This window comes from Melanostigma gelatinosum (assembly GCF_949748355.1).
Source record: "Melanostigma gelatinosum genome assembly, chromosome: 5".
NCBI classification, from domain to species: domain Eukaryota; kingdom Metazoa; phylum Chordata; class Actinopteri; order Perciformes; family Zoarcidae; genus Melanostigma; species Melanostigma gelatinosum.
In genome coordinates, this window is record NC_136638.1 from 14,497,227 (window position 1) to 14,638,567 (window position 141,341).

At 43.1% G+C, this 141,341-nt stretch overlaps 11 protein-coding genes across 15 annotated transcripts; 9 read left to right on the forward strand and 2 right to left on the reverse strand.

The window, feature by feature from the left end:
• Nucleotides 1-849: 849 nt before the first annotated feature.
• Nucleotides 850-3,827, forward strand: atp5po (ATP synthase peripheral stalk subunit OSCP). The gene is made up of 7 exons (XM_079268881.1): nt 850-938; nt 1,224-1,268; nt 1,359-1,469; nt 1,735-1,864; nt 3,018-3,130; nt 3,321-3,407; nt 3,561-3,827. Exons 1-7 carry the CDS (start codon nt 912-914, stop codon nt 3,669-3,671), a joined length of 624 nt encoding a protein of 207 aa, XP_079125007.1. The 5' UTR covers nt 850-911; the 3' UTR covers nt 3,672-3,827.
• Nucleotides 3,828-4,129: 302 nt separating this feature from the next.
• LOC306777675 (UPF0461 protein C5orf24 homolog) lies at nt 4,130-5,999 on the forward strand. The gene is made up of 2 exons (XM_079268880.1): nt 4,130-4,357; nt 4,623-5,999. Exon 2 carries the CDS (start codon nt 4,626-4,628, stop codon nt 5,292-5,294), a length of 669 nt encoding a protein of 222 aa, XP_079125006.1. The 5' UTR covers nt 4,130-4,357; nt 4,623-4,625; the 3' UTR covers nt 5,295-5,999.
• A 1,223-nt stretch (nt 6,000-7,222) lies between these two features.
• nsd1a (nuclear receptor binding SET domain protein 1a) lies at nt 7,223-19,796 on the forward strand. 2 transcript variants are annotated; one of them, XM_079269030.1, is made up of 24 exons: nt 7,223-7,536; nt 7,693-7,779; nt 8,182-9,038; nt 9,466-9,607; nt 9,786-9,958; nt 10,040-11,867; nt 12,051-12,175; nt 12,539-12,755; nt 12,928-13,031; nt 13,138-13,176; nt 13,291-13,512; nt 13,627-13,722; nt 13,853-13,976; nt 14,083-14,283; nt 14,638-14,817; nt 15,394-15,550; nt 15,701-15,906; nt 16,031-16,143; nt 16,239-16,508; nt 16,606-16,722; nt 16,845-16,986; nt 17,115-17,221; nt 17,323-17,521; nt 18,072-19,796. In XM_079269030.1, exons 3-24 carry the CDS (start codon nt 8,199-8,201, stop codon nt 18,836-18,838), a joined length of 6,369 nt encoding a protein of 2,122 aa, XP_079125156.1. In that variant the 5' UTR covers nt 7,223-7,536; nt 7,693-7,779; nt 8,182-8,198; the 3' UTR covers nt 18,839-19,796. The 2 variants fall into 2 exon arrangements, with proteins under 2 accessions (XP_079125156.1, XP_079125155.1); XM_079269029.1 differs by lacking the exon at nt 7,693-7,779.
• Nucleotides 19,797-20,575: 779 nt separating this feature from the next.
• Nucleotides 20,576-24,809, forward strand: slu7 (SLU7 homolog, splicing factor). Its single transcript, XM_079268093.1, has 15 exons — nt 20,576-20,716; nt 20,932-21,092; nt 21,316-21,469; nt 21,552-21,632; nt 21,721-21,885; nt 22,071-22,133; nt 22,250-22,381; nt 22,565-22,662; nt 22,748-22,815; nt 23,046-23,185; nt 23,423-23,584; nt 23,681-23,782; nt 23,881-23,958; nt 24,073-24,189; nt 24,301-24,809. Exons 2-15 carry the CDS (start codon nt 20,932-20,934, stop codon nt 24,478-24,480), a joined length of 1,701 nt encoding a protein of 566 aa, XP_079124219.1. The 5' UTR covers nt 20,576-20,716; the 3' UTR covers nt 24,481-24,809.
• Nucleotides 24,810-25,562: 753 nt separating this feature from the next.
• c1qtnf2 (C1q and TNF related 2) lies at nt 25,563-28,887 on the forward strand. Its single transcript, XM_079268302.1, has 3 exons — nt 25,563-25,736; nt 26,063-26,323; nt 27,424-28,887. The coding sequence occupies exons 1-3, from the start codon at nt 25,709-25,711 to the stop codon at nt 28,062-28,064; spliced, it is 930 nt and encodes a 309-aa protein (XP_079124428.1). The 5' UTR covers nt 25,563-25,708; the 3' UTR covers nt 28,065-28,887.
• A 1,638-nt stretch (nt 28,888-30,525) lies between these two features.
• Nucleotides 30,526-43,270, forward strand: ccnjl (cyclin J-like). Its single transcript, XM_079269300.1, has 5 exons — nt 30,526-30,617; nt 33,643-33,853; nt 41,556-41,855; nt 41,983-42,142; nt 42,570-43,270. Exons 1-5 carry the CDS (start codon nt 30,540-30,542, stop codon nt 43,087-43,089), a joined length of 1,269 nt encoding a protein of 422 aa, XP_079125426.1. The 5' UTR covers nt 30,526-30,539; the 3' UTR covers nt 43,090-43,270.
• A 6,092-nt stretch (nt 43,271-49,362) lies between these two features.
• Nucleotides 49,363-50,971, reverse strand: LOC306777718 (gastrotropin-like). The gene is made up of 4 exons (XM_079268952.1): nt 50,842-50,971; nt 50,581-50,741; nt 50,372-50,461; nt 49,363-50,224 (listed from the first exon to the last, which is right to left on the reverse strand). Exons 1-4 carry the CDS (start codon nt 50,906-50,908, stop codon nt 50,165-50,167), a joined length of 378 nt encoding a protein of 125 aa, XP_079125078.1. The 5' UTR covers nt 50,909-50,971; the 3' UTR covers nt 49,363-50,164.
• Nucleotides 50,972-52,059: 1,088 nt separating this feature from the next.
• Nucleotides 52,060-58,175, forward strand: LOC306777787 (NACHT, LRR and PYD domains-containing protein 1b allele 2-like). 4 transcript variants are annotated; one of them, XM_079269069.1, is made up of 10 exons: nt 52,060-53,622; nt 53,834-54,098; nt 54,467-54,545; nt 54,764-54,855; nt 55,049-55,263; nt 55,354-55,604; nt 55,695-55,823; nt 56,431-56,560; nt 56,722-56,757; nt 57,084-58,175. In XM_079269069.1, exons 3-10 carry the CDS (start codon nt 54,534-54,536, stop codon nt 57,353-57,355), a joined length of 1,137 nt encoding a protein of 378 aa, XP_079125195.1. In that variant the 5' UTR covers nt 52,060-53,622; nt 53,834-54,098; nt 54,467-54,533; the 3' UTR covers nt 57,356-58,175. The 4 variants fall into 4 exon arrangements, with proteins under 4 accessions (XP_079125195.1, XP_079125194.1, XP_079125196.1 ...); XM_079269068.1 differs by having other exon boundaries at nt 52,060-52,369; nt 53,581-53,622; nt 53,834-54,545; XM_079269070.1 differs by lacking the exons at nt 54,467-54,545; nt 54,764-54,855.
• A 262-nt stretch (nt 58,176-58,437) lies between these two features.
• On the reverse strand, nt 58,438-68,306 carry LOC306777472 (alpha-1A adrenergic receptor-like). The gene is made up of 2 exons (XM_079268610.1): nt 67,127-68,306; nt 58,438-59,461 (listed from the first exon to the last, which is right to left on the reverse strand). The coding sequence occupies exons 1-2, from the start codon at nt 68,088-68,090 to the stop codon at nt 58,896-58,898; spliced, it is 1,530 nt and encodes a 509-aa protein (XP_079124736.1). The 5' UTR covers nt 68,091-68,306; the 3' UTR covers nt 58,438-58,895.
• A 41,137-nt stretch (nt 68,307-109,443) lies between these two features.
• LOC306777798 (T-cell immunoglobulin and mucin domain-containing protein 4-like) lies at nt 109,444-111,793 on the forward strand. Its single transcript, XM_079269085.1, has 7 exons — nt 109,444-109,560; nt 109,729-110,067; nt 110,141-110,197; nt 110,390-110,466; nt 111,048-111,141; nt 111,299-111,399; nt 111,615-111,793. Exons 1-6 carry the CDS (start codon nt 109,518-109,520, stop codon nt 111,373-111,375), a joined length of 687 nt encoding a protein of 228 aa, XP_079125211.1. The 5' UTR covers nt 109,444-109,517; the 3' UTR covers nt 111,376-111,399; nt 111,615-111,793.
• Nucleotides 111,794-116,007: 4,214 nt separating this feature from the next.
• LOC306777328 (protein sidekick-1-like) lies at nt 116,008-120,824 on the forward strand. The gene is made up of 14 exons (XM_079268397.1): nt 116,008-116,096; nt 116,194-116,532; nt 116,776-116,904; nt 117,020-117,187; nt 117,296-117,366; nt 117,553-117,799; nt 117,904-117,990; nt 118,092-118,175; nt 118,368-118,496; nt 118,638-118,802; nt 119,151-119,203; nt 120,042-120,144; nt 120,229-120,259; nt 120,362-120,824. The coding sequence occupies exons 1-14, from the start codon at nt 116,039-116,041 to the stop codon at nt 120,417-120,419; spliced, it is 1,722 nt and encodes a 573-aa protein (XP_079124523.1). The 5' UTR covers nt 116,008-116,038; the 3' UTR covers nt 120,420-120,824.
• The last annotated feature ends 20,517 nt before the right edge of the window (nt 120,825-141,341 follow it).

Here is a 141,341-nt window from a genome sequence, read left to right on the forward strand (position 1 = left end):
TGAATGTCAAAAATTCAGTTTCCGTTGAAGACTTTATTTGTATAAATATATCCACAGAAAAAGAAAAAACACATGCCAGTAATCAGACTATTTAATTGGCTCTCTCAGGAGAACACGTGAGACGTAGCTTTGAAAATTGGTTACCAACTGTGTGCTCCAATACTCATAACTACCATACTATTTAGTATACCAGAACATTATTAAGTATGTCCCAATGCATTGTATGTAAGTTCAAGCTGCAATGTTATGACAAAGTAGTATGTCCCCATTGAACGCACACTGCATGCAACAGTGTGTACTTTAAAACAGCAGCTGCATGTACTAAAAGTAAAAAGAAAGAAATTATGGCAGATCATTTTGTCAGCAGGGTGGTTCACTCTGTAAAGTAGTAAAATAAGCAATTACAGTCTACAAGGAACATACATGTGTATTTTAGAAACGTAAATTATCATTCTTTAAGGTATGAGATACCTCAGGAACTACCAGTTGTAAGAATGCTTTATATAGAACTAGAAGGTCATTCGGAAAGCGCAGACCTCTGCCAAGGCCAATCCACTCCAGAATGTAACATGTTCTTCCTTGGCCCATGCTACAATTGTCAACCAAGTGTAATGAAACTCGGGCAAGTGCCCTGCTGATAAACAGTCAAATCTACAAACTGAACGAAAAATATAACCTGTCCGAAGGTCAGAATAAACAACCTGGAGGCTATATGCTACTAAAAATGTGCTTTGAAATGAAACATACATTTTTATAAAAAAATTGTGGTTGCCCATTTAGAAAGCCTTTTCCCCACCTGTCAGATTGCGCCACACGGAAAAGACTACATTAACCACAAGCTTTGTTAGACACCTCCCTCTGAAGAGCGCATGCGCAGTCGGTTGTTCTACTCTGGACAGCTGTAGGAGAAAATGGCAGCACTCATGCTAGGACAGCAGGTAAGACATTCAACCATTTTTGGTGATTTGAATCATTTTATGGAAGCTTTGACCGAAATGTTTATGCCTAAAATAATCTCTTATTGTATTGTATCCAATCTGGAGACCAGGAGCTAACGCTAAATGTCCAACAAATCCACGCTAGGCTTTGCACTTGAATGACTGCTAACGTGTTAGCCTACCAGCTAGCTGTCTATAACGTAAATGGTACAAAGCGTGCCAAACGTTAAATCAGTTTAAGTTCTGGTTTCTCTGTGTTGATATCATGCATTGTTTCTATTCTAGGTCCGCCAATTCAGCACGTCTGTGGTCAGACAGAAGCTGGTTAAGGTAAATAACGTCAGACTGCGCGAAGCATAACTGCTCGTTTAGTATGAATAGTGTTCGCAGTCTACTTAATCTGTGTTTATGTGATTACAGTCTCCCATCCAGGTCTATGGAGTGGCAGGCCGCTATGCTACTGCTCTGTTCTCAGCTGCCAGTAAGCAGAAGAAACTGGACCAAGTGGAGCAGGAGATGGGAAAAGTGTCTGTAAGTCAAAGTCAACACCCTGCATTGCAGTTTAATGAAGTCAATTGTAGGTGAATGGATGATGAAAGTAGTGTTTTCAGCAACGTTTCGTCCCAAGGTGATGAGGATATAAGTAATTTACATTGTGGGGTAAAGAAAATCAATAAATGTGCCATATAGCAGAGGAGTGAAGCATCGGATGATGATGTCATGATTTTAAAATTTTGCAAATCAATGCTGTTTCAACTAAAGCACATTCATTGCTCTGTGCCATCTTGTTTTTCAGGCCCTGATCAAGGACCCCAATATTTCCAGTATTGTAATGAATCCTCATGTGAAGCGCAGCATCAAGCAGAAGACTTTACATGATGGTCTTGCAAAGGACAAGGTTTCAGCCATCACTGTCAACCTCATCAGTGAGTGATCACTGTGCAGTTTAACATGGCACTATCCTAATCACAGCGTAGTCATTAGAGGTTACAGGAACAGTTCGATGAGTTCACCAGCACACACCAGATTTAATTGTTGTACTACAAAGAAGCCAAAGTAATGAACAGCTTTAGCACTTTATTTTTTTTATTAAGTGCACTAACAGGAACCAACATGCAGATCGCATTATATCGTTTTCTTTATTCTCAGAAGTCATGTGCTGAAAGTGCACTTAAATATGTAATGTTTTTTAAATATCTTGTACACAAAACCTCTTTCTGTTGTGTTTTCTAAAGTTAGAAGACGCATGGTGAAGAACCAACTCAAATTGAAATCAAATGTTGCTCTTAGTACCTTTGACCTCCTATAGAGGTCACAGACCATGTGACTATTATACAGCCGTGGCCTTCCTCTGATCTGTAGCCTTCCTCTGATCTGTAGCCTTCCTCTGATCTGTAGCCTTCCTCTGATCTGTAGCCTTCCTCTGAGCTGTGGAAGTACGTCTGTTTTTTGTTATTTAGGAACATTTGTCGACACAAATGTGAACCATTTGCCAATTAAGCGGAATTACTACTTGTATAAAAATGTGCCAAAATACAAATAATGCGATAAATAATGGCTTTTTAATTGGCCAGTTGTAAGCTCCACAATGCATTCCCCACGGCAGCAGTGCTCCACCATCCCTATGGTTCAGTCCGCATAGGAGTGCAATATTAATTATGCTGTAGTAGATAAACTAGATGAAGGTCATTTTTGCCACTTTGCATTTTGTCAAATAAACAAACTATCAATTGCACACAGACTGTTCAGACCCCGATTCGTGGCACAAACTAACAGACGGCTAATGTAAACTATAGCTATAAGATAGCAGTGTTACTTTAACTGTCTCAGCCTTTCAGCAGTTTGGTTGTACTTTCTGTATTCTTGCTCTGCTGTTAGTAGTTGGCTTAGTAGTATTATCCTAATTAAAGACTGAATTTAGATGGTGTGGACCCAGTAGTAAGGGTGAAATGTTTCCCTCTTTTTCTTTGGAGCTGGTGGCGTTGCTTTACACATTGCACCTTAAGGCAGTCAGTTAGTATGGCAGAGAAACAAAAGTATTCAATCTCGCTCGAACGTATCCTGCTTTTTGTTTTGCAGCTGTTTTGTCTGACAATGGTCGTCTTCCTATAACTGGTGAAGTTATCGTTGCTTTTGGCAAGATGATGAGTGCCCACCGTGGAGAGGTCATCTGCTCCGTCACCACTGCTCAGGTATGAAATGGATGCACATACCGGTACATGTATGTTCCACCACATCGTCGCTGAATCTCCTACACTGGAAAACTCTTCACCTCAAATATAACAGTCCAGATGATTTAGCAGTCTCTTAAAAGTAATTAACGGCGTTGTTTATACTGTAAATATGTTATACAATCAACCAATTCATATTTATCCATTTTAGCCTTTGGATGTCCCTAATCTTGCTGACCTGAAAGTAGCTCTCAAGGGCTTCCTTCAGAAGGGTGAAACTATCAAGCTGGAAACAAAGGTACAGTGTTAATGCATCATCCTGGAAACATACAAAATAAAATTTTGCAGTTGGTGTGACTTTATTTTTATATGTAAGCAAAGTGGATTTATAAACTAGTCTGACACTAATCATTTTAAGTAATTTGTATTTTCAACTGTCTCCTCTTCACAGTCGGATCCTGCAATCCTGGGTGGCATGATCGTCAGTATCGGAGACAAGTATGTGGACATGTCCACTAAAACAAAGATTCAGAAGCTGACTAAGCTCATCAAGGAAACTTAAGTCCTGTGGACTTAATTAAGCAAAAGATCGAAAGGCGATCATTGGGGAAAACGCTGATTAATGTATATTGCTATCTGTTCTGGCATTGCAGTTGCTCCATAAAATCCAGTGTCTTTACTTAAGTTGATATGGATGTTAATAAAACGTACAAAACAATGCTGTTTGTTGTCATTGTTGTTTGTATGACACATTCATGCTCATATTATCTGTTACCAGTGATGATGATCTTTACACATGGTTTAGTTACAGTAACTGGAAATTCTGGACAATGTGTTGATTATGTAGTTTGTGGAGTTGTGATCGTTCATAATTGTGTTTATATTGTAAATAGAAGCCCACGTTTTTAGCTGCGTCTTTGTTTGACAAAAGCACGTTGGGTGACACTGATCGGCCTCTCCGTTTCCTGGATGCCTTTGTGCGCATGCGTGCTAAGCGCTTCCTGTTTTATCAAATTCTTTTCCAGGCAAAAATGGCTGCCTCTCTGATCTAAACCGCTGCTTAAGGATTAAATGAGCATGAAATACATGCAGTAGGATACTGAGATTTGCTGTCCCGCTTCAAGACAACAGTCATGGCCGCCAGGGCGTAGTTTGTGCGGCGTCTTCACAAAGTTGTGACTGCCAGAGAAGGGAAATGTATGCGACCCGAAATTAACCCTTTCCATCTAACATCCACCAACAAATACGGTACGAACTATTAATTTCACCTTTTTCAAATAGATAAGCATTGACGTGAGGTAAAAAATAATGGTCGTGCATTGGCACCTTTTTGTTGTTGCAAACTGCAGCCCTTGTTTACCTCGCTTTGTCTTTCCATCACTTGTGTGTTGTGTTGCATCGCTAAAAGGCCTGTTGGCGCCACCAAAAGTAAACTAAAAAGCTTCTTTGTGTTTGTCTGGTTACACGTGTAGTTTTTCTGTCTAATGTTAATATTTATCTGCCCTCCCAACAGACAATGATGCATCAAGTGACCAGCAGCAACAGTGACTATTGTATGAGTGGACTGGCAGAGGACTGTCATCCAGCCAGCCACTTTGATTTATGTAGCACACAGTCCAGCAAATTCTACCCCTCTCAGACAAACCCTGGTCTGCAGCTGTCCCTTGCCGGCCTTGCCCCTTTACCACCGGGCATGCACAAAGCCATGGTATGTCAAATCCAAGACACCCAGAACGACTTCCAGCCTCAGACAGTGAGAGTCAGGGGCAGTGAGGCTGCAGGGCCCGATGGCTCGAAGAAGAAGAAGGGCATCGTGAAGTCGGGGCGTAGAGGGAGGCCATCAGGGACCACAAAGTCAGCTGGTTATCGTACAAGTACTGGACGTCCGCTTGGGACAACTAGAGCGGCTGGGTTCAAAACCAGCCCAGGGAGGCCTCTTGGTACCACCAAAGCTGCAGGATATAAGGTCAGTCCTGGAAGGCCCCCCGGCAGCATCAAGAGTCTAGCTCGTCTCAAGAAGCTGGAGTTTGGTTGTGACAGCGCCAAGAAACTGGACTTTAGCAACTGCAGTGTTCCTAAGAAACTAGACTTCACTAGCTGTGATGTTCCACCTTTTCCATACACTATGATGGAGAGAAGACCCCTCTGTGAGTCCAGTGGCAAAGTGGATGAAACCAGTGAATAGATCTGCAGGTTACTCCCCACTGTTTGAAAAACATTCGTGTGTGAGCAAGAAGATGCAGAAAACATTTCTCACAAATGTTAGAGGAAAGAACTTTTTGCCATTTAGAACTGGCTCTGAATGAGTGTTTGTACAGTGTTTCACGTTTTCGTCATCCTCATAATAAATTACAAATAAAAGTATGTTATTCCAGTTTGGCAGAGATGCATGCGTATGAATTAATCACAGCAATCAGTATTGGCAGTATTGGTTCAAATTTGTTTTTTTTCCTCAAGCATTTTGTACCTATGTGAGACATTATTTTTCTCTGCTTTTACATTTCTATAGTGTGTTTCTTGTGTCATTTTTTCACATTCTTAAAAATTCAAGTACAGCCAGTCAAATCAGTTTTTTCCTGGGCATAAATATGTGGATGTAGAATTGTCCTTTCTGTGTTGTCCAGTTCAATATGCGTTTTATTTGTGATACACCTAAAATGGGAACACTGCGATACATCATTATTGAGCCTGAATGAATGCAGGCTAAATTAAAATGTATCTAGCCTGCATAATATCCTTTTGAACACACTATTTGTTATTTCTGCACTCTGTGAATACAGTTTTTACTATACTGTGACCGCCTGTTTTCGTCACCAAACTCACTTGATAAGCACTTCCAGACTTACATGTATGTTGTTAATGCTGTTAATTAGGAAATAAATGACTTCATACAACAGTTTCTGTTTTGTGATATATGTAATGAATGATAATGTTCTACATGTGAAACCAAAATAAAATAAATTGTCTTTTCCACATAAATACTTCCTGTCAAATTGAAAGCATGTAATTCTCCCCTGTGGACACAAGAGGGCCCGTGTCACCAGACGATATATTCACCTTGTAATAACACCTTTATTTATCCCTTGTTACATTAAATGACTGCCTACTGACATCCATGGTCTTACTTGCTGGATGTGTTGTTACATCGTAAGCGGATTGGTTAAAAGGACAATTCCACGTTTTTTTTATAGTAAACGCTAGACAGCTGATTGTGGGTGAATAAGTCACATGTCGAAACTATCTAGCGCTTCTACTGGATCATTCACTCGAAAAGTTAAGTAAATCAACCACCCAAATATGTGAATAACCAACGCTGATAAGCCTGTACATAAAAAAATAAATCAGCACACAGGTAACGTGAAGCACCCCTGCTGCTGAGTCGGCACGTAACTGATTGGTCTTTGTTTGATCTTCAAGGATTGGGAGCGTATTGTGCTCTCTGAATGTGCGTGTTTATGGATATGGTTCAGTATGATCCACCACGAGCGCACCGAATCCTTATCAGGGTTACGTGAGGGCACGCTGGACGACGGTCACCGGGGTTTTTGATCGGAGCAAAACCTGGTTTAATGCACGCTTTGCGGCCACACGGACTCCTTCATCGGGCTTTCCTGAGCGCCTAGCGGCCTATTTCCTCATGTCAGAGGACTCAGTGGAAAAAAAGCCAATATGGCGCGCGGAGTTGGTTTGACCGGAGAGGCCGTGTGGTTGTTTGCGCAGTGCAATCATTTTGTATTCTCGATCTGCCTACGACACACACACACACACACACAGGCCTGTCAGTAGGGACAGCAACAATGGGACAGACGCGAATAAATGGGTCAAATTTCCAAAACGTTCATTAGTGTTTATTATGTCATATAGCTGCTCAATAAAGGCTTCACTACTACTGACTATTATAAACTTTACCTGGACGTGCATGCGCGCGCACACGGGTTTGTTTGTGTGTACGTGTGTGTGTGTGCGTGCTTGTAAGTGAGCGCGCGCGTGTGTGTGTGTTAGGAGGGTGAGTGTCACGGCCCTATGCAGACGGGGGGTTGGGTAGCAGTGCCGATTGGTTGCTGCTCACCATCACACTCAGCTTGGGCTTGTTTTAACATAACCGGGGGCACTTCGACAGCAGGCAAAAACCATGTAGTAAATAAGCCGCTGTGGCTGATCAGGGACCGGTTATGGCACACTGAATTTGCGGTGCAGCGTGTTGGAGATTTACGTGTTCTTTTGTGTTTAAGGTGACAGTTTTTCGTAGGGGGCCGCCGCTGAACAGGCGATGAAGTGCAGAGAATGAGAGCTGTGCCTTGGCCTACTGCTAGTGCCGCTGCAGCTGGGATTGTGCAGATCCGCTCTCACAAACCGAGACAAATACTCGCTTTGTGCCACATTATCAAACATCCGCTGCTGGTTTCACGTTGACCGACCTCCAAATGGTGAGTTTTTCTCGTTTTTCCACGTGTTGATACTGTTGTGAACTTAGTGCCGATCAGCCGTTTTTTGTGTGTGTGAGTTAATAGTAGCTTCCTATGTCGGTGTGTGGCTGTAGCTTGTTTGTGTGAGCCACTCACTGTGTTTCTGTGACGGCTCAGTGTCACCACCTCTACTACTGCCTCAGCGCTCCTCCATTGACTGTACTAGTCAGCGATCGCCATGACCCACAGCCACCAGACAAAGCGGTAGGCTACTGTCTTCTGATAGTTTGTGAATGAAATGTGCGGAAGGAGAGGGCCAGCGGTTGTGTTCCGTGTTTTGTCTTGAGCTCTCCGACCCGGACTCTAGTATGGAGGCCATGCAATGTCGGCTTATTAGTGTGTGTATGTGTGTGTGTGTGTGTGTGTGTGTGCGCGCGCGCGCACAGTGACAATTCGTGGCTGGTATGTTCCTTTATAGGTTTCTGTTTACTTGATGTGATTGTCGCTCTATTTCCGCAATGTTTTTTTTAATATTTCTGTTAGCATGCTTGATTGAATTCACAGTAAACAAAGCTTGTTAACCTCCACAGATTTTTGTTAAAGAGAAACTTAAATGTATGGTACCTTCCCCTCGTCTAACCTGCCTCTTTTTCTTTTATTTGACAGGATATAGCCATGACAACATGAACCAGTCCTACAGGCCGGCTGTTAGGGTGGGCTCAGTGTTTGGCTCAGGCCAGCCAGAGCTGAGGCCCCGCAATGGTCTTGTGGGCACTTCCTATGGAAACCAATGTGGCATTGTGAGACGTGGGTCGGACCAACCATCAGCCGTGCAACTGCCATCCTCCAGCCTCAAACAGCCAGCTGCACTGGGGTACAATCAGCCAGACCGATCTCACTGCTACAGCCCGCTGAAGAGGCTGCAGGACCTGAACTCTGCGGTCAACAGGCCTGACCTAGAGAGGGACCTCCATCCTAGGAACCACTTGCACTGTGCAAGCCCGATCAGTGACGATGATGAGTTTGAGGCACCATCGGTCCAGCTGCCGCCTTCTCCGGGCAATGATGATATGGAGCCCTTTGAGGCTCTGCGGGACGTGAACAGAAATGACTTCTCCCCTCACAGTCCTGACAGCATGGAGCGCTGCTCTCCCATCCCCAATGGCTACCTGCATTTTGAATCCACGCTGTTTGACAGCAGTGACATCAAGGAAGAGGGGGAGGACAGTAGCAGTGAGGACGCGGCACATTTTCGCCACTCCCCAAAGTTGAGTCGGGATCGAACTGTGACTGACAGTAAGACTACAGGCAGCTCAGGGGTGGATAAAAGAACATACAAACCTACTGTCTTTAACCTGATGTCCAAAACTATATCTGAACTCAACCCTACACTAAGCCCCAGCGCACTGCCAGAAATCACTATGAGAGACGGATGGAGCTTCGGTGAGGAATCGGACAGTGATGGTGAACTTACATCTCCTGTTGACCCTGGACTTATTTCACCAGCTGGCACTAACTCGAATGTGAGTCTGACACACGTGGGATACTTCCTTTACCGTTACCTCTGTACAACCAATGTGACGTCAAAGTTTATCTAGGTGATGTATTACCACTGAGAAAGGCAATAAGAATTCCCTGGCGTTGAAGTGATCATTAAGTATAATGTTACTGGACCTGGACGGGTACAGGTCTACTAGTTGTAGACCTGTATATAATATAATAATATAATTGAATTGATCTTTCAGAAATCAAAAATCAGTGCTGACACAATAGTTCTTAACTGTGTAAATATTGTTAGGACGCAAAGGTACGTAATGCACAGGATGATCTCATCTCTTTATCTGTTATCGCTCAAAAATGTCTGAATTTTGATTTGATACTGACAATTTTGACATACACGACCAACATTTTCTGTATTAGATATTAAAGTATTTTCATTGTCCTGGTCAGTCCAATAGCCCAAAGAAGAAGCCTCTTCCTGAAGTGAAGTACATGAAAGGGGACTTGGTGTGGGCTAAATTCAACAGACGGCCCTGGTGGCCCTGCCACATCAACTGTGACCCAAACCAGGGGATCTACACTAAGATGAAAGGTGAGGTTTCATTCATATCAAGCAGTGAAGGAGAGGAGGTTTGATCCGATTATGCATTTTATAATCAAATTGTTTACTGCAACTCAGCCTTTACTTGACAGGTTGACGGCAACAAAAGGAATTATCCAGTGTGTGAGCAAGGTAATTAGTCATTTGAACATTATTTACTTGGTTTCAGTTCCCCATCCCCGTCCTTGTCGGATGTATTTCCTGGAAACCATCGGGGAGATTGCAGAATGTGCCTGGGTCCCCGGAAATGCCGTTCTTCCTTTTGAGGGAGGCCATGAGTTTGAAGACCTACCTGTGCTTAGACGGAGAGGGAAGCAGAAGGAGAAAGACTACAAGTATACGGTAAATTCACGACATTACCTGAAAAATATAACACAATGTTATTGTGAACATTATTTTGAATGTTATTTCTGTTCTTGGCAGATACCCAAAAGTTTGCTGACTGCGTGGAAAGTCAGCGTGACAGAAGCTGAGGGTCTGCTCCCAGGTCGACAAAGGAACACTGAAAGCATGTCTGGCAATGGAGAGGAGCGTGTGCCCAGTCCGCTCCCTACTGCAAAGCCACAGGACGCCCCCTCTGTCTCTGTGGATACGGGTCGACCCCCATCACCCAATATGGCCTCCAACGGAAATGAGCACGATGTCATCAAAAACTCTCCTCCAGTTCAACTTAATAAGAGCAAAGCTTGTAAGAAGAAAAAGAAATGTTTGTCAGACATATTTGGTCATATCGTTGGTGGATCAAAAGACTCGTCTACCATCGCAAACGTGGCGGAACGGTTTCATACAACAACTCGTGCACTGAAAGATGAGCCAAAGGACTCACCTTATGCAGACCTGGATTCAGTTCCAATACTGCATCGTCCTAAACGCACGTTGGTGTCTCCATTACACGACATAGAAAGTTTGGTCAGGAAAGAACAGGGGTCAACGAAAGCTGAAGCAAAGTTTACTGAAAAAGTAAACCATTCGCCCGATCCCTGTGATTCCTTTAGCGTCTTAACAAAAGGGTTGACATCTAAAGACGCGCATTGTGAACAGAGTTTGGGCAGCTGTGATGAATTGTCGTGCGGTTCAACTGAAAAGCACTCTGTGAATCTCCCTGCCAGCAGTCGTCTGATGACGAGGGCTCTGAGAGCAGAGGAAGAGACGGACCTCAAAGATGCACTGGCCTTAAGCCAAATCTCGACCGATGCCCACGCTGATGATTGTCTTGACAACACACCTACTGATGCACCCATCAAAACTGAAAGTTCTCCTCACTGGGCATCCCCCAGCAATGCATCATCCTCTGCAAATCACAGCTCTCCAAAACGGCGTGCTAGGAAGCCTGATAAGAAACAAATTCGTAATGGCTCATTGATGAAGTCTATGTGCTCGGGTGTAACCACTGTGCAACCGGTTAAGGTCAAGACCGAAAACCCAGATCTATCATCTTCTGCTTCCCCGTCCTCATCTCCGTCTCCAATGGATGCTTTCCACAATGTCAAGGAACTCATGTTTAAATCTCTTGTGAAGGAGGACAACAGTGACTCTGAGCAGACCGCATTTCGGACTGATTCCAACTATAAATTCAGCACCTTCCTGATGCTACTGAAGGACATGCATGACACCAGAGAACAAGAAGGTAAGCCCCTGACTGTCCCGCCGTCGCCCGTCCTGATCAAGGAGGAACCCCTGGTCATCCCTACGTCCGAAAGAGGAGACCTGAAGGGTTTTTCTGATGGTTTCACCCAAAGGATCAAAAAAGAGAATGGGAGGTCCCGGAAATCCACAACACCCAAAAGCACAGCGGGGAGAAGGAAAGCTATCATGTCAGCGGACACTTACCATTGTGAAGTCTTTCCTATTCGCTCTCAGATTGGGAACTCAGACAAGCAGCGTAGAAAACAACGATTACCTGCTAAACTAAATCTCAGCATCCCTGGGCTTTCTTCGGACCTGGCTAACCTGGCTTACGGCAGGGAGTTTGTTAGTGGCCACGCTGACTTAGCCGATCCTGGGTCTTGTCCTCCCGCCGCTGCTGATCCCTCGGCCAGCTACCTCGACAAGAACGCAGGATCCACAGTGGCTCCAAAGAAGCGCTGGCAGATGGTTGAGGGGGCTGCTGAGAAGAAGGATGAAGTTATGAGCGAGGCGTCCTCTGAGATGAACGGGTCTTACAACATGAGAGCGTCACCAGATCTTGATCTGGGAGTTGAGAAGCAGGCGGAGGATGACTCGCTCTTCTCAGAGACAAGCAGCACAGCCGGTAAGAAGCAAACTGCATGAACATGTACATGAACATGTTATACCTGTGTATTTGTTGTGTTGAGGCACTTTTTCTGGAAGACTTCTCCTTGATCTACTGTGGCTTGGATTGGACGTCGCTTTGGACAATCTGCCGAATGAGTGAATGTGTGAATGGACATGTGTTTTGTGTGTGTCTACACAGGAAATTCAGAGAACAAGCGTCTCCGGAAACCAACTAAAAGGCTCCTGGAGTCAATTGAGGAGTATGAACAAATATTTGCCCCAAAAAAGAAATCAAAGAAACACACCTCAGAATCTTCCAAAACGGTTCGTGACCTTACATTACATCTGAAAGTACAAAGCAGTAACTGGTGTATTTATGAAGTATCTTTTATTCACTTGGTTCTTGAATGTTGAAAAACATGAATTATCCAAATCTGCTTTCAGCGTATTTTTCTCTGTAAACATTTATCTCACTAATCTACTTGTACTTTCACAAGACTGAGTCAAATCAGTCATGTGTGAAGTAAGTTGTTCCGAAATGTAGATTCTTTTTTTTTGCGGATAATTTATATAATTACACACCAAAGGAATCAAATAGACGTATCGTTGGATCATTTACGGTGTTCTTGTTAGGTTATCAAAGATCATCTGAACTTGATGCTTAACTTGCACATGTGTACGCAGCAGACATCAGGGATGACAGCACTCCATGATCTCAGCACCCCACCGGGAATAATTACCTCAGCCTCGTCTTCTGTTGAGCCCATCGAGGCTTCGGCAGAGCTGGAACAGAGTCCGTCTCAGGATGAACTTTCTCCCGTAGCATCCCCACTATCTCCAGCCACAACACAACCCTCCCTTTATGCAGAGACGGCAGAAGAAACCGATCTACCTCCTGAGTCTGGTAAATAAGTCTGAGTATTATCTCTAATCCAGTGTCGTTGTATGATGTTAAATGGTCTACTGTTGCTGGACAGAATATTTCAAATGTTTTGATTTATGAAATAACGATGTTTATCCCAGAGATGTGATTTTTATGGAATAGATAATGCATTGTTGGGTCTTTTTTTCTTTAGATACAGGGTTATCGGTCCAAGACAGAAAGAGGCCAAGGAAGCTGTCTCACAAGGTGCTGGAATGTACCATAGAAGAAGTGTCTGTTCCTCATACAAAGAAGAAGGTATGTCGGCAATTAGATGGCAGTAGGGGGGGGGTGTTCCAACTATCACAGTTAGTGTTTTGGACGAGGAAATGTTGAATGATTTCACGATGTCTTTGTTTTCTAGGAGCCAAAGCGACAAGAAAACTTAGTCAAGAAAACTCAGGTACGACAAAAGCACAACTCAAAGCAATCACGATCCCAATATACCTCCGGACAGTATACTTTTAGAAAATGTATTGAACCATCCTAAACTACAACGATATCTCACTTTTGATAGGTTGGATCTGTGAAGAAAGAGAAGCCTGCACCCGGTGCATCCTCTGCTCCTTCTGCTGCCCCCGAGCAATCAGAAAGCAGAGACCTCCCCGTGGTCCTCACTCACAGCCGGCCTCCCAGCCCTCAGGGATCCAAGACGCCCCAGCAGGAGGCCGAGGTGGAAGCCTGCAGCACTGAGGAGACGCAAAATGCACACACTGGAACACTAACTCCCAAACCTGAGGTGTGCACGTTGTATTGATCAGCTAATAAGACATTGGTCATCAATCAAAGAGGGAAATAATCTGCAGCCTTGCATCCATGAGTGTTAACAGGATCTCTTTCCTCGTCTCTCTAGGGGCTGCTGTCTGTTAGTTTGAATGACAGCCTCTCTTCTCAAGTGGATGTAAAAGGGAAAATAGGAGCTACATCCTTAAAGGAGACCGTCTGTCAGGTGAGATGATCTACCAGGAAGTATATATCTTTTGCTTTGTATGGCTTTGCTCCTGGCACATCATTTACTTCTTACAGGTATCGGCCATGAGCATGGTCCTTATTGTGCATTTGTGTGTGTGTTTGTGCAGGTGTGTGAGAGGACGGGAGACCTGCTGGTGTGTGACGGCCACTGTTATGGAGCCTTTCACCCGCAGTGTATTGGCCTGTCAGTGGCTCCCAAGGGGAAATTCCTCTGTCGTGAATGCAACGCTGGTGGGTGCTCCTGGTGTCTGACAAAGGACTGAATCTGTCACTGATCACAACATGTGTGTCCCTACTTAACAACAATCTGACTTTATTTTTTTTCTGTTGCTTTCAGGTGTCCACACATGCTTCGTGTGTAAGAAGTCTGGTAATGGTGTGAAGCGCTGCATTATACCGCTGTGTGGGAAGTTCTACCACACCGACTGTATATTGGCGTACTCCGCCACCCAGCCACATAACAAAGGCTTCCGCTGCCCTCTGCATGTGTGTCTGTCCTGCCACATCACCAACCCTCTCAACATCTGTAGCACCAAAGGTAAGTTCCCCTCTTGCCTGTGGATGTGATCCACATGATATGATAACTATGACTTGTTACAAACGGTCCACAAAGATTTGAAGCCATGTTGATTTCACAGCGTCGTAGATTACACACTTTATGAGCGAAGAACTGGGGACGTGGGCGTAAAGTCACTCTTCTATTTCGTATGACATTGAAAATTGTGCTTTATGCCACTGAATCCACTTGGCATATTTAGTCTCAGTAAACCTGTAACTCTGGAGTGCTCTCGGCATCGGTCGCTCTATTCAGTTGACCGAGAGCACAGCTCCAGTTTAATGTCCAGATGTGCATGGATTAAGGTGCCTTTGCTCCTCTGTATTTTTGTCGTAGGTCGGTTGGCTCGATGTCTTCGCTGCCCTGTGGCCTATCATGCCAATGACAACTGTATGGCAGCAGGCAGCCTGGTGCTGGCCAACAACAGCTTCCTCTGTCCAAACCACTTCACTCCCCGCAAGGGCTGCAAGAACCACGAACACATCAACGTCAGCTGGTGCTTTGTGTGCTCTGAGGGTAAGTCTGGTCTGGTTTCATGATCATTTTAACCTGTCATCAAAACGGCTTTACGACTGTGATCATGAACACATTATAACATGCGTTGTGATGTGAAACTGTCTCATTTTTTCCACACTGTTTCCATGTTTCAAATGTCAATAAAACACATAAGTGATTGCTTTTGAAGATGCACTGTTCGTTCTTCTTCGGGACAACATAATGTGTTGTAAATGAATTTGTGTGCCTCATCCTATCTGGCAGTTAAATGCTCCCTCTTGGCAAAGTGCTGCTTTTAAAGGAATATGTCTTTACATTACCACATGTTTTGAGTTTAGCACCGTCGTTAATAATGAAAATTGGCACAGTCGCAGTTGAGTTCATTTGATTTCACCGTTTTATCTCCTTGTGTGACAATAGATAAAACTTACTGGTTACGCCTGACAAATACAATTGCTTGATTTTTCCCTGTTTGTTTCATATTGTTGTAAATCAAAGACTTTTGGGCTTTTAGAGAGTTTATTAAATAAAATAAGATGTGACAATATAACGACAATGTAAATAACCTAATCAGTGTGTTTTGCTGTCATTTTGTAGGGGGCAGCCTGCTGTGCTGTGAGTCCTGTCCTGCTGCTTTCCATCAGGAATGTTTGAATATTGAGATGCCGCAGGGCAACTGGTTCTGCAATGATTGCAAATCTGGAAAGAGGTCTCGTATTAAGGACATACTGTGGGTCAAATGGGGGCGTTACAGGTGAGGTCACAACATTGCCTTCCCCACACACACACACACATACACACACACACACACACACCCACACACACACACACACACGCACACACACAGTGTCTCCAAGCAACAGCTAAGTGTATCCATGTTTATGCTTCTGATCTCAATCTTCAGGTGGTGGCCTGCAGAAGTCAGTCTGGCCAAAGATGTCCCAAACAACATCTTGAGGATGAAACATGAGGTGGGAGAGTTTCCAGTGCAGTTCTTTGGCTCCAAAGATTTTGTGTGGACGTACCAAGCCAGAGTCTTCCCCTACATGGAGGGCGACACTCACAACATCGAGAAAATGGGGAAGGGAGCAGATGCAGTGTACAAAAAGGGTGTGTACCTGTGTCCAGTATTTTATATTAAATCTATGTTCCCGCTTTTGACAATAATAAATTCTGTGATATTTTTCATATTTAGGTTGTGTTTTAATTGTTCAAGTACTTTCTGTCCTTAAAGCCCTGACGGACACAGCAGAGCGGTTCAGAGAGCTCCAGGCAGAAAGGGAGATGAAGCAGCTTCAGGAGAACAGAAAGAATGACAAGAAACCTCCTCCATACAAGCACATTAAGGTACCGTGTGCTCATTCGTACTTCTCTACCCCGACTAAAGAGCAGCTCACTGAGATATACGGTAAAAACATCACTCTCCTGTGTCTGTCTGTTAGGTCAACCGGCTAATTGGTAAGGTGCAGATCTTTACTGCCGACCTCTCGGAGATCCCACGTTGCAACTGTAAGGCGTCTGACGAGAACCCGTGCGGCATCGACTCCGAGTGCATTAACCGCATGCTGATGTATGAGTGCCACCCTCAGGTGTGTGCGGCAGGGGAGCGCTGTCAGAACCAGGCCTTCACAAAGCGCCAGTACACACCTGTGGACATTTTCAGAACACTGTCCCGCGGCTGGGGTTTAGTTGGTTTGTCGGACATCAAGAAGGTATGTCAGAAGAAAATAACCAGTGAGTGTGACCATGACACATTTACCTCGCTCCGTTATTAAGGAACTGTCTCGCTCTTTTTCTCTTGCTTCTCAGGGAGCCTTCGTGAGTGAATATGTGGGAGAGGTGATTGATGAAGAAGAATGCCGAGCCAGGATCCGACACGCCCAGGAGAACGACGTCTGTAACTTCTACATGCTTACACTGGACAAGGTGATTCTGAGCCCATTGATCACAAACGCAGCGCTCTGTACAGGATACTGCTCAGCAACAGCCCCGATGCATAACGTAGATCTGATGCTTTCAGCTAACCGGTTTGTACTTTGTTGTTCAAGGACCGGATCATTGATGCCGGGCCCAAAGGGAACCAGGCTCGCTTCATGAACCACTGCTGCCAGCCAAACTGTGAGACTCAGAAGTGGACTGTGAACGGGGACACCAGGGTGGGGCTATTTGCTCTACAAGACATCCCACAAGGTTTGAGTGACAGCTTACTTCTCACTTTGGTGTTTTGCATTTTGTAGGATTAAGAATGCAGATCACATCATTCATTTACAACCTACGCATCCGAGCGCAGCATAGATCTAAGAAAACTTATACTTTAGGTGTGGAGCTGAATTTCAACTACAACCTGGAGTGTCTTGGCAATGGCAAAACTGCTTGTAAATGTGGAGCACCCAACTGCAGTGGTTTCCTGGGGGTCAGGCCAAAGGTAAAAGCTTTAAAAACAAAACGACAACAAAAACACCATCCCGTCCTAAATGTACAACCTCAAAGAAGAGCTGCCTCGTAACCTCTCTATTTGTTGATCAGAACCAGCCGTCAGCTGAGAAACTGAAGGATGGTAAGAGGAAGGTCCCCATGAAGAAGAAGACCAAGCAAGAAGTGACCAAGGAGAGGGAGGACGAGTGCTTCAGCTGTGGTGACGGGGGCCAGATAGTGTCCTGTAAGAAGCCGGGTTGCCCGAAGGTCTATCACGCTGACTGTCTCAACCTGGCCAAGAGGCCTGCAGGCAAGTAGAGGTGGAGGGCTGTGACTGTTTCTAGAAGGAGCCCATTTTATTCTCTTATAGTGACACTATAAAGTCTACGTTATTGAGTTGCCAGATTCAATTTGACTAAATTCTGTGAAATGTCAAATGAGGAAAAAATATATATTTTTCTTTGTTTAGAAATAAATATCATAAAGGAGTTTGTCAGATTTTGGTGATGGTAGTATGGACAAATGTGGATGTCAGCATGGGGCTGAATTTGGATAAAAGTGGACTCATTTATTCTGGATGATGACAGATAGACCAGACAACATGCTGATTCTGGAGATGTGCATTTTCAAACTTGCATCTGGTTGAGTGTCTACCTTTTGATTTTCATGATGTCATTATCCAAATGGAGGTTATGTTGTGATCATACCTCTATGAGCTTTATAAGACAGCTGCTGTTATGCCAAATAACATGATTTATTACATTTTATCCCTTTGGTTCATATCTTAATATTGGCATCTTCAGCCTTTAAAAAATAAATCTATTTTCCTAACTTGGTAATGACAGTGATCTTGTCTCCAGGGCGGTGGGAGTGTCCATGGCACCAGTGTGACGTCTGTGGTAAAGAGGCAGCTTCGTTCTGTGAGATGTGTCCCAGCTCTTACTGTAAGCAGCATTGTGAAGCCATGCTCTTCATCTCCAAACTGGACGGCAAGCTGTCCTGCAGTGAACACGACCCCTGTGGACCTGACCCACTGGAGCCTGGGGAGATCCGTGAATATGTGCCCAACATGACCTCCATGAGGCCGGGGGCCGTGGCTGTGCCTGCCGCTCTCTCGCTGGGCCCAGACTCCACAGGAGCCAGTTCCGCCCCCATCGCTTCCCCTGCCGGCCAGGCCGCGTCGGCCGAGCCGGGGCCTCCTCCTCGCCTCTATATCAACACAAAGACGGCTACCTCGAGCTTCATCCCCTCCAACAGGTCTTACCGCACAGACAGGACTGAAGGGAAAGGGTTTTCCACTCCCACCTCCTCCAAGGACGAAAGAGAGGACGGGGAGGTGGAGGACGGGGAGGTGTGCGGGTTAGAGATGGAGGACTTGGAAGATGACGATGAAGACGCAGAAGACGAAGAGGATGACATGGAGGAGATGGAGGTCGTGGAAGATGAGGAGGATGCGCCGCAGTATGGGGATGATCTGCCGGAGGAAGGCGATGACGAAGAGGAGGACGAAGGAGGGGATGCGTATGACACTTGGGGTGATTATGTGGATGAAGATGCTGATGATGATGATGATGATGGAGAGGTGGAGGGGGAGGAGTGGGGGAGAGTGGAGGACGATGACAAGTGACTCAGTCCACCCGTTCCTTCATGACAACTCAGCAAAAACTCTCAACTGACAGTCGTAGGACAAAAAAAGTTTGGAAAAGACTGAGAGAGTTTGATATTTTGGTACCTACTTGAACGCAACACTGCCTTCACCTCGGTACCGCGTTGCCTTCTTGTCCCCAGACTGCTGGACTGACAGTGGGGACGTGTACTGGTGCTAAGTCTCAAGAACTGACTCAGTCCGTCTCTTTATACTTATGTCGATATGTTTGTGTCTGGTGCTGTTATGTTCTTTTGTTTGTTCTTTCAACATTGTTTACATTTTTTGGCCTTTTTTAATGTTTGGAATATAAGAAAAGGGTGAGAAGTTTCACCTGACCAAACTGTCATCATAAGGGCATCTTATGTGTTGCTGTTACTGTCTTAACCTTGTACTTTAAATTACGAGAGTGATCAAAATAGAGGTCTCACTGGTCCATGTTAGAGTTAGGCACAGCAATGCCTGCTTGGTGCTTCTGAGGAATGCAAAAATAAACCCACTGGAGTCTTTAAGACTTTCGATGATTCTTCTCACTACAAAAACGGCCTGTTCATTTGGTGTTTTACCGTCTCCATCAACAGTTGGGTCAGATATCGGAGAAATAGAGTCATGACATCCTACAACTTCGAAATCAATCAAAGATATAACTTAACACTTGTTTTGCATCCGTCACTTCTGTCCCATTCACTAAGTTTGAAAATCAAAGTATTTGCTCGGTATCTGGTATTTTGTTCACTTGTAGTCACATCTGGCAAAACAATCTTGTTTCAAAGAGTCAATATATCACAACACTGTATTTATGTTTTCTACTGCCATCTCACAGTTTACATGTTTGATAGATAAGCAAGCACAATCAGCAGTCGGCCGATAGGGAGTTAAAAGTTTTTACTTCTAAATTGACTCTACAAATTTTCTACAAGGGCTTACATTTTCACATTAAGTCTGGCTAACTATTGATAACTGTGACTTGAAGTTAGGCGTCAAACTACAATATACTTTCTTCCGATCACACGCACATCATGGTGTATCATCATAAACCTTGCATCATACAGAATTCAAAGAAAGATGTGCCAAGTCTGGGGAGACTGTTAATGAAGGGAATAAAGATGATCATCAGCCACTATCGATAAGCAGCAGTTCTTTATGTTGATGAATTCTCTTTTTATCAGTCATGATCAGAGTAAGCTCTATAGGGGCCCCAGGGAAATTGAGCTGCTGGGCCCCTATTAACCCTTTACTCCTCACACTGTCTGCTAAGTGTTCACTTTGCTGTGCTATAATACTTCTTGGCCTCATTTACTGTGCGAGAATTTGATTACACACATTGATTTGGGAAATTACAAAACGGGTGCAGACACTGTAAATGAAAATGTCATAAAACAAATACAAGGATCCACTTCAGGGTCCTTATCAGTTGATCCTGGCGTTGGTGAAGCATATTCCCAATGTAATTTACAGAGCAGTGGACACACAGGAAGCCTGGGATAGTTGTGCACTTTGCACTGTTGCATCATTTAACTCTCAGAAGTGTGACGAACAAATACAATGACATCTGCTTTGTACCTCACAGAAAGGAAATGTACTGATTAGATTACACAAGCATGTAAACAACAGTTATCCGTGAGAGCAGCCGTGTCCACTTGACGTCGCTCTCTCCAGCAGTTGCTGTTGTAGCTTGGTGATTTAAACACCACAGAAGAAGACAACAACGTGACGTAGCTGCAGTTGCTGTAAAATGGCGTCGATCGTGTGTTAGCACCAAAACATAGCGAGTTCAAACACAGAGCAGGGTACGGAGGAAACTACCGTTTATTTACGGAGTAATATCGACCACTGTGTCCTTTGTTGGATCCTAACAAGGTAACAAAGTTACTAGCGTTTGTTAAATCGACTCATGAGAGACTAAATACTTCACGTTAAGTCACTCAGCTGGTAAACAGCTAACGTTAGGCTAGCTGACGTACAGTGACGTTAGCTTCTGTAACTTGTGTGAAGGTGATTGTGGATGAAATGCACTCGCTGCTGTATGGGTTTGAATTCAGGACAGACATGTTTCTATTTAACACTTGACGCAGATGGAAGCCATGACGGAGGAGCAGCCCAACGTGAGCGCGGAGGGCATCGTGGGCCTGGATGAGCCCAAGAAGATGACCAGGGAGGACTGGAGGAAGAAGAAGGAGCTCGAGGAGCAGAGGAAGCTGGGAAACGCTCCGGCTGAGGTGGACGAGGAGGGGAAGTAAGTTCATGTCTGCACCGAGAGGCTGCAACGTGTTCATATCTGGATATTAAAGTCTCTATTATTCTTGAAAATGTTTCTATATTTTCAATGCACAATGTTCTTGACCCTCACACAACCAACTCCAGTGAACGCTCACAAGAGCCTGGTTTGTAACACAGGCCAGGACACGCCCACTGTTATTTTAATGTGACCCACTTGTGCTTCTTCAATTGTCTTCCAGGGACATAAACCCTCACATCCCGCAGTATATTTCATCAGTGCCATGGTACATCGACCCGTCCAAAAGGCCCACACTAAAGCATCAGCGACCACAGGATGAAGAAGAGGCTTATTACTCAACTGTTGGAGAGTGGTACAAGAGAGGAGTGCAAGAGGTGAGGGTGAATCAATGAGTTACTTTCATGGAGTCATTACAAATGCACTTTAAAGTTAAAAGCGCTTTCTTTCGCCAAATAGTCTGCTGTCAGCACTAAGTTTCGTAAGGGAGCTTGTGAAAACTGTGGAGCCATAACACACAAGAAGAAGGACTGCTTGGAGGTAAAATGGATATCTCTTCTTTCATCTTGCAGTATATTATATCTGGCATAGTTCAAGTTAACCTGATCTTCACCTTTTGTCTCATCAGCGACCCAGAAGAGTTGGGGCGAGGTTCACGGGTAACGGCATAGCTCCAGATGAACACAGTCAGGTGCTGCTGGACTTGGACTATGATGGGAAGCGAGATCGCTGGAATGGGTATGACCCTGAGGATCACCACCGCATCGTGGAAGAATATGCCAAAGTAGATCTGGTAAGCAGTGGTGAATTAAGCTTGGTTTAATTCTGGAGTGTTTGTTTGGTTTGTTGAGACAAAAGGAAAACAAATGTTGGTGGCACCGTATAATCTCTTCCAGTATGAAAAAGGTCATTATAGCGGTGTCGTCTACTTTCCCTTCACCACATGAATCAGACTTTGTATTTATTTCTGCCTCTCAGGCCAAAAGGACGTTGAAAGCACAGAAGCTTCAGGATGAGTTGGCCTCTGGAAAACTGGATCAAGTAAGTGTTCGGTCGAGATCGTAATAAATATGAATTTCATTGTTGTCTGATTTAAGAGATCAAATTTAGCCTCTTGTCTAGAAGACGTGTTAATTCTTTGAATCATTTCTCTGCAGGAGCGGGAACACGACAGTGAGGACGAGGATGAAGATAAATACGCAGATGACATCGACATGCCGGGTCAGAACTTTGACTCCAAGAGACGAATCACTGTTAGGAATCTGCGTATCAGAGAAGACACGGCTAAAGTAAGAGACGCATCTGGAAACAGTTCAGTTGCATAATGCTGAACTACTATTTCACTCTTAAGCTGTCTCACTGAAACCGTTGCTTTGACTGTTTGGTTGCCTCTAAGGTTGAGTGAGAGGTGAGCTACTGTTACTAACTCGGAGACGCCCAATCATCTGAATTTCCGTGTCTGTTTCTCACAGTACCTGAGGAATTTGGATCCAAATTCAGCATATTATGATCCAAAGACTCGCGCTATGAGAGAGAACCCGTACTCCAACACTGGCATGAACCCCGACGAGTAAGTTGTTGATGTATTTCCTGATGGCTCAAACATTGTCATTGGCTTACACTGAAATGATTGTGTAAACTCTTTCGTCGGACAGGGTGGGGTATGCTGGAGACAATTTTGCTCGCTATAGCGGGGCCACCATCAACATGGCTCAAACACAGTGTAAGTCACCGAGATATCTTCTAGCTCTCATCAGCCCATCACCACCTCCACTCTGTTTTATAATTTCCTGATATTGCAAAATCCATAAATAAGATGAGACCCCAACGGCATGATTGTTCACAGTTTTGTCGTAAATAAATTCTTAGCTTTCACACAACAGATAGACTACATTCCCTCTCAAACAGGTTCTGTATCTTGTAAATAATCGCCGATGCTTCACCTTGTGACAGTGTTTGCCTGGGAGGCCTACGAGAGAGGCTCTGAGGTGCATCTGCAAGCCGACCCCACCAAGCTGGAGCTGCTCCATCAGTCCTTCAAAGTCAAGAAGGAGGACTTTAAAGAGAAACAGAGGGACGGCATTCTAGAGAAGGTGAACAGCTGAGCATGTAAATGTGCACTATGTGGGAACGAGTAATGGGACATTGTGATTCTTTGTGTTGATGAAGTGGTTTTCTTTTGAAATGTGAACCAACTACCAAGTAAATAAATACCGTCAGGCCTTAAATCAGGCTACAGTATTGCTCCCAAACAGCTGTGTAGGGGCTTAGGTATTCATTCTGGCTGAAGACTTCACAGATGCTGGTGCTTTTGTGTGTGTGACGATCAGTATGGAGGTGAAGAGCACTTGGATGCTCCGCCGCGGGAGTTGCTCTTGGCCCAGACGGAGGACTACGTGGAGTACTCTCGTCACGGTGCTGTGCTGAAGGGACTCGAGAAGGCCGTGGCTCGCTCCAAGTATGAGGAGGACGTGCTCCTCAATAACCACTCTGTAAGGACGGCAGAACGCACTGTTGGGAAACATATCTTGCTATATTTTTGTCACATTTCGTTTGTTTGTATTCTAAAACAAATCTGTTGTGTTTAGTGTATTTGGGGCTCCTTCTGGACGGATGGCTACTGGGGATACAAGTGTTGTCACTCCATGGTCAAACTGAGTTACTGCACAGGAGAGAGTGGAATCGGAAGAGTAAGTAGATGCATTACAAGTGTTCAAAGGGCTGGTTTTATACACAGGCTCTGTTTTTGTTACTTACATTCTGTTTTTGTTGTCTTCGTCACCTGAAGAGCAACTCTGAGTGTGTTCCATTTGAAGAGGGACTGATGGAGCTACAGGAGGAAGAAGAGCCCAAGACTCTGCTGGAAGTAAGTGACGCCGGAGAGTTAAGATTGTCGCAGTTGCCGTTAATGCTCACGTGGGTTTCTTTATTGTCAGTTTAAATGTAGGTTGTTAATAGCGTCAATGTTTTTCATCCCCAGATGCATCGAGATAAGATGATGAAAGAGAAGAAGAAGAAGAAAAAGAAGAACAAGAAGCACGACTCTGACAGCAGCGACTCGGAGGATGAAGAGAAGAAGAAGGAGAAGCTGAAGAAGGTAGTTATTTGTGTTTTTAGATGGCAGAAGGTGGTTCTGTGATCAACTGTCCGTATCGCTGGTTTAACTGGTTTCTGTGTGACTGACCTCCAACCGGTTTCCTCCTCCCAGGCACTCGAAGCAGAGGACAAGCGGGTGAAGCAAATAGATGCAATAATGCAGGTGGAAGAGAGAAAGAGGCCGTACAACAGCTTAGGGGAAGTAAAGGCACCCACTGAGGAGGAGATGGAGGCCTTCCGCATGAAACGCTGCCGGGCAGACGATCCCATGGCTTCCTTCCTGGGACAGTGACCTGCTGACCCCCCTAAAGTCTCCTCAAGGACTCTTACCAGAGCTGCTGCTCGGTGAAAAAAAACATGACTCGGAAAACTCATCTTGTGAACTTACAGCAGGAGGCTTCTGTTTGGTTTCCAGCGTTTTGTTCATTTCAATTTGATCACTTATTGTTTTTGATGCCACAGGCCGATAGATTATAGGTCAATGATGATCTTTGCTTTTGTTTGTACTTAAACAGGTTGAAACATGGGAGCCTCCCTCCGTCTCAATGTAATTACGTTTAGTGGGAATAATGCATTGTTTTTATAATAAAATATACAGTTTATGTATATATTTTTTTTATTCGTCTGGATACTTTGTCTTGTCTTATGCACATTGATGAAGATAATTATATACGGTGTACTGCTCATCTCTTCAGTGGTCATTGTGGCTCAATAGGAAAGTATTATATGACAAAGTAACTGAAATGGGATGATATAATCGTGTTTGTCTTATAAGTTCTCTTGCTGTGACTTGTGAGGATCAAAGTGTGTAGTCGGTTCTTTTGACGTTGCTTCATAAATGGCAGTTAACTGACTGGCTTATAATGTTGAATACTTTTTTCCCCACTGTCACACAATTTAAATATCATTCCAACTCCTATTCAGTCTTTAACAAGTCTACATTACAGTAATACATGTTCATGTTGACTATAAGCTGATTTTGGTGACCCCCCCCCTCTTTGTTGTTGCTAATAGGGTCTCATTGAAACCTGCAACACACAACCTGTTATACAATTTCAGTTCACGTGGTTCCAGTTAAGGGTGAATGCAGCAGCTCTCTAAACACAAGGCGCTGCTTCACACAGCAGCTGGAATGCTTCACTGGTCTCTCGGTTCTGCAGCACAGCAACAAACACATCTGGTAATATTCAACAGGCATTTTATACAAAACCTAGATGTCTGCGCTCTACATTTTATCACGTCTGTTGTACAACACACTGTTTTCCCACAGTTTGAGTTTGTGAACAAGCGATGCGTCACCACTTCAGCTGTGCACTACTGCTGCACCGACTCCAGTTTAAGATGACATCATGGTGAAAGTATTTGTTGGCAGTGTAGGCCTACTTGCTGAACAGGGCGGATGTTATGGACCGTGATTGGGCTGCACATTTCTCTGCTGCTCTTCTCTCAGAGAATGTTATCTCACTCGATTGTTGTGAAGTCATGTTTGTGCAGAGAAAGGACTTGGACAGAGCTGATTAATGCCCGTGGGTCATAACTTCTCAACGGGTGAGTTATTTCTCTGTTTTTCAAATGTCCGATACAATCCCTTTGAAAAAACATGCAGTAAGCACGAGCAGCATTCTTTTGATTTAACTTGTGTACAATTGCATGTCTCATATTTCTTATTCAGCACCGAGTCGTGGCATTAAACTGACTGCACCATTAAGACAGTAACGGTTTCTTCATGTGATACTAGCGGTAGATAGCATGCATTTATTTCAGTCTTTCGGGACAGGTTGAATGTATTTGTCATCTGATTGCGACTAACTCACAAAACAAAAACACATTTATTGCTGTAAACATTGACTTTCCCTCGTCTTCTGGCTCCACAGTGACCATCATGCTCCAGATGTTGGTAATGTTGTGTTTGCTGTCGGTTGTCCTCTCCCTAACCACATATTCCTCGTCCAAGAGAGGAGGACGCAACATCACCGTCCACTCCTCCCAGCTGGTCTGCAGTCTGCCAGGGCCAAATGGACCTGCCGGAAACCCCGGAGCCCCAGGATCACCAGGGCCCACGGGCCCCATGGGGCCCCCAGGGAAGGATGGCCCGGACGGGAAGGATGGAGAGAGGGGAGAAAAGGGAAATGGAGGTAGTTATCGATCGACTCTCTTCTATTGTAATGCCAACCCCAATGTTCAACAGCTCAAACAACATCCTTCACATTCTCTTATCAACGTGATACTTTATGTCGTTTCATAGTTTTATTGAGAATTGCTTTGAACTGATGACATGTTTTAGAAGTCTGCTACAGAGACACATTAAATCTGTTTGGGCTTTGAGAGAGCAGTTCTTTAACATATGGATTTCTGTTATTGGAGTTTTAGAACCGTTTGTTAACAGGACGTCAAGTGTTCGACCTCTCTGGTGACCCCAAATATAAATAACGTCACAATGAAGGATAAGATACGAAGTAGAGCCATTGTTCCCACGAATAAATATGTCTCAAGACTTTTGGTTCTCAATAACAAATGTGAACTCTGTAAAAACGAAGACTAAACAACTTAACATCTATTGAATGAATGTCGGTACACTTTAGGATTCTGGAAAATAATTTAGTCGTTTGTCACTCAAACCTCTTTGAGTGACAGTTAAGTCGGAAGCCATGGATGTAATATTATACTGTGAAAACTTAAACCAGAAAATTCAGCGACCTGTCAATTTATTCAATTTATTGGGGAAATTTCACGTCCATCAAGCCAAGTTCTCGAGTCCTCGCCCATCTTTTGAACCTTTTTAAAATTGAATTGTTAAGGTACTGTGACTCTATCTAATAGAAAAATAAGAAATCTATTCATATGATGTGTCACCTACATTGTCTTTAAAGTTTGTGTTTATATAGTTTATATTATTGTAATTGTATCATTTTTTGTTGAACTATTATTATCAGTATTATTATTGTTATTATTTACAGCTTTATAACCATATGTCCTGATACAATGTATAATATGGAGTAGTTTTGGTAACTGTATCTCAGTGTGACGCCTCATGTTCTCTTCTCTATCACACATTGTAAATGATGATTGTTACAAGAGAGACAGTTTTAATGTGCAGGTTCCTTTTGGGCACAGAATAAACTGTGAGATACACAATCAGATTACGGAGCTCTTTCTAGGCTCTTCACAGCTTTGTCTTGAATATGTTATTGTGCTAAACTGTTAAATTACAAGCATTCTGTCATCATTTTGCCAGGTGATCCAGGGAGGACGGGGAACCCTGGTAAGCCAGGTGTGAAGGGGCGCGAAGGTGTCCTCGGCAAGGCTGGACCTCGAGGACCGAAGGGCCTACGAGGGACACCGGGGACGGCTGGAAAACGAGGACATAAAGGAGAACTGGGTGACGTTGGCCAGCAAGGAGCTCCAGGGGGATGTAACTGCGGCAGCGCGGCCCGATCGGCCTTCTCTGTGGCGGTCACAAAGAGCTACCCTAAAGAGCGACTGCCCATCCGCTTCAGCCGGATCCTGCTGAACGAGGGGGATCACTACAACACTACAAGTGGGAAGTTCGTCTGTGTCGTCCCCGGGGTCTACTATTTCACATATGACATCACTCTGGCGAACAAACACCTGGCCATCGGGCTGGTCCACAACGGGCAGTACAAGATCAAGACCTTCGATGCGAACACAGGGAACCATGACGTGGCGTCTGGTTCTACTGTTCTCCACCTGCAGCAGTCCGACCAGGTCTGGCTGCAGATCTTCTACTCCGAGCAGAACGGACTCTTCTTTGACCCTTTCTGGACAGACAGCACCTTCACCGGCTTCCTTATCTATGCGGACCAGGACTATCTCAACGAGGCTGAGGGGAAAGCGAATGCTCGGGATGATGGTTAATCCCGAGATCATTTCATTGTATTTAAATATTGGTGGATTTCTCAGCAAAATGTTGTGAATCCAAAATCTGACACCAGGGGGCACACAAGGAAAGTAAACTCAGCCACAGTTGGGGGACCCTTGTAATTGTTTGACATTGAAAAGCGCGGTGTTTTATCTGCATTATCGTTCATTTGCTGACAAAATATTTTTTGGATACGTCATTATAATAATAATGATCATCATTCCTCTGTTTTTTATTTATCTTACATGAGCTCCAAGGTTGTCACGTTATTACTATTGGAGTGAAACGCACATGCACCATTTTGCACAGTTAAAGTCAAACATCCAACAATAAGCAAAACACATATTTGAGTGGAGGAGGACTTTAAGTTAGACATCCCATCAGACGGATCAAATATTTCTAATTGCATTGGATATTAATGATGGGAAGCATTGCATAACAAGTAATTAAAAGAACAAATTGAATCATATAATAATTATAGTTTATAATTTCATCCTCAGCCTGTCCACAGGATTAAGTAGTCACAGATAGCATGTATTTGGGATTACGTAATCAGATTACAACAATTTGTTGCTCATCAACGGATTACATTTGAAAAAAATGTGCAATCAGATTATAGTTACATTGTCAAGGACTTCTTGATTTGACCAATTCTAAAGATGTTTTTCTACTGTAAATCAAAGGATGATTAATGTGGGTTTTTTTTCTTCCTTTTAATATATATATATTGAAAATGTAAGATGAGCATTTTGACTAAGTGCTCCTCTTGTGATAAGAGCAAAGTCCTCCATGTAGACTACAAATAATGCACCTGTAGATTGTGCCAGAAAAAATACAATATTGTGGAAGTCTTTTTTTTTGTTTTGTTTGTTTTACTTTAAACTGCAAAAGTAATCCTAATTACAAAAAACAATGTCATGTAATTTGCATTCAGTAACTCACTAAATTTTTAAGTAATCTGACCCAACCCTGCCTGTCCAAAAAATGTAAAACAGCATTGTCTACTTTTTCAAGGTAAACGGTGGTATTGGAATTAATTAATCAACCAATCATTTGAACTATTTATACAAGAGCTTGCTTCCAATGAAAGGTGTGTTCGATAGATAGTTACTTTATTAATGCTGCAAGGGGACATTGTTTCACTACAGCAGCGATTATGGCAGGTAAATAAAATAAGTGTAAAAATATTAAATGCACAATACATACAATAAGAATAACAGATTAAAAAGTTTAGCTATATACACAAGGAAATATAATAATAATAATAAATCAACTAACTAAACAGTCGTGCAAAGATTTAACCAAACAACAAATAAACAGTAATGATGTTATAAATAAACTAATTAAGTGATTAGATCAATAATAATAAAATAAAACAATGAAATGAAGAAAATAAAATAATGTTCACATGTTAAAACAAACAAAAAAATTAAACTGTTTTGTGAACACGTGAGAGCTTGTAGTTCCGACACTGACCTCTAGACTAAAGGACTACAACTCCCAGGCGGGAGGAGGGCCCTCTTCACGTCGAACGCACGAGCCTCGAACCGCAGCAGCTGGTGCAGCCGAGACGAACGTTACTTTGTTACAGCGAAGCTACCGGGGAGGAAAAACGGTGTAGCGAAAACCTCTCGGAAAAGTGCTCACAGTTTTGGGGGAAAAACGGCCCAACGGAACGCCGGTTGCCGGGATTCGTCGGCGGCAGCTATTTAATGAACTTGTCAGCGGATCTGAACGGTGTCGTTTGTTGTCTTTCTGAAAGTTGAGCCGAAGAGGAGTTCTCTGGTCCAGGATGTCGGACTGAGACAAAGGGGTCTGGGGGGCATTCCCGTCGGAGCGGTGAGTGGCACGTGTACGAACCACCGAGGGTGAAAAGTTTACCAGGTTACTGAAATCATCCGTGTCCGAGAGGACGCGAGTAGTTTAATCGCAGCGTGTTTTTGTTTTCCAGTGTTTGTTCGCTCGACGGACATTATTAACTTGTGTCGCCTCACTGTGTTTGGCCGGTGTCTCGTGGTGCCGACGCGTTTTGAATGATAAGCAAAGTGAGAGATTCGTGAGTTATTTTGTCGGGAAGCGAAGAACCGTGCGTAAAGACGGCGTTTAGTGAAACGCTGCCGTGAGTTCCGTGGACCTACAGCGTGGTCGAGCGTACATTTAACTGAGCCATTTAAATACCCGAGCGGAGAAAATGGCCTATGCAGGAAAAGAGAGCTCTGTTAGAAAGGTGAGCCACAACTTTATCAAAACGAGCCGGTCCCCCAGCGCGTTTCAATCGCCTGGTTTTAGTGCGAAAACAAACACGTGATTCAAATAATATACTGCATTTAATGTAGAGTAACTTCACGCTCTTGCAGGATACTTTCTCAGTACATATTAACCAGTTTCGAGTTATTCTCGCCACTCTAAAGTGTTTTGAACTGTTGTAATTGTCTCAGCAGGTACAACTTGATTCTTGAAGTGTCCTCTGGATGGGAAAGATGGAGAGGGAGCTGCAATGGTGGAAAGGACAGCTAGCGGCCGACATCCATCAGTCGCTCCGCATCAAGGTGAGCTATTAATGAACACAGCCCTGTGTTCATGTGTTGTGTTCTTCACAGCGTGAGCTGAACCGGTTTTGATTGTGACTTCAACAAATTAACATACCGTCTCTCTCTTTTCTATTCGTCAATCAAAAGAAAATGAATCCTCAATTTTTATTTAACAGATTTATTTTTTTAACATATTTGACTCAAAAAAGATTTTATCAAAATAAATAATATTTTTCTATTTTCTGACCTTATTAAGGGATACATTTATTAATTGAGAAAATTAACTGGCAACTTTATTGGTAATGTTACTTATTTGCAGACTGAACCAACCTGTGTTGGTATTCCACAGCCTCATCGTAGCATGTTATACACCTCACAATGTGCTGGAAGATTGGAAGAAAATATAATCACACGGTCCTGTTGTATATTTAAACATGATCTAAATTAGATTACATGGAGGATTTAAGGCTCATTAGGTGGAAATCGCTTAATTAACCTCGAAGCGTGATCGTATTTCTTCCCATGTGCCACTTTAATGGAGACATCTGTCACTCGACTGGCATCTTTGGGCCGGGACTCTGCTGCCAGCTTCACGTTTAGGGAGATGAATGCAGATCAGGTTTTAGATATCCGGTGCCTGAACGCACCACAGATTGTGTTCACGTGTGTGAGTGAGAACTGCTGCAGTGTGTCAGACTGGGCCCTATATACAGTATATGATTCATACTTTTACTCGCAGTTTACTCGTGCTGGACAGTCTGACTCAGAGCGAGACATCAAGCAGACTGAGAATCTGCACGCAGAGCTGGAAACTAAACAACACGCCCACTCTTGTCTCACACACTGTAATGAGGGCGAGATAGTCGCTCTAATGTTAGGTCTGATTGCCCTCTATCGGCATTTAGTGTTCCACAGTATATACATGCAATGCCCTCGTTTTCAATCCTGCGGAGTTACGTGTGAGGAATTGAGAAATGCTTGAGACTCTTAAAAGATCAGTCGATTGCTCTGTTTTGGCGCCTGTAGCAAACAACATGCTGTACATTTGTGTCCGTGTTTTAACTCAGACGTTCTGTCAGACCATTTAAGAACGGTCTTTTCTAGCTTCTCAATATCAATAGCCTGCTACTAACTGTTAATTCATTATCAATTAATCTGCTTGATTAATTGTTGGCGCTCTACTCGCCATGCATACAAGATGTGTCGCGATACGTTTCATGCCTCAGTGGAATAAGGGCTATGAAAACTGAGCGTACATTTATTTCTCAACATACCAGCAGATTGTCCTGCTACTGAACACTGACGTCAACATGTCCTAAACATTAGCGTGTTCCTGCTCCTTAAATGAGACGGTTATTGTAACGTCTGCGTGTTGGTCTATTGGTTGGCCTGCAACTAATTATTTTCATTGCCGGTTGTTTTCTGGATAAATCAACTTATGATTTGGTCAAACAAGTATAAATAAATATATAAACAACAATTATTCTCAAAAACATTCAACTGATTAATTGTAAATTGACCAGATTGCTTTACATTTGAATAAAAATTCTTGATAGGTTTCACGAGCTTGTGATGGCTGGCTGTTTTCACATGTGTGTCAGCTGAAAGCAGTCACGTTTGCAGTGAGTACCAGTGCCGTGTGTTAAAAGGCCCTCACACAGTGTTCGGGTTTCCTGCATGGCGCCTGCTCCCCCACAGCCTCATCCAGCCTTAATGACGTTTGCTGCAGTGGTAATGCCCTGATGTGGGAGATAGCTGTGGTGTGTAGCATGTGGCAAATTATCAGACATGCAAATCAGGCCGAGGCAGCTGTGGAATCCTTAATTATGGTGCGGGTCCCCCACAAAGGCACCTTCTCCACCCCGCGCAGATCCCCACCGGAGCCCCTCCAGACTCCAGCAGGCCCCCACCCCCCATTCTCCTGCTGCCCTTGTACCTCCAGACAGACAGATGGACCAGAGGCTGAAGCGGTGGGAGGAGAGGAGAGTTTGGGGAGGATTGGGCGGTATGGTTGGTTGTGGTACCGGGGGGGGCTATATATGGTTTCGTGAGTCTATTTTTAGACTCTATTGAAGTGTCAGTCGTCATTGTCTTAGTTCAGCTCAAAATAAATAGTTGGCATTTTGCGAGAGCCCTCACAGAACGGTATTATTTCAAGGACTGACTGTAGCGCGTGTTTCTTTTGAAATGTGACCCTGTAAAGCCACATTGGGACTGTTTGAGCCACCCTCAAGTCAGGAATGTTTCTGAACAAAACTATGGTTTTCTGTTTACCGCCTCTCATGCGAGGACCCCTCGCTGTTTGAATTTAGGAAGATTAATCTGCAGATCCTAAATCTCTTATTAAACCCAAATCAAAAGCCCTTGTTTTTATTCAGATTCAGAGAGAGCTAAAAAAATAAATAAGAAAACAAAAACGATTTCCCATAAGCCGCTTACAGACATAGAAAGTATGCGCGGTGAATTTGTACATGCGGTACTAAATGTTTGTTGTTCGTTCTCTCAAGCAGATTGTGAAACCTGTTTTCTGCTGCTGATTGTAAAGATACCTGAGGCTGATTGAATGCTAATGCCCCCGAGTATCCATCGTCCACTTTGAAACACATGCAGCTGATTGAACATGAATAGGAGATGTGCTAGAGGTGAAACCTAATCCTATCTACCACTCAACCTCTACTGGAAGTACCAGGCCTCCCGCCCCCACAACCACACACGCATATGACCACCCTCCATTACTCTGAGACCCCTGCAATGACCCAAATTAGCTCCTCTTCTCTGCAGCGATGGTGAATTAAATGAAATTGAAATGAGTCTGAATCACAATCAAGAGTATCTGATGGTAAATGGAGTTTATTCTTTGAGTATTTTAGACACAGCATATCTCCTGACGGCAGTTAAACCCAGTCAGCAGGGGACGTGCATGGCTCACTATTATGCATATATTTCTCTTACAACCCCTGCGTTTCTCCACTGCCCCCCCCCCCCCCCCCCCCCTGTTATTTGGGTCCCCCTTCATTCCTCCTCTCTTCTTCTCCCCCAACAGGAGCTGAAGCTACCGGTCTACCGAGCCCACTCTCCACAGATTGGCATGCGGCGGTACTTTGCTGACTTGTTGGCCATCCTGAGCAATCGCTACCAGCTGTGTCCCACAGCGCGTCACCTGGCCGTCTACCTGCTGGACTTGTTCATGGACCACTACGACGTGGCCGTCAAGCAGCTCTATGTCATCGCCCTCTCGTGTCTGCTCCTAGCCAGTAAGTCCGTTGTCATCCCTTATATCCAGCCACATAGTGTTGAGTTTGACAAGATGGAAAATTAAGAGTTGGTCTTTCAATAGATGTTCCCTCCTTTCCATTGCTTTAATCTAGACCTCAGTGTACTACACACGTACTTCACTAAGATTAGGTTGTGCGTTTCATCTTGAAAACAATTCTACTTTGACTTTTCCTGTGAATGCAGACGAGCTACATTGTAACGCTTCTGAGCTAAGAGTAAGGCGGTGACAGTTAATGCACACAAGAAGAAACACTTCCCCCAACAAGGCTAATTTGAGTTATGCTCTAGAGACCGTGGGGGTATTTCTTTCTTTCAACTCCACTTTTCAGACAGATCTGATAGCCTGTGTTGACAATTTGCTGCAATGTCGGTTTGGAAAAAACAACAAGGTTTCTATTGTGGAAGAATGAGTGCGTCATTGTCTTAGGAGGAACTGTCTGCAGAACGTCTCGTGGGTCTTTGATCCTGGCTACACTAACATGTCTGGAGCTGCTGCTGTTACTTCAGTCCCACCCAGTCAGTTTGGGATGAACTAGTGTCACACCTGCCACGGTCAATGTCCTCCAGTGTACGGTGTGCCCTCTTCCCCCTGTCATTGAGAACATGCGATTGGTTGCAGAGGATGTCGTACCCACAATCCTCATACAAAGCCTGCAGACAAAACGGATAATTCTCTAATAGCACTTCTCTGTGATCAGCCTCTTTTCATACTTAAAGGATATTGGGTATTATTTATTGTCAATAAGAGAAAATATATATATATTTCTGCCATCACAACTATTTCCTGTGCTACCACAGCCTTGTGTATTTTATTTAATTCATTCCGCTGTGCCATGCAGCTTCCGTTATCGTCCTTCACACCGTTTTTACTGGCCGGCATGTTTCGTCATACTGATGAACATGTTTAAGCTCTGTAGTTTATTTTGACGAACTAAGGAAATGGGGATTGGTCAACGAAAATAGAAATATCACCAGCCTTATCCTTTAAATGGCCGTCTGACTGAGTGATTGCACTGTGCCGATTTAAAGCAATCAAGTTGAAGCTTGGGATTTAAATTCCTAAATAGCTCTTCTTCCCTCGGCTGATGACTGGTTGATGTTGTTCTTTGAAGAAGTGATGATAAATAGTAACCAGCATGTTTCTCTGCTGTAAAATGTATGTGTTTTGTGTAGAGCAGGTATGTTCGTCGGTGCACCCTGCTGATGCATGGGGCAGGTTGTGTGGTAGTTATTAGTGTCTCTGCGTCTGTCTTGTGATTAACAGACTGTGAGGTTTTCTGTACATTAGTGCAGCCCATGGCATCATGGGTAATTAGACTAATGATGCCGTCAAAGTGGGAGTCTGGAAAAAGGCCCGCTCACTTGGGAGGGCTCGGTGTGTGTGTGTGTGTGTGTGTGTGTGTGTGTGTGGTAGTCGCACACAGGCCATCTTTGCAATCAGAGTAGTCTCTGTGGTGGGATGAATTTGAATACGACTTGAAAGAGGCTTTTATTTAAAAAGCAATCTCATGAGAATCCAAGAATAGCTTTTGAGAGTTTGCTCATTGAGCGATTATAAATATTATCAAGCCACTCTGGACAGTGGTGCTTATTCTATTCTCTAATAGATTAATCTGGTTTTCGATTGAATCTTTTGACTGTGGCTCTCTGTTAGTCGGGCTCTCTGACTCCTGCAGGACTCTAGGGAGTCGCAGCCGTGATTGATGAAGGCTTGAAAGGGTGTTTGATTCAAAGTTGTCTTTGGGTTTTTATGTGTCCTGAGGTGCTTTGGAATCTGGCCTACTTATTGAACGGCCTCCCCAGGTCCCACCTCCTGCCTTTGACAGGCACATACATTGTCTTTCTTTAAAATGTTCTGGCTTCCGCGCTCTGTTAATTAATCGCTACCTCTTTTGTGCCTCTCAGCAGTCGATGCTTAATCCTGTTACTCTATTGTGTGTGTGTTGTGGATGCTTGTGTGCGCATGTGTTTGTTCATGGATGAGCTCTTCTTCTTCAGATTGTGGTCAGTATTTTAGTTTTATTAACTGTTGGGAGCTCATTCAGAGACTCCAATTACTGCAAGAAGCCAAAATCCTGGGGAATTTAATGTGAATTTCAGTATTCACTATTTGAATGCACTGGAAATTTCCATTAAAAACCAGCCCCCATCCCCAAACTTAAGTTTCTATTGTGTTACATTCCATGAAGTCCTGCAGGGATCACATCACTCTTCTTGGCAGATCTCGGTCCCTGAAGTCAGAGCTCTGCATATTGCATCTACTTGTTATGTTAAAGGACATCATGGAGGTGTCTCTAGTATAAGTCGTCACAATGTTTTATTCTTTATTTGTATATTTAGTTTGTTGTTTGGCTGATGATTATAATCAGCGGGTGTTTTTCTGCACCAAGTTATTGTTTAATCTGGATTTAATGTATTTTGCTAAGTGAACCCGATTCAGTGAAGGGTCTCTTAACAACAACTAAAAAGAGCATCCTGTGTCGCACAAGAAGCGCAGTCATATTGACTACACAATGCACTTAAGATGGGCCTCGGAGCCCGAGGGTGGGGAGGAACTGTGTGCTGAGGGGCACCTGCCATATGCTCTCTGAGTCGGGCCTCAAACAAAAGCTCGTCAATGCAGGCAGGACAGCCAGCCAGGCAGCCAGACCCTTTCCAGAGAGGGGGAGGGGAGCTGAGGCTGCTGGGTCCAGATTGGTGTGTGTGTCTGTGGTGTGTGTTTTAAAAAATATATATATTTTTTAAAATATTTTTTGAGATCTAAGATTCACATCAAATTTGAATCCATTAGAGCATTTCCCATTGCAAAGGCCGTGCTTTACGGCCGCATAACCATTTAAGCATCGGGGCTCCGGTGGTGTCCTTTTACCTTTGGCTGCTGGCTCGGTTTCCTCGTCGTTCGCTCACCTTGTCTGGGACGGGCAGAGCGAGCGAGGCCTGGGACGGGGCGGCCAGTAAAAGCAGCCCCACATCCCTGGGGGGGTTGGGAAACGAGTGGAGCGCTACTTCAAAGGCAGGTCGGCTGCTGATGTTAAACAGGGTGGAGAGGGAGGGAGAGGTGGTGGCCGGCAAAACGGGACATGTTTAGAACTGAACCACCCAGCAGGGTGCCCTGAAATGTAGATGAATAGGGAACCCCACTTCCCCCTTTATCCCCTCTCACAGGTTTGACAATAATCCTGATTGAACTATTGTCATGCGAGGCTATCGTACTTAATGAAATCATATATAATCCACATGTTATAATTAAGTCATATTCCATGTTTTGTTATGTTGGCTAATGCCTGAGGCTCTGTTTGCCCACACTCCCCCTGTGTCAGCCCTCATCACCCATACGGCATACCCCCCCCCCCCCCCAAAACACACCACACACATAAACACACGGGGCTGGGTTTTAAGATTCTCCTTGGTCACCCAGGCATTAGCATCAGGGGTCAGGGGTCGGCCCTGGTCTACATTGTGAGAGCTGCCGGGGGCCAGGGGTGGCAACATGGAGATCCTGTGATGGAGCTGTGACCAATTTCACACTCCCAATGAAAGATGAACCAGCAAATAAAAGGAGTTTAAACGGCAGAGGAAATTCCTCCGTGGCTGTCGAGCAGAAAAAGAAGTAGAGAATATGAAGATTCCCATGAATGTTTTTTTACTCCACTTTAAAGCCCGTTGTGTAGCATTTAGGGGGATCTATTTTTATTAGTGTATAATCACCTTCAACTAAGAATTGTTGTGTTTTTGTCAGCTTGATGAGCCCTTTTATATCTACATGGAAGCGGGTACTTTTCACTTAGTCCGCCATGTTGCACTGGCTCTTGAGAGGAGCTTTTGTGTTTTCATGTTACCTGGGGGCCACCGTAGTTCTCCAACACACTTCATAAGGGAGTGAGCAGTGTTCAGTTGGATGGGATCAGCAAACACACAGTTAGATGTCACTGAATCCTACAAGCTGCTCCTTTAACTCTATATTGGCAAGATAGTGTCAATAGTCACAGTAGGTAACTTACAAAACGTCATTTGAAAAATAAATCACATTGGATTCATTTGTATCCCGTTTATCAAATTTTCCATGAAGAACATTTCCCCAAGAATTGAGCTGCTGGTCCTGTGTTTCGTAGTGCTAGTCCAAACTGTGTGAAAGTATAAACTGTGCTTCTTTTAGCGTAACTTAACTATTTTGAGGTTAATGGACTAGAATGACACGATGTCTGCAAAAAGAACAGAAACGGAGTTCTTTGTCTCTGTGTGAGGATACAGCTCTCAGGTTTCTAACAGCCCCCATCACTCTAAACCCCCCCCCTCCTCTCTCAACCTCTTACCCCAACGGCACACCTGGGAGGAGGCCCTGCATCCTCACCTTTCCCTAACCCCCGACCTCTAACTTCACCCTGTTTACTTTGCCTTTTCTCATCATCACCATCACCTGCGGGTGCCCTGAAGGTGCAGTGTATGGACGGGTAGTTTTCTTCTTCAGTGTCTCGCTGACTTGAGATAGGATCATTTAGTTGCATTCCAGGTCGGACTCAGAGGAGAGGAATGCACCGTCGCTCTCAGCCCACATTCACATCAGTAAAACGGGACATGGGGCTGCATTGGTGGTGTCCAGCTCATCAAACACTGATGCACTGACTGTGTTTTGGTGGTGGGATTGTACAACTTGTGAGGCAAATAAAATAACACATTACAACATGGTATTCAAATTGGTATGTACACCATCATGTTTTTGATGGACCAGTGCAGTATGCTGGTGGAATGGGCTGGAACGGAAATACTTTACCTTTTGGAAATCGACCAAATATGTCTGTAACACAACGTATTAAAAACGATCAACGATTAAAAGATTCTTGATCTTATGTATCCGATTGTCCCCGATCTAAATATTAACCCTGCAACTAGGCAATTATCTTGGATGTCTGTTTGTAGTGAGACATTAAACAACAATTAATTGATGAATGGGGGGGGGGGGGTCCTGTGGAACACATCTGTTTCTTAAAGGCAGCAGCTTTTTTAAATAATTGATGAACTACTTTATATAACAGTTAGGTGCAGCCCTGTTTAGCATGTTTATCTAGCGTTGGGCTGTGCTGCAGATAAAGTGGAACCAGTCAACTTGTTTTTCTGCCGGCGTGCTCGGTTGCTGCGCCCCCGCTGTGCCAACTCATTGACATGAATGAGAACACTGTCATACAGGCTATGACACACGGGAGTCAAACCGGTCTGTGGCTCTAATCATACTGTACTTCTGTAGCTCCCTCTGAAGTTGCTACGTGTTACTAAAGCTTTTGGGCATCCCATGTGCCGGTTCACCCACAGCAGTAAACCAAAGAGGAGTAATCAAAGAGCACAATGAGGAGGCTGACGTGCGCTGTGACTCTCTTTAAGATCAAAGAGGCTGGTGTTGTGTGGAGGTTGGGGGTATTGATGGCTTTTTATGGCAGCGTCTGTGTGGACATAGCAGTCTAGCAGCAGACCGGGCCCCGATCCAGAGGATATGAGGGTAAGAGAACGGGGCAAGTGTGGACGGGGCTGTGTAATCAGCCCTGTTTCACAGTGCTTCCTGTTCTGGTGGAGAGATCCCGTTATTGCCTCTCTGCTAATTACTCCCCTGGCTTCGTTGGGCTGCAGATTCCCCACACCCCTCCCCTAATACTCTCTCACCCGTTCCCTCTCTGTTCCTCTCTCCTGTGGATTTACGGAGAGGTAAATGTCTTTATGAAAGGCACGACAGACGATTGTTGCTTGGAGTATCCAATGTAGTCACTTTTAACTACAGCTAGGAAAAAAGTCAAAGCTCCTATTTTCAATGTTTAGTTGCCATGATTTCAGCTTAGAGGCCAAGATTTACCCCCAACAGAAGGGTTGTTGTCGTTCCCAACTGGATGCATGTTTTCACAAAGCAAATACACAGTGGGTATAATGCCAACTAATTCTGCGACCGCAACTAAGTGGCACTTACTCAGCAGGCAGTAGTGTGTGATTGTGTGTTTATATGAATTGTGATGGCCCTACTGCTGTGTTTTTGTAATCACATTTATATTCCGTGAGGTTAATTATTTGCTTCTTGGGGCACTTTGACTCATGCATCAACCTTTCCACGAATGACTCCGGGTAGAAACTGGACAAATCATTGAGTTGAATCAGTCGGGCCGATATATTGATCGATACCAGCTTATTGCAGATAAATCAGTACTGCCGTATGAATTGTCTGATAAATAACTAGAAGTAGCCACACAGAAATAACAAAGATATGTTTCAGGTCATTTACTTTTGTCAAATCAGGGTTTGTCCCAAAAAAAAAAGTACCACTCGACAGACATATCAGTAAAATAATGGAGCTTCATCAAAGGTAACACTTTACCATACGTCCCCCTAATTAACATTTATAAACGGTAAATATACATTAAATAAATGGTTTATAAAGCAGATATGAGAACATTTGAATGTGTTCATGATGTGTGCCTAGAGGAGTTATAGTTAAATAAACACGTATGTGTTATTATCTGCTTACTACTACGTTGTCATGTTTTGATAAAGCATTTATTAAATGTTCATGTACTGATGCTAAATGGGGGTACTTAAAGTGTTGCCTGGTCAAAAATGATTCTCAAGTGTTTTATCTAAAAACAAAACGCACATCTGTCTGAATATCATTTTTGTCTTCTCAAATATTGATATCGGCCTAAAAAACCCAGTAAGGTCCGAGCTATGATTCTCAGTTGTCACTATAAATCAACGAGGAGTCCCCACGTCGTCCTTCTCAAAGCTGTGTCGCTACGCCACAGGCTTTAGAGGAAGGCCTGTATCAGAGTAACCTGACACCTCCTCGCCCTCATTCCTTAAATTTGAGCAGAGGAGGCCTGTTGGATCCTCTGATTAAAGGCAGAGTCACCCCTCTCCATTGGTCACACAGACCCCCGAGGCCTCGGTGCTGTTGCCATGGAAAGGAGGATGTCTTGGGATGGGGAGGGGGCTCGCTGCAGTGCCGCTGTAATGTCTGAGAGAGGGAGCGAGCGAGAGGCACAGAAATATCAGGGATCGAGCCGACGCTGTTGTTTCATAGACAGTATTTGTGTAATCCACAGACAGTCTCTGCAAGCCTATAGTGATGTTTCCCTGTGAGTGTAATAGCGTAGCTTTATAGCCAGATGTTCAGTAATAGTCAGCTTAATTGCTAATGCTTTGCAGGCACTTGTTAGGTTTTGTGGAAGCTGGAGTATAAGGCTCTTTATGGCTGACCATAAACATGCTCCATGTAGCTACAGAGGATCATTGTAATACTGAAAGGAAGCAAAGATCTCATCTTTACCCCACCAGATCAATGGTTCTGACTTTGGCTCTGAATAAGACACCATTTTCTGTTGGAAGGTTCTTTGGTCTTTTCAATCAACGATCTAAAATCCCAGAGTTTTCACTTTTTAAAGAATTAAAACGTAATGTTTTCACATTTAATGAGCTGGAATGTCTGCTTATGTTTCTAACCAAATTGATTACGGTATTTGATTATCGAACTTGCAGACTGATTTCCTTTTGAATTGTTGGATTGTTTTTTTTTTCTGCAGAAAATACATTTTCATGAGTATGTATGTGTAGTCTGTGTTTCAGAGGTGACATATTTAGTCTAACTGTGTTTATTGCACAACACACTGTTGTTAGGTGACCTCACTGCATCTCCGCCTTTGTTCCCAGGTAAATTTGAGGAAAAGGAGGACCGGGTCCCCAAACTAGAGCAGCTGAACTCTCTGGGCTTTATGTGCAGCCTGAACCTGGTTCTCAACAAGAAGGATCTGATCAAAATGGAGCTCCTGCTGCTCGAGACATTTGGCTGGAATCTGTGCATGCCCACACCAGCCCACTTTATTGACTACTACCTCCATGCGTCGGTGCAGGAGGGCGACCTATACAACGGCTGGCCCCTCTCGTCCCTCTCGAAGACCAAGGCTTTCATGGACAAATACACTCACTACTTTCTGGAAGTCTCACTCCAAGGTAGGTTATGAGGAAGAAAGTGAACTGGACTTTGCTTTGTTCCAGAGGTGTTGATCATGAATTTATCAGCTTGTGGGGAAGGTTTGTTTAAAGATTGAATGAAATCCTTGTCGTTGGGTTCTTCTAGACCACGCCTTCCTGAGTTTCAGACCGTCCCAGGTTGCTGCTGCATGTGTGGCAGCATCTCGTATTTGCCTTCAGATTTCTCCTAGCTGGACGACCGCTCTGCATCTGCTTACGGGCTACACCTGGGACCACCTCACCCAGTGCATTGAGCTCATGCTGCTGTAAGGGACACACATGTGTACACACACACACACGTGTACACATACACACACGTGTACACATACACACATATGCACGTAGAGAAAAAAAGGTCTTAACACAAACACGATCCTCTCAAAGTCTAGTGGGCTGCTCAAGGTAGATGCCATTGAGGCTCTTTTCACTCTATTTTCTGTTGCCATGGTTTTGGATTATAGGACGCCTGTTGCTTCAACCAGAAAAAACTTTAACTGTTGTGTGCATCATCTGACAAAGCCCGTCTATCTCATAATCAGAGTTGATGCTGTGTAATTTAAAGTCTGTAATTCAGTTTTCCGTTTCTTGGTCGGCGGCTGTGTGTTTATTTTAGTGTAAATGTAATTGAATGAATTCAATTGTCTGCATATCTGTTGATTCATTTCCCATCTTTTTTACCGTTCCTTTCCACAGTGCTCATGACAATGACGTTAAGGAGGCCAACAAGACCAAATCCACTCCTCCTCACCGGCCCTCCTCTCTGCAGCCCCAGACCTCTCACCTCTCTCCAATGTCCGTCATCCAGAGACCCTCATCTTCCTCCTCCTCCTCCACCTCCTCCACACCACAGCTGCTCTTTCAGCCAGACGGCTTCCCGCACCTTTCCCAGCATTCCCCGTCCCTGTCCCATCTGCAGGCGCTAGCGGACTCCCAGGCTTTGGGGCCTGTGGTGAACATGTCTCAGGACTTCCTTCAGAGCCACAGGATGGGTCTCCTAACTGGGGCTGCATCCATGACTCCTGTGGGTGGGTTCCCCTCCTACCCAAGCTTGACCTCCGGTCTCCAGCCGGGGGCTCGCGCGCTGCCGCTGCAGGGCCCCATTTCCGTGCAGATGGCGCTCGCCGGAGAGCCGCGCCACTGTCTGAGCATGGCCTACAGCGGGGGGTACCTGGGGGCTCATCACACGTTCACAGCGGGCTGCTTCGACAGGTGACGCCAGGAGACGGAGAGGGAACACAAACCCCTGCGGGAGTGCACTGCTATGCTTCCGACTCAATTCCCTACCCCGAACTATCCTTTTACGGACCTCCTCTCTCTCTCCGTCAGCTCCGCAACACCTTCGGCTTGTCCCGCTCCCTCGTCCCTCACACAGAGACGCCTCAAACGCAAGCAGAGGTCCAAAGGCAGGACGGACCCGGTGGAAGTGATCACACTGACGTGACAAACGTTCCACCACCTTGAAACACTGCGGCGTTGCAAAAAATGGTTTTATAGATCTGTGTTGTTATGAGACTGTCATCACTGTGAATGAGATGAAAGCAGCAGTTTGATCTAACACCCACCTCATTCAGTGCCTGTTCTCAGTCATGTGATAACTGAGCCAATTTTAGAAGTGCACAGAACGCAAAGTATCTGTGATAAGGATATCTTGCTGCTCGACATGATTTTTTTTTTTTAATTGTCTAATCCCAAAAATGTAACACATATTGGAGAGAAAGGAATTGGCTTGTGGGTTGTTGTTTTTTTGCGCTTGAGCCAACATTTGAGAAGAAGAAGAAATAAAGGCTTGTTGCTGACTCGGTCAGTGAACATTGATCTAACTCGTGTCTCGGTTGGAGCTGAAGGGCCGCTGTGGGAATTGCTCACCACATAAGCCCTCAGAAGGGACGAAGAATTCATTACTTTGAGCACAGCAGGTAAAGTCCACAGCTGTTTTTTTTTTATTTTTTTTTTTTTTTGTGCTCGTCATCTCTTCTCTTCCATCTCCAAAGTCGAGCCTTGTAGCAGAGCCGTCTCACACTCGGGTGAAAATGTGTGTCTCTGGCAGCTGCAGGCTTTGTCCTCCTGAAGTTTTAATTTCAGTGTCTCCGGCACCACTCAAAGAATTTACCACAAACTGGACCAGCATGGTGAAGGAGACGTGGATGTTGTCCGTGTATTGTACATATAAATTGCTGCTGCCTTCTTATAAACTGTTGGTTCTGTGTCTGTTAATGACTACGATGTTTACATGAACCACTAAGTATCAGGGACTTGAACAAGATTACTTGAATATGATGCCATTGAAACATGCCATAGCTTTTATTTATGATGACTCATTTATTCTTCGCCGTTTGACTTTTGTTTGATATAGTGTAGCTTTTTATACCAACTTAGAAACCCACCATTGATTAATTATAGTTTTCTTTGTACCCGTCTGTAGAAAGTGTTTATTCAGGCTCAGGTTTCTAGGCTGTAAACCAGCAGCCTTCCCATTATTCTGTGCTATTATGCTTTAAAGTGGATGCTATTGCAGCATCTGTGGGGGCTGGAATATTCCCCTTCTTCACCACTGGACTATACTCTACTGATGAGTCAGTAACTGAATGCGTGAAACAGTCTGTCTGCATTGTAGTGGAACAGCCTCGGCGTCACTGGTTTCACACATCTGTGGGCAGTCGACGGTAATTGCTTCCCAGATTTCTAAAGCTGCAATCTCCAATATTCCACTTCCTGTTAACGTATAAACACATCCAGATTCCCAGTGTCGGTCACAGGGGTTGCTCACTGGTTACCATGGTGGTACCTTGAATAACCGTGGATCACAAGCTCTGGGCTTTTGTTGACTGAATTAAGGAGGAAACTAATTATTTTCAGTACTGATTAATCTGTCCAGTACTTTCCCGGATTAATCTTTTTGTCTCAAAAAGAGGAAATAGTCTAAAATGCCAGTCCTAGTTCCCAGAGCTCAATGTGATGCATTCAGAACGATTGTTTTAGCGCTCCAAAAACAGTTGGTTCATGATGAAAAAAAGCATCACATTCTCATATTTGAGAATATTTGGAACCATAGAATTCGTGGCATTTTTCAACCAAATTGATCACTTTTCTGTCGATCGTCTAATCTAATAGTCTCCTAGTCCTTACAGCTCTACTGTGGACCCCAAATTCTGGACCGATTTCTCATATTTTTTTTTCCTCTGGACACTGGACATCGTACCATGTCATGCCTTGTCCTGAACGGTTATGAACAAGTTAAATTCACAGTAGGGTGTGCTTTTCTCAGATGACACTACATGAAGAAGCCTTCTGAAACTGCAACACTATTGTAATCACGACCCATCAACCCTTCTACAGCTGAACATCTGTCTGTTTTCCCACCACTGAAGAGGACATGATTAGCGTTCCTTCCAGTGACGAGGACTAAGACGCTATGCCTGTGTTTTAACTTTTTGTGTACAGTTTTGTTATATTTTCTACATTCCTTTTCAGTGTATTTTAGTTAACAGCTTTTTGTGATTCTCCTGATGAATGCCGTTGGTGTGAACTAGATTTTTGTTGATGGAGTTCAAACTTGCTCTTTTCCTCATAATTCATGAGCAACTTCTCACGGAGGTGTCAACAGTGCAATACGTTTCTGTTTAAACTGACCACAGCCATCACTGTCTCGTGTACACCACTGGTTCATCTTTTGTAACTTATTTTTTGATAATTGTGTGATTTGACTTGATCTCCTCGAGAGGGCAGTGGGCTCTGAACACAATGAATATGTTGCATATTGCAGCCACCTCCTTTGAGTGATAGATATTACTGAATGCTTTCGTCTTTTAGCTCGAGAAGATGCATTTTTCCCTCCAGTGAAAGGTGCTGATGTTCACGCGCACCAACCACTTGTCTGATGTGATAGTAAAGAAACCACAAACTTCCAATTTATATTTTTGTATTATTTTGTACCAATTTGTAGTCTTGGTTTATCTGACACCGAATGATGGAAGGAATTCGTTAATCATAATGTGCCACGGATAAATAAACACAAGTGAACTCAGTCTGTGTGGCGTGTTTCTTCTGAGGAAGCGGTTCCAAAGTGCCCGCAGCGTTTAGGGAAATGATGGTTTCTGCTGCTTTGCTCCAATTGGTTGAAAGGGAAGACAATGCAGCAGCTCCAGTGATAAGCCCTGCAGCCTTTACACGCAGTCCTCCAGCTGTGGCCGCATGCTGTCAATGCAACACATTATTTGTTTAATGTCTCAATAAACCGCACTGAAGCGGTGTTGAACTGTAACCGAGTACATTTACTCAAGCTCGGTAAGAAAAACAACTTAAATGTTGCCATTTTCTTCTTGTTACATGTTGCCCGCTACGTAGAAAGTTAAACTCTTTACGCCCCGACATTTGCCTGACAGCTGTTGGTGTTACTTTTTCAGATTACATTTGATATACGAAGCAAAATGTGATGCATTTCTCAAGATTAAAGTGTTTGTAAAGTTGTTAAACTTAACTTCACCTGAACCAGCAACAATATAATGAACAAATGAATGCATAAATGTATAAAAATGGGAGTACTTAAAATGTGTGGACACTAAGTATATTTTTCTTATAACTGCTTTTACTAAAGTCGTGAATGCAGGATGTTTACTGGACTATTGTTATCGTGTGGAGTTTCAACTTTTACTGAACTCAAAGATGTTCTTCTGCCACTGACTGAAGCACACTTTGTATTTCAGATCAAATCAAAAACAAATCATGTAATCCCTCATTCCCTGACTCGTGGGAACCATGGGTGGAATAGTATGTCCATGAGCAGCACTACTTTTACAACTGCAGACAAAGTTATTATTCAGTATTTGAGAAACGAGTTCAGTGTCTTTTCTGCCTCTTAACTCTGCCTCCACAGCTCTGTCAGAGCTTTCTATGTTTTGTGGCATTTTGATATATAGAAATCCATTCAGTGCTGGGGCCCTGTCTCACACACCAGACATTATGCTCCAATATAATGCTTGCAAGTTGACCGTGTCCCTTGTGTTGGACACGGCACAGTGGGCTGGGGACATGTCTGAGCCTCGGCTCTGTTCTCTTAAACACAGCAGACTAGTTTTCCGAGTTGTTTCTTGTTTTATTTTTCCCTGAGTCACAAATGTGGAATGTAACAATGTCCAAATGCTTAATCACATCAGCGCACAGATCTTTAATTAGCATTAAGATGAATAACAAAAGATTTTTATAAAAGTAGAATGTTCCTCCACATAAGCCTGATCAAAACATAATTAACTTGGCATACAGATTAAAGAGTAATCAGTATTAGGCACACTATTTCCATAATTTGTGTATTTTTAACATCTGGTAAAAAGTGTGCTGCTGTTGAGATCTCTTGTGTTAAGTGGCCCATCTGTAAGGAGGGGCGGAGACAAGGGGGCTGTCAGTTTGACAATGGAGCATTCTCACAGTCTGCTGTAAGCTTTCGGGGGGCTGAAGAAGCTGCTGGCTCCCTGTTATGTGTCCTCCAGGAAGAATTTGTAAATAGGGTCAGTTGGGGGTGCAGCGAGGGCTGCCCACCTTTTGTATATGGTTGGGGGTCTCAGTACATTTGCTTTAAACTTATAATTTAACATTTAATCAGCAGGGGTGCTTATATGGTGCAAATTCCGAAATGTATCTGTGCTTAATGAAATGACCACACAGCAAACCTGGGACCTGGAAGTATTCTGGCCTAGAACAAGTGTTGATCATGCACAAAGAGTCGGGAGAGTCATTTTTGACCTGAGGCCCTCTGGCTGGTATCTGACCTCGCTTTAAGATATTTTCTTACATCTGCTTCATGAAATGTTTCTGTGACGCTTCATTCAACTGTAAACTTTACATGCTAAAGTAAATCTCAGTCGAAACCCATCTTGTACTCACCAGGTAAACCTCTGTGAAGGCAATGGATGCAATACTCCCTGTGTACTGAAATTATTGTTGTCAAAATGAATGTCTATTTCGTTGCTATAAAGAGAGCATCAGTAATAAAAACTACATTTACACTATTTCATTTGGAGTCCACGATGAAAGAGGCCATCATCATACTATTTAAGGGATGATTTGTTTTAAGTGGTTTTAAAATTCTTGCTGTTGTTTCGGTGATGTTTCTTTTATGCTCAGTTAAATTAAACATTATTTTACTTTATCCGTCCACTCTCCGATTCAGTGAGTAAAAAACAAAGAGGAAAAACAGGCCACTGAATTTCAGTTTTGAAAATGTCCAGTCTGTATAAATAAAATTCAGTTTTATTCCTCAAAATAACTTGTGAGAAAAATGCTCCTTCCACTCAATGTGTGATGTCACACTCGGCTCTGTAACAGGATCCTTGTGATACCATAAGAAGGTTCGTTGCCATACAAAAAGCTGCAAAGCCACCGATTCTTTGATGAGCAAGTTCTCCATTTTCACTTTTCATGGTGATATGCAGCATGTCAAATGTCCAGGACAAGTGGGTGAATGTCAACACGACTGAGGGAGCAAGTATTACTGTTTTCACACAACATACATTCATAAAGGGAGACTTGTTGTCCTTTATTTGGCCACCGTGCAACAGCATTTCTTCACTAAAAGAAGCAAACTGCTCACTACTAAACAAGCAGATTTGTATCCCAAAATTCTGTTAGAACAGATGAATAAGTGATTATTATTAGCAAAAGTCAAAATTAATGACAGCTTTCCAAATGTGAAGGTACTCCAGCTATTTATTTTACAACATTTCATAATTCCTTTTCCAAAAAAGTAGAAACCCATTCTCTCTTAATGCATTGAAATACCTCGGAGGAGCAAACTGCCTCTCCTGTTTTATTGAGGAGTGAGGGCACCACTTAGTGGAGACAATGGGAAAGTGCAGCGCCTCACGAGGAACAGTGTCAATGTCAAAAATGCTCAACCGCAGTAATATGTGGACAAAGCTGATTGGAACGCTTCTCATTCATTTCAGCAGCTGTATAGTCAAGGCAACAGATCCACGTGTTGTCCAGGTTGAGTGTCCTGCAGCTCAGATGACAAGAGTGTTCATTTATACTCATTTATTTCCAACGATCAATATTTTAGGAATGGAAGTTTTCTGAACTGGCATCATGTCCGTGAAACCATTTCGGCTATTTGGGGGAAACCTGACGTAGACATAATGCATCATTTTGCATCTCCAATTTTAAACAATAGAAAAAGAAAACAAGGCTGTTATCAAAGCTTGAATCATGTGTACATGATTGTGGTCTCTCAGATGATAATGCACATGTTAGCTTGATCATCAGACTGATGTTCCATTTCAGTTGACTTTAAAATGATTCCAAAGTTTGATCGGTAACCTTGAATGGATGTGTAAAACATTATTCAATTTGCATATTAAGCTGCATGATAGGAAAGAAACTGACCATTTCTTTAAATACTTCAATTGATTTGGCTTAACTGGTGAAATAAAAGAAAGAAAAGCAGCATATAAAGAGGTCCAAGTTCAACTGTCAGCAGCAGCTTTATTGTGGCTTTTACAGGGAAATATATTCTGGAGAACTGCAATAAATTCATGAAGGCTCTTGGTAAGAGACACATGCGTACTTACAGATATAGTTATGTCAGTATTGGATTAAAATGTGTTGATTCGTGCTGATAACTGTATTGTTTTCTCTGTGGGAATTCAAGACCCCCCACGACCCCAAGAGTGACATCATAACAGATTTCTGTCAGAATGACGAATTCAGATTCACTAAATGTATGATAGACTAGACCCGGAGCAACACCTCCCTCAGTGGGAAGGAGAGCGAACTGGAAACTATGGATGGCGAGACATTCAAGGTCATTTCATATTCTTGTTTCATATTAAATGTTTTATTACACATGAATTCAAACTTTAACCTTTAAATAAATCTAATGCCCAGGATGAATACACATATAAACGTAGCTCGTTGTCTTTGCGGTGGACGTGTGGACAAGTTACACAGAAAGAAATGTTTTTGGACCCAGAATGTCAGAGAGCATTAACACAACATCAATGGCGTGATACAAATGAGCGAAAACCCCAGGGTTGCTTGGCGAAACAATATTTAGTGGTACAAGTACATTATTTCATCCTTGTAGTATTACAGTACATAGTTTTAACAACTCGATTAGGTCAGATCTGAAGGTAAAACAACAGAATACAGCGCTGTGAAGCCAAGACATCCGTTTGCTCTTCGCTACAGATGGTTACTTTATTCCTCTTGCCTCAGTCATTGTTGGGAGCACTTCCATGACTTGTTTTTCCTCCAGCGTGCAGCCTCTTCTCCAATAAAGCATGTTGAGTCTGGCAGCATTAGATCCTTTTGTTAATTCTTTTGAAAGTCACACCCTTCTCTCCTGGAGTTATGCAATTCTAGAGGACACATAAAAAAAAAGAGATAAAGATGAAAATATAACTAACTAACTCAGGTTGTTTGCAAATATTTTGAGAGAATTTGTCTCAGTGAGTACGTGGTGGTTTTCATTGCTTTTGCACATGTGAAGTGGTTACTTCTCTTACCATTATCAGCTTATCCTCAATGATCTCTGCTGTGAAGTGGTACTGAGGAAACGGAATTGAAATCTTGCCTCCTTCCATAGTGACAGCAGCCTACAGGTCACACAGGTGAATGTCCAATGAGTCTGATCACATGACAGCATTATGACTGTAGTTGTGAAGAAGATTTGCAGTTCAGTGATAACTTCCTCCAGTGCCTGTTTTTAACTCACTGTGAATTTGGCGCCCTTCATTGTTGCCAGCTCACACTGCTGACCAGCGGTGAACGTATTGGACCAGGTCCAGTTGGGAACGGTTTGTGTCCAGGTGAAGTCGTTCCCATCCTGAACCACCTCCGTGACCACTTTGTGGTCTGTCTTGGCATGGAGAAGCCCTGTGACAGAGCAGGCGAAATTCCAAATACAGAACATAAAAGTAATGACGACTCACATTTATCCATTTGTGACTTATGTATCAATAACAAAAAAAAATACCAATAGCTTCCAGGAACTCCTCGTAGTTGTCTTGACTCTCCAGCTCATATTTTCCAGCGAAAGCCATGATGGTGAAAGAGAGGAAACGAGTGAAAAAGGAGTGGCCCTACAAACAGACTTTCTGTTCCTCTTGAACCACTGCTTTAACTCCCTCTTCCTCTCCTGTCATTCCTCACCATGTGTCAATATGTCCCTGCTCCCGGCTTTTCCTGCACGTTGCAAGTTTGAACATGTATGGTGCAGTAAAAAGCTCAGAACAAAAAATACACTCTTTGTACAGGTTGCCAAGAGGTCATGTGCGTTCAGCTAGATGTTTCTTTCTTTCTTTCTTTACTTGAATTTCCGCAATGATTCATAATTTAAAAATATGAAAATAACATCTTACTAGTAACATTCTAGAATTGAAGTTGGCACTTGTAGTTGAGGTATTTAAGGTGAAAAAGACCAAAACAACTCATATAACAAGAATCCTTCACCAGCTTAACCCTGCTGACAATGAACATGAGTGGTACGTTGCTAATCAGTTAGCATTTGAGCAATTTGTCAGAGTTCTCCTATCTGTCAGTCCTGCACAGGGCTGCAACTAATGATTATGGTAATTATTGGCGTTTCTGTTGATTCTTTTATTGATTGATTGTTTGGTCTATAAAACGTCGGCTATAATAGTGAAAAACCACCATTTCCTGCTGAATTCCCAACAGTCTGACCTTACAGGACGCCGGAAATGCGCAAGTGGAAGGGACACATAGGAAGACCGTGTGTCTGAAAGGTGTAAGATGAAAGATAAAGTGATCCCAGCTGAATCAGGATTTGGACTGTTTCTTCAGGAGAGCCGCCTCTCTTTCAGCTGGAAGAGTTTGAAGTGAACAGTTGTTCCCTTGGTGAATGAACAAAGTCATGACAGTAGCACTGGTTGCTTCAGGACTGAGGTTAGTGGAGAGACAGACACAGAGAGAAATGGACACAGAGACAGATCTCAACATAAGAGGAATAGTTCCACATTTTGAGAATGGACTAAATAACTAAACATTTAAAATAACCGTAGATCTGTGCATGGACAGACATTAAAAGTAGTCTCAGACAGTGTGTACCAATCTGCTGGATTGATAAGACTAGAATAGTGATTGTATTTCCAACAGCAATGGAAGGCACCATACGTGTCTTCCGGTATGCACTCCAGCCCTCACAGCTGTGTGAGTTTCCTGGTTGAGCGGGCAACTGACTGTCGACAAACACGACTCGAGTCTCGGACGTTTAAATACGTAACAAATGGCCTCCGAAACCGTAGAAAATGCTTTGATAGACACGCTGAAGCGCCTGAGCAGGAGCGACTTCAGGACCTTTTACAGACGGATGGTGAAGCAAGTCCCACAGGCGCGGTTTGATTTCCCTGCTTTCATTAGTCAAGACCCAACAGATGTCGCAGACTTGATGGTGTCACACTTCAACGAGCGTGGTGCTCTGAAAGTTGCTGTGGAGATGTTGACTCGGATGGGCTGCAAGGACGAGGCAGACAGACTCACCTCAAGTCAAGTTTTTTCCTTCTTTTTAATACTTTGATGCAGAATGAGAACTGTATTACGTAAAGCCAGGCTGCGTGCAAATAACAAGCAATAATGTTCATCTATAAACTCAAACATTGCTCACCGACCCATATTGCTTTTTTAAATATAACCACTGAGCAGGCAACTTTGAAGGCCAATCCGCTCATAGCGAAGCGGTGACGTCCCTGCCAGGTGCTCACTCATAAACATGGCTGCATGAAGTTACCGACACACTGATATCGTATTCAGAATCTAGTTTACCACAGTGTCCACGTGATATTCCTTCAAGTGCTGTAATACTTCCATATCATTCATCTTAGAATTACCTGATGCACATCCTTCACTGGAGCTCAGCCTCGAGGCCACGTCATGCACATCTGACAGCTGAGTTAAGAATATGTCTTGAGAGCTTTTATATAAACTCAACCCTCTAAAGTTTTAATTAAAATGTTTAGTATGACAATTTTTTTTTGCAATTTATCATGTGCAGCTGCAATATGTTTGGTCTGATATTAGTGCTTTTGTTGTTGACCAATTATTTGGTGTTTTCCATATCAATACGAGCAAATATAAGTTAAGCCCTGCTGAAATATTTAAAGGCAGGGTTGTTCATCTTCTTCGAAACCGTTTTGTGGAAATTGTCATCACATCCTGACCTCAATTAATGAATCAAATGCTGTGACAAAAATAAAAGGGAAACAACCTGGTATTGTGGTTGTTCCAGGACTGTAATAAGCCCGTCACACATTTCATGCGGCCCGAATGTAATGATTGGACTTGCTTTGAAAGTTACCACCATGGACGAGTACCGACTGATTCATGACGTTGAAATGAGACTCATCTCTACGATGCCTCCTCATTTCACGACTAAAACCTACATAAGGAGGCAGCTGGCGGGAGGAAGAGCCCTAGGGAACTAAAAGTTCCCTGCTGCCAAAGAAATTGTTTTGGAAATGAATATCTTTACACAGTTTTTTTGTGAAGCTCCTTAATGGTTTAGAGGTTAAGGTGACGACTTTAATTCGCAAATTTTCCAATTTCAGTCTGACTGGGGACCTTTGTTTAGACAAAGAAACTTTAAAACAATGCTGTACCAGATTTATTTACTGCGTCCATCAGAACTAACTGTCTCAAATTAAAGTACAAAGTGATTTTAGTAATTGTAATTTAATGCTGTGTCTTCTTATTTTGACAGTGTTGGAAGCATACGGACAGTCCTTCACGTCTGCTCTCACGGGTAGGGAGTCACTTCTGTGTTTTTACTATTTTATTGATGTACTTTTGTAGAAAATATCTTGCCTTGTAGCTATTTGAACTTATACATACCACATTTAACAATCTTAACATAATTAACAAATGTCCATCAGATACACTTTGAATATAGAAAGAAATATGTTGAGTATCTTCTAATGAATTCAATAAATCACTAATGAGTATTTTCTCTTTAGGTCCTACCTCAGAGGAGCACTCCGTGGACAGACATAAAGATCATCTGATCCACAACGTGGGAAACGTTTAACACATTTTGGATGAGCTCCTTAAGAAGGGAGTTATTCAACAGGAAAGTTATGATGAAATCAGCGCTCTATCGACCTCGGAGGAGAAGATAAATGAGCTCATTGATGGTCATCTGAAAACTGTTGGGAGCAAAGACATCTTCTATGACATCGCCGGGAAGAATCTGAAACTACGTGGACAAGGTCCAGATTCAAGGTTCAGCTTTTATTATCATTATAAAATACAGGATTGCACAATGAAATGTAGTTGTAGCCCTCCCCATGACACACATAAAATAGATACTTTCTTCCCGAATATTCATATTATCATAGAAAATAGGCAACAACATAGAACAACAACGTTAACCTAAGATTATACAGATCGAAGCATTGACTTAAAAAAAGAGACTGTTCTTTTGGAGCCTGACAGTGTGCAGACGTTTGTGCCTGAAAAATTGCTGTCGAACACGTACCAAGTGTGTTTCACTGCCCCCCCCCCCCCCTGCCTTCATCAGTGAGGTGTTCTATGTACTATAAATGAGTACATGAATAAACAATATGTTTGTTTCCTTACGCCAACTGGAGAACCACACTGCATGGATCAATATCTGTGCCGTCGGGAAGTGATGACCAATACTTCAAGACAGTTCGGATGTTTGAGAAAGTGAGTGAAGGACCCTTCTTGACTTCTAGTTTGGGTGGTCTGTGCCTATCATCTCATCAAATTAAAATGTTGAGACTTTTGGATTGATTATTACATTCAAGAGTCAATATTTAAAATATAAATATTATAATATGATTCCAAGTTTTAAAATCAAGACTCTTAATCGCACTACTTCGAAAATGAGATCAATAATAAATATGTTGTTCCTCGGTTCCAAGACCAAGATACATATTGACTCTACAACAGGATACTGGATGCAACTTGAGCCTGAAGTGAACTGTGTGGATTCAGAGGATGCTCCAATTTACAGGTCTGATAAAAAAAATGTGTTGCTACCATTAATATAATGCATTATTTCAATTATCATTGTGATGTTTTTCCAGCAAATAAAAACAAGGTTGATTTTGTTTTGTTTATATTAATGATGTTTCTGTTGGTTTTACAATATTTCAGTGTAAAGTAGACCCGAACTTACAATACTTGTTTTTCTTTTCGTAAACTAGCCTACGGTCTGAAGCAGGTTGCTTTCAATGCAGTGTCTCTGGCTTGCGCTGGGTTTGTAAGGAAAAGGTCAGCTTCAAGTACCAGTTTGGCTCCTGGGAGGAGCACATGAAGAGAATGGAAACCATGCATTACATCCCTGGAGGTCCCTTACTGGACATTACAGTCGTTACTGGAACGTTACATGAAGCGCATCTGCCACACTGGATTTGCACAAGTAAGCCAACATCCTATTGAAAACCAAAATGCAACAATTTGGTTTGATAGTATGTCTATAAATACCTTGACGCACTTGTCTTTTTTGCAGAAGACAACCCCACTATTTTGACCAAGTTTGCAGTCCTCCACATAGATAGCTGTGGAGATGTTGTGGAACACGTGTCTGAAGTCACACCATCACATGTCAAGCTCTGCCAGCCAATTTTTTCCCCACGAGGAGTCCTGATGAGAGCCGGCTTCCCCGTGAAAATTAACTGTAAAGTGTTAATATACAAGACCAACAAAGCATTCCTCACACTGCATGTTTATCTGATCCCTCGGGATCCTGCTCTGCAACAGGTTATTGCTCTCATCATGTTGATTCAAATTCAACGTTCCCGACTGCAACCTTGAATTCTTTGTTTTGAGGACTTCTTTTTTCCCCCACAGACAATAAAAAACAAGGAATTATCCAATGGATGCAAGATGATTGAAAAGCCATACCCAGTGAAGTCCCTGAAAATGCGCAGCCGTTTCATCCTCACAGCCGATATGGACACTGCAGAAATTCACCCTGAGGTTTGGTTACAACTGTCTTTCGGTTATTGAGGGAACTGTGTTCCAGAAATAAATAAGATGAAATAATACAACGCTGCAGCCAGGAGATGGTTAGCTTAGCCTAGCCTAGCATAAAGACTGGACACAAACTCTGACCACCACCTCTTCAGATCACCGATAGTCTGCCATACAACCACAACTTGTTTTCACACTGTTTTTCGTTAGGATTAAAATATGAAGAAAGACAAGTGTAAACAGAGCCAGCTGGCTGTTTCCCCCCCCCCCGCTTCTACTCTTTGTGCTAAGCTAAGCCACCTGTCTTCTGATTTACAGAACAGACATGAGAGTGGTATCGATCTTCTCACATAACTCTTGGGAAGAAAGCAAATGAGCATGTTTTCCAAAATGTCAGACTATTCCTTTAACATAGCATGTCCAGGAATTGATTTTTAAAAAATGAAAATACAGTCCCTATATTAGTCCCTATATTTCTCTTTGGTTCGCTATAAATCTGAATATCAACACATCTTTAATTTGACAAATTATGTTTGAACGAATCCATTTTAAATATTGAGCCTGACACAAGCTCTAATTCTGCTCCTTTTCCATTTTTATATTTTGTTAACAGGATTTTGAGCTCGAATATGAAGGCAGTGACCCAAACTTCTTTGAAGTGTTCATTAAAAGTCCAGACAATCAATTCCAGCTCACAATGAGACATAAGTCTGGACCAGTGTGGACCTGTGCCATTCGAAAAGGTCAGTGGTTGTGGAATAATATTCTGATATTGTGTATTTAAGGCACCCATGTGCCACACTTATTGAGCTCAAACGGCTTGTTGGTGTCTTTTGTTTTGAATGCAATACATGAAGCCACGAAATCAAACAAATATATTTATTTTTTCTGCATCGTATTTCAGATGACTATCAAAACACTGATGTTCAGGTGATGTATGGTAAGACACTGAAGATTATGAGTATTTAGAAGAACTACACTCTTTTGACGTGTCATAAGATCTGCAGTATATGAACATCTTGGTGTGGCTGTTATGACTGATGTTTTAAAATGCAGTTAAATAGTTTAAAACCAATAACATTATTACAGTAATAGCTTATGGTGCGCTTCACTGAATCTTGAGATTGTAAATAAACGGTAAGATTAATTTCCACACGGGCAACACTAGCATCACAGTGTAACTAAACTTTTTAGTGTCTGCATCATGAACCACCTTAAAAGTCCAAAATCTGAGTTGTTTCATTCTTTCCCACGTTACTCTTGTAGCGGAGGAGCTTGACAGAGTGAGGCGTAAACTTGTGGAGACAGTGTCCAGAGAACTGGTCAATCAGCTGCTGGATGACCTTTTAAACGATGGTGTCTTGAATGAGGGGGAGAAAGACTCGATACTTCAGGAGAACAACACCACGGCAAACAGGGCACGCTGCCTCATTGACATGGTGAGGAGAAAAGGACACGAAGCCAGCAGGAAGATATTCACTCACCTTCGAAGCAGAGACCCTACACTCTCCGCTGAGCTGGGGCTGCCCTCTGGTTGACCTGTGTAGCCAGGTGAGGTCTCAGCAGAGCTGGTCACGTTAATCAACTAGATTGTGATCTTTTATATGTCAGTGCCTGAGCTGGAGGGAACTTTTTATTGTCTCATTGTTTGACATCAAATGTTTAAAGTGTATCTACAGTAATTATTGAACAGCAGTGATATTGTACACTGGTGTTCCTGCAGTGGTCAAGGAGAGAATCCCCTCTCATCCATGCTGCTGATACATTGTGGACAGACAAAACGAAGACGGTCCTCAGTCATTACACACTGCCATGTCAGGTGACAGATTAATGATGATTCATGTTTTTATTGGGAATGTTTTATCGACTATAAGCATTTGATCAAAGCTGCACTAAGCAACATGTTTTATTAACGATGGATAAAATAATGAGAAAGGGGTCAACATACTCCACATACAGTTTCCAGCTGCTCCTGTTTCCAAAATGCAGCAGTTTTTATTGGAATTGCTCTAATAAACCCAACAGTTAGACACGGTTAGCAACTAACTGGTGAAGACGGTGGAGCGTTTAGCAGCAAGAGCTAGGTATTAGGTGAAGGTAAAGAAAAGAAACCCCCTGTCTGCTTTGAGTGTAAATACAGACAAACCACCACGTACATGCCAATGTGAATCTGATGAATGTACGATTGTTTTCTTTGATTGATGTTTACTTTTGTAAGTGAAGCACAGATGTGTTTTTGTTGTTGAAGGCGATCAATATGCAAGGTGACTTAAAGTCTAATGACACCCTCTCCCTACATTGACTTGAATTACAGTTTGTTTGCAGTAACATCATTTTGCGACCCGATTTCAATAAATATTTTTTATAACACTTGTAGTTCTGGATAGTATTTTTTTTTATCTATCTATGATCATTTAAAAAGGTGGAAGTTACAGAGTTTGCCTCCAAGCGACATTTGATCAACATTCTATGTTTATTCATGTATCACTCACATTTCTCAAATCAATATTCAGAACTTTTTGAACATCAAACGTACAAACAATTACATCTCATGATTGTGCGCACAGCAGATAAAGCAGGTTATACTTTACTTCCACAACATACCATGAAGATATCAAGTGACTGCAACAGAAAAGACATTTGTCTTATCACACATTGTACATGAGTCAGGCTCTTTGTCAGTCTTTTTACAGGGCAGACATGGGGCTTTAACCGAGCGGAAGACCGTATTGGGTTCCTAAAAATGTGTCCTTTTTACTTCAAATTTATTCTGTTTAATCAAAATGCACCCACGGGTGTCTTTCGGTCCCTAAGAGGGCGATAAACAGTGGTTTTCACACACCGTCTTGAACCCGTTACTGTTCACTGAAAGAAACTCTCCCGTCTATGTCAACCACATATACAGTTACATGGGAGAAAATACCTCTGATACAGCAATACTCAGTTACCATCACCTTACATTGACCACTAATGACAGCGACAATCCACCGATGAATGAACATGTACAGTGAATGCAGCTAACCTGTCGAATCAGACACCCAGGCTCTGTGACGTAGTACTCTCAGTGACACTCAGCAGTCACACCATGTCATCAGGCACCCTGCTGTTTTTGTCGCTCCCTCTCCTGTCTCTATTCTTCCGAAAGGTGAAAGAGAAAATACCACCAGTGGTCTCCTCAGCTGGTTTTCCTCCTCTTACCTCCCCTCTCAGAGCTCCTTGCTGGCAGTCTGCGGGGCTGCCAGGCAGCAGGTTTGGTGTGGAGGGAGTTGGGGTGGTGCCCCCCCAGATGTATGATGTTTCCCCTTCAGGGCAAGGTGGGAGACCCTTGCTCAGGTAGCTGGGGCTCGGGCTGGCTGAGGAGGGCAGAGTACGCTGGCTGCCGTTCAAGCAGCTGGAGTTGTGATCCGCTGAGCCTTTGCGCGAGTGTCCGGAGGAGCTGAAGTTGGAGGAGCGGTAGTTGTAGGCTCTCCAGCCGGGATTCTTACGCTGGTGACACTGGCATCGTAGGATGCGGATGAAGGCCAGCTTGAACTCTCGGTTGTAGCAGGGGTAGATGATGGGGTTCAGGCAGCTGTTGAAGTAGCCCAGCCAGAAGATCACTTTGAAGACGAGATCAGATGGGCGCAAGTTCACATTAAAAGACCCTGAAAACAATAGAAACAGAGGGAGAAAATGGGAAAAAACACTTTTATTAGAGGCCAATGGCTTAGTACAGAAACCTCAAATGAACCCCTTAAAGGTTCCTGCTATTTTCACTGATTTGAAGGCAGGGCTCAGTTGGAAACAGGTTAAGTCACCTACTTCTGTGTACTATTCACAATTTAGAAACATTTAGATCAAAATGGGGTGACAGTTGTGGTTTTGTTGCTTACGTTGCCAGACCTGTTAATCAGATCTTATAAAAACCACACCCTCACAGCGAGATGCGCCAGATCAGCTGAGTTTTAAAGCTGTGTATCAAAGATGACTGATAAGAAGCGTCACCAATGGTTTGAGATGGTACGCTTCCTGTCTCCTCAGTGGGCGTGATCATGGTGTTCATCACCCCACATCCTTAGGAAGCTTTGTGAACGTTGTGTGGATGGATGAAAGCAGACTTTCACTTATATTCGCAATATGTATTTATATTTTCTTTGACTAACATTGTATATTTACACGGCTAACAGCCATGTTTAGCATCACTATGGTGTTTGCAAACTGTTGAAAGACTTCTATCCATTCAGCTGAATTATTATTACTGTCTGTTCAATAAATATGTTTTTTTATATTTAAGGGTTTTCTCATCTCGGTTTATCTCTCACAGGGAGGTTAAACAGATTTTTTTCCACCACACTAAGCTAGGCTAATCACCTCCATCTCCATACGACCGCCATGTTTCTACAGTAGCCCAGAACGGACAAACCAAACACTGGCTCGAGATCGAGTCATTCACGTTTTCGCGTCAGCCCCCATAGTTCTCCGACACGCTTGGCACACGGGAAAAGTTTCAGTTGGTTGCAATCTGCAACCTCACTGCCTTCAAATCCAACACACTGCACCTTTAACGCACGACACACGAGTTTAATCAAAATAAAATGACACACAAAACTTGTTTTCATCTGATGGAATGAAGCAGCCATAAAAACATGGCTAGAACAACAGGTTTTTTGCAAACCTTAGAGCTACCAAAAAGGGGAAAATAATCAGGAATGCACTGATCCAACTTTGTGTCTCCAAATACTGCTCTATCTAATCTGTTGAATCAGGGCCGTATCAGCTCAGTGCATCCCAGCTCATGATAAATTGTGTTTGTATTTTACCCAGTAGGTGGCAGCAGTGATTAAGAATAGCATCTGGCTTTAGGTCGGCTGTACAGGTGGACCTATGAGTACAGTCTATTCCACGTGTTATTTATCAGTAAAGAAACATCTTGTACATATGAAAGATTTCACAGGCAGATAAAGTGCTCCCTTTTCAAAAAGCAATGCTGCCGCTCTGTTACAGTTCAGAGAACCTTCATATGAAGAATACAGAAAGAGTGAGATGACCCTGAATCCCGTTTTAGATAAATACACTGTGGGAGACATGCTTCGCTTTGAGCAAAGGGCAGACAGTTGAAATAAAACGGCACCTTTTCTCTGAGAGTTTATGGAGGTCTCACGACCACAACAGCACACAGCTGAATGCACATGTGGGCATGTACGATGGGAAGCAATGTGTAACCGGACTCAAATTCCATGTATGCGCACACATACATGGCCAATAAAGCTGATTCAGATTCAGATTCAGATTCAGATTTGGGGAGGTGTGTCTTCTGTAAGACTCATCAAGACATTTTCTGCAGGGAGAGGCAATCCTAATGATGGTCAACATTACAAAAGATTCTGAAGCAGGCGTGTCATGTTTGCTCATGAAATTTGGCCTGTGTCACACTGCAGTGATTTACCCGTGTGTCCAAGCTTATTAAACAGAGGAAGCATATCTTACAAGCTAATGAGGTGAGAGGGGAAAGCCTGAAGATAAAAAACACAGCAAGTGTGAGGTTGGTGTGAAAGAAACACAGACACTGTGTGTGTGGGCCGATTTGTGTGTTTCTCTACAGCAACCCACATTCTTACATTAACATCACATTCCTGGAGAGACTGAACATATCATATACTGATGCACTAGAATATCAGGCTTTCGAGTGAGAAATGAGCTGTAAGATATTTTAGGCAGACAGATACTTCAGCTTGCTTCATCACGAATACCACATCAGCAGCTTTAACAGTTATTTCAAGCAGTTAAATGTACATACATACATACATAGTATGTATACAATCATACATAGTCAACGGGTCAAATATATTACTGGTTGTGAAAAATGAAAACCTAAATGGAGTTTTATAGTTGTGTCCACTTTATGAGTTGAAAACCATATTAAAAAATCCACCATTGTTTTGGTTTGATGCCACAAATTCCTGTGCACAAACCTGCAACTATATGCAAAGTTGATATCACAGATTTCTTTCATTCAACATCTAGAAAAAACACCTGTGTGTGTGTGCACGCACGCACACACACACACACACACACACACACACACACACACACACACACACACACACACACACACACACACACACACACACACACACACACACACACACAGTGATCCAGTCAATTTGTTAACCTGAGGAAAGCGATGAGTGTAACAACAGGAGGAAATGTCACTTCCAACTTTCATTAGCGGTTCCTAAATGGCAGCACAGTATGTAGACGGCTGTCTGAATGTGTCTTGGCCTCTTGTTCTTTAGATGAATGGGTCTCTTCTCAGTTGCTGGTATTTTCTCATGCTATTTTCGTTTCTGGACAGCCACTTAATACATGTGATTACATAACCGTATGAGTTATGCTTGTGATTGGGATACAGAGGTTTGGAGGGGAATTCAAACTTGGTCTTTCTGTTATTTCTCTCCCCGTCTCTCTCCTCTCCTCTCCCTTTCTTTGTCTCTCTCTCTCTCTCTCTCTCTCTGAAAGTAGCTGTTTGCAAATATATATATTTTTTTATTTGCTAGCGGATCACAAATATGAAAAAATCGAACTAACCCTAACCCTAAGATCCCAAATGTCCCAACATATCTTTTCGATCAGTTTATTAAATCATGAATAAATGGGCTCTGTTCCAGGTATTTTATTTCATTATCTATTTATCTGACAATTTTCTCATGGAATCGTTTAAAATTTGTGAAAATTTGGTCCACCCCAAGGTGACACTTTCACATTGCCTGTGTCAACCCCCCCCCCCCCCCCCCACATATATTAAATTCACAATGATCGACAACACAGAAAAGCAGCAACTCCTCACACTGGAGAGGCCGGTACCAGAGACATTCTTTCTTTGGAGATTTTTGTTTTATGGCCGTTTATTGCCTTTATTGGTACAGCTGGAGAATGACAGGAAAGGGAGGAGAGGGATGATGTGCAGCAAAGGGCCTCAGTCTACATGGAGCTCACGCTCCACTGGGTGAGCCAGAGGTCACCCCACGATGTTTTGTCATCAGTTATAAAAATAGTTTATTCATTTTCCGTTGAATTGATCAATTGAATATGTTTACAGCTTTATTCCATACCATGACAAAACCTTAGGTTATCTTTTTCTATTTCTCCTTTCCTTTTTACAGACTGATTTGGTTTAGTCAATAGTTCAGAAAAAAATGACTGCATTTCATTTATAAGCCTCTCAGATGTGCTACAACAGTGTCATCTGCACAGGCAAACACAGCTGTGTGGCTCTGCCTCTCAGGAAGGGTCCTCTAAACATCTAGAGGCCACAACAGAGACCAAAAGGTGGTACATACATACGCTGCGCTTCCTTTCTGCAAAAGGGCAGAATAAAGTAGGACACTGAAATAAATCTGGTTTGCAACAGACCTTCCTGTTGCCAGACGCCGTGCATGTTTGCATGTTTAAGTTTTGTGTGAAGGTAGTCCATTTTTGTTGCTTGAAGGTGTTTATGTTGAAAGGCTGTAGTGTAAATACAGCAGAGGACGCGAGACAATGGTATGGAGATAACTGTGGGATGTTTTTGTAATGGTGGTCTTGGCCCTTCTGTTAAGAGACATGTTTGCACCTCCTTCCTGAGAACAGGCACGTACACATACGAGCACATCTCACTGTGAAACACAGGAACATCTTAACAAAACAAGGCATCCTGTTATTCTCACTAATTGGAAGAAGTGATGCCTATTCTGTGCCATGTAGAGCACACACACACACACACACACACACACATACACTCTGCTCTCCAAAAACTCACACATCCTGTGTCATTACACACCCATAGATGTGATTAATATGTCTTGATCTAAAAGGACAGAAGTTATTGCCCTCGCATATTGCTTTCAATGAAACCATGGCATGAAGCTATTTTTGGATAATTGAGTTGACATCCCAGGGACCCTCGCTTTCACCCCCGCTGCCCTGTGGCCCCTCCAGCTCAGATCTGACAACCCCTTTCTACTCCATTGCTCTGACACTTAGCATTCTCATTATTTTTCTCCTTCAAAAACCATTTCAATTACCCCCGAGGCTGAATGCAAGGGCCGGCCTGCTAATGTAGCATGAACGCACCCGCTTGTGTGAGATGCACACATGCACAGTGTCTTTTCCAAAAAACACGTCTACAAGGAAACAACTGGTTAACACCTCAGAGTGTTGCTTTTGCTCACACATGGGCCCACTGCTCGCACTAGTTGCTAAATGCGAGGCCTTCACAGCACATTGGTGCCTGCTCTGGGTGTTAAAGAGCCGTGGGACAATGTGTGCAATAAAATAAAACGTGCATCCGCTGAAGAATTTCGTTTTTTCTATCGGGCTGAGATGAGAACAAGAGGAAACAGCCAATTGAAACACTTAGAATGCAGACGAGTCCCTCCACTGAATCTTAATATTTTACAAGTTGAAACAGAACATGTTTTTACTCTTCATGACAATGCTTTAATGCTTCCAGTTCTATGTTTGTGTTTCCTTATCTCGTTTAGCTTTTTGTCTTTGGTTACCTGTAGTCAATTAATTGCTTAGACAATGGACAGGAAATTAATTAGAAATGGTTTCGATAATAAATCAATCGTCACTCGCTTCTTTTCCTCAGCTTACATCAAACAAAAAACCCAACCCTTTTACAATATTTCCTGACATTTTATACACCAAACCATTAATGAATTAATGGAGAAAGCAACTGTCAGAATAATTAACAATGACAATGAGTTAGTTGCAGCTCCAGCTGTATGTTTGCGTCTTTCTGTAAATTACTTTTCCGCTCTGTGTGCAGGTCTGCTGACAACTGGAGTCTCCTGAGTCTTCTTTTAACTTGTTTTTTTTGTTGTTTCTTTGCCGCAATGTTGAGTTTATAGGAGGTATTCTTAAGTTAATCTATCTTTATGTTTGGAAACTTTGCTGTCTGCAATTTAGAATAAAGATCTCTGTGTCTGAAAAATGTTTAGCTGCTCAACATACTGTTGTGCTATAGACCGGCTGGTGGGACAGGTGCAGTTTGAAAGGGGACAAAGAGAATCAATTAAAATACATTGTTGATATCAAAGATACAACTGATCCATCATGTAAAAGGTCTAGCATTTTTGTGAAACGTTGGCTGCTTTTGGCCCCTCAAAAAAGCCTTTTTTGGTTCATTTCTGCACTAGTCTGTGTTTATTGCTGTAAAATTAAAATGCTAGTGTCGTTTTTTTCATAATGTGATACAAGAATGTGTTCTGAAATCACTTAAAGTTTAGAAATGTCACCCTTACTGACAAACAAGCTAAGTTAGACAGCGCTCAGTGAGTGTGTGTGTGCAATGTTTTTGATCAGATAGGTCCAGTCAGGTGTGAAGGTGAGAGTTCACATATTTCCTAAAGCTGCACATGTTCTGAGTTTGATACTTCAGGGGTCAGAGGTTACATTGGCTCATGCTGGTAACTTCAAGCCGGTTTTAAAACGTTAAAGAAATCTGCAGCAACATTGACAGAGTCACCCAAAACACACATGGACAAAGTTGTACATTAACACACATTCATTTTTCTAAATTCCTCCACACACACACACACACACACACACACACACACACACACACACACACACGCACACACACACACACACACACACACACACACACATAAACAAAACACTCGTGCCATTCGCTAAAACCAGCGTACATACACCGCCAACCAAACCTCCACATACGTTACATATCAATGACCATATTCAGAGGAAGGAGCAAAGTAATAACAAGTGTGAGGCATGAAGTCCCAATCTGTGGGTGGAGGCTCATGAATACTCAGGGAGCAACATGATGACGGAGATTGCCCGATCACACATTAAGCATTTAGGTTCAGACGAGAGTCACACAAGAGGACCGGGACACAAAGTTAAATGGGTAATCCAGGTTTCCTACAATCCCCTTTAGGAAATAGAGGAGGCAGATTCAGTCACATGCTTTGATACAGTGGAGAGGTAAGTCCACTATATATATATATATACTATGTATATATCGTCGATGCATTGTGTGGAATTCCCCACTAGAAGACTGATGGACTTGTTTCTATGATTTCTTTCATGCATCTTGGAGGCCAGTTCAAAATGAGCTTGACATAAGGCTGTATGTTCCTCTGTCACAATATATCAGTGTGCTACACCAGAGATTGTACAGAGAAACATATACCGGTACCCTTGAGGAGTTTATTGACAGACATGCCCCTCCTGATTCTGCCCCCCTGAAGCCTCTCTGATCTGAAAATCCAAACTATGGAACAATTACACTTGTTATTTGCTTTTGGTATGCTCACTAAGAACACCTCGAGGCCAAATAATCCTCGTATAGTGATGTGTGTGTGTCCATGTGAGGAGGTGATAAACTGCAGCTTGAAGCCAGGAGCATAAACACATTCTGATATGACCACTGGATATGTGTCCATGTGCAGGCTCATGTCAATACACACTCACATACAACAACAACAAGTAGTATTTAGGATGAATTCATCCAAGCATTCAAAATACAGCAGCCATGATTGTAGGTCCGACTTTGTTCAGTGCGCCTCCATCACTAAATAAAAGACTTGTTTTAACCTCTTTGCCACCACACAGCCACATGAGCATTTGACCACAGAATGTTTGCCACTCTCAGTGACATCAGGGAGCCGTGGCAGGCCCCACAGGCCTTCAAATGCAGCGACTAGAGCAGAGGGAGGCCACCTACTCTTCACTTGGCACACTTGAGGTATTTGCTGCACCAGCAGATTAACTGAGGCTCAGGGAGTAATGCAAAGATTACACTAATTATGTTTGTAAAAGCTTGTGAATAATTACTCCTTAGACTCTGAAAAACATGTTTTTATCACACATTATTGGCCCTGAGTCTAGAAACCACAACATCAGTGCAGGCCAATTTTCAAGTTGGCCCAAATTCAAAGTCTGTATCATACAATATGCTGCATTCTAACTAAATTACATAAACAGAGGCTGTGAAGTCAGATAAATTGTATAGGTCCACTCCTCCTATATTGAATGCTTTTTTGTATTCCTGCAGTAGTCTTATAAAATGTCCAGTATATCAGAAAGACACTCTTAGGTTTTGTGACGATTCAGAGCAGTAAATAGGAGACCAGCTACTGATTCACGAGGCCTGTAGCCTTCAGTTTAACTTCAGACAGACATTTAGATAGATTTAATACCGTTTCTGCAGTTCTCATTTATTAAACTCAATGGCGTTTTTTAAAATTGGATTGGTTTGTGAGGAATATGTTTCATTCATGACAGTAGCCCTATAACAGACCACAATGACCTATTGGACCTACCTATGGGTAAGGCGAGGAAGAAGGGCAGCCAACAAAGCGTAAACATGCCGACCACAACTCCCAAAGTTTTTGCCGCTTTCTTCTCCCGGGAGAATTTCAGAAGTTTTACCGCGAGGGAACTTCTCGCCTGGTGCGCGCGGCCCTTGCCGGTGCCCGAACAGCAGGGCTCCTCCTGCACCTGAGAACCCTTGTGGATCCTGAGGGTCAGCTCACCGGAGTTCATCCTCTCGCGCATCACACCGGCTTCCAGGTTCTTAGTGGTCCGTTTGGCGACTATGTACACCCGGCAGTACATGACCAGAATAACGATGAGAGGGATGTAGAAGGAGCCGAGGGAGGAGAATAGCGCGTAAAATGGCTCCTCAGTGATGGGGCAGACCGTGTCGTCCGGCGACGGCGGCTGCTTCCACCCGAGCAAAGGTCCGATGGAGATGACCACCGACAGCACCCACACGCCGAGCATGGCCAGCAGAGCCCGCTTCTCTGTCACGATGCTCGGGTACTGGAGCGGGTGGCTCACTCCGATGTAGCGGTCGATGGATATTACGCACAGACTCATGATGGACGCGGTGCAGCACAGCACGTCCACCGCAGCCCAAATGTCACAGAAGATCCTGCCGAAGACCCAGTAGTCTAAGATCTCCAGAGTGGCGGACACCGGCAGCACCGTGGTGCCCAGCAGCAGGTCGGCGATGGCCAGGTTGATAATGAAGTAGTTTGTCGGTGTCCGCAGGTGCCTGTTGCACACCACAGAGAGGATGACGAGGATATTGCCCGCGATGGCGAACACGATGAAAGCCCCCAGCACCAAGCCGAGCGGGATGGCTCGGGTGAGGTACACCTCCGTGTGGTTCCCCCCGGAGCTGTTGGCGAAGTTGACCGGGGAGGACGCGTTCGGTATCCCGCCGAGTTCCGAGGAACCATTTTTCCACAAGTTCGTGACATTGTCAGTGCTCAGACTCATTTTGACTCAAGAGGTCCTCCATAGCAGGCTTCATATCACTAGTAACGGCAACTCACGAAAGAGCTTCACTGAACATAAACAAACTTGCCTAAATGTCCTCAGTCTGCATGGCTTCATTGCGTAATTGCAATTTTGTTTCAAAATCACTGCTGAGGTCTTCATCAGAGAAAACCCGTTCACTGTGAAGCGTACAGTCCCCATGCAGTCCTCCGTCCACTCTCCTGAGGGCTCAGTGGAGAAGTGAGGGGGCAGCAGTCATCCCCTGCCTCCCTCTGCACCACACACAGCGCTCCCATGTAGGCCTACTGGCCAACTGTACCGAAACGCGAGCCTATAAGCACGCATGACGCACAATTACAGAAAGAACCGTTAATAACATAGGCAACGTTTGCATCGTTTTACGCAACCGTGCGCGTTTTGGGAGAGGTGCCTCTTTGGGGTGTTGTTGCCTATTTTGTTTTTCCTGTGGGAGGGTGCTTAGCTTGACAATTATCAGGGAAATACTTTTGTGCCAAACTACCTTCACCTTGATCTCATCTTTTAGTTTTGTTTCGTTACTTAGTTAGAAAACAAGATCATTGACAATACAAAACAGGTGGTTTATGCTTGAGCATCTCTCGCTGTAAGGACCATTGCAATAAGGTCAAAATCACATATCCCCTCTGCTGTAACAGGCATTACTCGCAAAAAGGTTTCCTATTTTGGTCAAATGCAGGAGATCCTGAAAGTAACCTCACTTTGGATCTGAGTGCAGTTAGTAGGAAGCAACTGATTTAATGGGCTGAGTTCAGACACAAGCACATTCCTGAAACGGAGGTTCCTCCTGTTGAATTAAGAGCCTTTTCCCTTCTCATGATGTAACACTAGAGGACAGATACCAGCAAAACGTTTATTTGGATAGCCTGTTACAGAATTGCAATTTTTATGAATACATGTAAAAGGATGTCCCTTTATAGGCTACAGAATGCTGAAAGGTGTTTTTATTCACTCGCCAGAGTGCATATATACATATATAGTCTGTTTTACCAGGAATGTTCAGGTTAGGCAATCTTGTGCACCAGGTCACACAAGTCTGGAATGTTTTATAAATGTATTTATTAAAAATCTGCAGAGTACGTTTATTCACAACATTAAATGTTCAGTCTTTTTGTAATAATATTAAGTCTCTCTCAAGGCAATGATGTTTCTTTTTATCCAATGAAAACATTTACTCACAATTTTCTTTACTTTTGAATTATTTCAGGATGACAAAATCACTTAAAGCATTTATCTGCACTGTTACTTCAGGTGTTCGCATCTTGTTGACCAGTGATTAACGCGCCACCCGGCGAGCACGCGAAGTGACGCAAATCAAACACACCCAGGATGTTGCCTTCAGGTACCTCAGAGAACTATAGCCGACCAGCTGCACGCTAACTTGCTCGTGGTGGGTGGAGGCCCGTCCATGTCTGCTTTGGAACTTTAACTTTCAGGTGTTTTCAGGCCTTCCCGCTGCTCGTGACAGTCATCTGCATCGCCAGGGACCAGAGAGGCGGAGAGGTCACGTTTTGCACCGGGAGTCAAGAAGTGGAATCTGGAAGAGATTGAGGAGGACTTCACGGCGCACAGAATGCCATTGGAACGTGTGAGTACATAAACAAACCTATTTATGAATGTGCATCACTGTTGTGCAGAAACTGTGCAACTATATTGTGTGTGTTTGTGGCTCTGATGTTTAGTTAATATTGTTTGTACATCTGTGTTTCTGCTTTGGCAATGTTCTATTCTGTTGTTGATTCAATAAGAAGTGTCAGGTTATTTAATGTTTGTGGCTAAAGGCACTTGTTGCACCCTCCGTGGTGTCCGCAGCTGTTCTTGTTTATTGTTCATCATTGTTGTTTGTTTTAGGCCTTGCTAATTCTTGTAAGGCTGCAATGTGAAAGTTGTCAAATTAATTTCTTGTTTGTTTGGACATGAGGTCTCTGTGGCTTAATCTCGTTCCACTGTTTTATTCATGGACATGTTTTTTAATTTGATAGTTCTATCATAACATCATCATCATCATATCGCCCGTTTAGTCAGAGTATATTTGACCCACTCTTCTGAGTACATACATATACACACTTTTACACACAAAGACTTTTGTCTTTTACTTGTTCTAGAAGACATTGTTTTTCAAGCAGTACTTTTACTTTTTCCACCCTCTGTGGATTAGTTCTACTATTAAAAGACGGTAGAGGTGATGTTTTTATTTCCAATAATCATGTCAAAGTCTGATTATAATAAAAGCATCGTCCCGTTCAGGAATCCTGCCACGAATGAAAGAATGTTTGTACAACTAAAATGCAAAGTGATGCCAGTTAACTTCATTCTTGCTGCCATGTCCAAGTTAAAGGGTTGGTTTGAGTTAATAATCTAAATACAGCAGGCTATAACAAATATAACCCAATCCTAAAGTGATCCCTACATTTATTCCGTGTGGGAGAGCATTCCTGTCGAGAGGATCAGGCATTAACACACAGCCTTTCAACCCTTCAACGGACACCGGAGTACTCGGCCATCATTAGCATCTGTCTTTCTTAAACGACGAATCACTTGGAATTATATCATTTCATATCTAAAACCGGATTTGTCGTCTGGGATAAAGTGCTTTTCACTACCCATTTCACTTGATTGAATACACTGAGCTTTCACATGACATAAAAGCTTCTGCTGCTTAGCATGCTGCCAAGTGCTCCGGGTGAGAGAAAACATTCATATCTTTGACTGCAACAAGAGCGGCCTCCGTCTTTCTGTGTGCTTCAGTGGTGAGGATTTGCCGTTCAAGAGGATCAACTTTTATTCTTGGCAGGGCAAACTAAATCTTGAATTACATAAGACGTGGGGCATTTGATTTCATTTCTTTTCAGACATGGCATTTTTAGTCATTTGTCATTATTTCAATCCATTTAACATTAATCAACTGCGATTAAGATTCTGCGATGTTTTGTCTGGACTGCTGATAAAGACATTTCCACGTTTAGAATAGTTTGTTTTTTTTATGTCAAGAGATTTATTTATTCTGTTAAAACATGAACATTTTAAGTGTTTCTGTCAAACTCGGGAGACTGAAGGAGGTTTCTAGTTTGACATGGGACAATAGTTCATTTTATTTCTGGACGACGTCCAGATCTTCTCCCTTCAACTGTTTTGGTTCAACGATCTTAGTTGAATGTTTTTCCTGCTGTGATGAAGTGAGGGGTGAGAGGTCAGCGTCTCTCTTTGACCTGGCGCTTCTGTTCAAACCGGTCTGGTCACAGCAGTGCTTTGCCCCCCGACGCCACATGTTGAGAATTATCCACTTCACAGACAGACAAAAATCCTTATATCCCAAAGGACTGCTTTAGGACCACTGTGATGAACTGTGCAGAGTAATTGATTCAACAGTAAAACAGGTTTGAGGTGGATGATGACGAAGCAGTGTTGCATTCAGTCCTTAACGTAAATGACTAGTGTGTAGGACTTAGGGGGATTCATTGACAGGAATGGAATATAATATTCAGAATTATGTTTTCATTGGTGTAAAATCACCTGAAACTAAGAATTGTTTGATTTTCATACAATGAGCCTTTATAAGACAGTGGCTCTTCATGGAGTCCACCATGTTGCACCGCCATGTTTCTACAGTAGCCCAGAATGGACAAACCAAACACTGGCTTTAAAAAGGGCCTTTCATGTTTTTACTACTAGATGCTACTAAATCCTACACTGGTCATTGAAGTTAAAGTAGCAATACATTAATGTAAAAATACTCTATTACAACTAAAATCCCTGCACTCAAAGTCCTACTTAAGAGAGAACCTCTTAACAGGTTAGAGGTGAAATGTCTCTTTGGTGGAACTGCTACAACAACTCGTACATCTGAAATGTGACACGGGGCTCCAACTAGATACTGCTTTATTGAGGTATCAAATGTTTTTTTTAAATATTTTAATCGGAAAAGTAACTACAACTGTCACACAGATGTAATTAAGTCAAATGTATACTATTCACACCTGAAATGTAGAGGATTATAAGTCAAATGTAGCAAAAAATAGAAATATTCATAAAGTAAAAGTACCCCAATATTGTACTTAAGTACCACTGTGACTCAAAACTCAATGGAAGTATAGAGACTTCAGTCAAATAATGGTCACTTTTCATTAGCTGTTGACCTGACTGGGGGACAGTGACTCCGACGACAAAGCTGGCACCGATGTCAATGCTAAGTGGACTTGTGCTGTTCTAGTCTGCCGACCACTCAAAGGAGGCAAATGAGTCTGGAAGTGGTTCACCATCAGCATGAATTTATATAACACAGTTTCTTGTTTTTGGGCTTCTCTTATAGTTGTGATGTTTTTATCCCATCGGCAGGCAGATAGATGCCAGCTGGTAGTGAAGCCCACACACAGACTAATCTATAGCGGCCCACCTGAGTGAGTGGGCTCATGCTGCTTGGTCGTGTAGTCTCTCCTACACCATATATGGATAACGTTGTGTAATATGCCGAGACCCAGAATATACTTTTTGTTGTATAACTGTTGTGTGAGATTAGTAATATGATTTTGGAAACACCTTAAATGGAGAACACGATCTTCCAGCTCTTCCGGTTTTGTCACTTTTTCGGATCCAAAGTCAGAACAGGATACACTGAGTCATGAAAGGACTGAAGCTTGTATCCATAACTCAAAGGAAGTTTTATTTCAGCATTTTTAGTTTGTGAAAATAACCTTTGTGTGTGTGTGTGTGTACCTGCAATTATGTGAGAAAACAAATCTTTGATCACACGTATTTCACAACATACATTTTGGTTTTTATCATCTTCATTTAGGAAAACAAAATTCCTGAACACCAGAGAAACAATCGTAAAAATTAGAAGTGTATTGCTTACCGCCAGCATCTTATACCTCTCCAGTCTCCTCTTCACAGCAGGTATGTTTAGTTTTGGCAGTTTACTTGTAATATCTAAATCTGAGCGCAGAGAGCACGAAGGAGAGAAAGTGAGAAACGCATAACAGACTTTGGTTTCATGAAGTCCCCATTAGATGAAACCCTAAGCATACTGAATAAGGGGTACCCCGATCCAACTCTTTGCTATAAGCTATGTGCCTCACTGTGGATGGACTGGGATCATTCTTAGTTCTTTAACTTTGTAAAACAAAATATAACAAATGAATCCATAGATATAAATTAACTGAGTTGTTGTTCACTAAAATACTGGTATATAATACTAGATGAGCCTGTTATCGGGAACTTAAGTTAGCTGGTCAACATCGTGTATTTAGAGGAGACTGAAAGCAGAGATAAATGAAAGATCAGTTTATGCTGCTTTAAGTAAGGGTGTGAAACTTTCTTGGCAAAAGAGACCATCTTCATTTTATTTTTGTAATCTGATAAAGCTATATACCGCAATTTCTGCTGCATGAAGTTTTCCTTAGATATTTTACTTTGACTGAACAATAATATTCCTATCTGTCTTTCAACATCTTACCGTCCCTTGAAAAGAAGAATATGGATCCCATCTGGTTTTCATCAAAGGATCAGGATTCACACCTCAGCTCATGGATGTGACGGGCAAAGCCACCTGCTCGTATGTTTCCCAATAACCACAACCTAGAAACCAAACCAGGGTCAAAAGCTGACTTCCTTTTTCTGTTTTCCCCGACAACCGCTGCTGCATGTTTCTCATTTGGGACAACATGGAATATTTTGGACAAGAAATCCACATGTCTGTCCAAGTCTCCAAAGAGTGTCACTTGAAATGGGAAATGAAGTCAGTGTCCTTTGGGACTTTGCTGGGAATGACTTTGACAGGCAGTAAAGGATAATAATGGCAACATCTCAGAAAACGATTCAGAAAAACGGAGCACTTACGGAGTTACTTACTTCCTTTTCTAGTGTCTTTTGCATTAAAACAAAACATCCAGGACCTTTTTATACGTTGTTATTTTCAGTCTTGCAGACATACCTATCTTCATCTTTTAGTCTTCCTTACAGTCCACATGGTACGATTACTGCAATGGTAAATTGCTGTGGAAGAAGCCCAAAGCTTTTCAGCTCAAATGTACCCCCCCCCCCCACACACACACACACATACACACACACACACACACACACACACACACACACACACACACACACACACACACACACACGCACACAAACACACAGTGGTTTGCTAATGCTTTATGAATGCAGATCTGCTTATGCTGCTTTGCAAATGCCCTGTGCTGCAAATGGAAGTACCTTCAGTGACGGTGGATATTATGTACACAGCCGTTTAATATTCTTTACAATGTGTGCATTACACATTGCCTTCCCAGCTCACCTTATCCCAAGTCATACTGGAATTTGTGTATTAACAGCAACCAGACAATCTTCTTACATTTCTCACACTCCTCCAGTTTCTGGGTTTCGTCAGCAGCATCATAGCGGAGTTAACGGCTGTGAGAAAGTAGTGGTGAGGATAAGAATGGATTATTTTAAACATTAGCGCGAGATCGACGTTAGTTTTGTTGTCATAACTTGAATCATGTCAGCTTTCAGTGAACTCGTGGATAAACCATACTTGCATTAGAACCAAGTGTTTTTTACATTTCTATGTTCTAAACCACAGGAGGAGTATCCTGCACATGCGTCTCTGTCTCATTTTCCCTTTTCTTCCTCTGACATTTAAACCAAATTATTATTATGACCTAGAGTATGTATGTCCATTAGTGTTAGTTTGTCCTATTATTGCCGTCTGTTGCTGGTTATTGTTGTATGTTGATTGCATTTTAATGTGAACTTCATTTGCAAATGCCTCGCTTATGCTTGGCAATAAATTAGGACTTTGAAATCCACAGCAACAGCGCTGTTGACTCAATGACTGCTGTCTGTCTGATCGGATCCGTTCATTTGTTTCTGTCTAATATTAATCGGAATCGTTTAAACTATTTGAAACTTGTACTTGTGGATCTTGGACCAGAGCAGTGCAATCATTTACGGGCAACAAGATCCTGGTGGTTACATCACAGCTTCAGAGCGGCTCGGCAGCAGAAATGAATCGGTAATGAAAACAGAAGAAAACGGATTTCCTCAATGCTGCCAGTGTGCCAGATGAGACCAAACTGTTTTGGCTTGACAAAACAGCAGATGAATTGTCTTTTCTCTTGCTCGTAAAGAGCCTGCGGCGTGATTGAGTTTATCTGCCATAGAAGACACCTTAAACACTATCTTCTAGCTCAGCCTCTCTCTTTCACTTGGTCTGCCCCCACCTCTCCCTCCCTCCATTATTCTCTCTCACAATGACTGCTCGTACATTTATATACACTGCCATGGGACATTTACCGTCGCACATATACTTGACTTGCCCTGCTGGAAATGCACGGCTGGCAAAGAAGTGATTTCCTCCCTCAGTGGGAAAACTGCAAGTCCAGCACTTTCGTAAGCACTATTTGTATTTGACAGACCAGAATCGCAAGCAGTAAAGGTAGAGCCGCATTACTTCAATTTGATAAAGGACTCGTACGGTTCTTGGCTGATCCCATCAGAAACGCCCATGGCTGCAGAAACAGTGTGTTGGTGCAGGTTGTTTGACAAAGACAAAGACGGGACCGGGCCAGGGGTTGTTGGACCATACTGTGCTAGGAAGGTGCGTTCATCGGAGGGGGTTCTTGGCCGATGATGCTTGAAGCTGCAAATGGCCTGGCAGGAGCCCAGGCTCTCCATACAGAGGGCTGCTGAGTGGGCACTTTAGCAGTGCGGTGAGGCCCAACCATTAGATGATTGCCTGTAAGGTTTTGTGAGGAGAGTGCGACTTGTTCTGTTCAATGTTTCCCCCACACGATCCTGATGATGAGGTCTTTGATCCACCACAACATCCTTGGAACTTCATAAAACTGTCCCCTTCATGTTTTCTGACCACTCTGCAAGAAATGCCAATAGATGTTATGCTGTGGCCTCGGATGAGAGAAGCCTTCAGGGGATTGTTAGGTTCATGGCATGTAAATGAATTTGCAACATTACTGCCCTAAAAATCAAAGAAATCAGTTTGCAGTCTTAAAACGTGCCATTTCACCTCCAACGACTCCAACGAGCCGTTAGCTCTGCAGAGACGTGATGATTGGTTCTATCAAATAGCATGTGAGTAGCTACCTCAGGCTCTCCCTCTAAAAAATGTGTATCGTTCCAATTTTGCTCCACAGACGAGCCTTTGAGCTGCACATCATCATCTTATTTTAATAATAGCAATCTATTTGAATGCCATCTTATTCCACCTGGAAGTAACTCGTAATTTGCTTGGGAAAGTGTTTCTTCCATATTCAAAGATGATTGATTGTCACTTTGTCACAGTTTGTGATTAAGGAGTGCGTAGCATGTGCATCTCGGCCTGATAGAGTGTGTGTGTGTGTGTGTGTGTGTGTGTGTGTGTAGTGCACTTTTTGTCAGAGTTAGAACAAATGGAGCTGACAAACTAATCTCGACTTGACAATACACAGAACACATCATGAATAAATTATAGTGTTCCATCTTTCTTTGTTCATCTTTCTTTGACACCAAACCTTAAGCGGATGCCGTTGAAATCAAAGTGATGACAATCACCCATTTAGATCTTTATTATCACTCTAACGGTTACACTCAGCTCTGGTGCTTATATTCGGCTTCCGCCTGTTTCTCAGCACATCAGGGAAATTAAAAGGGGAAAAATAAAGAATGACCTTTTGTGAATCGATGGGTTAATGACAAGCACATCTCCCTGTTAATCAATGTTATGCCACAAACTAAATTTAAACTTGCCGCAGGGCCTTCTGAGTTAAATTAATTGCTGTCAGTGTAAGCCACTCATTCAAATTATGCACTCACAATATATCAGGGAAATGTTTATGTTCTCCCACTTGTCTCATTAAGCCAAAGTAGCGTGAAAAGACTTAAGTGAGGAAGACAAAGACGGAGTAATAGTCTTTGAGTGATGCACATTATGGATTACTCTTCATGAAAATGTACGATGTGCATTTTTAGCCACACTAGCGAGGTGACTGTATGGCAATGTCAGTCAGTCTGTTGGTCTTTCCGGCACAGACTGAAATGTTAGCATGCTAAGATGGTGAAGTAAATATTTTACCTGCTAAATAATATCAGCATGTTAGCATTGTGCTATGTTCAGCCTCGTAGAGCTCTTAGTGTAGCTGTAAGTCTTGTTTGAACTCAACAACAATGAATTTATAATTCGTATTTGATCAAATTGACTTATGAGTAGATATCAGGATTACAGTTTCTCATCCGACTGTCTGTGTTGTTCGACTGTTTCAGTGTGTTTATTGGGGTTTGGCATGTGCTCGATGTGCTTTTGGCTGAGACAGACAACATTTTCAGAGTAATTTGCCTCAAATGTGTTCCATGAGTCTTTGGCAGACTGTTTCTTTCCAATAAATTAATTTTCTAATCTGTAATACTGGTTGAATTGACTCGTGATGGGCTTTGTTCCGAAACAAGTCCTGGGTAATTATTATGCATTAAGAGTCAAGCAATGTGCAAAACTAAAGTGGACACTTTGGAAATGATTTGCAGGTTGAACTTTGTTCCCCGTTTGTTTTACCCAGTAGGAGTGACACAGGTTACTCTTAAATCCCTCTAGAAAGGTTTGTCCTTTTCAATGATTTTTTTTTACGGGCACAAAAGGTGAAAAAAACACATTTGTCAGCATCAGTTGCTGTGAAGTTTTACTTGTTTAGCAAAGTAAAGTGAGCAGACCCATTTCTGTTCATTGATCCCAAAGAAAAACGGAGCCAAGATGGGTCACATGACCTCAGCTCTGAAGCCTTCATGAAAACTGATTGAGTTTGTGGAAAGTGATGGTGAGTCAGCCTGCGTCAATGGCTCTCTGTTTCTAAGAACATCCTGTAAAAACGAGTAAATGCATCCTGCAGTGTTACAGGAAGCCAAACAAACGAAACACAAAAGTGTAACAACTGCTCCTCCGGAAGCAGACAGAGAGGTAAATACAGATGAGCAATGAGCTGCTGAAGATGTCGATTCAACTTGATTTTCTTCAGTGAAGAGAAGGAATGCGTTGTCCTTCTTCATGTCACTGTGTTCCTCACTCATTTTTTCGAATCAAAAATATCTCCAACACAGCTGTGGTTCAGCTCGAGTTGAAGGTTGTTGCCCTTCCAGCAGTTTTCCATCACATCCCAAGAAGCAGAATCTGTACTGTAAGACTCCAACCAACCTCAACAGCATGCTGTTAAACTACTGACTGCCAAGAATACAATCATGCTTTCTATAAAGGAACAATCTAATATGTTTTGTTAAAGTCATTCTGTACATTTTCTATCGTTTCTTTACCTGGAAGTCGTCATGTTACATACAGTATATAGGAAACAAGTCATGTTAACTAAGGCAGATGAACAGCTTGCTTGGTTGCTCCAAAAATAGCTTTTTATTATAGTTTGAAAAGTGTCTATGGTTATTGCTGACTTTTTGGCAACTTGGGGGCAGAAATTAGCTATTTTATGTTGGTTATGACAAACATAAGCATCATGAGAATTCATTTGGAGTCGTGTTGCTTTCCATCTGATGAATTTAAATCCAATATTCATTTTTAAATAGTTTTGTCTCTTTAAAGCTTAAGAGTCCGGTATTTCCTGTGGGAAATAGCTGACTCTCAAGCTGTTAAATACTAAACTGTGTTCACCTGCTAGTTCATAATGTTGTCTGTCTGCTGTTTGCAAGAGGACAGTGAGTTTGGGGCTTGTTTAGCTGTGGCTGGAAACAACACTGTGAGAGTGAACCTATGGGCTATAAAGCATTGTCGAGCTCTGGTCAACTGCAGTCCAGCAAAGTATCTTGTTTCTGAGGAATCACGTTTGTTGACAGCTCGAGATACTGCAATACTCCTGAATCATAGCCCCTGTTGCCATGGCTGTAGAAAGCATGTAGAAAGCCTTTTAAGCTAAACAAAAATGTCCTTACTTGACCCCGATATACATTCTTATGCTGGAGTTGTGTTGTGGCCACAGTTATGAGAAAAATACCAGAATATTCTCTTTAATTGACGATCTGGTTTGTAAAGTGGGATTAGATGTTGAATAAATAACCCTCAGGCAATCTGTATCTTTCTAAATGTTGTTTTGATACCTTCGGTTCATCCCTTGGAAGTATTATTTGGGGTTTGAATTGTTGCGAAGAGGCTTCACTGTGCTGTGATGTTCCCTAACCGCCAGCTGGAAGACTTCATCAAGTCTGAGAAGAGAGATGCTTTACTCGCTGGAAAGACTTATCGTTCCCAAAGGTAGACGGTATATTTATAGGGTCATATGTTTTTGCTGCTTTTATAAATCTCAGCTCCCAGGATGAAGTGCATCCTCACTGCTGAGTCGATAACCGATAGATTATGTGGATTTGCTGCTGAGAGTAATCATGAGCCGAGATGATGATGTGAGTGATTTGTAACTGTTCCAATAAACTGTGGAAAATGTCGTTTCTGTGTTGCCGTTCACAAAATGTAACAGACATGTGAACACACAACATGAGGAGCAGACAAGTTTGCGTGAGACATTGTGATAATCTCAGAATCTTTTCGGAGGCCTTGCCAAAAGGGGAAAAAAGTACATGAGTCAAAATAAACTGTTCGTGGAAGTTTGTAAATAAGCCCCAAAATAATGCCAAACAGATAGCTCTCTTGACATTGGCCATGGCCAAACCTCTGTGAGGAGGGGGGGTATTTTCATCCTGAGAATTGTTGAGGACCATGAGATCCTTGGTCAACGAGGAGGACCAGGGACTTATTTCTGTTGAGTGAAAAATAGGTCTGGACCCATTCAAAGATGGATGACCAGTGTGTGCTGGATTCCTAATTGTGAGACTTGCAGCAAAGTTTCCAAACTCAGCTCCCACTGCAAACTCATTTCAGGTGCTTTTCCTTGCCAGTGATCAACCGCAGATATCTAAACCACTTCTGTTCCGTGTCAGTCATCACTGGTGATTTGTGCCTCATCCCAGGAGTGAGTGGTGAGGAAAAGTGCTTGGGCCATGATTAAGTTATTCTTTATCCCCAATTCAGGAGTAGCTCAGGCATTAATATCCGCACATAGAAAAATCAATGCATCTTCTCGATGGGGACATCATCAGCAGTGTAATCCAATAAAAACAAATATCAGCTGGGGTTTTGGATGTGAAACTGTGCGAGTGGAGCACAAATATTTAGGAAATGCTCAGATTCTGTTGGAAAGACTTGGTTCCACTTCTGCTTGAATAAATCAAACATACAGATGCAAACACATTTGTCATTGTGCGAGTCTGCGATCTCTTCCAGCACAGAGTGCATCCGCTGCATGTGTGTGCATGGGTTCTGTATGCGAGTGTACTGCTGGTCAAGGAGACTCCTGGAAGTGAGAAATGGTCCGATACCTAACCTCCTGTGACACAGCAACTAGTTGTTATCACACATTTCTGTACAGATTTAACAAACTAGATATAACATGTTGATTAGTAAGCTTTAGAGGTGCTGGTAGGTGGATTTTGTTAGCTTTGGATGGAGCCAGGCTAGCTGTTTCCCCCTTTTTCCATTCTTTGTGCTAAGTTAACTGGCTGCTGGTAGCTTCATATCTATCTAGAAAAGAAGAAGAAACATTCCTTTATTAGTCCCACAGTGGGGAAATGATTCTCTGCATTTGACCCATCCCTGTGTATATAGGGAGCAGTGGGCTGCCAATGACAGGCGCCCGGGGAGCAGTTAGGGGTTCAGAGTCTTGCTCAGGGACACTTCGACACAGGACACGGTGCAGCCGAGGATCGAACCGGTGAATCGGTTGGCGGACAACCCTCTCTACCCAGTAAGCCACGGTCGCCCCCCCCATATCTACAGACGTGATAGTGGTATTCTCAATGAGTGCATTTATACAATTAATGAACAGTAAAGCTACTTTAATCAGTTGACTTTGATTTTAACATAACAGTTGATTTGACTTGATGACAGTTTCCTAAGAAATCGTACTTTTCACACCAGATTCAATTTCATTTTCAAAAGAATGATGTACTCGGAAAGCTCTGTGTTCAGTCCTTACAACCCTCATATATTGGAAAACACCTTTTTAAAAGTCTCTTTGGGCTATTGATGCAGAAAAAGTAGCTATTTGCTTGACGGCAGCCTAATGAGGAGTACAAAGGAGCTTTCAGACATTTTTATTTCTCTTCCTCCCTCTTCACTGTGCTGTTCCCTCTCTGTAAGTTGTACCACACCTTCTATTTTCTATTGTCTGTTTCTGCCATTTGGCAGATGTGTGTTTATGAAGCCGTTTCTTAATTACAGTTAAAAGGTGGCGTTCAATTTGAGCTCAGGTAATGGATCAATGCCCTGGATGATAGCAATGACAAACGGCTAATTTCAAGGAACATTGGTTTTTGGATAGCTGGCAGTGTGAGCTTGAATAACTGGAAATGTATTTTCATTAAAAATGATTAATTGCATATTGCTTCCTTTAAACTTTGTTGAAAAGTCTTGAGATATTGGACTGGCGTGGTATAAATAATGAATACCACAGAAAATAAAACTGGCCCTGTCTCAATTTGAACCACCAGACAAAGACGGGACATACTGCATTTTGTTTTCCACAGTTGCATTGGTTGGTCCACCGTCCTCTATTTCTGCTACATTTGCCCAGATGAAGACAGAATTATATTAATTAAGGCTTATAGGGAACCAATCTAGATGGCGATCGTGTCATTATTCTGTATTAATAATAATAAGTTAAACCAAAAAAAAATCAACATCTTTAATCAACATATCTTTCAGCTCAGAACCTGCTATTCCCTGTCTCTCTCCACCAGTATTCCCTGGGACCTTTCCTATTTCCCAGTTTGTATTTCCTCAATTCCTTTCCTCGCCTCCTCTCGTCTCGTCTTGGTCCCACCCACGGGAGATGCGAGCAGAGTAGGTGAGGAAGAGACTCAATGAGAATCGAGGCTATACGGGCCTTTAACGTTCTTTAACGGAGACGTTCTTGCCTCGGAGCCTTCATTTTAACGTAAATTAAATATGACTCGTGGCACGGCTGCATCAGCTGTCCATTGTTTTGTTGTACTGCTGTATTTTATGACCTTTGTCACCAGCTCCGAATCTAAGTGAATACATATTTGTTGTTAGCGCTCTTCAACACCATCGTCACGCCAAATGAGAGAATATCTTTTGGAAGAATGGAGTTGGACACTGTTTCTTTTTATTGTAATTTGTGTATGAACTTGATGACACACAGTTGGGCCCCTTAATGGCTTCCATATAGACGAATATCATCAGAGTATGTTAAGTGATTTCTAATACACAGGGCTTTGAAATATTCAAAACATGAATATAAGTAACGGGGACTGTATGATTGTCCGCACACACACTTAATATGTCACTCCTTTGCCTTTTATTTCTGAAATTGGTCAAAATGAATCAGAACGCGCAAACTTAATTGCTACCGTCAACATCTCCTATTCTAGACCAAAGTGTAGTAATAGTTGTAGTTTCAGTGTCGGTGTGAGCCAGCAGTAATTGCTTCCAGACCACAGCCACTGTGGTTGTCTGAACTCTCCAGACATGGTAGCCGCTGCACTGAGACTCATTGTTTGGGTTTTTCCTCCTCTGCTTGTTTTGTTGAAGTTTGCTAACTGTTAGCCAACTCGATCGTAATCTCAGCACATGTCTTTGGCCTTGATCCTTCAGAGGGAGGCTCTTATCTTACCACCCTCAAGTTTCAAAAGTTTTGGGACGATCAAAAACATTGCCTTGTGGGTTTTGGGCTGTTTTGATCCGATGCTGTCCACACCAAGAAGTACATTTTTACAGAGATACTTTAAAACATCCTTTAAACCTCTCTGGCTGCTGCTAAGCTTCTGAAAAAACACAACCCCAAGGGATATATCAGCTTGGTTTCCCTTAGGAGCAAGATATACTGGAGTAGCATCCGGCCCCAAACTACGGAAATTCTTAAGCTTGTTAAGCATCTGTGTTCTCGTTATGAAACCGATTTCTTTAACAACTAGACAAGGCTGAGAAATCAAAAATGCATCCTCCTGCCTAAAACTGCAGCGAGCACAACAAGCACAGTCTTTGTCTGCTACGTGCACTGCTTCACATCTCAGAGGAATAACATGTCAAGCTGTAAAAGATGCTCTTTGGCTTTGACTGACTCGCGCCAAAAATGAATCTGTCCTTGTAAAAATGTTGCTTTAGAGTGGGAAGATTACATTCGGCCCCTGTGGATAAAAGTGTGACCTCAGTTGCTCTCTGCCACACTGTAATGTTTCATCTGCATGATGCTTGAGGAGATAAGCATTCAGCTGCACGAGCCGGTTCAACCCCTTAACCCCCAAGCAGTTTTTTTTAAACCACTCAGGAGCGATTTCTTCTTCACAACTACAAAGGCGGAATAAACTTTGAAGGGCCCCTGGGTAAACATGTACTGTGAGACCCCAAAGTTTGATTTCACCTCAGGGTAATCCATGTACATGGACAGTCTGGTATGCACGAGGCAATATAAACGGCTTCTGTTTTAATTTGTGGCTTCCTGTCTCTCCCCGTCTTCCCACATCAAAACTGACCGGCCTTGCCAAGAAGGTCATGGCTCTACAAAGTGGTGTTCTTAAGTGGGAAAAATGGCGGGGCAACAACTACTTTGGACAGATGCAAAACCAGAAAATTACGCAATTTTGCAATTTGACATAATGCCCTCATTCACATTTTCCACACACTTTATTAATTCAACTCAACTTAATTCCCCAGATTGTATGCGCTGTCAATTTAGGAGGCTGTTCACAAAGCCCAATTTTATCTTCAACATGGATCATCAACTGTTGTCTTCTTGCCTCCCCTTTTTGAAATGAGTCAGCTGGAAACATTAAAAAAGTCAGCTGGTTACAGCGTTTTCCGCCACCTCATGGAGCCAACTTTCATTTTGCCATTTAGCTACAGCTAATTAATCTGTTAGCAACAATTTTGTCTTTTCTGCCGAATGAGACACTTGCTTTTGTCGACCTTCTGTGTGGAATTTAACACCCAGTGTTTTAAAGAAAGACTTTTGATTGTTGAATCTGCCACTGTTATCACCGTGAGCTGCATTGGTGCCGTTCAACAATGGAACGCTTGACAGGCCTCGGGCTGGGTATTGTTTATAATACCAATACCTTGACTTCGATACCATAGGGTTTCATTTTGCTGTTTGTCACAACAAAGGTGGCAGAAGAAGAGGAATTGTGATGTCCACGTGTAGTTTTGTGGTCTTTGGTGAACTCGGCCATTCAGAGGTGACTATCACGGACTCTCAGCTGAAATTACCCTCTGAGCGCCGGCACTCGCTGTGTGAAAGCAGGACAAAGAACAGCAGGAGGCTTTTTTAGTTTTCTTGCCTCCTCATTAGTTCCAACAATGTTGAGTCATCGAGTTCCCTGGACGTACATAATGAATGATTTAATGTGGGCCATAAAACCACACCAGCATGCAGGCCTGTGTGTGGCCTGCAGACAATACAGCATTGACCCTTCAGTTCCATGTTGAAACATTCAGGAAGGAAAACCCTTTTTGTTTTGGGAGACCACAACATACAGTACTGTATTAATCACTCATCTCTTTTACTTTCTGTGTACAACTTCATTGTGTTGCCGTTAAACAAATATAGAGGAAAGTTAAGAGCTTTGTGGTTTGCAGCAGAGCCTCAGACAATTTGCCACAAAAACCTGATGAAGCTGGGTGGGTTTAGCTGTTTAATGTGAGAGCCTTCGATAACACTTACCCCTTCAAACCATTAATATTTTTAGAAAAAAACATCTCGCAGTTTATTACCCAGAGGAGACAACAAGGGCCTCTAGAGTTGGGAATTCATATCAGCTACTCCCCCATACAACTAAGACTCCTAAATAGTAACTCATGTGTTGACAGCTTTGCGTTTAAAACTGCTACCACATGAATTGGAACTCTGACTTCTTGAGTCTTATGTGTTTCACATCACTGTTGCATAAATCTTTTGTAGACGGGTCTCTATTTCATCAGACTTATGGTGATGTAGAGAAAATAGCATCAGACATGTTGTAATGATTTCATGATTAGACTTTTGTGAAACCAGAACCAGTTAAGTACAAACAGTTTTCTGCAGCATGATTATATTGGTTTAAAGCAGGGGTCTCAAACTCATTTTCACTCCGGGCCACATCAGCATCGCGGTCGCCCTCAAAGGGCCGGTTGTAAATGTAAGACTGTGTAAATGTAACTACTCCTAACATCTTGGTAAATAACTGTCTCTGCATTTGATTATTGTTTATTCAAGTGTAAAAATATTGTACATGCAGTTATATAAATGTAAACATAAATTTAAGCACATTTCTGTTACAACTTAAATCCTTTTAATTTCGGGTTAAGAAACCCACATTACTCTATCAAAGATCAAACTATTATTGAAAATATCAAAGACAAATATCAAACATTATTATTACATTAACTTTGTTCAAAGCTTAATATCCTTTCAAGGGTGCGTTTGCACAATCATGAAGTATTTCATGTGTTTTTAAAGCAACGTTTAAAGTAGTCTTCAATATACTCCCAATACATTTCCGTGTCGAGTAACCAGCCAAACAGCTGCTTCTGTGCCTGTGTTTAAGTATCTCATCATTTTGACTTTCTATCTCAGAATTATGACTTTCTATCATAGTTATGACTTTCTATCTCATAACTTCGACTTTCTATCTCATAACTTCGACTTTCTATCTCATAATTTCGACTATGGGGTTATTTTTATTATCAAGTCTAACTTTATAAAAAAAAAAAAAATTATTATTTATTTTTTTTGCTGGCGGATTCGCGGGCCACATAAAATGACGTCGCGGCCCGGAGTTTGAGACCCCTGGTTTAAAGCATAAGAGAGTTTTGCGACCACTCAAACATTCTGTTTCTGTCACGTCCAACTTGACGGTACTGAGTGTAGATACAAAACGCAGAGTTCAGGAGCCAAAAAGAGGTAGACTTTAATAAGATATCCCACAGAGGGAACACACAGGAACAGACGTGTCAAGAAAACATGAGGCTCGAACGAAGGGCAAGGTACAGACACGCCTTAAATACACTTGAGGCAATTACACAGGTGAACCCACTTAAGGTGAGCCAAGTCCAATCAGTCCACAAAACCTAATTAAGGCGCACTCTGCCACCATCTGCTGGATGTCCTGGGGTCCTACGGCGCAGTCCTGACAGTACCCCCCACCCGACGGCCACCTCCAGGTGGGCCAGGCTGGAGAGGGTGTGCACGGTGAAAGGCACGGATGAGGGCAGGATCCAGGACGTGCCGTGAGGGCACCCATGAGCGTTCCTCTGGGCCGTAGCCCTCCCAGTCAATCAGGTACTGAAGGCCTCGCCCCCTCCGCCGGGAATCCAGCAGCCTCCGGACGGTGTAGACAGGGCCACCAGCGACGACCCGCGGAGGCGGCGGCAGTGGGGCAGGCCTGGACAAGGGCGAGGAGAAGAGAGGTCTCAGCAAAGAGACATGAAACACTGGTCTCACCCGGAGAGTCCTAGGAAGTCTGAGTTTGTAAGCCACCGGGTTGATCCTCCTCTCCACAGGAAACGGACCGATGAACCGGGGAGTGAATTTGGAGTCCGTGCGCAGAGGCAGGTTCTTGGTGGAGAGCCATACTCTCTGTCCAGGGCGGAACGTCGGGGCGCGCCGTCTCCTGCGATTGGCCTGGATCCGATGGGTTTCGGTGGCGCGCGTAAGCGCAGCACGGGCCTTCTTCCAGGCCTGGCGGCATCTGGCCACCGCAGCATCCGCAGAGGGGACCGCAGACTCGGACTGCTGAGAGGGAAAAAATGGCGGGACATATCCGTACTGAACCTCAAAAGGCGACATACCGGTGGAGGACCCACTCAGTTGGTTGTGGGCGATCTCAGCCCACACCAGCTTTCGACTCCAGGCACCCGGATTGGATGATACCATGCAGCGTAGGTATTTCTCCAGCTCCTGGTTCACGCGTTCCGTCTGTCCATTACTCTCCGGATGGTAGCCTGATGAAAGACTGACAGACGTTTCAAACAAGGACCAAAATGCACTCCAGTACTTGGACATGAATTGGGGCCCTCTATCAGAGACAATGTCACTAGGGATGCCATGGTGACGCACCACCTCTCGGACCACCAAATCAGCGGTTTCCTTCGCAGACGGCAGCTTAGGTAGTGGGACAAAGTGGCTTGCTTTGGAAAAACGGTCCACAATTACAAAAATCACTGTGTTACCGTCAGAAGGTGGTAGGCCAGTGATGAAGTCCATTGAGATGTGGGACCATGGCCGATAAGGAACCGGCAGGGGGTGGAGCAGGCCCGCCGGGGCTTGGTTTCCTGACTTCTGTGTAGCACAAACAGAACATGCGTGAACATACTCCTCAATGTCAGTTCTCATGCGTGGCCACCAAAAGCGGCGGCTGACTAGCTCCATCGTGCGGGCAGCCCCAGGATGGCCCGTCACTGGTGAGTCATGCCCCCATTGTAGAACCTCAGAGCGGGCGTTGAGCGGGACATACAGACGGCCCGGGGGTACTCCACTAGGACCTGGATCCTCCTCTTGCGCACGCAGGACGGCATCCTCCAGGGCAAGCGTCACCTGTCCCACCACGCAGCTGGGGGGAATGATGCACTCAGGGACAGGGTCAGTAACGTTGGCGTCATACTGGCGCGATAAGGCATCAGCCTTGGCATTCTTGGTGCCGGGGCGAAACGTGATGATAAACCTGAATCTGGTGAAAAACAGGGCCCACCTGGCTTGTCGGGGGTTCAGGCGCTTGGCCTCACGGATGTACTGGAGGTTCTTATGATCCGTGATGACTGTGAATGGGTGGCGCGCTCCTTCCAGCCAGTGTCTCCATTCTTCAAGTGCCCTTAGGATGGCCAACAGCTCCCTGTCCCCGGCGTCATAGTTCCTCTCAGCGTCACTAAGCTTGCGAGAGAAAAAGGCACATGGGTGCGTCTTGTTGTCCATACCTGATTTCTGGGACAGCACAGCTCCAACACCAGACCTGGACGCATCCACCTCCAACACAAACGGAAGGGCAGGGTCAGGGTGCCTCAGCAGTGGGGCTGACGTGAACTGAGCCTTGAGATGCTCGAACGCCGCTTGCGCCTCCGGGGTCCATCTGAGTCTGGTTGGGGCTCCCCGGGCCACTGCTGTGATAGGTGCTACTATGGAGCTGAAGCCTCGAATGAAACGGCGATAAAAGTTAGCAAACCCCACAAAACGCTGTACCTGCTTGAGAGTGGCGGGAACCGGCCAGTCCAGTACAGCCTGCACCCTGGATTCGTCCATGATTACTCCATCGGGGGAGATGACATACCCCAAAAAGGAGGTGCGGGTAACGTGGAACTCACACTTCTCCAGTTTGACGAAGAGCTGGTTGTCCAGCAACCGCTGGAGGACCTGCCGGACGTGCTGGCGATGTTCTGTGAGGGACTTGGAAAAAATTAGCACATCATCGAGGTAAACGAACACACTGCGGTTGAGGAACTCCCTGAGCACTTCATTTACAAAGGCTTGGAACACAGCAGGAGCATTGGTCAGACCAAATGGCATTACCCGGTATTCATAATGTCCACTGGGGGTGCTAAAAGCAGTCTTCCACTCATCATTCTCTCTGATGCGGACCAGATGGTAAGCATTCCGCAGGTCTAGTTTAGTGAACACTGTAGCTCCTCCAAGAAGATCAAAAGCGGAAGACATGAGTGGCAACGGATATTTGTTCTTTACTGTGATGTTGTTCAGTGCTCGGTAATCTATGCATGGTCGTAGACCACCATCTTTCTTGGGTACAAAAAAGAATCCTGCTGACACTGGTGAAGTTGAAGGGGTAATAAGCCCGTTCTTAAGAGACTCGCTAATGTAGTCCTCCATGGCCTGAGTCTCGGGCCTGGAGAGAGGGTATAGTCGTCCCCGGGGGGGAATAGTGTTAGGCAACAGGTCAATGGCACAGTCAAAAGGTCTGTGAGGAGGAAGTGCTGTAGCTCTAGTCTTACTAAATACTTCAGCTAGGTCATGATACTCTGCAGGGACTGAAGAGAGCTCAGAGGATGAACAGGCAACAGAACACTTCATCACAGGGGTAACATGTCTGGCTGAGATACACTCTGGGCTCCATGATAAAAGTTCGCCAGTGGACCAGTTGAACTGGGGATTGTGTTTCTGAAGCCAGGGAAACCCTAGTACTACTCTATCATGTTGGGATTGGACTAAAGCCAAAGAAACAGTCTCTGTATGTGACCCAATCTGCAGTAGTAAGGGGTGTGTCATGAAGTCAATTTTACCGGAGCCTAGGGGTCGTCCGTCGAGCGCCTGGATTCTCACAGGATTGGGAAGGGCCTTGGTAGGTAGACCGAGGCGTGTGGCCAGAGCAGAGTCCATCAGGTTTTCCTCTGAGCCTGAATCGATCAGCACCGTGATAGGGATGTTCTCCGGGTTCTCTGGGGTCCAGGTGAGTCGAGCCCTCAGGCAGAGGCGCTTAACTGGGTTGGGGTACTGAGAGTGGACAAAATTGCTCACTACGCTGTCCCCTCCTCCTAATGAGCATCCTCGTTCTGCAGGTGTAATGCGGTACCTGCCTACCTCCATTGCCTCCGCTTGAGCGGGCTGAGCAGTGGGGCCCGACGCGCCCAGTGGTGAATGCGCTTGGGGAGGTGCCGAATTGGGAAGCCTGCGCTCACGCCTCCTTTCGCGTATGCGCTGATCGAGGCAGATAGAGGTGGTTATGAGCTCATCTACAGTGACCCCCCACTCCCGACTAGCCAAATCATCTTTGACCGCCTCCGACAGGCCATTGTAAAAAGTGGTCAAAAGTGCTTCATTGTTCCATTTGCACTCAGCTGCCAAGGTGCGGAATTCTATGGCATATTCAGACACAGGTCTAGCTCCTTGGCGGAGCGAGCTGATGCGGCGTGCTGCTTCTCTGCCACTCACTGGGTGGTTAAAAACCTGGCGTAGTGTCTTGGAGAACTCTACTGCATTAGCACAAAGTGGGGAATTTGCCTCCCATAGGGCAGTAGCCCATACTAGAGCTCTACTGGTTAGCAGCGAAATCATAAAAGCGACCTTAGCTTTTTCTGAGGGGAACTGATCAGGCTGCATGACAAAACACAGGTCACACTGTGTCAAAAATCCCTGACAGGTCTCTGGAGTGCCGGCATACCGCTCTGGTTTCTGTAGGAACGTCTTGGCAGCCGGGGGGTTCGGCTGGTGCATTTGTTGGGTTATCCAGGCTTGGATCTGCTGGATCGAGGTTCCCTGGGATTCCACAGCGCCGAGCACCTGGGCTAGGCTGACGTCTCCTCCTTCGGCGCCTGTTACACTCATGTTGGTGGTTCGAGCCTACTGTCACGTCCAACTTGACGGTACTGAGTGTAGATACAAAACGCCGAGTTCAGGAGCCAAAAAGAGGTAGACTTTAATAAGATATCCCACAGAGGGAACACACAGGAACAGACGTGTCAAGAAAACATGAGGCTCGAACGAAGGGCAAGGTACAGACACGCCTTAAATACACTTGAGGCAATTACACAGGTGAACCCACTTAAGGTGAGCCAAGTCCAATCAGTCCACAAAACCTAATTAAGGCGCACTCTGCCACCATCTGCTGGATGTCCTGGGGTCCTACGGCGCAGTCCTGACAGTTTCAAGCTACAGATGCTCTAGGACTAAAGGTTGTGGGCAGTTACTGGTAGCCTTTCAGCTAGCTAACAGTTTCATTTTGTCGGTACTTAAGTAAACTAAATAATTCAAAACACAGTGGGGTTAAAACAGCAACGCTTGGTCTTTTCAAACGGAAATGATTTACACGTTTTTTTTACATGTTGAGCGAGGAAGTGAGATCTGATAACAAGCGGTCACTTGATTTATATACCGACAATATGCTGTACTTAAACTCTGTGAGAACTGTCCATCAACAAATGCAGGAATCTGCATAGCAGACACGTTAGCATGTTACCTTAGTGACCATCTCTCAAACGACACATGAGAAGATGATCTCGATCTATTTTTTGAAGAAAGAGTATAGAGTCATTCTTTACATTTGCTTTTTCTCCTGTTAATTGTGAATGTGAAATGTTGATGCAAATATGGCTCAGTTCGGTTTGCTCGCCAACAGTGCAGAAGAGATTGTGCATCAACATTTTTTAGTTTTTGTTGTCATAATGTTTCTGATCAGCAAATCAGTGTCTCAGCAGTGTACATTCCTCTCAGACTAACGCAGCATGCGCTCTATTTATTTGCTCAGCTGGAATGTGTTTTTCTCGTGTCTGCAGCTTGTGATCTTAAAAACAAACTTCTACCATCGCATCAAAAACGCACATTTACACCTTCTGCATATTGTTGTGGTGTGGTTGTTATGTTGCACTACAAATGGAGGAGATGAAGACTGTACGTGCACATGTGCCCTCTCCTCCTTCCAAGAGAGGTTTATATTTGGACTTTGTCTCCCAAAATATACTGAGCAAAAACTGAGTCTTTACAGTGTATTTTTGCAATCGGTGAACAGGCTTTTTCCACAGCGGTCTTAATCAATATGTCTCTACCATCTTGTACGGCTGCTATAATCCAAAGGAATCATTTATAAAAACATACTCTGGCTTGGTAGATCCGGCGCCCTGTTCCAGAAAGCAAGTTTAACAAACTCTGAGCCCAACGCTGGACTCTGAGTTGACTAATCAGAGATGGGGAACTCTTGAGTTTTTGCTTCCAGAAGAACCGATCAACACAATTAAGTTTTAATCAGTATTGTCCATTAATTTATCATTTACCAGACTATGTTAAAGTGGTGAAATCTGACTTTTATCGGCTGTATCCTACACCATATGTGAAATATCTTCGATCAGCTTTGATCTGACGGGGATAAAACTCAGAGGCCAACTGAGGATGAAAAATATCGTTGAAGATTTCAAAAATCTATAGATCAATAGATAAGAGACATTATTGTAAGCTCACAATCTGATCCAGTAATAACGTGTTTGTTAGACACATATTTGTATCTTAGTTCAGCATCATTCGGTGGTTTCATTTCAGCTACTTTAAGAAATGTAGTAAAGTTAAACACCATCACTGAAAAGCTGTAAATACCGGTTCACTACACGCAGCCTATTGAAAATACTCTCTTTCAAACTACACTCTGCAGCTGCAGCACGATGCTGCTCACTCAGAACTATTAACATATAATCTCCAATATTGTAGGAAAGATGTTCATCAGTGACAGCTGAGTGCACAGAGACACAGTGTTACATACTTATAGATCTTCCGCTCACTAAAGGAAGGACGTGCAGAGGTTCAGAGCTGAGGGTGACTTGACGCTGTGTAATAGTTCAATAAAAAAAACCCCGCTGTTCAAAGAAATCACTGACGACACATGAAACCTGGACTGTTAGATTTTCCTGAGTACTCAGGGTTTGTTAAAGAGAGCCTTCCAGCAAGCAGGCTAGATTCCCAGAGTCAGTTACCATGGTAACACACCCAGAGTTTGGGTTTTCAGTTCCAGAAAGAGAGTTTCCCTCATGCCAGGCTTCACTGACTCAGGAGCTTTCACTAAACTCGCTTTCTTGAACAGGGCTCAGCTCATTTTGTGAAGAATAGATGTTTTTACTCAATCAGTGACTATGAGATGCAGGTGTGAAACATAATTAGTTTGACAAAACCATCCCAAATGTCCCACCTGTTTGATTTTGTATTCGGTGGATGGAGTTTACTTGTTTTCTAAGAGATGGATCTGTTGACGCACAAACTCGGTGTACGTTATGACTTCCTCCAAACACCGCGAGGGTTAGGGTGAACCCTAACCATGAAGAACTCTGGAAAAGATCAATAAGTACACCTTGAAGAGGGATCATTTTGTCAAACATCTATGTTCCGCAATGAGGCTTCGTGCTTAAAATAGAAATGATTCATATTCTATGGTTTGAAGATGTGACTTGACTTGAAGCTAAATACTGTGCATTTATGATATTTAGATCACTGATATGTTAATTAATGAGAGTAAAATGCATACTTCACTCCAATTTTAAACATTTAAAATCATCATACACCAAATGTAATGCATAGAAAAAAGTGAAAAATTGTCAGAATGGTTAATTTTACACACAAATTTGCGATTTCTAGATGAGGCTTACTGTGAACTGGGTCCCAATGGATTGTTATTTTTATAAAGTTGGTCCAAACTTTTTTGGGAAACACTGTCCAACACAATATGCTATAAGATACTAAAGTGGTAACTCCGTTTCTCATAGAAAATGTTATATATATATGTTATATACATCTTGTTTGTCATGTTGTAGGGGTGTATTTTATTTATTTCATCGCTCAATATTTAGTTGTGTATATTCTCTGCTGATCAGTGTAGTTTTATTAGCAATGTGAAGGTATACAGTACGTGAGACTCCAGACCAACTGATTGTAAATTAGTTTAGATTTATTTGCCTCAGAGGGATATTTGTTTGCACAGCCAGTACACAGAAACATACAGATATAATAATAATAATAATAATAATAATATATAAAACAAAAGATCTTCATGTATGCACTCATTCATCAGGTAGATTGTTCAGGGAACAAAAGTTAAGAAAAAGTTAACATCTTTATTACATTTTGAGTGATGAATGAATAAATAGCATTTGTAATTGATGTGATAAACCGTTTTGTGAAATTGTTCTACATACCCCCCCCCCCATGAAAAGAAAATCTATCTTACAAAGCAGACTGTCACAGGCACCCAATCAATATTGGAGAGAGGTTTTACGTTTAACTCAGTGGGTTGACGATTGAAAAATGCAAGCATCATAGTTTTTTTGGATTGCTAAGAGCAGAGGGTTATCAAAGACCACCAGAGGTTAAGTTTAACTTGGCGTACAGGCAGTGAAACTTGTCAGATTTGGACCTTCTATGATGTACCATGTAAACTCCTTACAGAAAAAGAAACGCTACAATGTTGACGAGCGATTCAAGGCAAATTCCACACACAAGACTTTGCTGTTTCTAAACGAAATGACAAGCTGCTTTTGTCAGTTAATTTTTCTTATTTCCATGGATGGGCCCACATAAACCCGACAGTGACAGTATTACTAATGTACAAGCTATTGACACAGAGCTGTACATAATTAAATTGAAACTGAAAATTTTGTGTAGTTGTCAACACTATTCTCTGAGCTCTTTTAAAGATTATTTGATGCACAAATGCAATAAGCAAACCAAGAAAGAATGTATGTTATTAGAAAACTGATAAAAAGGGTGTTTGCATATAAAAGGTAAGATTGTTGTCAACTATCGTTTAAAATGTCTTTGCATGCCTGAACTCTTTTTACTGATGAGAGATTGCATACTTTCACTTCGTTATTCACAGCTGCCATTCTCTTAACTTTCCGTACAGGCACTTGGTGGTATCGGGCCGTAGTCGAGGCATTCTACCCAAAAACGCGGGTCAACCTCATACAAATTGTAACAAAAGCAAACTCGATGGATATTGTGTTCTGAATGAGAGATTAAAAGGAGTTGTATGAAGGGAACGTTTTGAAAATCGCTTAAATATGATCCTACCAAAAATGCCTTGTTGGTCATATTTCAGGTACCGTGCAAGTCTACATTCTTGGAAAATAAATACATGGAAGAGTTGGATGATGAAAAGGCGCTCCTGTGTCTTGAATTTAAAAACGGTTGTTGTTGTTATAACCGGATGTGAAGTACTTGTCTGGAAAACCCATCTCCCAGCTCCGATGTCCAATCAAACGTCTGCTGCGTCCACGGTGCCTGATGCGTAGTCACATTTTTCAGGAGATTTTTCGGTCATATATATATATATATATATATATATATATATATATATATGACCGAAAAATCTCCTAAATAAAGATAACTTTAGGGGAGTGAAGGAACGGTTAACAAGAGATGGAGAGATAGACTTGCAAACAGCTGTTTCCACACACCGTCTCCCTGCTAATTATGATAGTTTGTAGAGCACGGGATCACACACCACAAGCCTCTGACTCTTTGGGTGGGCACGGCAGCTCTCTGGGCGGGCGAGGCCCCCTGGGGCCCACCCATAACACCGAGCTGGACCTATTCTACACAAGTCTTGTCTGATTCTACCCAGATTTTGCTTCAGGGGGGTGAACTTGATCACGGAAATATTGAGAGTAGTTTGGGCTTAAACACATTTGACTACGTTTACATGCACCAAAGTTATTCCGTTTTTTGCCCAAAATAGACAATATTCCAAATAAGCTATTTACATGGCTAATGAAAATGAATATTCCAGTAATATTCTCATTTACATGCAGCCGTGCATATTCCGGTGAACTTAAAACAACCTCATGCTGCATCCTCTTCACCGGGGCCAGTGTATCCCACGTCGACGCCATTCTCTGCTGTGTTCGACAGAGGTTGTAGGAGCCAGGTGTGGCCTGTGTCATTTTGTATGCCCCTTTTTTGTCGCTTCCGGTGATTGTGTCACGTGGTGCTGGGGATAGCCACGATGGGGTTATCAGCTGTCAGTCGAGTTAGACTAGGGGAAGGAGAGGGGGTGAGAGAGGGAGCCTTATTTTTTGTTGACCGCTATTTCAAGTTATTTTACACGTTATTCACATTAATACTGACAATTATTTGAGTTATAATTGTATGCTATCTAGAATCAACGTTTATTTGTTTCCCACAAATAAACACTCGAAACTCATCCACTGGATTCCAGAAGTCATTTAAGTTACAGCCAGTGCGTCCGCAAGTTTAATTCTCCTCTACTTAGCCTCTCGGTGACTAATGGAAAGTTGCTGATCGTCACCTACAGAGGTCGATGCCCCAACGCATCGTTTATCATGTCAAAATATGGAAAAGGAAACGGTAGGAGGTCCTTGTAATATGTTTTTTTCAAAGTTTTCACAGCCTCCCACTTTCATTCCTTCAAACACCTTTTTCCAGAAATGTGGGCTTTTCTTTTGGGCTTGCATCTCTCCTCCAGCGTTGCAAACTATTTGCTGCTAGTTTGTGTAAAATGTACTGAGCTGGTCGTAAAGAGGAGGCCGTGTGTCATAAAACACCGTAAAAGTCATAAATTGTATGTATTCTATTTGTTAAACATTGGGGGGCAGGAGCTCTGCTGTCACAATACAAATGACGTGTCAAAAGTGATGGAGGATGCCATCAAGGATGTCTGTGGGTGTCAGATAGCTGTCCCATATGAAGCTGGAATAAAACATAAACACTTCAAAGCTTGAGGAGCTTAGTGACTGTTGTCATCATTTAAAAACGAATGTGTACACTCATAATGAAGTGGAAGCAAAGAAATGGGAGCAGCTGATATTTAATGAGCTGGGTTGTTTCCAGGTCCGTGACTGAAGTGCCCACTCACCACATGAAGAGTGAGCAAGACTTGCAGCAAGTCAATGGACCCAATTATATCAATTAAATTTTATTGTTTAATCTATGCAGCATCCAAATAAATATAAAATTGAAAATATCTCCATGTCCACAGCACAACAAGAGCTTGACGGGGCCCTGTGTTGGCTCGCCACAAAAGGAAGTGCTTAATAGAACAAATTAGGAGAAAACACAAAGTAGTCGGAGAAAACATTAGTGGGTAATGAACTGCTGCATGTTTTTCATGAGATCATTGATTTTAAACCCATTTTTGCCAGATAATGTGCATGTGAGCAATTGACAAATAAACAATTCTGTTTTTGAGATTTTTCTGTTGCTATCCGTTCGTCTGACAGTCCTCACACTGCATCCCAAAGCAATTAACACCTCAGGGAGATTGCTTTCAACCTTGCATTAGTTAACTCGACACACACACACTTACACACAATGTGCCAGCATGCCATTTGGGAGCAGAGCTGCTGTCTTCTCTCTGTTTTAATTACTGTTATTACAGGAAATAGTGCAGACAAGCTTTTGTGTTGTTTTCTCCCACTTTGCTTCTGTCACCCAGTCAAACAGCATCCAGGGGAGCTGTTCCCAGGCCCGGGTGCCTCACTAAATCATCAGTCATATTCAGCGCTGTTGCTCATTGCCTTGACAGCAAGAGGGCCACAGATTTGCAGCATTACGTTATCACAGTCGGACCATATCTGCTTTAAAAAATGACTTGTCAGCAAGAAAAATATGTCGAACATTTTACATTTAGTCATTTCCCAGAATGTGGTGAGCGTACTTTCAAGAAGATTAGTTACAGCATTCAAAACGGTGGAGCTGTCAGTTAGTTTTCAGTTCGCGCATCAGTCATTCTGATGGCTGATCTTAAAAGAATAATTATCTCATTATCAGTCTCAACTGTCTACTAGATAACTTGTAAAGAGTGTTTTTCACTTCTATTGGACAGTTGATGGTAAAGATGGAGACAGGATGTGAGAGAAGGGTGTGACATGCAACAATCAAACCAAATGTGGTTATATAATCGGCACCGTAACAATGGGGGTACTTCGGCGCAGTTGTCAAACAAATGGAATCCGAAGAAATCTGTCGGAAAAAAATGCACAGAAATATGTTAATTGTTCACACAAGTATCTCTGATATGGGTTTCCGCTAGTGTAATGCAAGCTCGGTGGCATGCGGCTGGGCCTAAGCATTGGGTAAACATTGTTTAACTTAATGTGTTGTACAAGTAGCAATGTTTTTAAGGGAATAACTCAGTGCGTAGTTTGTGTGCGTAACGTTAGCGAGTGTGCGGTCAAGAGAACGAGTGTGTGACGGTGAGTAAGACGTTAGCAGTGACGTTGTAGCTATGACTGTAGCAGTGCAGTGTGTGTACAGTTTAGGCTATTCCACTGTGAATAAATGCTGCAACTCTTCCAAACCAAGTTCCCATGTCTTGCTGGCCACCTGCTGATTGAAGTGAAGGAGGTTACCCCCGAAATTAGCAATGACTTCGACCCATGCAGGCTCACTTAAGGCAGACGGACCTTTAACTTGAAAAGCCCACCTTGTATATTGTCTGTAATTGTAGAACATAAACTTCTACACATATTCAAAAAATTGACTGAGATCGTATCGAGGACTTGCTGTCTACAGTGGTAGCTATGGCACTAATGAACTCTCATGTTGTTTCTTGAAAGGATGATTTTAAATATGAAAGCTGTTCAGCTGCAACTCAGCTGTGTGATGAGTCATGTGTCACACTGCTGTGTTCTTCAGGAACACACAGGATTTTGAGGCTTTGGATCACTTAATGACAGAAACATATCAAACACATTTTCAACATCATTGACGTTCCCGTCAATCCCTCCCGGGTAATGTTGCCTCCAGCTCTGTTAATATCTTGATGAGACAATCTTACTTCTTTCCATTTCTTTCACATTAGGCTTTCCTATTTGCTGTGTGCACGGGTTGCCATCAAATATACCGAGCAAATTGCCGTCGATGTTCAATAATTTATCTTATATTAATGCCGATGGTGGCAGACAAAGGGACTTTTACATTGGTTTTTTTGCATTCTAACTTTTTAAAGAACTATCATTTTCATTTCTGAGAAATAAACAATTTGAAGTATATTGTTAGATACTAAGTGAATTAGGTCTGCCCCTTCTTAATCAATTAGTCAACTAATCGGTCGTTTTTGTTCTTTGGTCAACTAATCAATGAGTTGTTTTTGTGCTTTTTCATGGTTAAAAAACTTTTTCCCAGGAAACTTATAAGCATGTCTTTTGGTAAGAATGTGGCACACTACGTTCACAGCTATAACTGCTAACTTCACCATCTCACACACACTCACCATCTCTTATGACTCCACATTTGCTGATGTTACGCACACATCCTACGCAGGAGTTATTCTTTAAAGGAGTTTGCTACTTTTATAACACATTTTTGTTTCAAAAGAATCTTGAAAATGCCAAGACATTTTTATTTAATCTTTATCTAGACAGGTAATCTCATTGAGACAGTGTCTTTCTCATGTGAAACCTGATGGAACTTGGTGGCTACAGGGGATATTGGGTGGCAACAAAGTAACTTGTGGTGGCCATGGGTCATCGGATCACGGTTAATGTCGAACCCTGTACTCAATCAAGTACAACCCTTAAAAAATGTCACAATACGTCATTTAAACATCGGCACAGACTGACGCATTAATAATAGTTTCTGAAGCATTTTACATTGTGTGGCAATCAGGAGATATTTCAAGTGTAAAAATCTGCACGATTAATCATCACAGATCATGATAATCATCAAATCATTCGGCTATTCATCAGAATGTGGTATGTTTCGTTGTCCAGCAATTCTCTCCTCAACCTAACTTTTGTTCTTCTTTTTTTTACTGTATTTATGATGCTGCATTCAACCCTTTTCCCCTTTGACGGTATTGAATATATATTGTCTAGGGTTGCACCATTTTTCACCCCAATAAGAGGCGGTGAAAGAAGAGAGCTTCTTGCCTAAGTCGACTCTGTAGTCCAAAATGTTCTGAGCAGAAACGCACCTTATTGCCCATACGACCTGTGTTTATAGTCCCCATTGATCAAAGTGTCAGACAAGACATACTGCCGACTCTTAGTACAAACTGTCTTTTGAAATCCACAGACATTTGCCAGAATAAACAACAATACAATAGAAGCTCATACAACATCCTCCCTCATTCGTAGTCACTCCGAGCCCCTCTGCTCTTATGTGCAGCAGTGTACTATGAGAAAGGAGGTGAAAAAAAGCATAGCAGAGTTTTTAACAGATGTAAGAAATTGTTAGCACAAAATGTGACATCTCCAGGGATTTTGTGCCTGTAAGACAAATTAAATTGTTAAGGAGAAGCCAGCAATTTGTCCAAATCTCTTTTCTTCTAATGACTGTTTATGGCTTTAGATACCAACAAGAGTGTGGAGTAAACCTGAATGCTACATGGGATACATCATTTAGATTTGTACTATGATGTGATACTCTCTCTGTTTTGGTTCATATGTTGGAGAAAAAACGATATCCATTTGTGTCTGTAAAAAAAAAAAAAAAGGATCTCGCTTCCCTTTCTCAAACAAGAAACTCAGTTGTCGCTTCTTAATAGTTGCCAGTGTGTCTTTGGTGGAAGCATTTTTTTAGCCTAATTGAAATGCCGCAGGCGTCTGTGAGAAACTCCCATCCGACCCGAGGCCAAGTGAGCTGCACAGTTGCAGCTAAAGTGTCTCCAAGGAGATTGCAGTGTGATTATAAAGAAGTGCCTTCATGTTGTTGCCCCCTCTACAGGGTGCAGCACAATGCAGCGGAGCCACGGGGTCGATTGCGTAACTCGTCGTTGGTATTTGGCCCCCGGCTGATGCATTTTACGAGGAACACATGAAGCAGAAACTGAGAGGGGGAGAGAGAAAGAGACCCACCATGCGCTGATGATTTGTTAGAAACTCATCAATGTAGCCTTAACTTTTGGTTGAAAGACAAGTTTTAAATCATGTATCACGAAATATATTTCGCAATATTTTAAGTCTGCAGAGGTACAGAGATGTATGCATAGTTGCATGCTATTTTTTTATTGGAAACAGAAATGTAGCCATATAAAGAAATTTTAAATTTACATTTAAATGTATTATTTATGAAAGTCAATCCAATTTGTCTGACTTGAAATGGACACAATGGGAATAAAATCGTCACACATGAATACAATTGGAGCTCAACCTATGCAATTCCAAGACCGTTTAGGGGCTCCGTTATGCAGAAATATTCAAATACACAATTTTAAAACAGGTGAAAATATCACATTTATACTGCATAAAAATAACACTTGGTTTTTGCTCTAAAGTGCATGGGATTAGTATCAAGGTTAATGTATTATCATTGAACAACTGTGTTGTGTAGTCCCATTTTGCTACACAAGAAAAACTAACAAAGAATCAAAACTATTTAGTATGTGGAGCATGAATCACGGGGTCCCACAGCCTAAAGAAAGAAGCTGCTCTGTAGTCTGGTGGTACAGCAGCTGATGCTAATGTATCTCTTGCCAGACAGCAGTGCGGTGAACAGGCTGTGGCTGAGCTGTGTATTGTCTATTAATATCCTTTGAGCTCTACATGTGATACATCTACATACAAAATGATACAAAATGTTGTACATAGAAGTCAAACGTACTGCGAGGGCTGTATCGTCAAAATATTGTAGGGGGGGTGCTGTCGACCCCACTTGCCAGCATTACAATCATTTTATATAACTACATTAGGACTTTAAATGTGTGTGCCATGTCTGGTTATGTTTCGAGCATTTTCAGCCCCTTAGAAGCACCTTCGTTTTTCACGATGGCGAATACGTCGCAACGGATTTTCACGAAACGTCAAAAGCTTTGTGGGCTGGCATTATGAACATCTTACAATTGCGAACATAGAACCTATTTTCATTGAGATATCTTGAGTTGCGAGGTCAAGAGATCCCATTGAAAATGGCCATGCTAGTTTTTCCCTCGCTAGCTTAACTTCATAACCATTCTCAACAAGCTAGCATGACATCGTACCAATGAATGTCTTCGGTAATCTAGTTTCATGAGATGCCAATATATTATCTCTAGCTTTAAAACTGAGCCCCTTACAGCCTCTGAAGGTGGGCCGGGGTCGCAGGTCTGTTCTCTTAAAGGATCAGTGTGTAACATTTAGGGGCGTTTATTTGCAGATATTGAATATAATATTCATAACTATGTTTTAATCAATGTATAATCACCCGAATCTAAGAATCTTTATGTTTTCCGTAGCTTAGAAAAAGCTATTTATATCTGCATAGGGAGCAGGTCGTCTTTCACGGAGTCGCCATCTTGCACCGCCATGTTGTCACAGCAGCCCAGAACTACGCCTTTCGCGTTTTACGTTATCAGTAGGTACCATGCTTTCTGAAACCCGGTATTAAACGGGCCTGGTGATAAACAATTAAAGATTGTAGTATTGATAAGCCCAGACGTTACTGGTGGTTTTTATTTGTACTTTTTAATGTTTTGGTGTCATGTATTCTCACGCTGCAGCGAGCATTTGCTCTGCTCTCTTTGTCGGGCTGAGCTCCTCCCACTACACACACACAGACACACAAACACATGCATGCACGAAGCGTGAGCAGATAGGCCACTAGTAAAGATTACTCAAGCTGATATTTATGTACATATCTTTTTGAAAACAATGATTTAAACATGTAGAAAAGCAGAGTATTGAAGAGTAGCTCCTAGTTGTGCATAAATCATAAAGATAACTCCACCAACCACTAGATGCCACTAAAACCTACACACTGTTCCTTCAATCCTTTGAATGGATATTTGGACATTCAAATGTCTAAGAAATAAAATAAATGTCTTTACAGCTCTTCTAAACGTTACCCTCTCTCTGATGCCTGGAATGTCACCTTTGCCCTCAGGTGAGTTTTTTTTCCCACTGACTCGGTGCCCTCTCCTAAAGCTCCCCATTGTGTCCGTCCATGCAGGCAGTGTGTTTCCTTCCTGTCTTTGTGTAGGTTCCCCATATCAATGAAATTACAAAGATTATTTGCTGATGATGGATGATGTTCTCTGTACACATGACAACTTGAGGAAGAACAAACGTGTGCCTGTGTGAACATTCCTGAAATGCCTCGAGTGGGTTTTGTTCTGAGTAAAGATTCAGTCTCTGACCCGACTCTGTCGCTGCAGGAACAACCAGCTGTGATGTGAGAATTTACATAACATTCAACAGTGGCAATGTTTGAAAGGCATTTTAAATCTTGGAGATATTTCACAACCTAATATATACCCTAAAAAAAGCTTACAAAAACATCACTTTCTGTTTAAATACCTTTTGGATTGAGCTTGGATTTAACCTTTGACAAGACGTGGCAGTAAATTGTGTCCTGTAGCTCTTATGAAGCCTCGCACCGTAATGTTGGACTTGTTACTTGTTGGCCCTGCTTATTTATGTTTCAGGCAGGTATTTTCAGTAGCCTTATATCCATATGTCTGGCGTTAAAAAAAATGTCAGCCTGCCGTTTGTCTTTAGCAGTAACTCAATTACTCCCACTGGTCTGACTGATTTGAGAACTGGGTGGACAACGGCAAAGAAGAAGCAATCGTTCTCAGTCATGTAACTATTGATTGGACTGTTGTTGTTTGCTTCTATTTTAGCCAATGTCTGTGTGTGAATAGTTAAAAGGACAGAATTGGATTGGGCAAGTTGGAAAGGTAGGACAGTTTCACAGTTCAAACCTTTGATAGAAAAGGGAATATTATTTATGCCTGGACACCATGATATACAAATCATATTGCGACTCTTGAGGGTCTGCTAAAACTTGCAAGGCTACGAGATCACATCAACGTTCAAATGCAGTGAAGTACAGACATCAGTGAACACACCAGTGTTCATACTTCTGTGATGTTGGTTGCTAATTCAAAGTTAAGTTATACGTTCAGTATATTGCTGGTTCAGCTCAGGCCTATAAAAGCACCGTTTAAAAGGTCAACAGCCAAAGCAGTCCGTTCAGTTTGACGATTGCATGGTGACGATTTGTTAGTTAACTTATTATTGAAGGGACCCCTAAGTGTGGTTTTGGAGGGAGGTTGGACTCTAATTATCATTGCTGTTAATGCTTGTTTGCATTGATTGTATTTTAATTTGAGTGATGAGATTGTTTGTCAAAACGCAATCGAGCGAGCTTTGCTGTGTTATCCATTTCCGACAGTGAGTTTGAATTATTTTTCAAGAACAGTTGTGTTATGTGCTTCTTCACTGATTACTGTCTACTACCAGCAATTAGCAGGTTCATTAGATGATGTTTCAACAGAAGACGTACCTAAAATCTTTGCCAATGTCCGTCACGTAACCATTGTCTTGTGGTTCATAGCAGTCCCTTGTGATTTCCACATTCTATTTCAAGACTCCATGAAAGCATCTACATCTTAACAGGACAGGGTCACACTCACGATCGTTACGCACTGCTTACATCTTCTATGGGTTTGAACACCTGCTGTCATACTAAGGTGTGTAGTTGTACCATCAGGACATCGACGAGGGATGAAAATTACCTTTTTTAATCACTGCACTGTACATCTGACTAGGATGTATATATTTTCACGTTGTGGTACTTGTTCAATAGACTTGTGCACCATTATGCATTACAACAGCGAAGAAGGATGTGTGTGCGTGAACACTTGCACAGAGATAGAACACAGATTTTCACATGAACCTTGACTCTTGCCGTGTTAGTGCCGAGTACTCGTGGCCTTGGGTTGATTCACAGTAGTGTGGCTAAGTCGGGCCCCGTCTGCTCAGAAGCAAAGACGGGGAAAAAACAATCTGATAGAAGCTGACAAGACTTGAACTTCTAACCTGCACTTGCTTAACGTCTTGGCCCCTGATTGTGTGAGTTTGTATCCCTGTTTTGAGCTTAGCGTTGTCTTGAATGGATGGACTGAAAACCTATAAACTGAACTTATAAAACTTTAATTTGTAGATGAAGCCATCCCAAACCTGTAAAAACAAAAATATTCCAAACATTTTTGATCACTACCACTAGGGGACTTTGTGCTCCAGGATAATCTTTCCCATACCGGCCCCCTGCTCATGTCCTCGACTGGTTTTCTCAGCATCTCTCTGTCCTGTGTTAGTAGCAGGGGTGGCCGGGCCATGTGAGAAATGAAAAGAGGACTTTATTTCCCAGCGGAGTGAAAGAGTTGGAGCCTCGGGTCAGGAGAAGTTATTCTCTTCTGTGCATCCTGAATCATCTTGCCTTTAAGGGCATGTTTATGTTTGCACATATTTCGATTGTGCCGAAGGAGACTGAACTCATGAGAATGCTGTTGGCCAAGTATGCTAATATCCTGCAGTGGCTCTCCTCCTCACGCCGTGTCGGCATGGAGGCGCAGTCTCAGCATCCTACCTTTCTCATGCCCATTTTTAGGCCACAGTCTGCTACAAAGTACACAACACAGATGACCACAGGCATCTTCAAGTGATAAGTCACACGTCCAGAAAGGATTATTTGTGGGAAAACACTGTTTGCCACTGTATCCCATAACGATGCTGCAATGAGTAACCGGAATCATGGCAGCAACCCAGCACACTGTGGGTGGGAGGAAAAAGAGAAGAAAACGAGTGCTGTGAATGTTCAGTGCAAAATTACAATGATTACTATGTCCTTTTTAAAAGGAGACTGTGTGAATGCTATTTATTTTACTGACAGCCAACTGTGCTGGTGAGTGTAAGGTGTATGTCTATTAGGGACAGATCTCCACATCCTGTCCAGTGCCAACTTGCTCATTCTTAATTCATCCTCTATTTTTTTCCCTTCCATCCTGTTTCCTCTCCTCACTCACGTTTTCTAATCCTCTTTCACACATTCAGACAGAAATTCTCTCCTCTCTCGCCTCAATCTGTGTCGCCCTTTGGTTTCCTCGCCCTGGCCCAGCTTTGTGTCTTCCAGGAGTGCTTGGAGGCGTTTCCGCTCCCAAACTCCCCATGAGCTCTGGTCTCCCTAGTGGGATATTAATAGGAGAGAGGAGGGGAGGGGGTATTCAGACACACTCCCAGGAGAGCTGAGGGTGGGAAGTAAGAAGTGGGGAAAAGGCCGGGGCTCCACATAAATTGCGCACAAACACAGAGAAAAGCACACAGATTTGAGTATGTTCTTGAAGAAGAAATAAGGAATAAATCGACGGAGGAAAAGTGATTGACTGACTGATATTAGACAAAGAACCCTTCGGAGCTACAGAGGATTGTTTGCTCCACACACACACACCTGCTTCACCTGTTGTTAGTCAGGAGACGCAAGAATGAGAGATGAAATAGAAACTTTGCTTATTTTCAACCAGCTCTAAGTCTCTGCAGTGTCCTTCCCAGCTTCCCGGGTTTCTATGGCCGGTGTGGCTAGCTAGTCACCCAAATTCTGAGTGTGCAGAGTGAGTCTTTAAACGTTTGAAACAGTAACAGAAGGCTGGAGACGCTCTAAGTTCTGTGTACCAATGATTATTTCCACCAGAGAAAGGTTAAGTTTTGACAGTTGAAGTTTATCGTTTGATTTCAACCGATGACCACCGCAGCACTGAAGAAATACGTTGAATCATATTGTAATCGGGTTGTATAATGCTTAATTTTATTTCACTCACATTGTAATACAAGCAACGTTGAAAATGTTTGTCTTGTCTCTTAACTGAACATTGGAACATTCTGATCAGCTGTTGCATTTATGTTTCATTCACTATGACGGGACCGTGGTGAGCAGAAGGTTGTGAACATGGCTTTCATAGATGAGCGTTTCTGGAAAGCCAAAGACGACTGATTCCTTCAACTGGCTTCATGTTCTCTTCACACTCGGCGATCTCCACCAGCATCTTGTAGGACAAACACAAGTGCCGCTGCCGACCAATCACAGTTCTTGTTGTCCCCACGTGGTATCTCTGTAGCTGCCTCCAATATGTAGTTACATTTTGGAGGAGGGGCACATCGTAACAAGTCCTCCTAATTATCCAACACAATATGTTTGTCCATGCCCTCCAGAACGACACATGGAAGCGTTTTCTAATTCGGCGCCTCCATCGGACGACATCGTTTGTCTGTTTCTTCCAAATCTGTTGGTGTTGAAAAATCAAGGATTTGACAAAGCCATGTGTGACGTTTAGCTACGTTTAAGGCACAATAAACGACATGGCTAAGTTTATGGAAAGATCAAGTTTTGGGTTAAAATTTGGGTTTAACTTCGTGAAGGTGAGGGGACGATTGTGGTGATGCTTAACAAGACAGTGTTGAGTGTGGGTTTGAAACAGGAAATAAACAGCGGTCTCCTGTGACAAAAGTCTGATGTTTTGTTAACCTGTTGACCGATCCACCACAACCTCCTCCCTACAGGCACTTGGTTACTCTATAATTCTCTCACCTGACTTCCTCCATTGCTCTCATCATAATTGCTACCACAACTAAAGGGCTTTGTATCTTGAACATGTAACATTTTTGGTCACTTGTGCACTTTGTGTTTGGCTCCAAAGCTTCGCTGTAACCCCCCCTAACGCATAACTATAAATACACCTTAAGATTGCTGACAGGTGTAGTGTTCAAAAGGGCCTCGGGTCAATATCGCGAAGCTGACCACAATATTAAGGAAGGTAATATTTACTCTCGGAGCTCAGTGGTGGTCTTTGTGGCCTCTTTCTCTTATCTCACTGATGGCGTTGACAAGGGGAGGCAAAAACAAGCTGTCAATGGAGGTGAGCAGAGGACAGATAAAAGCTGTCATACCAAAATATTTGTTCAGCATGGCGACCCCAAGGTGTTCATCAGGGCATCAAATGTTGAATATATGAACACATACATTTCACACTGACTTGTCAATATTTATCTCTTCTCAGATAGTTCTTTTCCATAGTAATGCTCATATATCAACGACGGTTTTACAGTATATATGGGCATGAACATGTATGCTAAGTGCAACAGCCATTACATGTAAGGAATGACATGTTACCTTTATATGCAGAGTGCAAACACGTGTTAAATGTGAGGAGGTGTAATGGAATAATAGGGGGCAGTGTTGGCCGAAGCATCTTCAAGCATGCTGTTGTCCCATACCTCGTCCAGCAGACGGTTGGTGTCTCATCAGACATTTAGGAAGTAGAGACAGCTCAGCATGTTTGTTCCAAAGGTAACAATTGATCCTCTGTCAGTGTTGCAAATCGAAACTTTCTCTCGCCTGCTTGCTGTGATGAATCTCTTAAGAAAACCTCAAATGGACAAAGCATGAAGCTATGATGTGTGTATTGTGTTGGTGTCCCCATAATTCATCACTTTCATTTCAGTCTCAGTCTCTCTGTGCTTCAGTTCCTCCAGAAATAGAGCTGACGATGCAGCACCTACCAGCCTCCTTCACAAAGTCTAAATACGACTTTGAGCTCGGTCGTCTCACTTCTCTCTTTCTGTTTACCCCTGGTTTTATCAGACATCAGCATGTTGCCCAGCCATAGATTTGTTAGTGTTGGCTCTTTTTTGCTTTGAACCAGACCAATTAATCTTTAAAGGCCATTTTTAAACCTGTATCTGTACAGAAGATTGACAATGGCTCTAATCTCAACCCAAACAGGAAATCAAAGTAAACAAGCCTCCTCTTGCAAAGTTGAGCAGCAACTAGAAGTTTTATGGAGGGAGCCGTGGTCTGAAAGAGCCTGCTGTAGTGCCGGCACATTGACGTTTATTTTCATGACATCTTATTCTAGAAAAATAAATAGAGAGAAACTTGATTTAATGAGTTGTTTTATGAGTTCAGCTTACTGTTTGTACCATATCGACTGTTTAATGTGAACAAGATACAGCTCTTTATAAGTAATCGTCTCTCGCCAGCCTATTGAACAGTTTCAGTTCTTTAAGTTAGTTTTAAGTCCGGGACAATCGGGTAGTAAAGTCACAGCTAAGAGGAATGAGAACGAGAAGTGACCAAACACAGGACATCATTGTGGGAGGGCAGTGATCTATGGAGCAATACAGCAGTGCAATGGTGGCCGACGGTGTCGACAAGTGGAGGTGGAGACGGGCATGTTGAGGTGAACATAGGGCAGATACAGGCAGGCAAAGACAAAATATTGTTCTTAGGTTGCAGTCCTCACATACACAGTTAGTAATGGTCATTCAACAATGGCCTTTGAGACCATACACACATGTATACACAAAGGCACTAACGGGAATTCTCAGCGGTGATCTTTATCTTACCATGCATTCAAAACTTGAGTGATTCGTGACTTAACTGTTGGTGAAGTGTGTTGGTATAGCTGTGAACAATCATATCCTGTTTGCGAAAAACACATTCTGTCAAAGTTTGAAAGTAGAGGAAGACAGAGATGAAAACTACGCTTGTCCACAAATTGGTCCATTAGAAAGAAACTGACCGGTAAAGAGCTTTATTCTACAATATAACAAAATAAAAAGGAAACAAAGTGGTCTACAACAGTATCTTAAGGGTCTAAACTAATAAAATGGATCATTTCAATTGTATTAGTCACTTTGAGGAATCTCTTAAACCTAATGGGATTTGGCTATGGGTATTGTGTTCACTCGTAAAGGACAGCAAATGGGCATTTTAAACGGGGTCAGATGGGGTTTGGTAAGATAGAAGCTGGAGGGAAAAGTCTAGTAACCAGACAACGCGATAAAACTACTTCACTGAGTAATTGTAATAAATCTTACAGAAACTGTGAAGTATTTTCCAAGGGACAGGCGGAGGACTCCAAAACATGCCTCCTCCAATGAATGCATGTGGGATTGCGTGTTGTGAGTTTAAATGTCACTTATCTTGTTACATTTGAGAGCTGATGTTTCTGTGGACAACAATAATCTCCAATGAGGTCTATGACTGCAGGTACGATGATGTGTGCTCATTGCATATCGCAAGAACTCAGATGTAAACATGACTGGTATTGATTTCCTTCCTCATTTTCATAAAGGGGATGTTGAAACTCCAGTGCATGAAATAGAGCTGCAGTGTGTGAGAGAAATTCCTCTTCTCCTCACTTCAGGACATTGTTATACAATATTCGACACAGATGTGTGGTCTTTGTTATTTTTACCTCTCCATCCTGACCCAAGGTGAGTCGATATTCTGCGCTTCTCTGTTGTCTTGTGTTTGTAGTGTGTTTGTGGGTGTAAGAGTGCTGATGTGTGTGCGTGCATGTGTGGATGCATTCGTGGGCTTCACATTTATCAATTACAATCTGCATTGTATCGTCCAGTTTGATCAATTGCTGTGCTCCACAGTGTCCTCCAGCACCCTCAAAGTCGTTGGCTTCTTTGGGCACAATGTCACTTTGCCCTGTACGTATGACTCCCAAACTCACGGCGTCCTGAGTTTCTGTTGGGGGCGAGAGATGGTGCCCAGGTACAAATGCGCCGACACCATCGTCTCCTCAGAGGATGGCGCTGTGCTCGTCAGGGAGTCGCCCAGGTACCAGCTGCTGGGCAGGGTGACGGACGGAGATGTGTCGCTGACCATCCTGGACGCCCAGTGGAGCGATGCCGGCGTGTACGGCTGCAGGCTGGAGATCCCAGGGTGGTTCAACGACGAGAAGGTCAACACAGACCTGGTCATGGAGGAAGGTAACGCTGATGAGAATCATCCACGTTGATCATGAAGCCTGTTATCCAGCCTTAAGGTATTTTGTTCTTCAAGCTCCTGTTGAACAACCCGTGACCGAGGACTGGACACTTACTGCCGCTGGGACACAAGGTGAGCAACCACCGGTGTGTGAAATGATAGTGTTGAATGGTGGTCATGTTGATGAAAATGGTCTTCAAGCTATTTTATTGGCAATGTTTTGTGTTCAGGGATGAAACATCATGTTGCTCATTGCATTTAATTGTTAATGATAAACTGTGTTTTATATATATGGTAGTAACTGATGGTTTCAACTCCTTACAGAAATATTGGCAACATCCATGACTACAAATGTAGACTTCGGTGACCCAACATTGGACATATCTGCAGTTTCAACTGCGGTATTGTACTTTTATTTTTTTTTCCAAAAGTGAGGAAATGTAAAATGTTATTCAGAAAGAAACCCACAGAACAAAATGTATGCACGCAATTATACTTCTTACGATGCATGAAGAATGTCACTAAAATCAAAACCTATAGTGTTCTGTGTCTGAAGTAAAATTCACACCTAATCTCAGTGTTTGTCTACGATGAGACTTTAAAATCCAGAGGAGGAAAGCTGCTCACCCAGAACTCTCATGCAATCTTTCTTATTTATTTGTAACCAATGTTAAAGCACATCTTGCCTTCTTCAGGAACATTTTGTCAAAAGAATGATTGGAACCATAATTAGAAAAAAAGTCATCAAAATGATAAGTGTGTGGCTTTTGCATGTTGTTCTTATTGAAAAATAATTCAAATGTAGGTGCTATGCTTTGCACATGTGTGGGTTAGAAGTGAGAAATAGAGTACACAGATATATTAACAGTTTTGAACATACAATATATTTTCAATGGTACTGTATATTTATGGCATATATTACAAACTATGTGCCAATTATAATTCACCCAGTGCCTCATGATAAGGTTCATTTTCATTGCAGGAAAAATTCAAAGCCTTCCTTGAAGTGGGGAACATTGGCAGGGCGGTAGCTATTTTCCTCTCCGCCATAATCATAATCCTCATCTTTGTTTTCCGTAAGTGTTTAATGGATTATTATTTGTGACTCATGTGCCCTTCAGATTCATTTTACACATTAAAAATGGGCGTCTGTCGAGCCGTTGAAGTCACCGAGTGCGTATTCCTTTTATAGACTGAGAATATCATTTCATTTTTGGATTTCTTCCAATCCAGGGAGAAGATTTCTGCCAAAGAGGACACTTCAACATCCCGACACCTCAACTGCTGAAAACATTTATGAAGTATTATGAAGGGTCCCGACATTATGAGGACAAGTGAGTCTATAAGGAACTGCTTGCTGAATGTGTCTGCTTGTCTTTTACCTCTTCAGCTTTAAAGGGAAACCCTTTGAGCCCATTTCAAGCACCTTACTGGGCTCCACCACTCTGATTGCTCTTGAAAAAAAGGCAAATGTGTGTCATATGTGGCTGAAAAGATGCAAAAAATATCCTGCAGATTAACTGATTTGCTGTTTGTCTGTTTTTCACAGCAAAATGGATCTCACAGCCCTTAAGAGCTGGTCGATGGTTGATACTTGTGGACACAATGCCACCTATTGGACTTAATGCATCATTATCAAAATGTGTGCACTCCGTGTGAAGCTATCAATTGTCTATTCCTACTCTATGTTGTGAATAAAGCTGAAATTAATTGTATGTTAAAAAAACTGGCCAGCAAAGAGTACAATTTTTATAACGCGAGGAGTCACTCAAACACTAATATTCATCCGTTTTTTTGGTGTGCAGTTTTTATGTGAATTTCTTTGGCAAAGTAAGGGAAATGAAAGTGTGACTGTTTACAGCAACTGTATACTTCATGGCTGGTGTGAGAAGTTTAATGTGTCAACTTTGCATGTTTTTAATGAAATGTTGCTGCTATATGCTCTGCTTCACAAGCATACATTTATTGTGATTATCCAAGATCTTGCATAAACAGAGTCCGGTATGAGCAAAATGTTATAAAGGTAATAATTTCTACCTCAATATCTCCTGGAATCCGGTGCGTAACTACACTTAACAGGTGTAATTATTCATAAATATTAATGATATCTTTTCTTCTACAGGAAAATCCAAATACGGTACTTGTATTTTGATATAGTAGTTGTGGGAGCGATCAGAGTAGAAGTTCTGTTCTGGGTTACTAAACATCTGTTCGACACAAATGTTTACTCAGTGGTCTCGAAACATACAGAAGTTTCAACTTCCATCAGTGTCTGGATATAATGGATCGATTTTTGGTAACGCTCTTAGTGTTTGAGCCCAAATTATGACGTTAAAATCTACTGTAGCTTAAAAACAAAGTTTATTTTTAATGTTTGAATGATAAAGCATCGGAAGTGTCTCCACTATTTTTTTTAAAAACATTTCAGAAATGAAATATAAAGATTGTCTAATTAGCCATAGTACAGTACATAGTAACATTTATACAGAACATTTGACTGTATCTCAGTTGACCATTATTGAAACCTCTGTTGTGTTCCTCAAACTTATTTTGGTATAAAAAAACAACGGTTCATATTGTTTTATCTGTGGGAAGGGTGTGGGGCTGAAAGAAGTCACATGAAAAGTTAAAAAGACCGCAAGACACATCCAAACATTTCCAGCAAGAGATCACATCAACAAAAAACATGAACTTTATTACCCTCGTTGTACACATGAATTACATTTGACCTCTGCTTTTAACCCGGCTTTAGCATATAGGAGCAGAAGGCTGCTGGGAAGCACTTGGGAAGCAACTTGGGGTTAATATCTCGCTCGAGGACACTTGACATACGGACAGTTGGAGCCGAGACCGCCAACGTTCTGGTTAAAGGAGTTGATCGACCCACTTGGCCTCCCACTGGCTGGAGGGCTGAGTTAAGCTGGAGGAGAGACTGTTATAGTTGTAGTACAGTTAAAACAAAATGTATTTCAAGATATTCATGGCGCATGCGTTTCATCACCTGGTCTTCAGTAATATTTTTCCCAAATAGGGCAAGATGTGCCAAAACAATGAGCTTTCCCTTCATACTTGAGTGATGAAAATGATTTCCCAAATTGTTAAATAATTGATCAATTTAATGTAAATGTGCACTTGTGTGGGTTAAACCTGGAAGCAAGAAATAGAGTGCAGAGTAATATTAAAGTTTTCAACATACAATATATATTTGAATGCACTGCATATTTATGGCACTTATATACGTATATGTGCCAATTATAATTGACCCAGCCCCTCATGATAAGGTTCATTTTTATTGCAGGAATAAAACGATAGCCTGGGAGTGGGGAACATTGACAGGGTGCAGCTATTTTCTTCTTCATCACAATCCTCGTCCTTATTTCCCATTCGTGTTGAATGGTTTATAGTTTGTGACCCGTGCGCCATTCAGATTATTTTACACATTAAAAGATAGTGTGCCTTCCTCATTTTGTCTATTTTAGGAACACAGTTCTTACTGGATGATTTTGCAGAGTATACTTCACATCCACAGTGGGCGTGGTTGGGTGAAGGGCAGCATGTAATTTCATCACATCATATTCCAGCAGTTACGGTTTTGTTTTTTTTACTACGTTCACCATTAACCACAACTTGGTTACCTTAACCACAGACTAACCTTAGTTTATTTGCCATAACTCTAATCCTTCCTTTAATTAAACAAAAACAAACACTGTTCTCATGTAGTTACTGTGCTCAGACATTGTAGCAATAAATAAGCAGTCGGCATTGAACAGTCGAAACTTTGTCCGTGAATCCAGTTTTGCAGAATTGTGGAATAATAAAGGGAGGCAGTTTATTTTCAGCCATAATAGCCTTTCCGCATAATTCAAGTGGTACCCCAGGACAGACGGTATTATGGAAAGGGCACAAATATGCCAGAATTTAAAAATGCAGCGCTCTCCTCTCTGTCCCTCCCACCAGACAAACACGGCATATGAGTATGACTATGAGTACTCTTCTTTCATCTCAAACATCATCCCAATCGTTATTGTGATGCTGATACCGACACAGCTCTTCTAGGTAATTCTATGAATCGTGTTGTCTTTGCAGACTTGAGGGCCCGTGAAGCCCTCTGAGATGAGATACTGTGATTTGAGGCTTTAGTGAGCTACGATATTGGCAAAGTTTTCCAGAGACGGTCAGAAAATGTTGCTGAAAGTTTAGCCTTCTGCTAACCGAAGACGTGACCTTTTGGCGACGGTTAACGGAAGGCTTAACTATAAGCAACATGTCTGCCTCTGAAACACTTGGCCGATATCAAGTCTGTTTTTCTTGTTTGGGTTAGATTTCCTAAAACATGCTTCAACATGCTGAGAACAGTTACGAGTGTCCAAAAGCTTGAGTGAGGATCACCTGAATGAAGACGTGTCTGTCATGACACTTCTTGACTTTATTTATGTCCACAGCCGTAAGAGAAACCTTTTGAACGATGTTAAAAAGGTTTCAAATTCTCAGCAGCATATTTGCACTTTTCTCAGAAAGGGCAAATATGTTTCATGTGAGGCTCAGAAGATGCAAAAATATCCTGTGGATGAATTGATTCCTTGTCTTGTTTTTCTTTCTGTTTTTCCAAAGACAGAAAAAAACAGGTATGACACATTATTGTCAACACATTAGAGAAGAATACACTGAGTGGCCGTATCAATGTCCACGATGTCCTTGTGTGTATTTTACTGTAAGAATGATGAGTGAATTGCTGTTGTGCTCAATGTAAATCACATTTTCATCTCTTTGTTTATGATCAAAATGGATTCATTGTATATTTTTCAATTCAAACATTCCGAACAAACATATTTTTGTTGTTTCATTTAGAGCTCGCTGTGAAACCTTCGATGCAGAATTTCTCTCCGTGTTCTCACATTTCACTGTTCCAGTTCTCGTTTTTACTCTAAGAGTCCACTACATCAAGGCCAAGGCATCGTTTCTGAGTCAGCGAGGCAAATGATCTTCATGTGGTTGTGACGGTGTTCACAGGAATTTCATGACTGATGTGAGAAAATCATCTGAATTGTGGAAAGTCTGCATGTTTTCTTGTTGTTGCGGTTTCTCTTTTATTTCTGCTGTGCATCCCGGGGACACGAGCACAATCGTGTTGGTCATCTCATTCTGCAAATACGAAAGTTAAAGTGCATTCAATGCAACAAATGATTACAATAACAAAAGGGACTCGACCGTCTCGTATTTATGAACATCTCCATAGTTCGCTGTACCAATGGCATGTTTGTGGAGTGATCAAAGAGGAAGTTCTGTGCTGGTTACTAAACATCCACCAAACCCAAGTGCTTACTCTGCAGAAACGCACAGAAGTCTATGGCCCTTGAGTAAACCAGACTTTCTATTTTCAGCATTGTTATATTTCAGGACGCATTGAGTCACGTTTTTGGAAATGAAGATGAAGATCATACATCTACAGCCATTTTATGTGTGTGCTCACAGTAAATATTGCATTGGAGTTAGCTTCAGACAGTTCAGTCTTCAGACGTATTTTGAATATTTTAACAACATTTCTTGAGTGTGTGCTCAGTTAAAAAAAAGTAGCACATTTTACTGCATATTTTCTGTGGATGCAGAGCTCCTCATCCAAGAATAAAGTTAAGAGTTTGAATGTTTGAAACTTCCTAAATGTCATTCAGTCACAACAAGGACTGAGAACAAACGGCAGGAGGGAAGGCAGTAGAAGTGATGACCTTGATTCTGTCTGTCAAATCGTCTAAATGCAACATGTGTGTTACTTCTAGGATAAGGAACCAAAACCACAGAAAGGGAAACGTCTCTTTTCAACATTCCACTTGTGCTAGCAGAAGTTGTTTGTGTGAGCATATCGAGGATGGCGTCATGTGATTTGGAAGGATTTCAAAGCTGAAACAACACTGTGGTTTGGCTCAGTGTCTCTTCGCAGGTGGACCAAACCCTGATTGATTCTGAGACGAGAGTAAAATGATTTTTCTAAGATGCGTCCCTCTGTGTTGCAGTCTTCTCTTTTGTCTTCTCCTAGGTAAGACAGTCATGAGTATGATTTGCATTTTCTTTATATGATAATTAAAATGTTACCAAATATTCCTTGTTGCCGTTGTGACCTGGTATCTTCTCAGGTTGTGTGTCTGCAGAAAGCATCATAGCCACAGTGGGAGAAGATGTTACTTTGATCTGCAACTATGATGCCAAGAACCACGGCAAGCTGGCTGCATGCTGGGGTCGGGGAGCCATCCCCAACAGTGGCTGTGCCAATGAGGTGATCAGGTCAGACGGGACCTCAGTGAACAAGAGACTGTCGGAGCGTTACCAGCTCAGGGGGGATGTTGGTGTGGGAGATGTGTCGCTGACCATCAGGCAGGTGGAGGAGGGCGACTCCGGGACGTACGGCTGCCGTGTGGAAATACCGGGCTGGTTCAATGATCACAAGCACCAGCTGACTCTGACGGTAGTGGCAGGTGAGACCCACGGGGAGACATTCTAATCTGTGAAGGAGAGACAAAACATTAACATTTGTGACAAAATGAGTTACTGGAATTGCAGAGGGACTCCCTGTTTGTTGGACAAATGTCCCTCACAACTTCCCAGAAATCCAGACTGCTGTCTACTACTGTCTAACAAGCACATGCTTTGCACATGGTTTTATCTGATGATTTATGAATCGACTATTAAGCATTTAACTTGGTTCTTACTTCTTTTAGTACGGCCTAATCCTCTGAGGGTGGATACGAGAGAGGTGAAGGAAAGAACTGTCACTGTTCGCTGGACTCCTGTGTTTGATGGCGGCAAGCCCATTACAGCCTACAGGATTGATCTGAAAAACAAACAGAGTAAGCATAGACAATGGTCCCAATAATCTTAATAGAATTAGGACATTCATTATATCTTTGGAAATCTACTTGGAGAATGATGTATTGACCTCATCTATGGATCCTTGTTGCACAGCATCCTGGGATACTGCAGTGAGTACCGAAGTCTCAAATCCTGAACTGACTCAGCTGACTTTGGTGGATTTGCGTCCGGCGAAGTCCTACAACCTTCGCATGTTTGCTATCAACAGTGTGGGCATGAGCGAGGCCAGCAATGTTCTGACCGTCACAACTAAAGAAGCAGGTAGTGTCCCTCATTAGTTATAGTTTTACAAATGATTGGAATCGTGCAGAACTAATAACACATTGTTTTTTGGACGGATGGCCTCTTTAATAAGTGTTTTCCTTGCAGCACCAGAGGGTCCTCCCCTGGATATGCAGCTGGAGGCCGTCACTTCTCACAGTATCAAAGTCACTTGGAAGGTAATATGTCACAGTTGTGAAGCTTAACTTGCAGACACATTCAAGAAAATGGTTTTTTTTTATATAAAAAAATATTGCACCCATTTTACCCAGGCTTTGAGTCTGGAGTTCATCCTACATGACATGTCTCAAAAGAAAAAGAGTGTGAAATACGTTACAGCTCTAAGAGTGTTTTCTCTCGACCAGCCTCCGAGGCTCGATCACAGAAACGGGGCTCTTCAGGGTTACAGCATTAGCTACAGAGAGTACGACCCTGCAGGCAGACAGTTCAAAAGGTGGCAGCACTTAAGTGTGACGGCCACACGGGAAGAAGAGAGCGTCATCCTGAGCAACCTGAAGCCTTCTGCCAAATACGGCGTGATTATACAGGCCAAAACAAATGCAGGAGTCGGACCTGCCTCCACTGCACCGCTCTGCTCCACTCTGGATGAGGGTAAGACGGGAAACACGAGAGGATACCAACATATGACAAAAACATTCATTTCATTATTATTATTTAATATCAAGTCATTCACAGACGTTTTTATCTGTTTCAAGTTCACAAAACATCAACAGCTTCCACCGTCAAATCTTCTTCCACTGCGGCCACAATTTGGATACAAGACGCTACAAGTGTCACTTCAGGTATGTGTTATTTGGTAAATGAATCATATTCCTCAATCATTTATTAACTACAGAAATACATTTCGACTGGATTTTAAAAAAACAAACAAATATGTATCTAGTTGTGTCCCAAGGTCACAGAACTTCAACAGTTGAGACTGTTACTGCTGCCGCTGTTTGGGGAGAAAGCACCACAAGTATCACAGGTACTTCATGCGTTTCATATCGAGTTGTTCCACTGACACTGTGCTGTCATCGTGTCCCTTAAGAGATCCATTAATCACGGCTCTAGTTTGTCTGCACATGACATGATCGTCACAATCTGTCTTGTTCAAAATCACAAAATTAAACAGTGTTCAGTTTTTCTCTGCTAAATGTCTCTGTTGCGTGTCTCCCAGTGTCCCCGGACCCCCCAGTGATTGAGTTGAAGGAGGTCAAAGACAATACAATCTCCCTTTTATGGACTCCTGGGTTTGAAGGTGACAGCCCCGTCACTGGCTATTACCTGGAGTGTAAAGCAGTGAACGGTAAGAGACATTTTCAATGGAGTAATTAAGTCCTTGCCACTTTACTGTAACTCAACTGCTGACATTAAATTCACATTTTTAAACCCTCTGGCATCTGGTGATATAATGTAAAATCTTAGTTCTCTTTCTTTTCCTCCACAGCCTCGTGGGATCACACAAAGACAGTTGTTGACTTCAGCCCCAACCAGACAGAGGCCACAATAATAGAGATTATTCCTTCAACATACAACATCCGCATGTTTGCCAAGAACAGTCAGGGCACCAGTAAAGCTAGCAATGTCATCACCATCACCACTGGAGAAGCAGGTGTTGTGTTTCATGATTCTTACAGTTTCTTTTCTTTTTATTCTCATTGTCTCCGTTGTTTTACTGCGGTACATCAGGCAGAACAATACTGGTGTTTCTAGTGCTACACTCTTTAGTGTTACTGTGATGCTGTGGCTCGTTAGTTCAAGTAGTGGCCCTTATTCACACTCACTAAGGCAGCTACAAATATAAATGAAATCCACTTTTATTTTTACACAATCACAGTTCAGAGAGAACAGGAAACACACATTAAGTGACCCCATTGGTTATTTATTTTTGCATTTTGAGCAGTTTTCTGAGAAGCAACACTTTCAAAACTTCCTCTGAGCTACTTTCCTTGTCTGACAGGTCACCAGAGAGTTGATCTCCTTACCACCATATCTACTGACACTCATGCTGCTGTAAGTATGAGAACTATGACTTCAAAAACAAACAAATGAGGATTTTAACATCTGCAAGTTAATGTTTAAGGGTTCGCTTACAGTGACAAACCCACAGAGAGATAGCTGCCGAGCTGTAGCCTCTTGAAGCCATTTCGCACATTTACTGTATGTTTGAGTCTGAAACACTCATCAGTGGTGGAAGAATACTCACTAAGTAAAAGTTATAATATCTCAATGTAGAAATCTCTCATTCTGTTACAAGTTAAAGTACTGCATTCAAGTGTTAGCATCACATACTTAAAGGGACAGTGTGTAGCATTTAGGGGGATTTATTAAATGGAATATGACAACAACAAGTATGTTTTCTTCAGTGTATAATCACCTGAAAATATGAGTAGTTACCATAGAATTAGCTGATTATATATCTATTTGTAGAGCGGGTCACCTTCACGGAGTCCGTCATGTTGCAACACCGTGCTTCTACAGTAGCCCAGAGTGGACAAACCAACCACTGGCTCTAGATATGGCCTTTGGCTTTTTTCACTATTTGGCGTCTGCCACCGTAGTTCTCCTGCACGCTTGGTTTCGATCTGCAACCTCATCGCTAGATGCCGCCTAATCCTACGCTAAGGTACCAAAAGTAAACATACTCACTATGCAGAATTTCAGAACTTTCCCTCTGAAGCATAGTGGTGCAGAAGTACAGCGTAAAATGTAAATACTCAAGTAAAGTAGAAGAACCTCACAATTGGAACGCTCTGTCTCCTAGTGGCAAAAAATATGTTAATGCAACTTGAGTGTTCATAAGACCTCCAGTGAAGGCAAAGCTGAACTGTGATTGAATCCTCTCTGCCAGGCGAGCGTTGAGGAGAGTCAGAGTGGTCACCTAGCAGCCATCGTGGTGCCGGTGGTGCTGGTGGTGGCGGTTGTTGCTGTAATAACCACGTGGCAGCTTCGACGTGAGTATTCCTGACAGTATGAACACAAGGAGTCCGACAGGATTTCTTTATTTGATTTGATCCTAACCATCTCTGTTCATATAGGAGTAAAACAGAAAGCAGGCAGCCTGAGCATGTGAGTCGTTTGCAGTATTTGTCACATTTATACAGAGAATGAAGTCATTTAAAAACAAACTTATTGCTGCTTGATTGAACCAAAACCTTTTCTTGTGTGCAGGTGGCTGACCAATGAAGCTCTGCGTTACAGAAACTCCGAGCCACTACAAGAGCTGTAAAACTACGAGTTACTCCACATTTTAGCCTACGACAAGACAAATAAGCAGAAGCCTAGATTACATTTGACGAATTTTGCAAAATAAGATTACAAATATTCTGTTTGTTATGTGATTGAGGAAAGAAATGTCACCTGCGTGTTGAGTTGATCAAGCTAATATCAAGGAAAACTAACCTTTTTTTTCCTAAACACTCAGTAAATAAGCTGTAATCACGACAGCAGAGTTTAAATGAGATCTGCCTTTATTTCAAATATTTTCATGTTGCAGAAATTGTTGTATTGAGTTTGTAGTTTTTGTTGTTTCCTCTCTTACTAACAATATGTATCAGTTTACACTATAATAACCATCAACAAGTCATTAAATTACTTGTAATATTTGTATGTGCCTTCATGTGTAATGAAATAATCCCACTCTCTATTTTGCTTTCGGCTGTAGTAATAAACGTCCACAGTGTTTGTTCAGCAACACTTTATTTTATTGCGTAAAACATTTTGTGTCATGCAGAAAAGTTAATACTTGTTACAGATGTGGCTGTTTAAATATATGCTCAATGAAATCAACTGGTGAAAGTTTAAACAGTCAAACTACAGATACTTACGTGATGAAAAGTAGTTTATACGGTTGAGATAACATTGTCAAAAAACAACTGTCCTCTTATTTTCTTTTAATTAAAGCTAAATTTATTGTTATTATATTATTGTCAAAAGCAGCCATTTCAACCCCGCAACTCTCACCACCACTGGCCACCAGTACCCAGTTCTAACCACAAGAGGGAGCCAGAGTACCACCAGTGAGTTGATCTAATACTCGAGGCTCTCAGATCACTTAGATCTCACCTCATCAGCGGCAGAGCCGTCCTCGGAGACAGGCGCGGCAGCCAGCTTGATTTCCATCCATCTGTCCTATAAATCTCTTAATTGCGCTAATTAAGGAGATGAGGAAGAGGAGGAGATCTGATACATCTGTGGGGCTCTGAGACAGCTGCCTGCGAGGGAGTCTCTTACAAATGGGGGATCGTAGGGGGGGATACCCGAGCTTGTGTCTCAGCTGGGACTACATGGCACAATTGGGATGTGTATAAATTGATGTGCATATGAATGAATGTTGAAAAAGGGCTTCCGCTTACTTTTCTGCTTGTTTATATCTCTTTCTAAAGAAGGCCCACGACTACCGATGAAGGAACTGTTGCTTTTGCTGCTTCTGCATTCACATGCTAATGTATCTCACTTCCTGAGAAATGGACTAATTGTCTACAGCGTTGTAAATATGGCTTGATTATTATTTTGCAGTGGTAAGCCATCACAAACTCAGATTTGCTGACACACAAAGCCACAGCGCGCCGTGAGACCGTTGCTTGTAAACACTACTCCACCACATCCCTCCTCTCTGGTCCCTGCACTTCCCCTGTCCTGCCTTCTTTCCTCTGTTTGCTAACACAAACACCGGTGCCTTTCTGTGCTGGTGCTTTCCTCCACCTCTCCACCTTCTCCACCTTTCATCCATCTTCCTCTCTGTTTAAGCCCTGCTGATTACACTGTGTAGAACTTACATGAACAGAGGAAAAGAGGCAAGGAAGGTTGTGGGGAGCAATGTTTGGTGACTTTGATGAGGTCGCTTTGATTGGCCACACAGCCAAAAACCAGTTTACCTCCCAGCCACCTCCACTTACCTCGGTTCCCCTTACCATGCTTGCCACCCGTAAACCACACAAGGCAACAAACCAGTAGTCAATACAACAAGTTGGGAGACAAGTGGTAACTGCTGATCTGGCTTAATGTGTCATTGCCCCAACAATTTTGTCACCCCGTTCACAGCATGTCCCCCCCCCCCCCCCCTGTCATAGTCTTATGCTTTAGGGTTAAAGAATGTAAGTCTTTAACAGTGCAGGCACCAAACCTTGTTTCAGTAGATGATTCTAGTAAGTGTCGTCTCCAGGTGTCTTGTTATCGGTTATCCTGTGCATTGTTTCTGTCCTCAAAGACGGAGACACACAGAGGTCTTGATTACGGTATTTCCTTGATGAGAATCAGCTGAAGGGCATGACCCTCTGCAGGCATATGTGATGTGCGATGGTAAAACAAGTTTATTCCGTCTCCGCAATACTGTGACTTAACTCTTTGATCAGGTCACAGTGATATCAAAGGAAGTACCTGGCTGAGTGTATCCATGGTTTATTGTGGGGCAAACTGGGAACAAAGGGATTTGTAAACGGACCAATCAGCGCCTTCAGGTTATCGTAAGTAACTTCATTTTACTGATTTTCACAGCGGTTGAAAGTTATTAAGTGAATGCATGAGAGTTTAGGAAGAGAAATTGTTATACTGTGTGGTTATCATGAATTTCACTCTCATACACTGGTGAGGAAATGTCCTCCTGTATTGAGGCTCCCGGGCAAATTCTTAATCGAGAGTTCATGTTTTTTTTGACAATTTGCGAATCGCTCCTTATGTAAGCCATTAGCCAGAGCTGTGTCAGCTGTATCTGGTAAAGGCTTCAGAGTGAGACTGCAGGTGGGAGATTGAGAAAGAAGGGGGGGGGGGGGGGGGGGGTCATCATAATAATGGCAGTATTAGCATTGGGGACAGAGTTAGTACTGTAATAAATCATGCACTATGGTTCTGGCCACATCAAGGCACCAGCACTCAGGAAGTGGAGACCCTGAACGGTACCACACACACCAAAGGCTGAGCTCAACAGGAGGGGCTGGTCTGCAGGCCTCGTTGCTCCAGAACGGATGCACGGTTCTGGGCCTAAGGAGCTGCCAGATGTTGGCCCTTCTGGAGGGCCTTATGACTTTGCGAATGGCAGCATGGATGAGCTTATTGAACTGAACAGAAATGAAAGGGGCGGTTTGTGAAAGCGTGCAGAGTGCTGGGATTTGGCCTATTTGCTGATGAAAGACGCACTAATTGAATCAAATCTTTTCCAAACCCCCTCAATTAGCAATCCTAAAATCACATCCACAAGTTTTGGGCAACATGTGATACTGCAGTGACTGCTAAGAAACTTCTTGGAAAAACCTCTAAAAATCACCCAATAATTCTCTCCATTCATGATGTGATCTGATTAACCAACCTGAGCCAGATGGAAGGCAGCGCACATGGTTGAAGGTCAGACATAACAGTTACCATGGAGACCTCACCAAGTAGACCAAGTAGACCAAGTACACGTTATGCTGCACTGTCGCTTCCCCCAAGGGACCTGCATCAGCCCGTGTGTGTGTGTGTGTGTGTGTGCGTGTGATACATGCACGGTTGTGCATGTATGTCCAGTATAAGAGCATTTGACGTTTTAAATTGCCACTCTGCAGTATGCTTTTGAGCATCTACACCGGCATCAAGATTCATTTTCTGAATATTTGTTACTGCTCCTCAATCCTTCAACTGGAGAAATTATTCACAAGTTAAATAAAGAATTACATCATGAGGAAACTTTAGAACAAAATACTTTTTAGTGTCTGAAAAAATCCAACCGACTTGTTACCAACACAGATTTAAAAAGATAAACGTAACTGCATGCTTCTATCTCTTGAACTGCCTGCTTTTTGCGTGTTACACATGTTTGTGGATGCATAAAGTTGGACAGTATTTGTCTGTGATTCATTTGGAATCTGAGCACGTCGTGCAGATTTATCATAGCATGTAACTATTGAGCATATCTTGAGCTAAGTGGCAAAATTCAACCTTCTCCGAGGTCTAAGTTTCCATAGAAACACACCAGACTTTGTATTGATGTAGCGAGTTTATCAAATTCTGAAAAAAATTCATTTGGCAGCCAGTTATTGAGGACCGAAATAGCAATACTGACATGCTCGTTGCCTCCCTTTGGTACACCCATAATCCTTAATGCTTGCAGATATTTCCATAAACGTTTGAACATCCAAAACCATATCTTGTACGATTCACATCACACGTCACCTCTCATTCAGGCAGCATTAAGTGTCAGAGCTTTGAACAGAGGCATGGGTCTTAATCTGTTTAAATGTGCTTCCTTCTCTGCGCCACACCACTGACTTTTGCTTTTTAGACACCTGCCCAGAGGCGAGTTCTAGTAAGGAGAGGCGTCAAATTGGAAGACCTCCATCGTCCTGGCAGCTGAACACAGTGGAAGTCTTGGATCTGTTCTGGGGATTGGACCAGCTGAGCTCTGCCATGGAAGACAAGTGGCTGGCGCTGTTGAATAGGAGAACGAGTGAGGAGGGAGGGAGGGAGGCAGGGAGAGGTAATCACATCAGGGGATTAGTGGCTGTTATTAATGGAGGATAAGGCTCTTTGCTGTCACTCTCTCACACACACACACACACACACACACACACACACACGTATATATATACCCTGTCGGTCTGTCTGTCTGTTACACAGCTGCATCTCCTCGTCCGACCCCTGGCCTACGGCAATGCATTATGATTTTGATTTGTAATATTCTCGCTACCTACTTCATGAGGGAGAAAAATGATCTGCTCCCATCTGTAAATCTGTGTGTGTGTGCGCGCTGGCATGCCACCCCATGATAGATGGCCATTCAGTGGTGAACAAACAAGACATTTGTCTAAAGTCTTGCATCACCTCAGGGAAGACTCTCTGGAAATGTGCTTTGCCAGGTTATCTTTTCGCTGTTATTTTCAGTCTTTCTGTGACTCACAGGATCCCAACTTCGAGGCAAGATTTGTGAAAAAAAAAAAAAAATCTTTTTCGACACCTGTCTGTCATTTGTGCCACATACACTGAAACATAATTTGACAAATCGTCCAGCCTGTTTCTTCACTCCAATGCCTACACACGTGAATTAACAACGTACACATGCGAACCAAATGCATGGCTACTAGGGCTGTGTGTGAGGCAGTTAAAGAAGATTTTAATGTTGCCAGATGACAGTCTCAATGGCTTCTCAGTGAGAAGCTGTATGGCCCTGGCCTAACGAGGCACATTTGCAGGCTCTTTCATCAGCAGAGAGCGACAAAGACACTAGCATCCCACCGTGAGCCGCAGACACAGCTGCACCGCAGTTTCATCATCTGAATGGAGTTTCACAGCAGTGGCAAGGAAACCAAAAGTCCCTGAGCCCTATCACATCACCCAAGGACCCTGGAGGTGCAACGGCATGTCAGGGCAGCTCAGAGGCGACTCAAACAAGTAAACAGACAGAATCCACATGCAGAGTGACCAAAACTGGAGGGAAGGATGGAGAGAGAGGTGGTGATGAAATGTATAATCAGGAACGTGGACTTGATGCCGTGTCTTTACTGCGCTTTTTTGATAACCTTACACAGTACATGAAGCAGAACAACTTAACCTGTTGAATTAAGATGTAATTACTTAAATAAATTGGTACTTTCTTGCACTTTTCCCCAAATAAGCAAACAATGCTGAAAGTACAACTGCTGTTTTTGCAGGGCTGTGTTTTTAAGTTGGCCCCTATGAAGAGTGGGAACCAAAGGCCCTGTGGGGATACACGCACACGCACACGCCAATCTCTCTGTCTGTCAGCTCTGTGCTCATAATCACATCATATCCCCTCGCGTTCCCGTGCACACAACCCCCCCCCCCCTGCCTCGCTTCACTGCAGAGTGAGAGAAATGAGAGATCCCTCCAAACGCTCTCTAAGATTAAGGCTTTGTGTTTTACATGTGTTATCCTTGCTTCCCGTCGTTATCCCCCTGCTTTTGTCTCAGCCTCCTCCTCTAATTAGAATGTTGTCCCTTTCATTCCTCCATGCGCCTTTCTTACACCTGTGAGAGCGAGGAGAGGAAGAGCAAGGAGAGGAGAAGAAGAACAAGGAAGGAGCGGGTAGGGGAAAGATGAAAAGCCCGCCGCTCGCTCCGTGTGGCGGAGCGTTGTGGAATGCGGCGTCTGAGGGGAGGATGAAGGCGCTTGTCACGTCTCATCACACAAACGTACACACACACACACACTTAGACACACACACACACAACCTGGCAATGATGCAGCAGAGACACACAGTACCGCTGAGCCGAGCTTTGAAAAGAAGACAGTGCAAAGGCAATGAAAAAGAAGAGAGAAGAACAAGCAAGAAGAAGCCACCGTGTTGGATGTTTCATTTTGACCCATATTTGTCCTGACGCATGAATCAAACAGGCGCTGAGGAGCCCAGCGCATCTGTCAAGGCAGGGCGTTAGAGAACATATCAAATAAGATCAACCTGAATGCACACACCGCTGGTGGCATGAACTGCAATTAGGAACGGCAAATAATAATAATAGAATGTATACAATGTCAAGGCAAGTAAGCCGAGATGCCACAGTTTTTGTTTTTTTCTTCTGAGAAATGTGAACCGCTCTAACAAGCATAAATCACTGCCTCTCGCTCTCTTGCCTTCCCTGTTCCATGCTCCGTCCCCCCCCCCCGCCCCCTCTCTCTTCCCTTCCGTCCAGCCAAGTCCAGCGCTGTCTGTCCCCTGGCCCACGGTGTGGCCTCCTTGGCTGTTTATGTGCGAGGTGAGGGCAGGCTGGCACTGTGCCCCTGTGTGCGGTCAGGCCGTGTTTACATCTGTCTGGCCCTGGAGCCTGGAACCTGGAGCTGTGCGCCGGTGCACCCTGGACATCACCCAGAAGACTGTAGCAGGACCCGGGGACCGTCTCTCACTCCGGCTCCGACTGCGCCGGACTGCCTGATGAATGGCCTACAGTCTCACAGAGTCATGCGTCTCTCTTTGCATAACTGACCCCTTTTTCCTACATTGCTCTGAAATCTTCTTTTGTCATCTACTGCCTCCAACTATCACTGCGCTCCACACTCTTCCCAGACTTCCCAGTACCTTCACATAAGAGAATCTATAAGGAGCTTTCGCCTCGCATGTTAAGGAAACTACAGACTATCTTTCTCTGATTGAATGTCTGTATGTTAGTACTTAGGATTTGTGTGTCTGAGATATGTTTAACATGCACTAATCCGCCAGAAGCAGCAAAGAAGGGAGAGAATTGAATAGCGCTGGTTGCGGTACACGAAAAACAGTGTGATCTGCCTTTTGTTTTTGATAGCTGATGAATATGCATGTGGCCCCAGGAGTGACTGAGTTTGGGGTGGGGTGGGCGCTCAGAGGAGCATGTTAAACAATAGAATTACATCTCTGACATGCATCCACTGCAAGGCTGGGATTAAACACAGCGCAGAGGAAAAAACAGAAGAAGGGAAAATGATGGAGAGCGAAGCGATAAAGAACGGATCCGCTGCTTATCTATTGAAGAAATGAGGGCCTCGGGGAGGAAGGAGATGAGGAGGGAGGCAGTGGTGGCAAAGAGAAGAGAGAGAGCCAGGGAGGGGACTGGGGGGAGCTGGTCGTCAATCCGATGTATTTAATTTCTTTTGCTGTTCGTGAATCATCAAGGGGATGATCCAACAGCGGATCAAAAGAACGAGCAGGGGAACGGGGGGAAAAAAGCAGATTAATGCAACAGAACAAAGGAGCAGTCTCTCCAAGATGATCGTAACTCCTCATCCTCCATCATCCACTTACTCTCCCTCCTTCTCTGTCGTCTCTCTATCTTTTTCTGTTTTTCTTCACGCTCAACTTTCATAAATGGTATGAAGCGATGAACAAAACATGAGGGCATTGAGAGGCGTTTATCATGCTGTGGGAACAGACTTGACACTGGATATTCTGGCCCTCTTTCAACGCCAAAATGTCCTTGAATGATGAAATCTGGTAGCATCTGGTTCATGTCTGGTTACCCTAGATTTGCGAAAAGGTGTGAAAACTCTTGTGAGACTTGCTGCCCAACGACCGATCCTTACCTTAACCATTCGAGGTCAACCATCTCGCGAGAGTTTTGCAAATCTGGGATTATCATCTAGACATGACCCTTCCCTTCATGTGTTCCTTTCATGTATTGTGAGAAGCTTCACACGGGGCTGCAGGCAGACCACCTGTTTAGTCTGAGCTGCAACAACTTGTATGAAAAGCCCACAGATCAGAGCTGCGGATGTCCAGTCGGCGTGTCCGATTCTGTTATGAATCCCTCAGTTTGCTCAGACAGTGCTCATGTTTTAAGTAAAACCTTCATCCGGACTGTTATATCCCAGTACAGCCATAGCATAGTTCCCCTTGAGTGGCGTTGGTTTGAGGCGGTGTCTTTAGTGTTTTCATTCAGTGTTTTTATTGGCCCAGAACTGCTCCATCTGTCTTTCTGCCAGTATAGGCGGAGAGCAGTATGGGCTATATCGCAGAGGTTTCAGCTACGACTACGACTCTGTGGTGAAAGTATTCAGCTCAGGAGGGATTGGGATCACAATAGTGTGTGTGTGTGTGTGTGTGTGTGTGTGTGTGTGCGCCGAAAAAATGGTTGAGCGGCTTGCCAGGTCAAGCTTAAAAGGCGCTCTAAAAGACAAACTGGCAGCCAAGATGGTTTGACCGTGTCCAGTTAAAACAAATATAAGAGGCCTCAGTGATGCTGGTATAATCCCATTTTACATCTCACTGCCCCCCCCCACCCTCCCCTCTCCCCTTCCAACACTCTCTTTTTCCCTCTCACTTTTTCTCCCTCTCTCTGTCACCTTATCTGTCACTCTGCCCAAACCACTGCAACTCCCACACAGTTCACCATGAAGCCTCCTCATACCTGCCTGTCTTCTCCAGATGGCAGATTGGGACTGGTGCATGTGCATGTACGAGCGCATTAGTGTATGTGTGCTGTTATAACTAGTTTTATTCCCTGCTGGAGTCCCCTCCCCTGACTTTCCCTCCCCCTGTTAAACTAAAATGAACTGAAGTCTGAAAAGTTAAGCGATGTCCAGCCAAGCTCACGGATGGTTGACAGTCAATATTGACCCTGGGCTCAATGTCTCTCTGTGGAAACGAAGAATACCCCCCCCCCCCCCCCCCCCCCCCATGTCACCTTGACTCGCTCACACACGGATAGGATCACGTTGGCGGCAGAGGCTTGACCCACCGGCCGACCCTGGTCTGGGTATTTTCTCATCCTCCTGCTGGTTAAGAACAGGCCAGGAGAGGGTGAGAATCTGTTCTCAGTTGTGCGAGCCAGCAGTGAGAGATGGATGGGAGTGAGACATTGTCACTGACGCTAAAGTTTGAAGGTGCATTGTTAACTGCCCTTTGCCAAACGACTACTACAAAGCGATCCTCGTGCTCATGTACTGTAAAGCTCAGCTTCAGTTCTGAGAGTTTGCGTGTCTGGAAAGAGAAAGTAAAAAAGTATCGTACGTGCGTGCGTTGAGTATCAGAGTGCAGCTGTGTACTTGCTTTTGTGTGTTTGTCAGCACAAACACCTACCATTGAAGAGACAGGCTGCCTCCTGACAGTTATTTGCTAGTTTTGGTCTCCCTGTGCTCTGTCTAACTTTCTGTCTCTCTTCCTCTCCCCAAATTACCCCTGGAGGACTGAGCGAGGGTAAACACAACCGCTGAGAAAAAGGCTCACCGCTTGTTATTGTGAGTAGCTTCCCTCTCTGTCTTTCTCTCCTCTGTTTATCTGTGTGGCTCGTATGATTCCCTATTTGTCAGCCATCTGGGTTCTACAGAGACTGTCTGTATGCTTTTTATGTATTTGCCCCACAGAGCCGAGTAAGCATTGTGCCGAAGCTTTACATCCCAGAGACACACGCAATACACATTCTGGTTTACGTCCAGAGAAGTGTTTGTTACAGCTGGGTCAGCTGCTCTGTCAGTAGATTACAGAGAAACACACCAAGAGAAATTACACCATTGCAAGAATGAAATCGCCGGCCCTCAGAGGGCTCGGGAAGGGGCGACTGAGCGGAGGAGTTTGATATCACATGAAATCATTTCCACTTCTATCAATGATCCAGCTCATTGGCCGAGGTGAGATGCCACCAGCTTGAGCATGGAGGCTTTAGCCTCGCTCAGGAGACTGAAGATCACTGACGAAGTGATTTATTCACGACACCGCATCTCCATCTCTTTCACTCCCCTTTGAATATGAGCTGCCTTTGGGATAAAGAATTCTGAGTTTGCCTGATTGTGGAGAACCCCACTTGATGATGGATGGATGGATAGATAGAGAGACAGACAGAGTGATAGAACATCTGAGGTTGCTACAGCCAAGCATATGTCAGGCATGCATGATCACACACACACACCATAATCACAGATGTCCTTAGTTTTCATCAAAGCCCCCAATTTTCACTGATCACATCTTATAACCCCACCCCCATCTCAGTCTGACACAGCGCACCTGCACTCAATATGAGCCCCCTCCACTCCTCACCACATCACACACACACACACACACACACACACACACACACACACACACACACACACACACACACAGTTTGCAGGACCTGCTTCATGTGCTCCAAAGTGGCCCCTGAGCCTCGTCACCACTTTGTCATGTGTCCACCAACAGGCATTACACATGAGAGACCCTTCCTACACCCACCTTCTTCTCTTTCATTCAACCTGGAGTTTCATTACGACAGGATATCCTGAACATTTTACATTTCCTTCAGTTGTGCAGCAGATGTGCTCGACTGGCACAAAGCGAAAGAGAGGGAGAGCTGGAAATGCTCTCAATCCACCAATGAAAAAATAGCCAGCTACCAGTTCACAACCATGTGTTTCCTCTTTTCTCTTCGCATTAACCGGCATGTCTGTTCACTTCCGCTCTGCCGCATCCCCAAGGTGACGGCTGACTTGGGCTACTGTGGCTCATGCCTAAAGGCGAATGGGCCCTCTTCCCTTTGTGGCCAGAGGCCGTCCCTCCCAATTGATTCTGACCAAGCCTCACCCCCATGTTTCTTTGATGAGTTCTGTCCAGATTAGTTCGCGTGAGTTACTCTCCATCTAGATTCAAGTTTTCCCCAAAGCAGAGCAACATAGAGAGGCACTCTTGTGATAACCACTGAACATACCGGTACCTTTCTGGTGCAAGCCAAGTTTTTCCTTAACACACAACTTGGAATCTTGGAAATCCCAAATTCATTTAGATCTTGTTTCTAACTCTCAAATTTGAGAACACAAACACACACACACACACACACACACACACACGTGCACACAATCCCAATCCCTTTACACTCTACTTAAAATATCATTTGTTTACACCCCCCCCACCAAAAAGTCCCAATGTGCTGGAATGCGCAGGGAAAAGCACTGTGAAGCCCCAGTGTGTTTGCAACCCTATAAATAAAGGTGGCGGTGGGGAATGTGGTTGACCATAATTACACAGGCCCTGTTGAAGCCCAGGCGCGCTCTCTGTTTGTCTGTCTGCTGGTCCCCTTACCAGTCATCGCCACTCCCATCCACAACCAAACACACACATACACAAGTGTGCGCGTGCACACACACACACACACACACACACACACACACACACACACACACACACACACATTGGTACAAATCCAGAAAACCTCTCGGTTTGGATGTGGGTCAAAAGTTTTGTTTTTCTACATCTGTCTGGACTTTTAAAACATTGTGACTGCTGAGAGTCTATTACATAATTCAAGTATTTAAACAAACAAACGTTTTGTTCAGCTTTTTTCTGTTCTGTATAGATGCACCGCCTAAAATAATCACTTGGATTTGTGTGTGTGTGTTGTCGTCTTATTTGTTTTTCTAATGCTTTAGCTTGTAATCCGTTGGTTGGAGACATTTAGTTTGAATATCTTGAGTGGCCCATGCTGCTCAAGGACTGTTGAGTTTCCAAAACATTGTAGTGGAACTACATTCCCCACCCCCCAGTTCAAAAGCTGCAATCAGTCATACCTGATTCGAGTAGCAAGACTCTCTGTTTTTAGTCCATTTTGCTATGTGTATTTTCATCGATGTTCACATGCTAAATCTCCATCTGGCCGCTGTGAAATGAAGTTCACAGCATTGGAGTTGAGATGTAAACACACATTCACACAGTGTTCTCTTTCTCGCTAAGCTGCAGAGACAGACATTTACCAAACTGTGCTGTATGTCGCATATCTGAACCAGCCAAGTTTGGTTTAATGGTGTGTGTGTGTGTGTGTGTGTGTGTGTGTGTGTGAACGTGCACCTGCGTGTGTGTGTGTGAATGTGTCTAAGTGCACACAGGCAGGAACGTGTTCGTACATCAGCCAAGATTTTCTTTCTTGCACATGGAGCGGAGCTGTTTTAAGCAGCCAGAATAACGCTGCAATTTCTATACTCTCAGCCGCATGGTACAATTTGTTCCAAAGCACTTGCCTTGCTGTACAAATCACATCCAGGCAGCCAACTATAGCTAGCTCAGTCTATTACCACCAACAGGCCAACTGCCAAGACAAGAAACACATCCAACAGTTTTAATACCTTGTTTTCACACAAGCAGTTTCTCACTCCAGCTTATAAAAGCCAAATGACAAAAACAATAGCATGTACAAGAAAACCAGCCTTTTTTTTGGTGTAAACTAAAGTCTTCTTAAGGCTGGTGTTATTGCAGCAGGCCAACGGCCCCTGTTCCCCCACCCTCTTCGTCCCCTTGTGGTTTGGCACAAGAAGCGTGTGGTCTGGGCGGGCTAAGACTGGATAGATAGAGCATGGTCAGGGTGAGATGTTTTAATGTTGTTTGTCTGGACTGCACAATGTGAATACAATGCACGGTCCAGTTTGGCGAAAAATTACACACATTCCTAATCACACCTTGCGTTTGCTTCAGGATTGCACACTGAATGGTTGAGGGTGGGATGGTTTCCCCCACACTGGGCAAGGATGGAAATTGCTAAAAAAGCATCAGGTTAGTGTGATTACTTTCCCCTCATCTCTCTGGTCCATTTATATCAGATGTACGCTGAAGCAGAACAGCAGTAATGTATTTGAATGCACCTCTACATGCTGAAAGTTGACCGGCTGCACATTTCGAAGTCTTACCACTGGGCCTCGTAGCATTAAACATTCAGGAGAAACAAATGAAAGGCTCTCTTAGAAGCTCTAACCAACAGGCTTTTACAAGCCAGCAAGGCTGCATTCGAATAAAAACCAAGACTAAAGTGGTCTAGACAGCAGGAAATCCAACTTTGAAAGAATACAACAACTGAAGTTAAATATTTTCCCTTTTGGTGGCGGTGAATGCATTGTAGAGTATATATAATATATATATATATTTATATATATATTCTCATTTGGTTTATTACTTTCAGAAATTGAGTTGGAGCCACCAAGATGCAATATTCAGATCTTATGGGGGCTGGTTCAGAGTTGCTGGTCGGCCATAAAGACAGATGAGTGAAGGATGGAGAGTTTGCGGAGCTTTTGATGAACGGTGATGTATCATCACATACTTTAACTGTCTCCAACACTAAGGATCAACTCCAGTTACCCCAAACAGGGGCAATGGCACATTTCACCAGGGAAATGTTGGAAAATATGAAATTCCTGACTGGTTTCGGTTGAGAAACGACATTAGCGTTGGACAGTAAATCAACAGTATGTCTCCTCGTCTGTCTGTATGCCTGCCTGTCTGTCTGTTTCCGCATGGTGTCCCCTAGGTGTCACTAGAGATGTTCATGGACCAGACGAGGCTGACTTATCTTGGAGTGTGTGTTAAAAGTGTGCGTCCACGCGTGTGTGAAAAATGAAGCTGCAGCTTCTCCCGTGCACTGACGGCCGCAATCCAGTTGCCGTGGTGATATCTTCTCCCAGGTGCATCAGTCACATTCACACAAACACACACACACTCCGTCTCTCCCCTTCTCTCAGACTCACAAAGGGACACACACCTCTGTCTCTCAGGAGTCGGCTCCACTTCCTCGCATGCCTCGACACCCACAGCTGGCTGTTTGTGCCCTTCCCTCCAGTAGCTTAGACAACCATCATTAACACCAATGTCCCTGTGCTGCTACTAGTGTTAGCTCCTCCGTGTCACTCTCTCTCCCGGCACCGTGCACCCCGCTTTTCCGCAGGTGTCCAACCCCCCTCCCTTCCCCACCACCACCACCACCACCCACTGCGCACTCGCTAATGAGAGTGAAAATGAGAACAATGGGGAGAGGAGCGCGGGGCCCGCCAGCTCATCTGGGCTCCGTTGATCTTGTTAATTGCGTCCGTGGACGCGCTCCGCTCCCTTTGAAGTGTGTCTGAAGAGCCCGCTTCAGAGACTGGCAATTACCGCACATCATGTAATTGCTGCAAGACAGGCAGCCATATGAGAGAACTCATGTTACTGTATGTGTGCGTCGGGGTGTGCGAGTACTGTAGGCCTATATGTCGACAATGTGTGCACGTGAGAGTGACAGAGAAAGAAAGCGGCTGATGATGGCGATGCCTTCCAAGGTGTTGTAACAGCATGCCAAGTATGTCCTGACAAACCACAACACCTTCAGAACAGAAATCTTAACAGCTTTGACGCTAGACAGCTGCATTTTGTAAAATGCCTATTTACCACTTTGTTAAAATCATTTGCACAGATCAAAAGATTTTTTTTCTCCATTTAATGAATTTGTTTATTCTCGCAAAGTGCCAGTGCTGTGGTTTTAAGAGGAGGCGTCCCTGTTTACATCCTCCTGCTTATAAATGTTTCGAGGTCAGTGGAGCTTTGTGATTCTTTGTGGCGGGAGTGTTGTGTCTCTTCAAAGGCCACGTAAAGTCCCTTTTTATTGGTTTCATCCCTCGCCTTTGTAGACTGAAACATACCACGTTTTCTCTCGTTTCCTGTTGTCATGTCACAAGTTTCCCCATTGTACCCAGGAAAGGTAGCGGCTGCATGCTTTCAGCGCTGCTAAGATGCTTTTTTTTAAGGCATCACTTAGCAAGGAAGGAAGGAGAGTGTGAGAGGAAGTCGCATAATAGCTGTGATCAGGATCATAGACCTTGGAGCAGACCTACTCTATATAGGGAAGTATGAGTGCCTAATGACAACAGCCTGATTATTATGATGCTGCTAGAAGTATTGTGCATGAACACGCAGCGCAGCAAACGAGTGGATGAGAAGTGGATGAATTGCCTTCCCCTCTTTCACAATCAAATCATGGTCAATAAAATGCTTCCATCCATCCATCAATACTGTTTACAGTAATGGATTTCAGAAGAAAAAGACCCCACTGTTCTGTACAAAAGACCCAGTTGTTATACACTGCCAACCTGCTGCGAGCGGCAAAGCCTCTCACTCGCCCCCCCTTTGCCATAAATCAGATAATGTAACAGAAGCACGCTGCTGTGCTTTATGAGAGAGATAGAGATACAGCGAGGCAACCCGGTGCTCCCACTCCCACGTCTGAATACAATTGAAAGTGGTACAGATGAAATGTACCACTCGGGGCTAACTACAGCTGCAAGATAAATACTGTGCCACATACTGCTGTGGTGGTAGACAGGGATTTGTCTCTGTGTGATACACCACGAGTGTGCAAAATGTTAGCAAATGCACACACACATAACGGCATGTCTGTGTGTGTGTGTGGACCATATAGGCGTGTGATGAGCTTGTGACTGACTGAGGAACTGACAGAAGGGCCTGCTCATTCCTTTGTCTCCTTTGTACAATGAGACATGTAGTACAGTCGGTCAGTGTTCCAGCATTCCCCTGTTATCTTCAGGTAAATGATATCGGCACATGCATACATCTGTCATATGATCAAGCTTCATCCTCTGGGGATCATGAATGTGGAACCATACCGCTCACTTGGCTGATATAGTATTTTTCCTCTAACAATGTCTCGTAGTCTATGAGTAGAAACTGTTGGTGCCAGCCAGGGAGTGACATCCGCTCTAAATAAGGAAAGAAGACAGTAGACCTGGCCAATAAATAATATGAACACCTGGGTGTCATAACTGGTTATGAAATTTCAAATACAGCCTCAAGTTTCGAGAAGTTTTGAATATGTGTAGAAGTAAGAAAAGAAGCAAGTTAGAGTCCAAACAATCAATATATTTTATTGTGTAGAATTGTTCAAGTTAATGAAAGTGTTGCATGTGTAACCCTCACATGGACTTCCGAAATGTGTCTCAAAACAAGCCTCGTCAGACAGTTCCACATGTTATAGACAGTTTGCATACATGTTCCACCCTGAGCTGTGGTGTTATAATACATTAACTAGTCTGTAAAACAGGCCAACTGACGACTGGAAAGAGCAGGATGAGGTTAACTGCTCCATTAACACAGCAGGCCCTCCTGAGATATTCTCTAAAGATACATAGAACAGACGGATCGAGAGAGACACACACTTTATACATTATACAATAATGTACTGTAGTAGGTTAAACATTTTTACTGTGTTGCAACATGCTGCATTATTTTGCTCGTGGATGGACCAGCGTAACATACTATTACACACACAGACACACACACACACACACACACACCTAGCAAGAGGGTAAGGAAAAAAAGGATTGTACTGAGACAGCTTGCCGAAGGGCAGCCTGCCAAAAGAGTGGGAGAGAGAGCGCGAGAGAGAGAGAGAGAACAGGGGAAGAGAGAGAGGGCAGGAAAGTCCTTACATAGCCTACAGGAAGAGCTGTGTCAGGGCAGGAAGCTCCTTGTTTGGGCATGGGGGTTTCCTGGCTGCCTAGAAGACTGACATTTCCTCTACTTGTTGGCTTCTGGAGAGGGGATCACATGAAGGCTTGTGGGAGGCTGCAGAGGTGGTGGTGGGCCGCCGGTCGGGCTGGGCTGGGCCCGCTCTCTGGTTTCAGCTCCAGCACTCCCTCCCTCTGTTCTGCTTCGCTCTCTGTCCAGCCTGCAGCTAGTGGCTTATTGCTGGAGCACTTCACAGGGCAGCATTCATTCTCTGCGTCGATGACATACAGTACCACTGTGCAGTCTATAATGTAACATGACACGTGTTGCTTTTACGGCATAGATCATAAGGGGGCTGAGACAGCATGGCGAACATGTGGATTGGATCCGCTCAAAACAATGTGTTACTATGACATTTGTGACAACACGTTTGCATTCACTGACTTTCATATGTATTCAACATTTGGTCTGTTGGTCCACAACTTTTGTTCAGACTGAAATATCTCACCATCTATTGGATGAATTCCCTTGAAACTTCATACAGATATACATGGATACCCAGAGGATGAATACTATGACTTTGGTGATCCTCTGACTTTTCAACACTTTTATTTGGCCATATTTGTTTTATGACCTGATGGGCTACCTGCAAAACTACTGATATCCCCATCAGCTTCAGCTGAACGGTTTTGCTTTAGCCAACCTAAATACGTTGATTTATAGCCCACCTTACATTTTTTTTATGTTTGTCCCTTACACCATACACATCTGCTCTGTAAATCACTTTTAAAAAAGACCAAAAGGGAGAAATTATATATTTATTTGTTTTATAATTACAACTTTTAGGACCTAATGATTCAAATAATGGTTATTCAAGTGAGTCTATGGCAAACCGTTGTGTTGGCTTTGCATCAAGTGGCAGACCTGGAAGTAATAATTTGTAACCTCTATGTATGCAGGGGGCGACTCCTCTGGTTGCAAAATGAAGAGGAGTTGTCTTTGTTTTCCTTATAGAACTTTAACCCTTTTTCAGTTCATGAAAGTTATTTGTAACATTTTGGTTGCCTAAAAATGTCTTGTTCAGTGTTCGGTTGTACTAAGCTCCACACTCTCGTTTCCCATCTGGTTGCAAAAAAACAAAATGGTGAAAGCCAAAGGCCAGGACAGTGGCTGACAAAATGCCAAACTCAAAAACGTTGTCTGCAAACCAATGGGTGAGGTCACGATGACTATGTCCACGTCTCTGTATGAAGTCATTTTGACTCATTAGTTGGTGGGAAAGATTATTTTCTGTGTGAACTTCATTGAAGGGAAAAGAAAATTATTCAAATTTCCTTTTCTAGTGCTTGCAACTGCATTATATTTTGAGCCCTGACATTCAAAGGGGAATCCTGCTTTCATTTCATCTGCAGCAAAGTCCAGAAAGACATCTGCTTGTTGTGTTTCAGCCTTTCTCAGAAAACTGCCTTTCGTGATGCCGGTGACCTGGTCGCTCTCCTCCTCACTTTGCCTTTTCTGAAGCTGTGAAAATGGCTGCCAAAAAGTCAAACCGAGGCACTTTTCCATCAATGGCTGAAACCTTGTTGGCAGCTCGTGCTTTATTGCTTATTGATCGGCCATCTGTGCGTTTGTGTTGACAATCAACTTCCACTGCTCCCAGACAGACAGGCAAACATACAGACGGACAGATAGATAGACAGGCAGGCAGATGTTTCCTGGTAAACAGTGAGCGCTCCAATCAGACATAAATCTGTAAAGTGACACGTCATGTCCTGCACCTGCTCTCTCTCTCTCTCTCACACACAATAAGGAAAAGCAGTAGACTGAGGAAAGGGAATTAAAAGAGAGAGGATGGACAGTAGACAGACAGCAGGGTGTGAAATACAGTCCGAGACACAAATAAACACATGTGCACACACACACATCTTTACACACTGACATCCACACCTCAACATGAGGCCCGCACACTTGTGTTTTTCTTGCTGTCATGTCTCTCTGGGTGATTACCTCATAATACACAGCAGTGGAGCCCTGCTGCTCCATAACATCACTGGCAAGGTGTGAGTGATGGTGGTGTTTGTGGCTGCCAGGGAAAATGTGTGTGTGTCGGACGGGTCTGGAAGTCAAGAGCAGAGTTTTACAGGTAGAAAATTGTTAAGCATGATATGTGTCCTGGTCCTCACTGAAAGTGTTTGGTGATAAAAAAAAAGCAATCATGTTTGTTAAAGATAAAAGCCAGACAGAGGTGGATGTAAAAGTGCACACAGGAAGATGGATGAGGTGTATTTGGGAACAACGCAGTGAGTAAACAACCATTCATTTAACTGCAATTTCTCCTCATTTTACTGCTTTAGAGAAAGGGAGAGACTTTCACTCTCATCTAGCAACATTTAGCCCGCTGGTCTGGATAGAATAACAGAATAGGGCTGGGGTCATTACTCACAATGGAGGACTCTATTAAGCGGCGGCGTACAGCGCTAAATGCACACACACACACACACACACACACACACACACTCACCCTGAGGTGTAGAGAGAGCACACTAAAGTGTGTGTGCGTGCACACGCATAGGTTAAATGTGTGGCCCTCTGTGTGTGTGTGTGTGTGTGTGTGTGTGTGAATTATACTTAACTGCAGGGGTATTTCCGAGCTGCAAAAAAAGCACGCGCACACACAAGCTACGCACACTCTTTGTAATCTAGCACCATAACTGGCGGCTTCACGTACATTAGAGGATGAAAATGATGGAGGCCAGGAGGAGACAGGGCAGCTGAAGGGGTAATTTCACTGAGGGGGCATCTGAGGTATTTATAGCCAAACGATTGAAGCGTTGAAAGCGTACCAAGTTCATGATCTGATCACAGATGTATCCCAATGGAAACAGGATAGCCCGCATGCAGTAATGCACAGTGTACCCCACGCTGGATGCTTGAGTCTGCTATCTAGAAAACTTTGCTCGCCTCACCTTGTCAAAACATTTCAGTGCTGAGACGAAATATTCCCGGGTTAAAGTTGGGTTATAGCTGTGGTCAGGGCTCGTGACTTCACTTTGGCAGTAATAACCTGTCAACTGTTCCACATTAGGAAGCGTAAAAAGCCTACATATACACTTGACAGAGCTGACAGATGCTGACATGCCACTGCATGCAGTCACAGGCCCTAAATGAGGACCCATCGGTGTGGATGTGACAGAGATGTGGCGGTGCTTGGCTCGCCACGGCACACACTACTTACTGTTAACTAGCTGTTAGTGAGGCAGACAAGGAGAGATAGAGAGAATGAGGTCAAGAGGAGAGATTGCTTGGATTTATATCTTAATAAATTGTTAGTAAATAAGATTACATTAAAGGACGAGTTCGACATTTTGGGAAACACTTCTTTCTTTCTGAGAAATAGACGAGAAGACTAATTGCACTCATGGCTGTGCGGTAAATATGAAGCGGTGGGTTTTGTCACCGTGGACAGAGCCTGCTAGGCTATCAGTATGTATGAGAGGCAAAGCTGACTGACTGCTGGCAGTATCTTCATATTTCATATTTACATGACAGTGTCTGTCACAGTATCAATCTTCATCGAACTCTCGGCAACAAAGCCAATCCCAAAATGTCGCACCATTCCTTCAAACATTTGCAGACCCTTGCAGACCGCTGACTTGAAAGTCTACCCTGAGAACTTTATATTAAGCCAGTTGATGTAAACCATTTTTACGTGTGCATGTGTGCGTGCTTGTGCTGGTGGACAACAGTAGCACCCAGCAGGTATCCCGGCCGCTCCCACTCTCCTGCTCCCCAGGCGCAGCACACTGATGACATCAGCTGGTGTGAAAGTGGCCATTAGTTCCACCTCATCACTGTGGGACAAATATAGCAGTGCAAGGCTTTCATCAGACGTGGAGGACAGCTGTAGTGAGTGGGTGGGAAAGGAAACCTGGCCAGATGATGATACACATTCACTGTATCCCTCCTCCTCCCCAAATCTCACTTCTCCCACTCCCTCGCGATCACGCTGACACCCCTGAGACTAATAACACCTTATGGTTGCAGCATATAGGCTCACGTGGCATAGACAGGCACACATGCATTTATACGCGAGCACACACACTCTAACTCTCCACACAGGAATCTCCTATCTTTTTGTATGTGATTATGGTTCAGCCTGTAAATGAGGCTTAGCAGCAGCAGGATGACAAGCGCTGCTTCTGTAATACCTGGTGCTGCCTTATGAAAGCACAGCAGCGACAGCACACAGCAGCATTGTCAGTGTAAGCCCAAACTATAAAACACCAAGACAAAGGATGTCTCTTGCCACCGCTGTTATTCCTGATTCTATTATCTTTGGCCTCGAACCAGTGAGATTGTTTTTCTTCTTTCAGTTGTGTGACTAAAGCTTCATTTCTGTGGCAGATTACATTATTATTGGCCACTGGTATTATCTAATAAGAGAGTTATGGACTATTTTTGCCAGTACATGGACACAATATTGATTATTAAGTTGTAGTCAGTACAGTTGTACTGAGGAAAAGTGCA

Coding starts and splice junctions, on each gene's coding strand:
- LOC306777328 (XM_079268397.1), top strand. CDS start 116,039: ATGATTTTTCTAAGATGCGTCCCTCTGTGTTGCAGTCTTCTCTTTTGT. Junction 116,533..116,775: donor GACTCTGACGGTAGTGGCAG/GTGAGACCCACG, acceptor TACTTCTTTTAG/TACGGCCTAATCCTCTGAGG. Junction 118,803..119,150: donor CATCACCACTGGAGAAGCAG/GTGTTGTGTTTC, acceptor CTTGTCTGACAG/GTCACCAGAGAGTTGATCTC.
- LOC306777787 (XM_079269067.1), top strand. CDS start 54,677: ATGATTCCAAGTTTTAAAATCAAGACTCTTAATCGCACTACTTCGAAA. Junction 54,856..55,048: donor GAGGATGCTCCAATTTACAG/GTCTGATAAAAA, acceptor TTCGTAAACTAG/CCTACGGTCTGAAGCAGGTT. Junction 55,824..56,430: donor CTGCAGAAATTCACCCTGAG/GTTTGGTTACAA, acceptor TTTTGTTAACAG/GATTTTGAGCTCGAATATGA.
- atp5po (XM_079268881.1), top strand. CDS start 912: ATGGCAGCACTCATGCTAGGACAGCAG. Junction 939..1,223: donor CACTCATGCTAGGACAGCAG/GTAAGACATTCA, acceptor TTTCTATTCTAG/GTCCGCCAATTCAGCACGTC. Junction 1,865..3,017: donor CATCACTGTCAACCTCATCA/GTGAGTGATCAC, acceptor TTTGTTTTGCAG/CTGTTTTGTCTGACAATGGT.
- ccnjl (XM_079269300.1), top strand. CDS start 30,540: ATGGGAAAGATGGAGAGGGAGCTGCAATGGTGGAAAGGACAGCTAGCG. Junction 30,618..33,642: donor ATCAGTCGCTCCGCATCAAG/GTGAGCTATTAA, acceptor CTCCCCCAACAG/GAGCTGAAGCTACCGGTCTA. Junction 41,856..41,982: donor TCTGGAAGTCTCACTCCAAG/GTAGGTTATGAG, acceptor GGGTTCTTCTAG/ACCACGCCTTCCTGAGTTTC.
- LOC306777675 (XM_079268880.1), top strand. CDS start 4,626: ATGATGCATCAAGTGACCAGCAGCAACAGTGACTATTGTATGAGTGGA.
- slu7 (XM_079268093.1), top strand. CDS start 20,932: ATGGAAGCCATGACGGAGGAGCAGCCCAACGTGAGCGCGGAGGGCATC. Junction 23,959..24,072: donor AGCCCAAGACTCTGCTGGAA/GTAAGTGACGCC, acceptor TTTCATCCCCAG/ATGCATCGAGATAAGATGAT. Junction 24,190..24,300: donor AGAAGGAGAAGCTGAAGAAG/GTAGTTATTTGT, acceptor TCCTCCTCCCAG/GCACTCGAAGCAGAGGACAA.
- LOC306777798 (XM_079269085.1), top strand. CDS start 109,518: ATGTGTGGTCTTTGTTATTTTTACCTCTCCATCCTGACCCAAG. Junction 110,198..110,389: donor TACTGCCGCTGGGACACAAG/GTGAGCAACCAC, acceptor AACTCCTTACAG/AAATATTGGCAACATCCATG. Junction 110,467..111,047: donor TATCTGCAGTTTCAACTGCG/GTATTGTACTTT, acceptor TTTTCATTGCAG/GAAAAATTCAAAGCCTTCCT.
- LOC306777472 (XM_079268610.1), bottom strand. CDS start 68,090: ATGAGTCTGAGCACTGACAATGTCACGAACTTGTGGAAAAATGGTTCC. Junction 59,462..67,126: donor CTTCCTCGCCTTACCCATAG/GTAGGTCCAATA, acceptor TATTGTTTTCAG/GGTCTTTTAATGTGAACTTG.
- nsd1a (XM_079269030.1), top strand. CDS start 8,199: ATGAACCAGTCCTACAGGCCGGCTGTTAGGGTGGGCTCAGTGTTTGGC. Junction 13,177..13,290: donor ACTTAGTCAAGAAAACTCAG/GTACGACAAAAG, acceptor CACTTTTGATAG/GTTGGATCTGTGAAGAAAGA. Junction 16,987..17,114: donor TCTACAAGACATCCCACAAG/GTTTGAGTGACA, acceptor CTTATACTTTAG/GTGTGGAGCTGAATTTCAAC.
- LOC306777718 (XM_079268952.1), bottom strand. CDS start 50,908: ATGGCTTTCGCTGGAAAATATGAGCTGGAGAGTCAAGACAACTACGAG. Junction 50,742..50,841: donor GGAGTTCCTGGAAGCTATTG/GTATTTTTTTTT, acceptor GCTCTGTCACAG/GGCTTCTCCATGCCAAGACA. Junction 50,225..50,371: donor TTGAGGATAAGCTGATAATG/GTAAGAGAAGTA, acceptor TGTGTCCTCTAG/AATTGCATAACTCCAGGAGA.
- c1qtnf2 (XM_079268302.1), top strand. CDS start 25,709: ATGCCCGTGGGTCATAACTTCTCAACGG. Junction 25,737..26,062: donor GGGTCATAACTTCTCAACGG/GTGAGTTATTTC, acceptor CTGGCTCCACAG/TGACCATCATGCTCCAGATG. Junction 26,324..27,423: donor GGGAGAAAAGGGAAATGGAG/GTAGTTATCGAT, acceptor TCATTTTGCCAG/GTGATCCAGGGAGGACGGGG.